The 144179-nt window shown below is 40.3% G+C and overlaps 2 protein-coding genes across 6 annotated transcripts in view; both read left to right on the top strand.

Moving 5' to 3' along the window:
* The window catches only part of adamtsl3 (ADAMTS-like 3), a 200289-nt gene extending 177086 nt beyond the window's left edge, over positions 1 to 23203 (top strand). For 3 of the 4 annotated variants that reach the window (XM_035164638.2, XM_035164632.2, XM_035164646.2), the window contains exons 22-32: positions 1575 to 1815; positions 7573 to 7700; positions 9307 to 9444; positions 12825 to 13007; positions 13163 to 13288; positions 14163 to 14411; positions 17244 to 17427; positions 18620 to 18824; positions 18911 to 19014; positions 19914 to 20128; positions 21014 to 23203. In XM_035164638.2, coding sequence (XP_035020529.1) covers positions 1575 to 1815; positions 7573 to 7700; positions 9307 to 9444; positions 12825 to 13007; positions 13163 to 13288; positions 14163 to 14411; positions 17244 to 17427; positions 18620 to 18824; positions 18911 to 19014; positions 19914 to 20128; positions 21014 to 21132 — 1892 coding nt within the window. In that variant the 3' untranslated portion in view covers positions 21133 to 23203. The remainder of the gene's footprint in view (positions 1 to 1574; positions 1816 to 7572; positions 7701 to 9306; positions 9445 to 12824; positions 13008 to 13162; positions 13289 to 14162; positions 14412 to 17243; positions 17428 to 18619; positions 18825 to 18910; positions 19015 to 19913; positions 20129 to 21013) is intronic. The other variant, XM_035164654.2, reaches the window with a different exon arrangement.
* Positions 23204 to 25612: 2409 nt separating this feature from the next.
* Positions 25613 to 101223, top strand: efl1 (elongation factor like GTPase 1). 2 transcript variants are annotated; one of them, XM_035155725.2, is made up of 23 exons: positions 25613 to 25689; positions 26074 to 26241; positions 26708 to 26775; positions 26899 to 26983; positions 27519 to 27652; positions 28770 to 28907; positions 29211 to 29419; positions 31508 to 31631; positions 34366 to 34445; positions 35849 to 35985; positions 36108 to 36230; positions 38281 to 38380; positions 51439 to 51584; positions 52497 to 52660; positions 55200 to 55335; positions 78730 to 78861; positions 80312 to 80459; positions 85839 to 85968; positions 86202 to 86328; positions 86854 to 87058; positions 88239 to 88765; positions 90250 to 90434; positions 100840 to 101223. In XM_035155725.2, exons 2-23 carry the CDS (start codon positions 26151 to 26153, stop codon positions 101026 to 101028), a joined length of 3378 nt encoding a protein of 1125 aa, XP_035011616.1. In that variant the 5' UTR covers positions 25613 to 25689; positions 26074 to 26150; the 3' UTR covers positions 101029 to 101223. The 2 variants fall into 2 exon arrangements, with proteins under 2 accessions (XP_035011616.1, XP_035011617.1); XM_035155726.2 differs by having other exon boundaries at positions 25662 to 25745.
* The last annotated feature ends 42956 nt before the right edge of the window (positions 101224 to 144179 follow it).

Raw genomic sequence — 144179 nt, 5'->3', positions numbered from 1 at the left:
TGTAAATATTTAGTTCACTTTTTAAGGAAGAAACTATTTGCGTTTGGAGTAGATTTGATTGAGAGGATGCCAGTTTGTCTTTTCTCTTTCTTTGGTTAGGTTGGGCTCTCTGAGTGCCCCTCTATTTCAGACTGTGGCCTCTTTAAAGGGGACATAGCATGCCCATTTTACCACAAGTTGATATGGTTCCTTGGGGTCTTAATGAAATGTCTGTAACATACTTTGGTCAAAATACCACAAGGATCATTTAAAACAGCACCCTTTTTACCCTGTATAAAACAGCCCTCCAGAGCGGACTCTTGTTTTGAGTGCCTGTTCCTTTAAATGCTAATGAGCCAGCTCCCCCTCCCCCTCTCCCCCATGATTTTAAACGATATAAATTACATATTTTATATGATATAAATTATCAAATATGCATCCCATACTTTGTATTCCCCTTCTATTGTCCTGGAGTTTTAATTTTCCCAATCACATAATTAAATGTCCCCCCTGCCCATCCACTACAAGCACACAAGCAGACAGACAGAGAGAGAAAGAGAGGTGGGGGGCTATGAAGACCATCATTTACCCCCGAACCCCAACATTCAACGGGTACAACAACAAGCGGAGAAAGCAGAATCGCGGGCTGACCTTATATATACAGTCTATGGGGCTGACCAGCGGAGAAATGCTCGTCCCGTGTGAACAGCCAGGCGGCTGCGCTGAGAACGGCGCTGCGCTGCTCGCAGCGGCGCTTCCGTCCGTGTACTCGCGACTACTGTACCCGCGCAACTACTGTAACCCGGCAGAACCATCAACCCGGCGGAACTACTGTAACCCGCGAACTACTGCAACCAAGGAACTACAACCCGCGCAACTACTGTAACCCATGGAACTATCGTAACCCGGCGTAACTACTGCACCCGCTAACTACTCAACCCGCGTAACTACTGTAAATCTGGCGAAACTACTGTAACTCGGCGAACTATTGTACCCGCGTATTCACTGTAACCCGCATACAGTAGAGCTGAACACTGCGGAAGTCTTCCACACTGCTGGCAGTGTGGAAGACCGCAGGCAGCGCAGCTGCCTGGCCACAAGAGCCGCCTGGCTGTTCACACGGACCCAGCATTTCCGCGCTGGGTCAGGCCCCATGGGGGACGGGGGGACAGGGGGCAAGACCATGTAGGGAGACTTCCAGTCTTGTTACGACACAATACCCAGGAAGCGCAATCGAGTCGCTCAAGCATGACGTTTCTGACTTAGAGGAACTATAACAAAACGCTCGAGTGTTTTTCTCCAGAGTTTTTGGGTTGGTAGACATGCCAGATACCCACATTAACCTGTAGAAGCACTAACAAAGTGGAATTTGCATGCTATGTCCCCTTTAACGCCACTGTCCCACCTGCAAAGGGACAAATCATTCTGTGCAGGGGTTGGGGTTAGTTTACAAGTCAGAGCTTTTGAATCTATTTACGGATACATGGATAACTTGTAATAAAAGACAAGTCCTCTCCTTGGCAATGACAGACCAATAATCTGGTCTTGGTTTCAGTATTTGAAATCTTGTGTTTGGATATGACTTTTTCCCATAGACAGTCTGCCCAACTGGTCAGAGCGCTCTTCACTCGACATACCTGTGAACACACCACGGATCATCAGGCAGCAACAGAACCTTCCACTGGCTTTTCAGAAGAACATCACCGTCACCATTGGACACAGCGCCCTCCTCACCAATGCCACCCGATCGCTGACCATCCTTTGTCCTGTAGAGGGCAGCCCGCCTCCCAAAATCAACTGGACCAAAGATGGAGCTCTGCTGCAGTTCACTGACAGGTAACATACTGGTGTTTGTTCTGACCAATGAAAGACATTTTTCACTAAATACTGGAAACTTTCTTGAGCTTGATAACATAGACCAGATAATACAGCTGACACCAAAATGCTTTAAGTGTGTTTTGTTGAAATAGTCAAATCAAAACAGAACATGGTTTAATTAAATGAGTTACCCATGGTGGATTTGTGTGAAATACCTACGATGAAACAACCACTGCATCACTCACACGTGAGAAATTGAAAATGTTACTCTTGATTGTCAATAAGGATAAATTACACCATGTTTTTTACCCCCATCATCCTTACTTGAGCTCCATTTTCAACATCAGTAAACTTTACATGTGGTTTCATGTAGATTTGGTGATTCATACGAACAAGATGACTGTCACTGACTTAATGTTCTCTTGCTGTAACATGAATTAAACCAAAACTAAACGGCAACTCTCTTTTTTTCTGGGCTCCACACCAAGTGAACTGAGCAGGTATGAAAGCCGCTTATTTAGTCCGTGGTGAATGCAGCATTTTTTAGGCCTGACCAGAGCTACTTTACATAGTTGTGCAAGAAAAGCTTTCAAATCAGATGTGAACTAATTTGAATTTAAATAAATATTTATTTTTTGCAAACATTATGTGTAACTGTAATAAACAGTCTCACACTTCAGTGTTTTTTCAGCCTTGCTGGTTCCTTTTCTTTGAGGCATGTGGAGAAATTCTGCATGAAGTGAGAGTAAGGACCCACTAAATGTTGGTCCCCACATCGGGGGGATCCAGTAATATTGTTTGTACTTTCTATAACATTGTAAGATAGGGCGTTTTTTCAATGATTTGTCAGTGAATGAAAAAAAATCCAGCAATTTGGTGCAAATAAAAATCCAGATCTCAGGAATGTTAATGTGGTTTCACAAGGGGACTGGTGGGCGGAGGTCTTACTGTCATTCTACTTAGATATATAGTATTTGATAATACAACTTGTTAATATTTGAATCCAGAGGAATCCATAAACAAATCAGATCTGTGTACCCTTATTTTTCAGTTTCAGTTCCTTTAATTTATCTTTTTATTGACAATTTTATAATCATATTTTTAAGATGGGATACACATTGTTAGCAGCCTACGGTCACATTGCAATACATGGTGAAAACTCTTTGCTATTGGGAGTGTGATCAAGGCTGTGCAATATGACCACATTGTCACGTCCCAATAGAGGTCATAGCATATTCACATAATGATGTGTATTGTTACTCAAACCTTTTCCCAGGCGAATAAATTGGGTTGATACTTTGTAGATGTAAGTCACAGTTGCAGCTCTTATCTCCTTCCATCATTGTGATTCTTTGTCCTATGTTGCATCATAGGCAAAAGCCTCTCACATCATCTGAGTCTGGGGTCTGTTCTTTGCTCTCGACTGTACTTTTGGGACTGTCATCTGTAGACTCTGTATTGTTTGACACAATCCTTGTTGAGGTGGGAAAAGAGGTTATAGTTTAGTTACAGTTATAAGTAGAGTTCTCTGGTCTATCTCAGACTTAGCCAAACCTTTCCTCTGTGTTTGTTGTGTTGTCCTCATGCTTGTACCTGGAAGAAAAGCCATTAAGACTGTGATTTGTAACACAATAATATTGAACAATAGACTTTTCTATGGTCACATGATGTATATCATTATATTACACAGCCCGAGTTGAATATCGATGAGTATCGTGAAAAAAAAAAAATGATTTGAGAAAGAAGCAGACCATACTTTGGGGAAAGTGATCTGTAATGTCCTCTCAACTTAAAGTCCTTGAGTTTGAGAGCTGCCACTCACTGCTCCTGTCTTTTATGTGTGGGAGCAGCTGCATATGGAGGCCTTCACAACTTAGCTCGAGGGGCCTGTCAATCACATCATGACTGACTGCATTAGAGAGAGTGCTTTTCTGTACATCATACACAGTATACATTATATTCTGACTATGATGCCAGGAAGGCTGTGAGATTGGGGTAAAAGCTCCAGAAGTAAGTAAGTAAGTGCTCAACTAACTAAAAACGTTTTGCCATCTTATAATTCAGAAAGGAAAAAAAATAGATTCTTGATGTTCTTGGTTTGTAAATCTGATAAACCCAGTGTCATTTTATTTTAAATGTTTTAAAATTAGTTTTTTTTGCCTCAAGGAAAGTGCAAGTTTAGATTTTAGACTTTGTTTGTATTACAGTTTTTAGAAAGAAAAAGAAAATTGCTTGTCCATTACCCTTGTCAGAAACATTGCTGGCCTCACCTTTTTGTAGGCAATATGGGGCATTGAGTATCTAACCTTTTTAATAGTATTAAGCTCATACTCAGTCATGCTACATATGGCTGCTCGATCACATTCCTGGAAACCCAGAGCACAACCAGTTTTCCTGTGTTTGTATAAAACTCCCCGGTTTTCTGTTTTTATTTAACTAAATGCACCTTTTCTAGAAAAATGTCCTGGCAGCATAACACCTGTTGAAAAAACAGAGGCATTATAAAGCACCCCAGACAATAAAGACACACTTATAGTTTCATCTCTGTACATTCGCTTCAGAGACAAACTCATGACATGTGAAGCCTCATTCATTTCCTCTCCTGCTTTGCTGCTCAGCTGATCTCAACATTTTGTGGACGTATCTGCAGTGGATCCAATATACTAAATTGATTAATCAGATTTTTGATGGAGACAGACAACAAATTTCCCTTTTGTTCTAACCACAAGATAATGTTAGAGAGTTGGACACTCAAGAGGCATTACAATTTTTACAACATTCTTCAAGGGCATTATTTGATTATTGATCACATATATAACACTAACCTCTCTAATGTGATAGCTCAAACAGCTTCTCTTTGGTAAGCCATCTGATGTCAAATGGTAGTGCTTGGCTGATGTTACTCAGGGTTGATTTGCCGTAAACATCTGGCTCGAACTAATCCTCAACTTTAGAAGAGCAATGCATAGCTTACAGACAGCAATTCCTCATATCAAACTGATCAGTGATCCCTCAAATAATAATTTGTACGTAATCAGTAATCTATTTCAAGATGTTTTTTTTAAGACAAGTTGACACTTTGAAAGAAGTTCCACAGCAGCAACAAGTCTCTTTCACTAATTCTCATGTTAAATGAGCTTTCAGCCAAGCCTGCGTGACATTGGCTCTGTCAGAATATTTGTTTCATTACCTCTAACAAACCTCACAGACATATAGCTGGAAAGACTGCCCTGAAGGACTATTTTATTTTATTTTCTATTAGCCCAGAAAACATAAATTGCTGTCATGAGATTTTGATTGTATCTCTTAGGTGCTTGGTGCTTTTTGTATTCTTCAATTGTCTCCCCACCCCTGTCAAAGAGGAAGAAAGACACTAACTCGAAGCCAAAGTGAGACAGACACTGGATTGACATTTACAGGACATGAACAAAATAAACACAATATTCTGCATGTGTCCTTTGCTACATGGAGTGAACTAAGTATGATGGCTCTCCACAACATGTGCTAAGTTTGACCTTTTAAAATAACTTTATTCTGATTTACTGGGGTTTGTTCATGTCATTTGAGGACAAAATGTTTAGCTCTGTATTATAATTGAGGGAAAACAGCAAAAAAAAGGTTCCTTCCTATGTGGGGACAGCCAGTGGCTGCAGGCATTAGGTTTCCGGGTTGTCCGTCTGTCGGTATGTCCGTCCGTCCCATTCACGTGAACACAATATCCTGAAAACGCCTTGAGGCAGTTTCATCAAATTTGGCAGAACCATTCCCTTGGACTCAGGGATGATCTGATTTGAATGTTGGGGTCAAAGGTCAAGGTCATGTTGGCCTCACAAATTATGTTTTATGTTTTTCTTGAATATGATATGTTAAGATCAGCTAGAGATTCCGTCAAATGTCTCAATGTCTTCAAATATTGTACAAACATTTAATTTGACTCAAAGATGAACTTATTCGATTTTGGTGGTCGAAGGTCAAAAGGTCAAGGTCACATGACATTGATGCTGGGAATGACCAATGGAAATGTCATTGCATCTGGCACAAACGTTCACTTGGACTCAAGGATGACCTGATTACAATTTGGTGGTCAAAGGTAAATGTCACCGTGACTCCACAGATCATGTGTTTGGCCTCTTGAATGTGATATCAAGAGCACCTTGAGGGAATTTCCTCATCTTTTGATCAGTTGTCTTGCTGACTCAAAGATAAACGGTATGAATGTATATATGAATCTGGAATGTTTTTTTATTTAGATGGAAACTACTGGCTGGTGGAGGCGTACAACCACAGTGGTATAATTCTAAATATATATTTCGTATAAACACCCAGATACCCTCATGTATTTGAGATATTTCCCCCGAGTGAAGCCAAGTGTATCAAGATGCATTCAATACCCAACTCCTGTAAATTATGTCAAGATACTATAAATTATGAAAGAACAACTACTCATGTAGAACAGTAGTGTATCAAATTTAAAGTCAGGTCAAAGAGGAGTTCTCTGCTTCTCCCTATATTTAGAACTTGTATCCTGAACTTGTTTTTATTATTATTATTATTTTATTCTAATTGTTTGTGAGTTTTAGATTGTTTGTTGTTAAGCACTTTGTTGCTTGTATTGAAAAGTACTATACAAATATTATTAAGTTATTATTAATATGACTTTATTATTAGTGAGGGGAGTGTTACATCTACGTCAAATATAAGGAGGAGTGAATAATGATGTAAAAATCAATGTACATCTTCTACTGTTTGACTCACAGAAAAGCCTGTATCCACATATATTATTTATTTTGAATTACAAAAAATGGGTGGTGAAGGGTCTGTGGCCATCTTGCCTGGTGGAGAGTTCCTCTCCCACACATCATTCATATCAAGCCACCAGATTTGTCAGGGGATTTTGGCATATTGAACACAATTTCCTAGTGCACATGACATACACGTCCCTAATGCCCTACATATGGACACAGTCAGCAAAAGTAGTACCGATGAGTCAGATGCCTTCCTGGAACATGGTATCCAATTCTCTTTTCACGATCAAAATCATCATAACAAAAGTAAATAATGTAAAGCATAACCTGTCATGATTTCGTCCAAAACCTCTCATTCACCCCTGCACATACATTCACCTGATGGGGGGGGAGCATGTTAGTTAAAGGAGGACTGGCTGTGCCTTGTGAGCCAAAGCCTCCCTTAGTTATTCTACTGGTGCTCGGACTGTGAGGAATTATTACCTCCAAATACAAGTGTTTTAGACTAACTGTTAAATGATCTTTCTGGTTCAACTGTCCTGGCTGTTGCAGTGATGTCACTGTGTATCAGCAATTACTAAGATGAGTACCATGTAGTTATAATAGATAGAAATTATGGACAAACCACCATTAACACTTGTTTAATACAGCACCTTCTCTGACAAAAGTGATACGTGAAGGATATGTGAAAGTTCTGCCTTCCCAATTCATTGTTATTGAGTGCTCTCTTCTAAATGAAGAAGAATTAAAGGTAAAAGACGTCATCTGGTGTGGCTGCAGTCGTAGTGCTCCACTGTTCATACAGAATTCTGCAGTTGATGCAGAATGTGAAGAGCCAAAAATCATCTGTTTATTTATGTCTGTTATTTTCTTTTTTTCCTTCTGTATCTAACCAAATATGAATCCCTTCACTCAGCCACCCCCTCTGTTTAAGCTGTCTCTTTCAGAAAGTAGTGGGAGCAGCTTTTTAGCTTCTAATCTGTTGAGAACAGCTGGTTAGACCAAATATGTTTTCCCTGTCTGTCTGCAGGGTCTCGTGGGACAGCTCCGGAGGACTTCACATCCTTCAGCCCAGAGTGTCTGACAGAGGCCAGTACACGTGCACAGCTGCCAACATGCATGGCTCAGACTCAGAGACATCTCAGCTACTTGTGGCAGGTGTGTGCTTTCTTCTACTGGACTCAAGTTTCAGTTGTCGTTATGACAACATTTTAATACTCCCTCAACATTTTAAGTAAACTTAAAATTAAATACATTACATACATACGATTCTCTGTTTCTGTTTTCATGCAATAAGTAGCAGTATTAACATTTTAACAAATTTATCAATCCACAAGGAGCGGATTACAGGTTGGTCTTCACGGCAAGCAGCACCCTTTTTTCTATGCTTTGAGATTTGAAGTTATGTCAATTTTTTATAATTTCTGGTGTTACTCAGCCTGATGAAAACATTATGTCCTGAGCTGTTGGCAGAACAGCTGTTTCTGAGCAATGTCAGAATCAGTGTGGATTAAACTGATTGATAATTTTCCTGCTCTTGACACTGACATATTGCACCTAGTGTGTGTTCCCTATAAAAGTCAATGAGGCTGCGCTGCACAACAGTGCTTGGAACTCGATGTGCATGTCAGAATGCTAACATGCTCGCATCGCTCACAGTGTCAATACCAAGATAGATCGATAATTTAATGAATCTGCGCAGGAGGAACGAGTTTGATCATTTATGTACAGTTACACAACAAAAGATGCATGTTAGCTCTTTCTCAAAACAGGATAACTCCTCCACACAAACAAACACCTACTACAAGAGGACATTGGTGTAAGTCAGCCTACCTCCCGTAGTCTGTGACAGATCTGCCTCCTGTTTCCAGAATTTAACAAAAAAATATATTTTTTTCATGATCCATGTAACTGGATCAAATCTACTGCTACTCTTGGTCCTTTTAAAATAAGGCTGAAGACTGTTTGTTCTCCACAGCCTTTTTATGAAATCAAAAGTGGACTTTCTCTTACACTGCACTCTACTGTAAAATCGTGTATTTCTTTTCTTTTTTCATTGAACATTCAACTTTTTTTATTTTCTATTGTTTCATGGTACTTTCACATTTTCACTTAGTACCTTTTATATATTTATGTCCAGCACTTTGAGCTGTGTTTTTGTTACAATGTGCTTCACAAATAAACTTGCTTTGCCTGAAAATAACATAATAATAAGTCAGTCAATTGATAAATATAAATGATTAGTACCAGGTATAATGTTTCCCATGTTCATCATCTTACTCTATTGTTAATCATAATGAAACATGATGATAAGCATTGAACTTAAACAGGATGGGATGTTGTTAGAATTGCAGTGATTTAGTCAGAAACCATCAATTTGACCTGATAATGATGCTAGATGAAAAGTTAGAAGAACAAAGTCATTTCGATTTGACCTCTGGTAACCACAAACTCATTGTATGTCAGTCCATCATGTTAGTGTTCCAGATAGTTCCAATACTTCAATTTGGCGGACTGACTGACTGACTATACTACTGATATTCCTGCTAACCCACAGTTATTAAGAAAATATCCCTGTATATAAATATTAAACTACATTATATTTGTTGATGTGGTCAGTAACTTTAGAGGCTCCTATAGTTAGATGATGACTTTAAAATACAAGACTTTAAAGGAATGTCAATAGCACTGAAAAGGAAATGACATTTTCACCTTCATTGCTGCTCCACTGATTGCTGCTCTCTCTCTGCTTGGGGACCTTCAGAGCCACCGGCCATCGCAGTGTCATGGAGGAATGTTTCAGACCATGAGCTGGTGTTGGGACACAGCTTGAGGGCTGTGATTGGGGAACGAGTCAGTGTTCGGCCAGGCACCAACCTTACACTGGACTGCCCAGTGACTGGTAGGTCAGAGCACTGCAGGCAGGAAACACACATCAGTCACACAACACCTGGACATGGTGACTTCCATTTTAGAAGGAGTGTTAACAAGTCCCAATCTATTGCACATCCATAAATAATGTTAATATTGATGGGCCAGTTTACCTAGTCACTGTATGCTAGTGGTGCCCAGTGTGTAGTTAAAAGTATATCAAGGCATTTTACATAGTAAGGTTGAAACCTTAAAAATGATAGAGAAACCCAACAGTTCCTACAACGAAAGAACACGTTGGCCTCTGTGGATAACTCAGGGTGTTTTTACTCTGGATGTATTAAGAGTTGGATACAGTGCAGCAACTCAGTCTTTTTACCATTTTGTTCCAGTGGCCACTCCCAGTACTACAAATTAAAATATGGCATCACCAAAAGAAATTTGACAGGACACCTGGAGAAGGGTCAATTATTATGATTTATAAATAAGGAATCAACAAGGAAGGTTTTGTATTCGCAAAACTTGCTCAGAGCCTATAAGCAATTTTTATGTGTGACATCATCCCATTGTAAAGTGAATGGGCTCAGTGGGACAGTCCCGGTCAGGCCAGTGGGAGAAATACTAATGTGTATAGTTACACAAACCTGCAAGCTGAAAAATAAACCTATTTCGTCAACACAATTTCCAGTCAAGGGCAACCAGCTCTTACAGTCAAAAGTGAATACACCCACTGGTCATTGTTTTGTGAGAACTGGCAAAAATGTGTGTGTGGCCTCCCAAAATCTAAGGCAACAGATGACACCCTGTGTGTGTGTGTGTGTGTGTGTGTGTGTGTGTGTGTGTGTGTGTGTGTGTGTGTGTGTGTGTGTGTGTGTGTGTGTGTGTGTGTGTGTGTGTGTGTGTGTCAGCAAGCTGTAGGGCTGAGACACACCAGATTGAAAATAGCATTTGATCTAAATGGAAAGAGTTATTGTTGTAATAGAGAACAACAGACTGTGAAATGCAGGAAATAAGAGCAGGGCAAAAGACCACAACACAGTGCTGCAGTGCAGTGTCTGACCGTCCAGGGCCAAGAAACACACACATTTGAACAGACACAAAGCTCACACACACACACATACACAGCATCATCATCATCATCATCATCATCATCATCATCATCATCACTAGTAGATTACTTCACCCAGGGGGATGTTGACTGACACACCTCAGAGCTGTGGCCAAGTCCTGATGAGCAGCTGGCTTCATAGACAGACTGTTCATTTGGCTTAAGAAGAAAGAAATTTCCAAGGCAATCGTGTCCGACAAGGATGTTGTATCGGTGCGGCCAACAGCCTCAGCTCCAATGCTGTTTAATGCAGAGAATGTAGGTTAATGAAAAAAATAATGTCCAATGTGACTTGCAATCTTTAACAATCAACCAGGTTATACACTTCAGCTAGTCAAGATTCTGCCAGTGCTTACATGACAACTAACATTTGACCTCCACCTTGGAGCCTCTTTTAGTGCTTACACACCAGCTGATACTTCAACCCAATGTCCATACATGTCCAAGCACAGAATTAACCATTTGAATGAATGCAGTTTGAAAGTACAGTTTTTTGATTGTTCCATAACGTTATTTATTTTCTGTTATTTTTTATATAGCTAATAAAAAATGTGTAAAAGGTTCTTTGCTGTAAATGCTCCACTGGTAGGAGTGAGAAGGTGTGAGAGTGACAACATTAAAAAGCACAACCTTAACAGAGAGAAGGGGAAAGGATGTATGGAGCTCTTTACAGTACAGTTCTTTTCCATTCACCCGCTCGTACAGTTCATCTATGTGAGCACCTGCAGACACCCACATCACCCACACACTGCAGACACAGCAGTCAGGAGCAATTTGGGGTTCAGTAGCCTACCTTGCCTGAAGTCACTTTGGCAAGCGGAATGGGGGAGATGGGGATTGAACCGCCAACTTCGATGCTTAAAAGAAACCTTTGTTCACCTGTGGAAAGCTGTGGCGTAAGACATAAGTAATACGACCTATATGATCAGTCCAGAACAGCTCACAGAATCTTAAAAAGAAATCACTATGGCAGTGAACTGGATGTGACATGTAGGTGTATGAAGTTCAGCCAAAGTTTTCTTCTACCGCTCAGATTTATCCCATTAAGCAATAGCAGCTTCAGGTCAGACTTACTGTGCACCCACTGACATTTACTTACTTCGGCTGTTTGTTGTCATGCTGACTCTGCTGCAGAGAGGTTCATTCAGAGCACTTTCTCTGCCGTGCCCTTACACAGCTCCCTTGTGCCAACCATGCATTTAGTCCTGTTATTGAGTATTGCATTAGTCATAATTCAATTAAAAAAAAATCTTAATTTATATATTATTTATATATTTATATATTGTCATCCAGTACTGTATATATTTTAAGGATTTGAAATTATACATGTTCTGTGTTTAAGAGTTTTAGGAGCTGCTGACATTTCAAGAGACAGCGAAACCTGGTTTGTCCCATCACAGTAACATCGTGGATTATTGCCTGCAAATTATGGTGTAAATGTTTATACACACAGTGGCAGGAACCATTTGGAATTATCTCTATTTATGTATAAATTTGTCTTAAATATGATCAGATATCCATGCTAGTTACACTCATGAACAATTTATTTTAATTAATGACCCTAATCTAAGTGAATTTAACGCAGACTGACTTCAATCGATGATTCGTCCGATCGAAGCTCAAATGTGAACCCAATACAGATACTATGTAAAGAACTCAGAGGGCTTTACACATATACACTATAAAGCTGTCATGCAGGCCTGATCCACAGATACTGGAAGAGCTTGTTTGACGTTGTGTTTACCAAAGAAACTTTGAGCAGCCATTGAATCCAATAGTTTGCTGATTTATCCACCAGCACTGTGAATGTTTCATAATAATCTTTGTGTGTTCAATAAGGTAACCAAAGATTATAGTGGTTTGTGAAATTGTGGACCATCCAGGAAGGGAGTAACGTTTATTTCATTGGATGGTGAGGTTAATATGTCATAATTTTAGTCATTGAAGAGCCTATCTTACATTCAGCACAAATTAGGGTGCCAGCATCTTTACTGGTTTCAGACTGAGGCAGTTGTCATTTTCCCATCCAGCTCCCATGTTGTTCAGAGAGCAAATTCATTTGCATCCATCTGAGCACCCATGTGTGTGTCATGAAAGAGGTGGGGTCAAGACTATAAGCGCTGAACTCTCGTCTACTTTGATGGCAAGCATACAAATAACTCCCTAAACACTTGTCTTCTCCGACCTACTCACATACTTGTGTCCTTGTGTTATTGATACCCCATAAATGATTACACTCTAAATTACACTCTGTAATCTAAGGTGTTCCCCAGACCTTTCTTATTGGTCCCTCTGTCTGTCAGGTGTTCCTCCACCCACAGTGAAATGGCACGGGAAGCGTGGATTGTTGGACTCCAGTGCTGTCTCCCTTCCCTCTGGCTCACTGTGGATCAGAAACGTATCTTTGCACGACCAAGGCACCTACTCCTGCACAGCCCATAACATCATAGGAAAGTCCATTGCCTCTACTGTGCTGCAGGTCTATGGTGGGTTCACACACAAACTGTGCTTACAGTATATTCTCATCATATATAACTTCATACAACAACATGCCACATAAACACACATGCTCAGATAATAAAATCTGAAGTAACATGTTGGTTGTGTGCACTTTTTCATGTGAATGTGTACGTGTGCACAGCTCCATATTCTGCTGGAGAGCGCAGGGTTGTTCCTGTCTTACGAGAGCTGAACAGGAGAAGGGTCCACATGGCGTCACGCCGCGGAACGAGTGTTTTTATCAAACCTGGAGACATTCTACGTATAGGTACAAGCACAAACACACATGCATACACAACCTATACTGCCACATGCTCACACAAAAGCAGAGCAGCTGAATAACATTCACCTTCACCTTCGAGACAGAAAAGGTGTCTTACCATCCATAAATAAATCAATGCTTACATACATATCTAATTTATTATATAATTAACCTCTGGTAACTTGTTTCCTTCCATTATGTGTGTGATCCCGTTTTAAGTGCAGTCACATTATATAGCTGTTGTAAGACACATGTTTACTACCTCACATCTGTTCAGCTCAGCTGAGGATGCTATTTTCTGTTTAAATTACAACTTTGTTGAAATTTTGATCACCAAAAAGTATTAATCAACAAATCCCATTTATCTTAACCCCAATAGTAAATGGACTGTATTTATTTAGTGTCTCATCAACCACTTAAAGCCCTTCACAGTAGAAGTCCCATTTCTGCATTCATGCACACAATCATAAAGTGCTTCTATACACAGCACTTTTCCTTTCACACCCCATTCATTCACTGTTGGCAACTTTGGGTACAGTGTGCTGTCTGAGGTCCACTCAAAATGTAGACTAGGGATCAAACCACCAACCTTCTGGTTAGTGGATGACCCTCTCTATCTCCTGATCCACAGCCACCCTGCCTCATTGATCTTTTTATTTAAAATCTAAATAATCTAAAATTCAATGTGTCCTCTTGAGGTCAGCATATATAAGATTTCTCACAGCTCTCAAAAGGCTATATCCAACTGTTTTCACTTTATTTTCGCTGTAGGTCCCCCCCAGCACCTGGAAACAGACTTTGATGTGTAAAATATGTGAAGTCCACCTTCATCATTCTCATCAGTCCATTGAAATTCAGCCTGCTTGTGTGTTTGAAAAAGGTTGTCCAGTACTTCCTGACAACAAACTGCCAGTGCGCTGGGACTACAACAACCAGACCCTGAAGGAGGTTCCACGTCCAGCCCAGTCCCAGGGTCCTGGTCTCGGCCTGCAGTACAGGATGTTGGTGGGGGGCCGTGTCCTTGAGGTCAACACACTCCATGTGAAGTTCTCAGGCCGGTACCAATGCCAAACCTTCATCAACAGTACCAAACAAATGCTGTATGCCTGGATATACATTCACTCTGAAGGTGAGCCTCAGGTAGTCGTGTATGCATATGTGGAGTCTGTGCACAGGTAAACTGTTGCTATCCAATTAAATACTTGGATTTAATATCACGAATGATAGTTTATAATAGTCACAATGATGTAGTGTAAGCACATAACATGAGTTAGTGTAGCATACAATATGAGCTTATAGACTGTGACTGTTTTTAGTGTGGTGCTGGTGTGGTTCAAAAAAAGCATCATGAGCATATTTGTATTACACATTCTGTTGCCAAAGTCAAGGAAAGACCACCGCTCATAATACTAAATAATTAACCAACCATGAGATGACATTTTGTCTTGATTGCAAATTTAGCCCCTCAATATCTTATTGTTGAGGGTTAAGTGCAAAAAAAGAAACCAACCAATGCAAATGTCTCCTACAGTAGTAATGAGCTGGGTGTATACAGGAAGCAGTGATGTGTACAATAAGGACATAATCATGGTCTCATAGAGAAGAGATAGTGAGTGAGATACTGAGAACTGTATGTTTGTTGTGTGAACACACACAGTGATAGAGACATCTTCAGTGTTCATGCCGACTTCTGCCTGCCAAGGATTGTAAAAATGTCCCGTCTGTTATAGTTTGCTGGGCTAAAGTCGACTGAACTGACTCATTCACATGCACATTCATATTCTTCACACAGTATTTGAATGGTTTGCCTGCTTGTGCCAGTAACGACAAGTACAAACTGAATCATCGTCTGTTTACATCATTTAAGAGGACAGTATGAAACGATCTCCTCTTCAGCAGTAAGTGCTCCATTCACTTGAATCTCATGTGAATGCCTTTACATTCATGTTGAAGCGAAGTTGTTTGAAGGAAGACGAGCAAATCTGCACATTTCCCTCTGTGGCTGAAAAGATGAACAAGATAAGCCTTTGACTAATGAGCAACAGTCATTCATAGAAGCCTTCAGTTATCTAGTTTTCCTGTATAACTTCAACACAATACCGATTGTACAACCCAGAATAGAACAAAGTTAAAAATAATTTCCCCTGACATTTAGGTAGGATCTTATTGATCCTGTTCGTTTGATGCATCACAGGTATCCATGTTGATGTCCATTCAGTTTGTCATGACAATATTTTATGAGCAGCAGAGGGGGCTGGGCCAAAAAGCTACTGTTTGAGGTTGTATTTGTATTCGGTCCAGTATAACAAACATTTTTAATTAGTTTCTAAACATTAGGAAATTATTTTTCTTTAATATGAGACTCTGGTTTATTTGAAAATATGGAAACATTTTAACTTTGTACAGAACAGTATAAGAATACATTCAAATAAGCTGTTTTTGCTGTCTACGCTATGATGAAGTAAAAATGACTCAAACGTCCACTGGTGGACTACAGCATCATATAGTATTTTCACACTTTTGTCTTTGTCTGATCTGCGCTCTTCATTTCTTTTCCCACGTCTTCCACACACCACACTGCTCTGTTGATCAGCCACTCTCAGTTCTGGTTCAGAGCAAGGTGACTCCACACCAAAGTCAAATCTTCTGCTCCTGCTTCCTCTACTGTACACCAGTGCACCTTGGGTAGACAGGGCTGTCAGGAGCACAGCAGCTGAAGCTGTGACAGGTGGTCCAGCATGCAGTGGCACTTTATCTGTGAACTTTGGTTGCACTTTTTATCCCTTTGACTGTGTGACAGCCCCTTAGACACTTTAGTCTTGTCTAAAACATGAGACTTGAGAGGAATGATTCTCTTCAGCTGTTAGAAAGGAGTGGCAGCTGTGCTCAAAGTTGACATGTACAAACAATACAGAGACTGTGGTGGACCCCATATGGCTGAGGTAGTTTACATTGTTCTGCTGTGCCTCAAACCCAATTACATCTGTCATATCCCTCATTACAGTGGAACTGCTGCACATTTACTTCTGCTGAGGCACTTTGTTAGAAACTTTCTTCAGATGTTTTGAACGGGTTCTTTCCACTCAGTGACGCACCAACTGAGGGACCAATTCTTATAATTGGAAGAGAAACATGAGGCTAACACCGTGAATTTAGTTCAACACATTTCAGAAACTAAGACTACTGTTTAAAATTGCTGGCTAAGGATGAGTGTAAATCTAGTAAAATTGTTATCAACATATGTGAGGTCACTGAAGTTAATGTTGAGTAGGTTCATGCATATTAAAATCTGTAGTTTTCTCTGGGCCCCTATCAAATCTGACCTGTGATGAGCTGTTTAGCTGATGTCATCATTTATCCACTGGCTGCCAAAGTGGTGTCCAACAAATGATAAGGGTTTTGTAGATAACTGGCTGACTTTCTGGGGAAACCTTGGTCATGACTCAGTCCACAGAATCCTGAAGCTGCACCACCGCTGCTGCACAAAGAGGTGCGCATGTGTTTATTCAGAGTTCGGTGAAGCTCCACTCATTACTCAGAACCTCAAACTGAAATGAAATTTGTCACAAATTTTGCAAATTAATATTTTGTTGAGGGCTTCACACAACAGAAGCAGCAGTTTTAAAGTACAAGCTCATAACACTGACAGGAGACGGTAGATGGAGAGTTGGCAGTAGGATGGATGGATGAATAGATGGATGAATAGAGAGCTTTCCATAAGTATGTTGTGCAACAACCGTCCAATTCAGTGCAGCATCAGGTTCTTTTATGTATTATGCAGTGCCTCTGCGGGTTGTCGCTGCTGTGCCTCAGGCAGTTTCTTACCTCTATGTTGGGTATTTCATAATCAGAAATGAAATATTGAGACTCTGGGTTGAGACACTTACTTTTGAAAATCCTCAGATGATGGTTAAAGCTGCTAAAGGTTTTCTGAAATATTCTCTTTTATATGGGTCCACAGATTTAGGCTGGCGTTTTGGAGACTGGACCACATGCAGTGCTTCCTGTGGGAACAGAGGGACTTGGCTGCGGAGGATTCACTGTGTCACACTGAATGGAAAGGACGTGCAGCCCACCATGTGTCAGCACATACCAAAGCCCATCACCTCCCCGGTCCCCTGCAACAGACTGGACTGCCCCCCCAGGTACACAAGTAGATAAAAGGGCGGCCCGGATTTCTGGATGCAGATCATCTGATTAGGCCATATGCAGAGGCAGCCCTCGGTACAGCAAGTATGGGTTATTAAGAGATGATGAAGATTAAATGAAACAATCAAAGGTCTGATACAAACTTGAAGGTTAGTCAAATGATCCCCACACACTTTACTCAGGAGATAGATTTGATCCCTGGCTCCATTTTGCACGCCTAAGTGTCCTTGGGAAAGACACTGAACCTGAAATTGCCCCTGACGGCTGAGCCGGCAGTGTGTGAGTGATCTATGATAGAGAAAGGGCTGCACATAAATGCACAATGTGAATTGGTGGATGGAAAAACTGTACTGTAAAGTGCTTTGAGTGGTCATCTAGACTAGAAATGTCCTATATAAATACAGACCATTTACCATTTTTGAGAAAACCTCTGTCTTCACAGATCTCAGCAAATACTATATTATCATATTCGACAAAAAATAATAAAAACAATAATGAATTACAATGCCTTAATGTTATGTGGACTGTATAACGTTTTGTGAATCCAGTCACTAAAATACCAGCTTTTGTTTACATGGCTGAGCTGCTTCAAAATCTTCAAACTGTGAATAGTGAATAGTTTATTTCAAGCAAATGGCCAAATCTCACAATCAAATGATTTCCTGTCTTGTCAGCACATTACTAAGAAGTTCCTAGTTATTTAATCAATATTATTTTGTTCACAGATCACAACTTGCCTCATAGGGCTTAACAGGGTACAATATCCACTGCCCTTAACCCTCAACTAGAGTGAGGGTTAAGGGCTACACCCCTTTAACAGGAGAGAAATGCAGAAACCTCAGAGAGAGCCAATAGAATTGTATTGTCTTCCAACTGCATGTGTCACATGACTGATTTGATCCAGGCATGATTTAGTATAAGTCCTGCAGTAGAAGTTAGTTTAGGTCATGATAGTAAAGACTCCCTGAGATTACGATCCTGTGTTGGTTACACCCCCATCCCCTCTAAATAAGAAAAAAGATATTGGCTCTGGTAGAGTTAGTGGAGACCAAAACTGAGCTATAAAGAGTGAATATTTGAAATGATGTTGCTGTTGTGTTAACAGGTACACAAGTATATTAAATTGTTTCTGCTATTGCTCATTTTGAAACATCAATCTGAATACTTTGATCCTTGCCATCCTATCAGATGGCTGGTATCAGAGTGGTCCAAGTGCTCGGCCTCATGTGGCAGTGGCTGGAAACAGAGGCAGATCACCTGTCAGCAGCAGGATGCCAGAGGTGCAGTGAGGACCCTGTCAGCAGCTGCCTGTGAGAGGATGACCCGGCCCACAGACACAGAGCCTTGCACTGCTAATAACTGCCCCACCTGGATTACCAGTCCATGGGGAAAGGTACCAATGAATCAGACAATGTGCATGAAACACACTACAGAATGAAATGCATTGTTCAGGCTAAACTCTACGTTACTCCATTTCAGTGTTCAGGGAGGTGTTTGGGGCCCACCACCACTGTTCAGAAGAGGTCCGTCATCTGCCAACATGCCAATGGCTCCTCGTTCACAGACTGTGGTCTGAGGGACAGGTACACACTCTCAAATACAATGAAAATACTATGACAGTATATATCAGGACGTTTTTCTCATGAAGCTGGTTGGTAAATTATATTTTTACTGGAGCTTTGCCATCTGAGCTCCAATTGCATTCAAATGAAAGGACGGAGTTAGAAATTACAAGCCATCAAATGTAATATCAATACATCATATATACTATTAAGAACTCTAATAGAAACTTAAGCACACATCTGGATAAAGATATAGCCATAATATTTCATATAGTTCAATATACATTATGGTAAAATTGTTTTCTTTCCCACATGAGATGACAGGATAGATATCAATCTCATGTCTGTGTGTAATGAAGAGAACTGGAGTCAGGATGTGGTTAGCCCAGCTTAGCATAAAGACTGAGCACAGGGGGAAAGTGCGAGGCTGAATAGATCTGTTTCCATCACAAGTCCATCATAAATCAGTGCATCAGACATTCCCATATGTCCATCAGGGCAGGCTGCGATCGCCCCTCCTCCTGTTCATATTATTTTGTTGTAAATATGAGCATGTGAATATTAGTTAAGGACGAACTTGGAAGAAAGATGTGAACCTGTCCTGGAAGTCAATGGAGCTTGTTTGTATGATCCAGATATGTAAACATATCCACAACATGTGGTTGCAGAGCATGTCACATGCTAAAACTGACACCGATTTGAGACATGAGAGTCAAGCTTCTAATCTTGGCAATACTGGCTCCTGGTTTAACTGAGTTATCGGATAACAAAAAGGATATTCTAGGTTTTACTCTGCATAGTTCTTCAGATAATACAATTAACCAGCTTTTTGAAAAAGGCCCCTGGAGATCGTGGAGTGCAAAACTGCTACAGCATTAAATGTAGAGCATTAAAGATAAAAAAAAACGTTTCTCTTTCAGGCCTCCTTCAGTACGTAACTGTTCCTCAGACCTATGTGATGTCCAATGGCATCCTGGTGCATGGCGGGCGTGCACTGTCGTCTGTGGGAGTGGCTTTCAATCACGCAGGGTGGACTGTGTTCACCAAAGGAGTAGCAGGACGTTGGCTGACCAGCACTGTGCCTGGCTCCAGCGGCCCTCCACCTGGCAGCACTGCAACACCTCCACCTGTGGGAGTAAGTGTGTGTATGTATTTGTTTGTCTGTGAGTGTGTGTGTGTGTGTGTGTGTGTGTGTGTGTGTGTGTGTGTGTGTGTGTGTGTGTGTGTGTGTGTGTGTGTGTGTGTGTGTGTGTGTGTGTGTGTGTGTTGAAACAGTCAGCAGTGTTGATGCTCCTTTACATGTACTGTAGGTTCAGAGATTTAGGAATTAGACCTATTTTAATGAAATTATATTAAAGAAATATACATCAGTTGAGGAATTTTCTTTGAATAAATCAATTTAAATACAAGTAAATGCTCTTTATTATTTATTTAAAACTTTCTTTCAGGCAAATTCACAAAAAGACAAATGTAAAATGTGTATATGTTAAGCTATGGTATGCACTGACAAAACATTAGGTTACCAACTACCAGTAGATGTTAGCAGGTGTTAGTGGCCACCAGCGGATGTTAGGGATATAATTTCAGTTGTGTAGTTGTAGTTCTATGCAGGATTTCATTTAAGGTAATTGGAAGTGTACAAAACAATCTCTATTCCCCCTATAACCAAGACTGGATTTGATTAGGCAACCTAAATGCAACTGAAATGTTCTGGAATACAAGCACTATATCTCATTAGTAGGAATACATTTACCTGGTGAAGTGTAGTTAAGTACAGTACTTTGGTAAATCTACTTAATTACCCTCCACCACTGGTTGGTACAGGGAGTAGTTCATGTCAGGTTAGTAGAAGTAAACTATCGATCAAACAAAGTCAACATCTGCCCAAATGTAACTTCTAAAGAAAACACAGTTTCATATCACTTTCTGTCACCATGATGAATGAAAAACTGGCTGAACTTTGTGTTGACGTGTTTTTGTTGTTCTTAGTGAGTACATGCAGTGTTTTATTCCCATGCAGGCGAATGCCAGGACACAACCCAGTACTGCAGTGTGGTGAAGAGACTAAAGCTGTGTTACCTGGACATGTACAAACATAGATGCTGTGGGTCATGTTCACAGGACGCTGACTCCACCTAGTGGCAGTGAGCGGTTGTAACCACACAGCAAAGACTGGAAGGACATCATCTGTGAGTGGATGCTTCAAGAACAGCACATGCTGTATGGAAACAGGACAAGCCTTAGTTCAGTTCACTCACGTCCTAAAAGGAAACTGAACGAAGCCTCAAAAGACCTGGAAGGACCAGGGGGCTTCATTTTCTGATCTGGACCCAACCTCCTATAGAGACAAGTGTTCATTATGTGGATCAAATGGACATTTTGGACTTTCCTGCAAAAACAGAACATTGTATTGCCTGTGACAGTCTAAAAATATGGCTAGGCCAAAAAGGAATATAATGTTTATTGTGTAACGTGTATCACTGTTCTCATTGTGTCAGTTTGCTCTCAAACTGATGTATTGCTTTGCCAATATTGCCCCACTCACCAGTTGTGTCAGCCACTGCTGATATGTGAGGGTCATCATATCAGCACGGACATAAAAACAGCCTAGAAAACTTGCAGTTTCATTTATTTTTTTCAAACTATTTATTTGTGCAATTGTTCAAAAAAAATTATAAAATGATTAATATAAAATGTTAAAGGGGAATTCTGGTTTATTACAAATCGGTCAATGTTTTTTTTATAGTTTGGTCATTCTCTTTAACTCAGTGAAGAAATTACAGAGATCTGGGAACACTTTGTCTGAGGTGAGACCCACAATCTCAAACTTTGAAAAACCCTGCTTTAATCTATATCCCTGACTTTCCAGACTATTAGATAGGTTCAGTGATTCCACCTTACGTTTAAGAGCTGCTAACCCTAAGATAATTAAATGTATTTAAAAGGCTTTTTTTATTCCGGACCAGTTAAAAGTTGGTAGTTCTTCTGGAATTACAGACCCTGACACAAAAACATCTCTTCAAAAGCAGATATTGGTGACTTCAGTCTAAAATACAGTGTCAAACCATATGTATCTGTAAAATCAAACCCATCCCCAGTAGAAATGTTGATGCTGAACGATTCTGTTGCTTTTTTAGTGTCAATGTTTTTTAATTGTTTGTGCTGACACTTTTTGTGGAGGTCAATTGTTTTTATATTTGTATAGCGATGGAGCCCCATGCCACAAAGTGGCAGGGGATTAGAGAGGAGAGAGGAGAATCCAGGAGACAATGGAGCATCCGAGGCAAAACTGGTTGAGTTTGGACATCCAAGTAGAGATGGTTGGGTTAAGTGCAGACCAGTCGTCAGACGATTAAAAGTATAAACAGAATTCCTGGAAGTACTGGCCTAGTGAAACCCCTACATTCACACAAAGAAGCAGTGGAAGTCTTGTTTAATGTCTGCAATGTCCAGTCATGTATGTAAAATAGAATTTAGGATATAAGTCCTGAAAGACCATTCACTTGAGTGATTGGTGTGATTCTTGTGAGACATCAATTCGAGAAGAAGTGCTGGAGTTTCAGTTGTGAAAGCATGAATTCATATCTTCACATTCATCAAACTATGACTCAGCGCTGACAGTACAGGCCGTTTGTAAAATAATTTCAGTATCACAGGAGAAGAAAAGTCGACTCATTGAGGTGAAATGGACTCTGGAGCGAGAGGCACCAGCACAACATTGATTTTGACTGATTGGTCTGTTCATGTTACCTTTGTGTTGGTTATCATACTGATGTGCTGCATTGTAAAATGTCTTGTATATACTGTGTTCTAAGTGCAATATCGTATATCAAGCGATGTAGATTGTGTGAGACTTTTATTTTCTTACTTATTCATGGTTGTGTTTTTTAACTCCTGTTTAAGATCTTAGAAGATCAAGCATTATATATTTTGAATGGGTGGTATGTTTGCTACCACTCACCAGGTTTAATTTGCATGTGTACAAGCTCAATCACCGGCATTTAATATCTGCATTGTGAAATGCTGTTCAGTAACTTATGTTCTCCAGTGTTTCTCCCTGGCTGGTGGTGACAGTACAGTTACATGATGTGGTGACATTATCCTGATTGTGGATTTGCAGCTTGACTGAGGTAACATGAGGTAATATCATAAATCATTACAGTGCTTTAGATAACAATGCAAAGGATTAAAGACACTTTTGATCACTTTATAAATGTGGATTTTATTTTCTCATTTGGAACATTAAGAGTCATCACCCAACATGCAAATCACTGAGTGACGTTTACAGCTTGTGTCTGGTGGTCAAAGTGTTGAAAACTAATTAAATTAGTTTGACAGAAAAGAAACTTAGCTCAAGGTCTGCTGGCTAACTCCAATAGCTAGTGGACTTTGAGTATGGATCGTTTTTTCTAGAAGTTTCAGTTTATTATCTATCCATCCATCCAGCTATTATCTAAACCACTATCCTTTGAGGATCGCAAGGGGACTAGAGCCAATCGCAGCTGACACTGGGGGACACCCTGGACAGGTCACCAGTGATATGCAAGCTTACATAAAGAGACAAACAACCAACTCTCCTCCTTTTGTCCTTACTTCAATCTGCATGTGATTGGACTGTGGGAGGAAGCCAGAGTACACACAGAAAACCCATGCAGGCCGAACAGCTGTTTGAGCCAACAGTCCTTACCACTGCACCACAGGGTTTTCTTTATATGTCAGTATAACAACCACAAATATCTGAAGAGTTTTCTAATCCATTGATAGATTTTTAACCGTTTTCCACAAAATTGATTATTTAAATGAATGAGGTTAATATATAAACTGGTGCATGCGTTAAAACATGTATTAGAAGGTACATTATGTGATACCATGTACCTGAGCTAAGCCACAAGAGGACAAGAGTATGCAGTTTTACAGGGGTCTGATCAGTTAACACTTCAATTTATACTGTAGGAAAACTTTTGATGGCACATTGTGTGAAGGACTGTGTTATGGGGGGTTGGGCGCTCCTAAACATCTGTAATTAGGGATGAGCACCGACAGTGCGAAGGCCCTATTGAAATTGAAATGATTATTAGGGCCAGAGCACCGACAGTGATTAACGCAACAGGAAGTCAGCCATTTTGGATATTGAGTTTAGTTGTTAAGGTGATTAGTCTGAATATGTTAACCCTTCGATACACGAGGTATGCGAACCCCTTCTAATACACAACATGGGTCAAAAATGACCCGTATTCATTTCCTGTGTTATTTCATGCATGAGTGTTTCTTTGCTATATTCTTTTATGATGAGTCTTCTATGTCACCAAAAGAGCCTTCTTTATTTAGGAGAGCTGGATTCCAAGACACACCCACAACTCCAGCTTGATCCTGTAGAACATAGTGTAGGTCATCAGCATCAGAGATTTCAGACTCAGAATCAAGACAAAGAATTGCCTGGTCATTTCCCTCACCCTGTTCTTCATGCAGCATCGTTATGACCATTTAAACCATAAGTCTGAAATGATTGGGACCAGCCATACTAACACTCTGGATAAAGAAAATCAAAAGCATATTTTCAAATGCATATCAATCAGTCTATTAAGTATATACTGTTATATTTCTAGTTTTATTTTGTTGATCTAGCTATGGTTAGCTTGCCAGAAAAGAAGCTAGCTAGTTAACAGCTAGTAAGTATTGTACATATTTCTCTTTCTCACTAGTAATGGATTGTAAAATAAGACTTACATGCATCACATGTGCAAAAGAAGCTGTGTGAAATGAATGGTAGGTGTTCCCTAGTGAATACATACTGTATGTGTGTGAAAATGATGTAGCAATACAAAATTTACGTTTGTTCTTCAAAGTAAGAACAGAAGAAGGAAAATAATGATGTGTGGTAATCAAAAACAAGATATTTAATGAATACTTAGAATATTAAATGATTATTACGTATTTATCCTCCCCGCGATGCACAAAACGCATGCAACACGGAGCCGTTTCGCCCGGTCCTTGTTCGCCCTCCCCGCGGCCTCACAGTGCTGCTGACAGACCAGTATTATCATATATTATTATATTGTATAATAAAAACTTGTTCAAATACATCACAAAACGTTTATGTATAATATTAATTGTATGCATTAGTATCAGTAATATTAATATTTTTTAGCAATTACATAGAAAATATTTCATTATATTAGACAACTTTAAAAGTTCTGCAACAGTGATGGGGATATTTAGGAGCAGCAGTTGTGTCAGAATCTTTTTGATCACAAAAAAATCATTGAGGTGTGTCTGCATTTCTGTATTGGGCTGCGGATTTGCTTTAATATTTAGATCTGCTCAGCAGCGATAGTCATACACTGTCATCTGCTGGCCAAGTACTGAAGTGATATTTTCACACATTACAGACAGAGCAGGAGTCTGTTTGAGGCCTGGACAGTGTTTCAATGGACTGAGTTGACTGAGATGCAGACATGTGAAAATGATGTTAAATAATCTGGTAACTGAACGCGTAGTTTCATTATGTTCAAATAATAATCAATGTGTTGTAAGTAACTGAGCAGCCTCAGTTAAAATACATAGGTAATTGTGAATTCTCAGAAGAAGACTCGTGTTTACCATGCTTCCTGAATGCAGCACCAATGTTAGCAAGTGGGCGTGGTTAATGTGTCTCATCAACTTCCGGGAGAAGAACGCCGGGACACATGTGTTCAGGTGTGTGTTTGTTGTGACACCACGGTGTGTTTAAGAGGACTCAGCAGAGCAGAGTGGTGCGTGGGGGTGGGGGGGCTGCTGTAGAGACGGAGGAAGCGACGATAGCCTCGGTCTTTGGGTTGTTTGGGTTGTTAGCCTCAGTGTTAGCCTCAGTGTTAGCACATGTCACTAGCGGCTGGCAGTGCCTCGTCCTCCGTGTTGTCAGTGGTATACAGTCCGTGGTCCCTCTGTTGTCTTCACTGTGCTGTACTCTACAAAGCTCATGTTTGTTGTTGTTCGCACTGCCGACGCTAGCTAGCAGTTAGCAAAGCCTGCCCTGTAGCACAGCTTCATGAACTTCATACTGTTCTAGCCATCAGTGGTAACAGGCTACACTATCAACAGGTGACAAGCGGGTCAAAGCGGGTTGTGGTCGCTGTCAGCTGCACGGTTAGTGCCGCCGCTTGTTGAGGTTCGTCACCATGGGCCACACCAGCCTGCAGAAGATCATCGCACTGCAGAGAAACCCTGCAAACATCAGGAACCTGTGCATCCTGGCTCATGTAGACCATGGTGAGCTCTCACGCATTAACACATTCAACACTTCTTGATTGCTGCAACAACAACCACTGTGAACTATTCTTTACTGAGCCAGTTGTCATTGAAAGTTTAGTCACATTTACTTTCACTTAGCTTATCTGCAGAAGTGAGTGTGACATCATGTGTCATTAAATGACAACTTTAGTATTTAGGGTTTGAGTAAACACTGCATTTGTTTTATTTCATTTATTTTTGTGATGCCATTATTCTGAGAGCTTATTTAGCGTATAGGTTAAATTGGGGCTAAAGAGTGTCACATAATTGACAGCTTTATAATTTCATTCAACAGATCAGATTGTTATAAAAAAAATGTCAGAAAATGATAAATGTGTTAAAGTAACACATGCCATTATCACATGACAGTTTCCTGATGCCCAATGTGAAGTTTATGCTGCAAGTACATTACTAATGTTATTTGGAACCATCTTTGTCTTTGCAGGCAAAACTACTCTTGCCGACTGCTTAGTGGCAAGTAATGGCATCATATCCAGTCGACTGGCTGGGAAGGTTTGTGACTTCATTTGCTACAAAGACCATTTTCACAGTTATGCTCCAAGACTCTCTCCCATGTTGTGCACGGTTCCAGTTTTGTCATCACTTGTGCTTATCTGTGATGTATTGCTCCACCAGCTGAGGTATCTGGACAGCAGAGAGGATGAACAGATCAGAGGAATCACAATGAAGTCCAGTGCCATCTCTCTGCACTGCACACATGGTAAGGCCACTTTGATCAATGCCACATTAAGTCCACTCCAGGACTAATTCTAAGATCATTTGCTGTTCACTTTTTTAAAAATTAAATTATCAAAAACATAGGGCCCAACGCCACAATACTGATCTACACAGCACCCACAGAATATGAATAACAAAATATAACAAACTTCAGCAATGTGATTACTTCACTATGATGGCTTTCCCTGCCAGCGTGGACCTGCTGATATTTATGCAGATTGAATATTTGAATCTCATTACATCTCTACAGGCATTGAAGCCAAGAACCTACATGAGTGAATCCTGGAACACTCATGTTTGAATGTGAAGAGTTGCAACAGTTAGCCCACATAGCTTGAATGTTATTGTTTAGTGAATTGGCATACATGCTACTTATTCTTGAGGATTTTCTGAAAAAAACTAATGGAAATATTTGTTGTTTGCTTCATCTGAGTTCCAGTTTTACTGAACTCAGTTTCAAAATAAAAGTTGATGAATCTGTGCAGTTTGTCTGATTGTCTGTGTCTGATTGTCCTCAGGAGATCAGGAGTACTTACTAAATCTGATCGACTCTCCGGGTCACGTCGACTTCTCCTCGGAGGTATCCACTGCTGTCAGGTTGTGTGACGGTGCCATCGTAGTTGTTGATGCTGTCGAGGGTGTGTGTCCACAGGTAAATCTCTCTGTCCACTCACTGACTCATTCTATAGATGAAGGAAGAGACTTTACATCGCTGTATCCACAGTCTTTCCTGTAACCACACTGTATACAAACTGTTAATATGTTCTCGATTTATTTCAAAAATGATAAAATTACCATTTTGCCCATCAATCTGCTCTCAATAACTTGTTTTGGCAAAGTGAAAACATGGGTTTTATAAATTAAGCAAGTTTATTGAAAATTGAAAAGTAAAAAAACTATTATACTCTTAATTCAGTAAGTCCTGTTGGAAGTATTTACATCTTCCAGTCGTCTTTGTTAAGTGTATGAGCTTTATACTCTTACTGAGCAGCAGCAGGGACAGGAAGACTGCTCAGCTCAGATCTTTCTTTGCTTGCTTTTTCTGTCCTTGAAAATGTATAGCTTCTTTCCTTTGGCCTGCAGCAAAGTAGTAGACAAAGAATACACATCAGAATGAATGTGAGAGATAAGGAAAGACACGACTGAGCATTTATTTTCCGGAGAGTTTGTCTCATTAAACCAGAGAAGCCAGTGGCCGGAGGCTTTACGTTTTTGGGTTGTCGGCCCATCCGTCCTTCCCATTCCCATGAAGCCGATATCTCAACAATGCCCAGACTGAATTTTCTCAAATTTGTTACAAATATTCACATGTACTCAAGGATGAACTGATTTGATTTTAGTGGTCAAAGGTCAAGGTCATGGTGACCTCACTAAGCACATTTATCGCCTTGTGAAGGTGATATCTTTGGAACGCCATCAAGGAACCCTTTCACATTTGGCACAAACATTAACTTGGATTAATTCACTTGAATTTACTAAAACTTCTTAAAATGTTTCACTTTGAAAAAATGGGTTATTGAGTGTAAATTGATGGCTAAAATGGTGGCATTTCACATTTATAATGAAATCTGTCACAATAAAGAGTGTGAAAAGTGAATTTATCTATTTATCAGTTGGCCAATGTATCAGTTAATAGTCTTGTGATTTACTGCTTTTAGTAGATCTTCTTCTAACCGTTATATTCATGCCACAGTGTTTAAAAATGCTTTGCTGTTAAGACATGTCAAATGAGATTTTGTTGCTTTTTTGTCTGTGTTTATTGTGTGTAGACCCAAGTTGTGTTGCGTCAAGCATGGCTGGAGAACATCCGGCCTGTTCTAGTCATCAATAAAATCGATAGACTCATCCTGGAGCTGAAACTCAGTGCTCAGGAAGCCTACACCCACTTGCAGAAGATTCTGGAACAGGTGCGGGGCCCAGTTCTCACCTGACACAAGCCACATTCAGTGTATTTGATAAAAATCCTCTAAGAGTTTCAGCCACAATGTTGCAATGCAAAGTTACCCTGGAGTAAAATTGTTCTTGACTATGTTCTGTTTATATTTAGATATTATCTTGAATAAATATTTTAAATGTGTATATTAATAAATGAGATCATTGATACAAGGAGCTGGAAGTTCAGACCTCAGAGTAATGGAAGTAAATGGAGGCATGGCTGGAGTGTGGAGACCACTGTAACTAAGCATTGGTATGTATGTTCTTTCCTGTAGGTGAATGCAGTGACAGGTTCTTTGTTCACGTCCAAAGTGCTAGAGGAGCGAGCAGAGAAAGAGGAGGAGAAAGAGAGGGATATAGCCAGTGGTGATTATGTTTACGACTGCAGCGCTGGGCTGGAGGAGGCAGATGACTCCCTCCTCTACTTCTCTCCTGACCAAGGGAATGTGGTGTTTGCCAGCGCCATGGATGGATGGGGTTTCAGGTGAGGCTGGTTTCTTCTAAACCTCCAGTGATGACATTGTTTGGTCATGAGTTCCACTGATATAAACAAGTGAAGTACATTTATATGTACATTAGGGTTGCTGAGTTTATTTTTCTAATCATTCAAACGAAATTGATAGAACATTTTTTCACCAATGATTTAACTGCTCAGTAATCTAGATCAGGATATCTCTGTGTTTTGATTTTCAAGTTGTAAAGAAACAGCAAATCAGTATTAAAAAATGTGATCAGTTTTTAACCCTTGTGTTGTCCCTGCTTCCCCCGGCTGTTGGCCCCCTCACATAGCCCACCACATATTAGCATGCACACGTAGGGCAATAGACAAGTGAGCAGCCTTTGCAGATGTATTTGTTACACCCGCAGCACACGGTGTGAGTTTTACAGATCTTTTTCCTGGGGCATATCTGACACCTCTTACTCGTCCCGAGCGGGGCTGCTGTGGCGGCGGCTAGGGCTAGGGAGGAGGCCGGACGCTCGGGTCGAGCATTGTCGTGGTCAAGAGCTCTCCGTGCGGCGGCGGCGGCGGCTTTTACAGCCTACACAACCGCGGCGGACGCTTCCGTGCGGGGGATGCGCTCCCTTCGTGCGATGAACGGAGTCAGGAGAGCCTTTCCCAGCTGCTCTAGGAACACCCTCCGCTTGTTCTGCTTGCCCGGCATCCAGTCTGGGTTGATCTCTCTCCATATCACAAAGGCGTTGTAGGAAGAGACGTCGAGAATGTTGTGGAAGACGACCAGGGGCCAGCGCGCAGTCATCCTCCTGCAGCTGTACGTTCCGATCACCTTGTCTAGGTTGTCCACGCCTCCTTTGTTGCGGTTGTAGTCCAGTACGATGACCGGTTTCCCGTCCTAGCGGTCGCTGACGTCGGCCTCCGCGTGCTCAGGAGCACCACGTTCCTGTTTTTCTTTGGGATGTAGGACACCAGAGTGGCTGTGGGCGTGAATGCGAACTTGGATGAGAACACCTCTCTTCCCTTGACCGCGAGCAGCCCGGTCGGGAGCTCGGGCTTGTTCTTCCGAACCGTGCCGACCACAGTGATCTTGGATAATGACAATCCTTGGGTCACCCTAACCAGCCAGGGCTTGCGGATGATCTCACACACACACACACACACACACACACACACACACACACACACACACACACACACACACACACACACACACACACACACACACACACACACACACACACACACACACACACACACACACACACACACACACACACACACTCCGACCCAGGAACAACACGGGGGTTAAACACAATAGTTTTCATTATTTCAGTGCATATAATGATTGTTGTGTATATTCTTGCACAAATGTGAGAGTAAGAACTGAACCTGAAATAAAGACCACACATCAAACCTGGGGTGGGCTGTGTCTGCATTTGCCTCAGAATGAATTCTGGTGGTAATGGTGTGCTCAAGTGACAGGTACACAAAGTAAATGAACTGAATGAAACAAATTGTCATGTCCACTAGGCGGCACTGTCAACTTAAATTGAATATCTGTGACCGCGGACATGATTATAGAACCATCAGAGACAAGACTAAACTCTGTTTCATTCCTAACAAGATCCCCTTCTTTTTTCCAGTAATGGACTTTGATTTCATTACTTGTAACTGGCAGATTATTAAGGTCACTTCAAATATGTATTCTACATCCAAACAGTGACATTGGGCTGCACTGGGAGTTTGGTGTATGGCAGTGAGAACATGAAGACCTAGTTCTGAGGGTTGCCGTGCCCTTGTGATCATTAGCTGCTATAAATAAACTAATTAAATTCCAAAGCTGAATCGTCTCCACCTCTGAACCCAGCGCTTGCATTCACTGTCTGTAGCAAGGGAAGAGGAAGCTGAGGTCAGGACGAGTACAAAGTCATGTTTACCTAGACTCTGTAAAAACGTATCCAAGCTCCACTTCAGTCAAAGCTGCTAATAACCCGAGTTAAAACAAAAAAGCTAAAGCTCGAGGAATCTGTTGTATTAAAGATTAGAGCTTTTTGTTTGTGAACCTGCATATAAAGTGTAAATGGACCATTAAGAGTATGATTTTGTGTTTTGTAGCATCCAGCAGTTTGCCCACATCTACAGCCAGAAAATGGGCATTAAAGCAGCAGTGCTGCAAAAAACCCTGTGGGGAGATTTCTACCTCAATGCAAAAGCAAAAAAGATCATGAAAGGAGCTCAGGTAAAGTAACTATAATTGTAGATATTTCTTAATGTGTGTTTTTATTCTTTTGTCTTTTCTCCTATGACTAACAATATGAATTGTTAAGATTTTATGAGACTGATATCCTTGTTGATTCTGCTTGTTGGTTTGATTCCTTATTGGTTCCCTTAGTGATTCCCAATCAGTTTTCTGTGTGGGTAAAAAAGTTTTTATCATCTATGAGCCTAAACATAGTGTGGAAACTGAAACAATCTTCTAATGTTGCTTCCAATACAGCATATTTACTCTTAGTAATGGTCCTGCTGCTTGGTTTGAAGCAGTGGAGTTATACATGGACTTCCATGATTGAAAGATGTTCCAGCGTATTGTCTCCACACTTAAGACTCAGGCTCTGAAAAATGCCAGGTTATCTCCAACAACAACTTAGAGGGATAGTTCAGCCAGAAAGGAAAATGTACTCATTATCTACTCACCACTATGCCGATGGAGGGGTGGGTGAAGTGTTTGAGTCCACAAAACACTTTGAGTCTCAGGGGTAAACAGTGTTAGAGCAGAATCCAATCCAATTGAAGTAACTGGTGACCAAATATTCAGACGTAATAAAACAGAAAAAACACAACATGTCTCCATACTGCTCCTGTGGTGTCATCCAAGTGTCCGCAAGCCCCGACATTCATATTTGACTCGAAACTGCATCATTTCCACCGTGTTTTAAGCCTAAAAGTCCACCAGAAGTTGCTAAGCTAGTGGATGTTAGCATGTCCGACAGTCCCTAAACGCACCTCGTTGGAAAAGATATCAGTGGAAATTTTGGCTTAAAACACTGTTTTTAAAATTACCTCATTACAAGTCGAATATGAATGTCGGGGGGTTGTGAAATTTTTATTTCTGGGTGAACTATCCCTTTAAATCAACAAGCTAATTGATCACCTGAATATGTTGATGGCTGCATTCGGAAAGTCAAAATAATCTTCTTTCCTGACCACTATTCCTTGACCCTGATGGTATACATCACAAGTTCAAGGAAAGATGTGAAGGAGAAGCCGTAAGGAGTAAGGGAAGGAGAACCAAGAAATCCGACAAACTTTATTTATACCAGAAGATACGCACAAAATGTATAGTACTCTGTGATGTGCACTGACAGTTATAAGTTAGAATAATTCAAATTCACATCCTGAGAAAATATGTTTTCAGTTTATACATAGACAACATTTAACCATCAGTTACTCACAGAAACAAAATAGATTTCATTGAAAATGAAAATAAACGTTATCATAGTGATTTACCCCGATAAGAAGTGAACGAGCCTCGTAGGACCAGAAACCCTGAATTTAACCTGAAGTTAACCTGTTTAGGGCAAATCCGCTTCGTAGTACAGGGCCCTGGTCCATCAGGGAGAGGGAGAACAGGTTTGCATGGTCAGGTCTCTGAGAAAGGAGGGGCTCGGAAAACTCAAGGTGAGAGAGGATGGGTGAAGTGTGCTGTGCTAGATTACATTTGTCAAGCTATTGCATTTATCTTAGGTATTTATGCATATTGATAGAAGGTGAGGTCCGCAGTAACCCAGAATCCTAATTTAATCTTTTGATTGTGGTTTCTTTACTTATCTTTGTGTGTAGCTCACCTTATACTTACCAGGGGGGGTGTGATAGGCTCCAGACAGGTGAGGCTGAGGTGTTAAATGCCAGTCAGTGTGTGTTTGACTATGATTATTTATTGATCGTCTCCATGGTGTATTTATGTATGAAGAAATGAATGGAAAAGAAAACAGTTTGATCACAGCAGGTGTTACAACAACCACTTAGTTAGAGTGTTGAAAATTGGGCCTCTCTGATACTGTGATGAACAATTTGAACTGTGTCAGACACTGACTCCCACCATCGCACCACCAGCAGCCTGCACTGTTGTTACAAGGCAGGTTGTTTTCATGGATTCATGCTGTTGAGTCTAAATTGAGACTCGGCCATCTGCAGTCTCAGCAGAAATCCAGAGCAGGCTTTGAGTCTTCAACTGTCCAGTGTTGGGGAGTCTGTGTCACTACAACCCATTTGTTTTGTTGACTGACAGGAGAGGAACCTGACGTGGCCTCTGCTGTTGTAGAGAATCCACCTCAAGGTTGAATGTGTTGGTAATTCTGAGATGCTTCTCTGCCCACCACAGTTGTAAAGAGTTAAAATGTCTGTTAATTTAAATGTGTTAAGAGAGCAACCTTGCATTTGAAACTTTGATATTGGTTGGCATTCGTCATCAGCTAATCAATGCAAGCAGTAATCAGTGATAAGCATTCGTCACTTTGCTTGTTGTATTTTCTTATTCTGATATATGCCTGACAGACTCCTAATTGATGTAGCGCCCGGCAGACAGAATTGGGGTGAGACCCAGATCTGGACAAAGATATAAATCCATTTCTAAAATTGAGTTTTCCCAGAAGGTGCATTTGTGAAAATGAAGAACTTTGGAACAATCTCAATGGTCATTCTAACAGAGCTTAAGACGTTTCCTGCAGAGAGACCCTGCAGGAGGGACCAGTGTCTCAACAGCACTCATCAATCAGTCCTTTATGATGGAGAGGCTGAGTAACTGACATATACATAAAACTCCTGAATTGGACAAAAAAAGAGCATATGGGAAAATAATCTCTGGTCAAACGAGACAAACATTAAACTCTACTGAAAACAAATGCTCAGTCATGTCTTTCCTCATATCTCACATTCATTCTGATGTATATTCTTTGTCTCCTACTTTGCTGCAGGCCAAAGGAAAGAAGCCACTGTTTGTGCAGCTCGTGCTGGATAACATTTGGAGTTTATATGATGCAGTTGTCACTCGGAGGTGGGTGAAAGATACTAGCCTGAAACACACTCTCATATTTTAGATCCACTAAATCTTTTAAATGTTTCCTTAATTGAATGAATTCTAATGTGTAAATTGAGAGGGTGTGTAACATCTAAACCTGTCTTATTTCAATTTTATGTAGTCGAGTTGCAACTGATAATCCCAACGAAGAAGCCAACATGGATGTCATAGTTTCCAAAAGTCTACCTTTATGACGTCAAAACTAAAATGCAGTCCCAGACTTATGAAACTAAAATGGGAACAGCAACGTTTCCAAAGTTCTCAGTTTTGTTGACTTGAAATAGAAAGTAGATGTCAACGTATCAAAAGTATTGGATTTTTAACCAAAGTTTATTAGTGTGTACACAGCCGTTATGGGTGTTACGCTGCCTGGGGATTGTTGGAAAGACTGCATTGAAAGTTGCTTATGAATCAAAGACCGCGACTCCAGCATAGTGATGGTCTATGTATGTCTGATGATCTAGATGGCTTCTTTCTGACCTGAGGAATTGTCTCTCCTTTGCTGAGAAACGTGTCCACCCTAAGTACAAAACACCAAGGCATAAGCATGTGAATGCAGTTAAATGTGGTGTGCGGAAAACTAAGGCCTTTACTTTAACTGCGTGGCACAACCAGAATCTAGTGTAAGCAGGCTGTCACGGCCTAGCTAAATAATGTGAAATACTGGCACAGCACTGGACAGTCAGGACTCAGCAGTACACTTACCTGTAAAGGAAAAGGGCACATTCAGGCCAGAGAAAACGAATGGTTTGAAAGCAGAAATGGGAAAACATCACGAAAAGAGGAGGTGGTCTACCAATGGAAGGGTGGGTGAAGTGTTTGAGTCCACAAAACACTTTTGGAGTCTCAGGGGTAAACACTGTTGCAGCCAAATCCAATACAATTGAAGTTAATGGCGACTACTTCTTAAAACGTAAAAAAACATTAAATGCCTCCATACTGCTCTCATTCGAATTAGACTCGAAATGAGCTCATTTACCCCATTTTTTTAGCCTAAATGTCCGCTGATATCCTCAGTCTAGCTATAATATATAAAAATATATCTTCTACTTTCATATAACCTTGCTATATGCTGAATTTCTGTGGGATTTAGTTAGTGTGCACACAGTTGGCAAGCCATTTCTCTTATGAGCTTTTGTGACAAACACTATCAAATTCCTAGCTGCTTGTGTGTTGAGTGTTATACTCACAGATTACAGTATTTCACCAACTAACCCTGTAGGTAAGTACTATATCACCAAGCTCACACCACCACCTGTTTGTCATGCTGTTGGCACAATGTAGCTGCAGGATATGAATGTAGTGGAGCAAGAACTGGTCAGAAGCCATTATGCCCTGTGGTCTCACTGTAAAGATGTCTGTCATGTTTCTGTAACCAGGGACGCGGAGAAGGTGGAGAAGGTTGTGACATCACTTGGGGTAAAGGTGATGGCCAGGGATTCTCGTCACTCTGACCCCAAAGTCCTCTTGGCTGCCATCTGCAGCCAGTGGTTACCGGTATCCCAAGCTGTCCTTTGTATCCTGAAACAGAAACTGAATGCTCTGCTGTCACTTCTTATGTTTGTTGTGCTGCCTCAGTTGAGTATTTTGGAGATATTTGTACATTTCATTTGTAGTTTTCTTTAACACGAACTGTAGCAATGGTGTGTGAGAAGCTTCCCAGTCCCTTAGACATCGCAGCAGAGCGCGTGGAGAAACTGATGAGTGTTGGAGCACGACGGTTTGACTCATTGCCCAAACAAACTCAGGAATTAAAAAGAGGTATATGTATACACACACACAGACACACACAAGAGGGTGGGGTATCATGCAGTAAACAACAATCTCAAAGTTGTTTTAGTTCCCTCATGGGAATTTGTTTTCCCATAACATAAGTAATGACTACTGTCAACTATTAATCACCTCTGAGCCATGTTTAAACTCTTTTGTGATTGTGATAATGTTTAGAAGCCAAGTGTTTACTACCTTGGTTGTTAAAACCATGCAATTTTGGCACTATGCATTGAAGGGGCTATATATATCACACAGTTCTTTCAATATTATCATCAACCCACTTGGCACTTCAATGCAGCATCAATTATTTTATATCGAATGGGAAATAATGGCACTGCACAGTGTTGGATTTATGAAGAGCTGTTGCGACCTAATGCTGATCAGATCACATTTATTACAGATCCAATAAGTGCTGAGCTGATTTTCCCTAAGCCTGTTTAAGGGAAATATTGGAAATTCGATGAGAATATTTTAGCAGTGTCAAAACTGACAATATCTATAAGAAGCAGGTGTGAAGAACTTAACTGCAAAACATGTATTTTTCTCTGGCAGCCTTGCGAGAAGGTCAGATTTTCACAGGTACAGACAGCACAAAAATAAAAATCCACATTCTAGAAGGGTAGTTTGTTCTTAGAACTATTTGCATCGCTCAGGGTTCCCATCCCTGATGTAGTCCCTAATCGTCTGATTAGAGGCTGATCAAATCTCACCAACCAACTGCTCTGATCTGTCTGACTCAAACATCAGAGATCTCCCAGCACCAGAAGTCCTGTGTGTGTGTGTGGCTGGCAGGCAGGCCTTCGTGTACCTCCTTTCTCTTCCCACAGATGAACAGAACTTTAGGAACTAATTAGATTATATCTGATGAGTTGCAAGATTTAGTGCAATATAATTAATAACCTTCAAATTCCATTTTTTCTTGGGGGTCGAAGTTGAGTGGGCTCTCAAAAAGTATTCAATTACTTTATTTACTTTAAAGTTTATTTACATGATATCATAGAAATCCATTTAAAATTACATCATTAAAAGTGTAAATTATTTTCAGTTGAAGCATATGGTGCAAAACTTGTATCACAATAACTATCTTAACAATCTCCCTGTTAAGTTTTAATACTTTTAATAAATTAATTTCATCTTAAGGATTTTTAATACAGTATAGAACAGTGTTTGATTTAAGGGCACCTTTGGGCGGCACGCTAAGGCCTTCCCCCTTTAACAGATACCTCTTCACTGTATGAGATATATTTACAAATTTAAACATTGCATATCTTCAGCAATATAAAAAAAAAAAATGTTTGCGTTAGATGTATCTTCAGCATTGCATTTTTGCTGCCTACAAATTTGTAGGTAACGATCTGGCTGCATGGTGTCCTTGGCATTCAAGTGGTTAAGTTGTGAGAACACTGCTGCAAGGCAACAGCAACATGGTTTTTAGAAGTCACAGAGGCTAGTTAGATAACATAATGTAGGAAATGCAAAGACATATACAATTGTGAAGAGAATCTCTGTCTAAAATAACATATTGTCATCCAATGAAAATTTAACTTCCATGTCCTTTGACATTTCTGAGTACATCAGCAAACACATCACAATTTGTGAACTCGGAGCTGTCACAAAATTCCAAGGTACACATTTGTAAACACCACATTTTTACAGTGTTTTAAACCGTTTACAGCAATGTTTAATGCTCTTTTTGGGGCTATATTTATTGCCTGGCATTTCTTGGATTGATTGGCTGATAATAGTATATAAGGTATTTTGGAATTAGCTGCTATGTCAAAAGATATTTTGCAGTAAATCCTTAATCATCAGTGTGAAAAAGGAACAAAAAATCTAGATTATTGCCTACTGTCTGAATGTATTTGTGATGTGTGCGTCATCTCAAATGAATACCATGTTTGGATTAGGTATTTCATTGCTTTTCTGTGTATTGGAAGCAGCTAAAACATTGGAACATGAGTTTGGCTTTGATCTGCCTTCTGTGTTGTGATTTCAGATGTGTGTTTGACTCGTTCTCCTCCTCTTGGTTGTGTTCCAGCATTCCTACAGTGTTCCAGTGGAGAAAATTCTCCAGTTATCGTCTTTGTGTCCAAGATGTTTGCTGTGGACACCAAGGCCTTGCCTCAGAACAGACAGAGGTAATTGTGAATGTGTGTCCACAGACAGTGTTGTCAGTAGATGGTGCTGCTTTCCTGTTCTTCCCTCATGTCACGGGCTGTGGGCATGCTCAGTATGTCAGTTCTGTCCTGGACCTAAAGACGGAGAGATTGCTTGAAGTTACTCACAACCTGTGACGTACAAGCTCATGAATACATTACCAATACCATTCTATGTGCTATAACAGTGTCAAATCACTGCTTTAACTGCAGTACCCACACATTATTTTATTTGAATGGTTAGTTTATCCAAATACCAGACAAACAAACAATCTGTCACCTTCCTCTCGTGCTACCTCTCCATGCTTATGGTCTCAGATCTTTCTCGGACAATTCTGCCTCCACCCCAGTAGAGTCAGGCAACATGCATCTCCAGAAAGAGTGTCCTTATCACTACAAACAATCCACACAAGACCAAGTGCCTCCAAGGCTTCTGTGTTTGAAAGTTGTTCCAACGAAATCCAGAGCATAATGTGTTACACATCAGACACAGCTGACACCCACTGGTGTCACAGATGGGAAGCATTTTGATGCAGGCCAACTTGTTGGGACTAGGACGCAACATTTCCCAGGACTTGAGTTCCTGTGTAAAGTAGCAATTTTATTCTGGTCACTCACCCAAATACTGAAGTCTAACTTTTTTCTGTCTGTGTGGTGCATTTGGTGTGAGCTGTGGTTGTTGAATGATGTGATGTATACACAATGCGGACGGTGTAGCAGTGTTTTTTGTTCTGGTCTACGCACCCTAACACACTCGCCTGCAATTTAGTTTGCTGGACTTAGTTGTATTCTGCTGCTCAAACAGAGTATTTACCACACAACTCAAGAGAATGTAGAGTCCACCTACTCAGCCAGTCACAGAGCTGTCCTGTATCTGACGGCCTTCTTCAGCAAATGGAACCTGCAAAGATTTGTGGTTAAGAATGAATCTTCAGTCCTAAAGCTTGAAACTGCAGATGAATAAAGTAAAACAAACACAAACTGCTTTATCACCAAGAAATGTTATGTTTAAATACACAGGTGAGGTATTATCGAATAAAAATGTGACAATTTGCACACATTGGCTCAGAATATGAGAAAACCAACACTTCCTTTGTAAACTGCCTTTAAACATTTTATAGTAATTGAAATCAACAAACACTGTGTGTGGCTTTCCAGTAGAATTAGGCTGATCAATTTGCCAAAATATCAGAAGTAGCTCATCAACAACATATGCATATCTATAAACTTTTTGGCAAGTAGGTGAAAAGAAATTATTGTAAAAATCTGTAAAATGTTCTTCCTCAATAATCAGAATGAAGTAATCCTCTTGTTTATTGTGTTCCTGTGAAGTATTGAATATTGGCAACATACATATCAATATCAGATTTTTCTAACTTCTGTTAAAAAAAACTAAAATTAGATATCGACATTGTTGTCAGGCTCAGGGGAAATATCCGGTTTCCACAATATCGATACTATAGAAGGAAAAAGACACAACAAGCAATATATAGCTAATAATATAGCTAATAATATAGCTATTGAACTAAAATATGTATTATTATTATTATTATTATCATCAACTAGTTATAAAAACTGTTAGTTTTTATAGTGTAAAGTTTGGCTATTTAAAAGTAATTTATGTAAGCTATTTGATTTAGTTGCCTTATTGTGGAAGGTTGGTCAGTGAATTTGTGTTTCCTGTCATCATAAGCAGTGTATCTGTTTGGGACTTTTATTGGGAAGGGTCACCGACGGAAGTTGATCTGTTTTGGGAGTTAAGTGTGAATAGTTGTGAAAACATCCTTCGTCCTTATTATGCTATTACTTCTTAGTATAGGTGAAGTAAACTCTCGGCTACTTTTACAATGGTTGATAGGAAGAGAGAGAGCGGTGTGTCAGCCGCTGCTTCAGAGCTAGTCAGAAATCGAAAGTAAACACGGATTCTCCTCTCGCTGTGAACTCCTCTGATGGAGTTTTTTGTCCAGCGTTGGTGGAAATAAGGCTGTTACATCAGTTCCCTCTTCGCGCACACAAAACGTGACTTGCGAAAGATCTTACCGCACAGGGCACACACAAATTACGTGACTCACGAGAGGCAGGACACCATAGTTAGATATCGTAGTTTTTACAATTCTTACGGTTATGAAAACGTGGTTATCGTTAAACCGACATCCCTAATTCTAATAAGGCTTCTCTAATCCACTGATTTTAGAGGGATTTGTTTCAATAAACAACTATTTATTTCAATAAGACCATGTGAAACAGACGTCAGAGCTATTGGACTCCATATTTAGGAGTGACTGGTTAAAACACAAAGCTTTGGAGGGTACTGTTGTGGATTTTAATTTGCCATTTAAAGAAGCCAATAGCAGTTAATGTGAGGCCTTTAACGACAAGTTATGAAGCACTTGTTAAGATCAGAAGGAGGCAATAATGAAGTCAGTTATATAAAAAGTCCAGACACAACCCATGTCTCACTGTTGGATGTTGAAGTGGTAGTCTGGACCTGTTCTTAGTATTTGCATCTCTTTACCTTTTAGGAATGGTTTGTGGTTTTTATCTCCCTGAGTAGGACATAGTTATTAGCCCTCCCCGATCTTTGTGTCCTTCTCAGAGGTGAGCAGAGGATAAAACACAAACCCCCCGACTCTTCCACTGTCAGTGATAGATGGAGTTGGCCTCGTCTGCCCGGGCCTGCCTGTCTGGCTTTAGGATCTGATTGCACTCAAACATCACACAGCTCCCCGCTTCAGTGTGTGCCTCATTAATCTAAGTCGGGTGTCACAGATTCTGTCTTCAAGCCCTTTATGAAGCTGTGAGATGAGATCTGTGACTTCTTCCGGTGGGATGAATTGCAAAGCGTCCTCACATTAAAAAGGCAGGGATGACATGTTACAGCAAAGAGTGGACTGCTGCCATTTCTCACTGGAAACATATGCTTACAGGAGACTGAGATTGGTGTGTGGGAGTCATCACAGAGTAGGTCCCAGTTTTTGGTTTAATGGCCTGGCCTGTGAAGCACATGTGTGAGTTAGGATTGGGTCAGAGAAAGCTCATTGTTGTCTTTCTACCTCTAATGAGGAATAGCAGCTAAAATGCCTCAGCTGCATTTAAGATTTAAAACTCTCTTCAGCAGGAAACTGTCAATGTATGATTCATATAAACCTTCGGTAGTACAAGAGAAAAGTTAGCTATATGTGGATAATGAATACTGGAAATGGTGAATAGATATATCATCAACCATATGCCAAGACAAAAAAAGAAGAAACGTAAAACAAAAAGAAGAGACATAGAACCTAAACATGGTATCAAAATAAAATGGCAGACTGAATGTTTTTTGTAGACTTCTGACTTCATTTTGCTGCTGCCATCATGCATTATATCAACAATAAACAAGAAATGGCCTGTTCCAGAAGCAGTCGGGACACCACCTCCAATGAGGTTGTATGTTCTGGATCATGAGCGGATTCTTTGTTTCTGACCACTTCAGCCGTACCAACATTTTAGTAGAGGTTAAAACTTTGTACCAGAATTTTTGCAGCTTAAATATACCAGTCTGGCCCTCTGATTCTTCCTGCTGATGAGTGGTTTGGATCTTGTGGTCTGGCCTCTGTTTCTGTTCTCAGAGTCTCCTTTGAACAGTCGATGGTGATACGTTCAGCCTGTCCTGCGGAATATGTTGCTGATGCTACTTTGGGGTTTGTCTTCACAGCTCTCACAATGTTCCAGTCAACAGCTACTGATGTTGTCATTGGCCGACTTACTCACTGTCTGTTTCTCAGTTTAGCAGTAGTTCCTTTCTTTTTCAGGACATTCCAAATTGTTATAGTGGATCTGCCAATATTTAACAGCTCTGATTGATTTTCCCTCTTTTCTCTGCTTGAAAATGACTTGATTTTCTTACATTCTTACAACTCTCTGCTCTTCATGGTTTTTAAGAACAAAAACACAGTTTTTACAGGTGAAACCCACAACAACAGCAGGCACCCAGAGGCATTCAATGATTAAACTATTAATCTAAAAAAGAAATGCATGAAAAACAAGAAACACCAGAGTTTCTTCTCATTTGTCAATCCAACAAAACATGTTTTGTCCTAATTTGTAAATACCAGGAATTAAAACCTGAAATACTGAGATCAGAAATACAAATACTCATTTTTAGGATTTCATGGTAATATATAATTCATAGAATATGAGCAGACATCTTTTGAGGACTGGGAGGCCTTATTTAACCTGAAAATGCTAATCTATGAGTTTAGACACTATAGTGTTATTTTATATATATATATATAGGATATATTTTTAATGAAGCAAAACAAACCTTGAACATCTGAAGTCATTCAGAACTTTGAAAGTCAGAGTAAATACAGAGCTTAGCATTCATGCTAACCCTGTACTCCCCCTCCAGGCATTAGCTTCTTGATCTCCAGAACATCTAATGCAGAGTGGAAAGATCTCACTTCAGCCCACTGGCTCTCTGCTCTCCTTCCCCCTCTTGTGACAGAACTTGATCCTAATTGCAGACTCTGCTGAAGCACTCAGAGGGAAACCGAGTGTCAAGCAGGGGAGAGGAGATATAGACAGGCTGTCAGAGCTGGGTTAGAGGATGGGGAGGTGGAGATACAGATATGTGAAAGAGAGAAGGAAAGAAAGGTCATCTCAGACTATGAGCCAGGAAGGAAAAAGCCTGTCCAAAATCAGTCTAATGAGCTTCCAACTGCTTCTATTTTATTTTGCCCAGCAACACTGCTGACATCTGTGTGGCAGCCCATGGCCACAACTGCCTACAGAGGAGTCTGCAGTCAACAGTTGGGTTAACTGTGTGACACCATCAGCAAGGTTTAAGAAATAGAGAGGATCATTATCTTATCTTATAACCTTAGAACACATTCACATGTCTAACTCAAACTCAAATTACAGTGTGATCAATTACTAAAATGCCTTATAAAGCTTTACTGTCATATGCACACATGAACCAGGCGCATTTTACCAGCAATTATTAGGTGCATTTCTATCTATCTACATTTTCATACACATTTTCACATTTTGCATCAGAAAAACCTGAGTGGAAATGCAGATGGAAAAAAAATTATCTTGAAAAAAATGTTTTCTCGGGAGTTGGTGCATTGATGAATGTTAAATGGGACTGCACTGTGCAAAGGAAATTGATGGATCTGAAAAATTATAAGAAAACTCTTATTTCTGTTCCAGAAGAGTAAAAACAGTACCGGCAGAAAATATCATGTCCGGATCAATGAGGACACTGTTCCATGAATTGATGGGAAACAAAAATACTGTGGTTTCCATCACCGAGCTTTCATGACATTAAGCCATTCATGGTTTCCCTTTGTTGTTGCTTTGTTTGCCTCACACTTTTAATCATAATTGCACTTGAGTGGAGGACTAGCGCCACCTACATCTTATCTCATCTAAAATTTGCATAACAGTGGTGTGTGGAAATTATCATACATTTGCATTTTCTTTAGCCAATTTTCTGAATACTTTGTTGAAATGTGGTCACATTTTGATGTAAACTCAACTGTTGGCTTCATGTCTTCCCTGGTTGCCATTAGCATTGACAGAATTCCTGTGACTTAGCTATCTTTGAGGTTGTAAAAAAAAAAAAGACCTATAGCTCTGATGGGGCTCATAACTCATCTTAAGGACAGCTTATGTCCTAAATGCTTTCACTGGCTAAACAGAAGGTTTGTCTTAGATCTTACCTGTCTGGTTTCAATTTAAACTCTGAATATTCATCACTGTTAGACCCCTGACCAATCCTGTTAACATGTCAGGAGTTTTAATTAACAGAGTTACTGCTACTTTTTCATGTGCATAAATTGTGTACTGTGCTTATTACAAATTGGAGACAGATTATACAGTTACAGTTGTTTAAAGCTAAGTAACATCACATCTGTCCAATTAAGCCACAGCTGGATATGATAACTCCCCTCGGGTAACTGCGATAGCACCAAATTATCTGCTGTGTCAAATTTGATAGGAATGGAGGCGGGGGGTTACACTCAAGAGTCATCCCAGATCTCCTGATGACTCTTTTTGGATTTGAACACAGAGGACCCCTGGGTTCTATGCACATATAAACAGTACTTTCCTCAGAGCGTTGCAGTATGAAGGGTTCAATCAGCATACTCTTCAAGACCTGGAGGACTTTCTAGTGACGACATATCTTCAGTGAGAAGAATCTCCTCCATTATGACTTAGAGCTTTATAAAATTAACACTCAACCTACTATATATGGGACATTCATTTGAATTTTTAGAAAGAATATTATCACTGCTCACTTACATTTTCAGACGCTAGAGCTAGAATGGAAAACCTCTTCCATCAAAATAATTTAGTGGTAAAAAAAAACTGTGTGTTTTGCAGACAGCTTTAATATCAGTATATTGTTTAATTTTCCAGCACACTTTTTCCTCCCTTTTCACAATGTTAAAAGGTCTTTCTGTGGTTGCAATGGTCCGGCTCCAGTGTTTGGAAGCCATTACTTCATAACCACAGCATGTTAGGCCAAAAACCAACTCCTGGCATTCCCATTATTACCAATGAGCGACTGATTCAACCTCCTGACGAACAAAAAAAACACTTTCTGACTTTGCTGTGGTCTAATGGGAAGTATGAAGACTTGTATGTATTACATAGCATAGTGTTTATTTAGATGTCCAAGTGCATCACATCATATTGATTACCCACTTCAATATCTGTCTGCTTCTTAGTTTTTCTTTTGGGTTTTGGAGGAAATATTGTGAGAGGATTGAGCTTTAATCTGCAGCTGACTCATATGTTTGAAGCTCTAAGTCACTTACAAGTTATTTGTTCTTGGAGCCAGGTCATCATTTACCGAGGTTTGCTCTTTTGTGGTTTTCTGTTGGAATCCTGAATTCAGCCTGTGGTCCCATTTATAACCAATTTATGCAAAAGAGACGTGCAATCAGTCCAAGTGCGTCTGCATGGCTGCTGCTGTTGTCAGGGGCAAATTATGGGCTGTTTTAAGTGGTTTGTGATCATGGAGCTAAACTCTTTGGATGCTGTCACTCAGGCCTGCTGTGAGCAGCTGTGTTGCTATAGTCACTGTGGTCCTTTTGAAGAGAGTATGCGCACATACGCAAACACTCTGACCACACTGCACATGCACACACAGGCCACACTGCATACACACAAACACACAGGTCATGTAGCAAAGGAAAAGTAGGGATAGCTTTGTTTATTTTTACAGCCCGTCTCTGATGTATCTTGGGACTTCAAAGTTTGCCACTGAACTGAGTTCATGTTTTTGGCATTCTCCATTGACCAATACAGGGCCACTGTTGCAATACATGTCAGGTGGGATCATATACAATGAAATTTATCATTTTAAAATGCGTTCTTAATGATTGATATCACTTTTTATGTACGAATTTCCGACAGTAATAAAACAGAAGGAAAAGCCAGTCAGCAGATTACATAAAGATTCTGTTGATTTGACAACATGTCACTATGTAAGGCCAGTACTAACTTTAAAGTGATTCAGCTTTGTAATCCTGGATAGCCAAGATTTAGCACAAAGTGTTTATGGCTTACAAAAGCTGGCTTGAGTGGTCTTACACTGTGGTCTGGCAAAAAAAATGCAGTGCCTTTCTGTATCTTATCAGGTTTCAAACTCAAGGATCTGCTGCTCCAACTCGACCGACTGTTCCAGGATGTGCCGTTCTGTAGCTCTCGTGTCTGTCCACCACAGCGAACAGATTACACACTCATGCTCGAATCTAGAGTGTTCCTCACATGGTCTCATACAATAGCTCCCCCTGTCAGCTTCTGTGTTTTTAAAGTCCAGTCTGTCACCAGTGCAGGGGTGGTCAAAATAGGAGCTCACTGCACTTAATGAACTGCTCCTCAATTCTCCGTTATGTAGCCTGCTCTAAATGTGGTCTGCCGATCCCTTTCCAATACGTCCTTCATTTGTAATGATTTTAGAACTCCTAACTGCTTGAACTTATTCTTGGCTGCAGACACTTGACTAACTCCAAATGATACAGTCCCATTGATTTAGGCCTCCCTCCTATAATTTTTTCTGTTTTCTTCTCCCTCAGCATTTGGGTCATGGTTGTGACATTGATCTTATCCTAAAAAAGATAACGTGTTCTCCTGTGTATTGGTTCTTTTGAAGTTTCAAGTTCCTCCACTTTGTGTTCTTTTATATAGATCCCTGTAGTCTGAGTTTTATTTATTTCATTTCCTGTATACTATTTAAACATTTAGCTTGAATCAGCTTGTTAAAGGTGCTACACATTTGAAAGGTCATACTAAGATCTGGTTCTCAATTTAATCACATTAACATTTCAGGCTGCTGGTAAAGAGACAAGGTCAAACTATTTTTCTAATTTGAGCTCTAAAAAACTCAAAGATATTATTTAAACTTGTATGTTTTGTTGTGAATGGCTCTAACCATAATACTGAATTAATGGACATGATTTTCAAATTATATAATTCACTCGATACATACATCTAAGATATACTGCCTGCTGTCAGTCTTGACATGAAATCAGTTATTAATTGCACCTTAGAGACTGGTGTTGTTCCTTCAGTGAAAGCAAGTGAAAAAGCGGCCGAGTCAGATGTTCACCAATATTTGTTCTAGTCTTGTTCTAGAGGTTTCTTTCAGTTAATGAGGGAGCTTTTACTCTTCACAGTCACCACAGTGCAAAAATATGTCCAGTTTGGAGGCTGAAAAAAGGAAGAAACCATTGGCGGGCCCAGTCAAAGAAGGCTGTCCTTTCAGGACGTTCAGCTAGTGGGTGCCTAAAGTGGGCTAAAGATTAAGACCCTGTTCAGACCTGGTATTAACATTCATCCTGAGTAATTTGATCTCAAGTGGACAGTTCTACATTTAGGTGTGAACGTACCCAAATCTGACCTCACTGAGTCTTGACATCCTATCACACAACTACAGTCAGAGGTGTTCTTGGATGCATGTGGCCGAGGGCCCGCATTCTCAGCTGAAATCCTCTCACCTGCTACAGTTTCACCATCAATCAAATAAATGTTTACTCTTCTTAGTGCCCATACATTGATTTGTTTGTAGCCACTGCCACAATGTCAACACTTAACAACACCACATAACAGCTCATAAAGTTTGGTAATTTTTCAAATAGGTAAAATCCTATTCAATCCAGAGGTGCACACACTACATTGATTCACTCACTTCCTCCTGCCCCTGCTCTCTTTCTCTAGCTCTCACTTGCGCCCCCACAGGCACCCATCATCTGCGGTCACTCAATGTTGAGTATGATGTTCTTCCTGGGGGGGGTCCTACTTGTTGCTCTTCAGATGGCTGAAGAGGCAGATTGTGGAACCACAAATTATATTGCAGTGTGGGCACTGATGTGGGGGGCTGGAAGTGGAATGTGGAATGGTCTTTTGGTTGGTGTGAACTCTCTCCTTTCTTTGCTGCTGTTTGATTCTGGCAGCCTGTCGGAGATTGTCTTCATGAAATGTGGCTCCTTCCTATCCCTCCCTCTGTTTCGCGTGCGCGCGTGCGTCAACTCTCACACGCGAGCGTCCACTCTTGCTGGAGTGAACGCCGCTCAAGTTCATCTTTGTAAACTGATTCTTTCGGTTCAGTGTTCACGAAGAATATGAACAAACTATCAGTAACTCTGAACTCTGGTAAACTCGCTGGGGCTCTTCACTTTCTTTTGCTCTCTGATACAAAAATACGCATGGGCGCAGGAGAGTTCTTTGGATGGGCGGGGGAGTGAGCTGTCTGCTGTGAGAGGGGCATGAGAAGAGAAACTCAAACTCATGCTGACAGCTTAAAAACATTCACTTGACAATTTGTACTCAATGGTCGCCAGATAGTCATTTTATACATCGCACCTGGTACAAACTGCGATACATTGAGTATATTCAATATATCCCCAACCCCTAGTCCTGTCCATCTCAGCTGATGTTTAATGATTGTGGTGGCAATGCTGTTGATGTTTGCTCCCTCAAGGACCCTGATGTTAGTGCACTTCACAGGCAGCTCTGGTGGTAGAACTCCAGGGCTTGTCTATGCCTGCTGTAGCTAGTCCATGTCTCTGCACCATATAAGTGTTTGCAAGTGTTTTGCTTGTGATTCAGGAACTTGGTCTTAGCAAGCAGATCAGAGTTTTAAAAAACTATGTTAAAAAACTTTGTAAAAGCCACACTGGCACAGCAAATGCAGTGATGTACCTCACTGTCAATGTCTGCCCTTGAGGAGAGGTGACTTCCCAGGTAAGGTTTCTCTTGAAGAGAAGGCACTAGAATCCTCCAGGTTGTGGACAGAAGTGACATTCCCCTATAATTGGATCACTCTGTTTTTTTTTTTAAGGATGCCAATAATAATATTTTTTTCTGAAAATGTCAACTGGAGGGGCATTTAAACGTTGATTTGACACCGGAATATCAACACTGGTCATCACATAATGATTGATACCTTCCTTAACGAGTGAAATCTTTCTTCATAGCAGCGCATTCATCAGCCGTCCCTCTCGCTCTTTTCCCCCCTCTCTCTCTCTCACCCATATTCTCTCACACACACACACACACACACACACACACACACACACACACACACACACACACACACACACACACACACACACACGAACAGTGTGAACGGACACGTGTAAACGCAGACTGGGTTAGAACAACTTTGTAAATTTAGTCAATGTATGGAGCCGAAGGAGATGGTCGGTGTGCCCATTTTGCCACGATGTGGTTTTGTGCAGTGCGAATGATAGAGACACAGAGAGGAGCAGTAAATTACTGACAGCTAGTAAAAACTGAAAAAATGGTACAAACATGTATGAAAAGACCCAAAATGAACAGTGTAAGTGCACTTAGTGGAGCTGGGCATGGCTCCGTGGGTGTCTGTCCCGAACTTGGTTGCGGTGGCTGTGGCTGGATTGTTCGCCTTCTCCCTCGGACTTTAGAGCATTCAGTGGTCCCTGCGTCTGTAGACAGGTGGAATTTTTTCTATAAAACCATGTTTTTTGGAATAGAAATACAGCTTTTTTTTCAGTGTGTGCATAGACCACTTACTGTATGGGGTCTATGTTAACAGTGAAACCAAAGCAGAAAGACTAACACTGTATACTTAAGAATTCGTTTATTTATTGCAAGTCATATCATCATTGCAAAATTCAACAGCGTTGTCGCATATTGCATGTTTTCCCAATATCGTGCAGCCCTAGTGTGTGTCATAGTTGTCATTGGCGAAATCATAACACAGCTTTGAATTTTTTTTTTTCACTTCTCCTGTCTTCTCGTGCTTCTTGATCTTTGTAAGGGATCAGGGAGGGAGTGTCCTTTTGACAAACTCAGCTTCAGCACCTGTATGTTCGACTACACTATATCCAGAAGTCTGTACAATGAAGCAAGTGCAATGTAGAATATATTTTCATTATCTGGCTTTACTTAACCTCACATCAGCCATTCTGATCAGGATTGATGACTGGTTTTCCAGTTATCTAATTTGTCTGAAGGCTTACCTGGTCCTTGGCCTTAACAATACACAGATCAAGTGTGAAGCCGCTAACTTGAATGATTATTGAAATATGTGTTACATATATAGAATTTGGAAAAATTCCTGTTTATTGGAAAGCACTGTTTTACAGGGAGGCTGTATGTATGCATGCATGTATGCATGTATGCATGTATGCATATATATATATATATATATATAAAAATTAAACAGGAGAAAAGATTATCTTTTAAACAGCCCACCATGGAGAAAAAAGTGGATTGATATTTTTTTCTTTCTATTTTAAGAACTTTTTCAAATCACTCATACAGGTGAACTGACTACACATTTGATTCCTTGAGATTTAATTTTGAAAACATAAAGGAAGATAATATGGTTCAAAGATTTAATAGTGGAGAACTCTCAATTTCACAGGAAAGTCACAGCTAATGAACACGTCACTACTTTCCCACGACCAGTGGCAGCAGCCACCACTCTCTTGAGGATTGACTCGAGAATTCCAGCAGGAAATAGTTGCACACGTTATGATAAGACCTTGTGTTTTGTCTAGAATTTCTAGCAGTGGAGCACTGGATCATGATCTGAGTAGAACTGATCTTTATAATAACCTGCTGAATTCATTCATGGCTCAACAGGGTGTCGCTTCATAATCTGTGGGAGGAAATCTTCTGTCTGCAGGAGTTCAGTGTGTGTGTCTGCCCATCTCTGTCGCTCTTCGCACAAACAGAAATGACAAGATCTATTTAGTTATAGATCATGTCGGATCATTATTCCAGATTGTTCCAGTCACTTAAAACCTGATGTCTTGGCTGTGCACGTCAAGAGTCATGTTGTGTGTAGCAGGTGAACTGAGTGCGTGTTTTTCAATGTTTTTCAATAATTGCCCCATAAACTCTAGAGCGAATCAAACACAAAGTAACACACAAAGTAAACTTCAGTACTGTTCAGATCCTTATAAATTCTGATTAGTGTTGGTGTTTATACTTAACATGTAAAGTGAGCGCAGTTCAGCGGAGGAGTGAGGAGGGACGACATGGGGCAGGGTCCTACAGCACGGCCCCTTCACTGCAAAATGAATGTAGTGGAAACCCTGAGATAAATATATGTTTACCTCTGAAATATGTCAAGTCAATACAAGTAAATGAGGTGTAGTCCAAGTGATCTTTTGTGTCATTGGTGTTAAAGTCCAAGTCAAGTTTGGAGTCATAATTGATTTTGTCAAGACTGAAGTCATCAAAATCGCGACTTGAGTCTGGCTCGAGTCCACACCTCTGCTCAACGCTACCGTGACGAGATAAACATTACAACCACAGACCACTACTTGGAGGATTTCATTAGACACTCTGCTCATCACACTGCATCTCTGATCTCAAGCTAAAATAAGATAAAGATAAAATTCTGATAATATAATGATTTAATGAAGGCAGAATTAAGTTGTTTTTACCCACTCTGAGTATATAGATGTGTTTGTTGTAAATAGATTTTTGTGTGTGTGCTTGTGTGTATGCTTGTGTGTTGGTGCCCATGCATGCTTGTGTTTGTGCTTGCATAGACCGTTAACCCAGGAGGAATTATCCCAGCGCAGGGAGCTTGCTAGACAGAGACACGCTGACAGGATGGCAGCTGATCAGGCAGCAACAGAGAGCAACAAAGAGCTCATCCACACAGGGCGTGTGCCACAGGAAGGCATCAGCACAGGTAAGCTTTTCTCTGCATTCACTGTTTCTGTCTCCCATCTTCACACCTTTTCATCTCTACTGTTCAAACCCAGAACAGCTTGACAAAAGATTAGTACAAATATTTTGGATTGATATTGCCAATGGGTGACAGGTTGTGGTAAAAGCATTTTTTAAATAACAAAACCTGACAGTTAACTGTGGCTACAGGTTGAGGTATTAGAGATATTCACTCACTTCTTTATGTGTCCAAGATGGGTCTCATATCATGTAACAATATCAAATGGACTGTATTTGGACTGTATTTTTAAAATGCTTCTCCATGTTACGATACTGGACTAGTGAACCCAAATGCGAGACACACACAGAGGGAAAGGTGATTTCTAATACAAATTCATGTATTTTTTCTATCACACACCATTCATACACTGGTAGCACAGCCATTAAGGACTATTTGGGGTTCAGTATCTTGCCCTAGGACACTTCAGAATGCAGACTGGAGTAGGGATTGAACCTCCAATATTCTGGTTAGTAGACAACCCTCTCTACCTCCTGAGCCATGCCTGCATCAAATGGTAATATTAATGATGAAGTGAGGTTTAAAACAACCCAGAGTTGCTATCCTGCATGGTGGCTTGCATGCAATTAGCAGGGCTAGCTTCATTAGTTTACCTGTGCCATAGACTGTATAAAAATAGAGAATAGTTGTAGTGTTTACAGTGCTTGTGTCTCTGAAAGATGTCAGCACAGACATGAAAGTCAGTGTTATCCACCCAACTGTCGTGTTAGCATCCCAGCTGATTGGAGGTGGAGACATCTGCTTCATAGAGTTTCATAGGGAGGGACCCACATGCACTAACATGAATGCATGGACAGACCAGCTACATAGACTCTCATGTGAACACTGTCTGTGTCTGTGTTGTTTCTCTCACAGCTAAAATGGAGAGTCTGACATTGAAAGACTCAAAGCCAGAGGAGGAAGAGGAGCAGAAGGAGACCTTTGTCGCCTTTGCCCGGGTCTACAGCGGGACGGTCAAGAAAGGGCAGAGAATATTTGTGCTAGGACCAAAGTATGACCCTGCCCACGGCCTGCGCATGGTAAACCAACACCTACACAACACCTACACAACACCTGCTCTCCACTTCTCTGTGTTTGTGTACTGCACAGATCTGGAATCAAGTTGCAACTTTTAACCATTGAAATATTAGGTTGGATACGCCAGTGTTTAAAGTAAATACATTTTTGATAGTAGTTGTGTAGTTGGTTGGGACAAAGGAAAGGAATGCTGTGTTTTAGGTTTTATCTGTTTTGTGTTCACAGTTACAAGCAAACCAAGCGCTGTGAATGTGGTGTCACATAGTAACAAACAGAGCTACATGGGAAATATAATTCTGGCGACTGAACCATGTCTGTTTAATTTATTTTCCAGTGTCACAAGAACTCACAAAGAAGCATATATTTATTTGTATAAAGGTTTATTAGGTAACCTATATATAACCTATTCACTTAAGTATGAAAAAAGTGAGACGTTTGGTCTTTGGAAGCTTTTTGGTACTTTCTAACATTTCAAATACCAAAATTGTAATTGACTGATGAAATTAATACATTTTATCTTATCTGTCCTTAAGAGGTCTCTTGTATTGAAATATTTCCTCAGGCAGTGCACCACACATCTTCTGACCACTTTCATTATCGTTTTAAATCAACACCCCTCACATTATTGTGTAGCAACAGAAAAAAAGAAAATTAAATAAATAAAAATAAGACAAAGTTTTAACCTATAAATCCATCCCGCTTCCCCAGCGCTCCCAATCTTTCTATAATCCTATTGGTTCATGTTTCAAAATGCAGTTCTCTTTTTTTTCTCCCAAAAACCTTTTTTTAGAGGAAATACTGTGCATCAAGTATCACTGTCCCAAACAGCTATTTGATTGGCTCTTGGCCTGCTTTGTTTAACAGCTGTTCCATGGCTGTAAATGTAATTAAACACAATGTCGTATGTACAAATGCGTTTACAGACACATGCACATTTGCTGAAGTTATTGTACTTGACCAACTAGGTCTACTAACAGTATATGATTTTGTGGTAAAACTCAGAAATCATCAAATCAGACACAGTAAAACAAAATACATAGTTTCATTCCGAAATATATATCCATCACTGCTGCTTGGATGGTTCGGTCCTTCACATGACATCCTTTTAATTATGAGAGATATCCAAGTCTCGCTACTTCAGAGGTACAGACAGCATTTCATGGGGGTGTTTTTCCTTTTCAGTGGTGAGCTTATAGAAGAGAAAGTCATCACAGCCGTTTCTTTCACTTTTTAGATTTTAAGAGCATCAAATCATGTTTTGTGCAGTTATAATATAGCTCCAGAAATAAATAATTTTAAGTTTGAATCCTCAAAAACTGGCTCAGGGGATTTGACAAGGAAAGAGTCCACTCACAAGATAAACAATTTACTTAACAGTTACCACAGGATGTATTCAGACCCTTCATTTTTCTCAAGCTCTGTGTTGTAGACTTAAGTATAAAAATGACATTTTCCCTGTGAATCTAGACTCAAAAACCCCATGTTAACAAAGTGAGAAAAATGTTGATATATTTTTGCAAATATATTTACTCCCTGTCCCAATTCCTCTCCCTTGGCCCTACCCTTTATGAAGTGCTACATTCTAACAGTGACACCTCTGACAACTGCAGGACAGACAGGACAGATTGATCTGTTGATGAATACAGTCAGCGTGTTTAAATCGGTTTCAATTTCAATGTAATGTTAGTCCTGTCCATAGAAACTTCTGCCCCACACTGAAAACATTATAACATTAGCATTGAAGATTTTTTTTCAAACTTTATATATACGGGACACAAGAGTAACGAATGACTGTTAACGATTTTCCTTAAACGCTTTTCAAAGCAGTTCAATTACATTTTAATTTGCTTCTGGATAAAACTAAGATGTTCCGCTAGGTTTAAACATTTTTTATGGTTATTTTGCAAGCTTTGAGTATTTCGTCAGCAGCAGTCAACATCTTGATTCACTTTGTCCGTTCGTAAAGCATTCAGGACTTTTCATCTACCCCTTTGTTTTAGAGGGGTCCTGAATACACTCCAGTTAAAGGGGTGTTTGAGGGGCTAAATGGTCACTACCCCGACATCACATCGAGAAATGGGAAAACACAGCCCCTTCACGGCCACGTACAAAATAAAGGGGTAGGGCCAAGTGATAGGGCTAAGTGGTAAATTGGGACAGTGCATTTAAATAAACAAACGAAATTGCTAATTTACAAATGTATTCATATCATTAATTCAGAACCTACTAGAGACCTTACTGTCAGATATGCTCTATGTCGTCAGATATGTGTGTGTATCAACTTCAGGTCTCTCTGGTTTAAGTCTAGGCTCTGGCTTTGCACCTCAGTGACAGTCAGGCAGGTCAGACCTAGTATTCACATCCAACCCTCGAAATTACACCTTTCAAGACAGTAATGACCCAAAGCAAAGAAAAGGGTAGAGTGACTTCGGAACAAGTCTCTGTTTAGACCTGGCATTGATATCCATCTTTAGTGATCCCATCTCCAGTGAACACACATCAATTCACGCCTGACATGATGTTCTGTGTCATTTCTGCCAGCTTCCAGAGGGTTGCAGTGCTTCAGACGATGTGTGCGAGGTGCCTCATTTGTCCTGTTGTACTATGGAAAGCATCTATCTGCTGATGGGCCGAGAGCTAGAAGAGCTGGAGGAGGTGCCTGCAGGAAACATCCTGGGTAAGTTTCCCTGCTCCTCCTACTGCGACTGTTATTCACTGCTTCAATGGACAGAATTTGGATCACAGATAAACAGATCTGATTTCAGAATCAGAATCAGAAATACTTTATTGATCCCAGGGGGAAATTGTGTTTGTAACAATAGCTCCATGCAAGAGTAGAAATATAAGCGTATAAAGGTTAAAAAATAAATTAAAAAAAGTGCGTTCTGTACATTGAGCTTTTAGTGCAAGTATGAATATGTCAGATATTGCTGGCATTGTAATGAGTCCAGTCTGTTGACTTGAAAGTGTCACGTCATGGAGAGGGTGGGAGACATTGTCCAGAATGGCATGTAACTTCGACAGCATCCTTCTGTCTGACACCGCTGTCAGAGAGTGATCACGGAGGCTGAGGTTGGAAACAGTGTTTGGACCCTCCCTAGTGCACATCATGTTTCTCTTCTGCATAACACCCTCTCAAAACTTGATGTACATTTTGACTGAAACCCAGAACCTCCCTAGATTCTTACATCATCACTTTGAAAGCCTGTTTTCTGTCCTTCACGTTTCTCTGAGAACTCATGCTTCTTTCTAAATGATTGTACATTTTGCAGTGTTTATCTGGCAATCGCACACCTCATTTCATGGTGCATTCTTGTGGTTGCTGTTGATAGCTCTGTCAGCTGTCTTCATATTACACCGTGATTTAGTTTTTCTCAGACATCTATTCATGAATGACCTCTTTCACTACAAACTGAGACACATCAGTGGTTTCAGGGCCACTTTAGCTGTGTACATTCCCAGTTGTCTGCAGGTAGGCAGAACTTGCAAATACCTGACACTGGAGCTGAGAGTATCGATGTGGGCAAACAGAAACAAGTTTCACTCTCTGATTATGTAATATTAACTGTTTGTGCCAAATCCTTTTGAAATGAAAAAACACAGCACCCAGCTAACGCTATCACTAAAAAAGATATATTACTGAGTAGAATGAATGAATGAGAATGTAAGTAATACTGATTAGTGGTAGTGCAAATATTACAAGGTGCTATCTTCATTGCCAGTGATCATGAGTGTAAGAAATGCTCTATTTTAGAGTTGAAATATATAGTCAAACTAAATTTGTTGTTTTAATCAATATCTTAAGCTAAAAGGTCATACATTGTTTGGTTCCACCTTGATGAGTGTGAGTATATTCTGCGTTTCCTTGTCTTATATAGTAGTAAAATGAACATATTTAAATTGTAGGCTGTTGAAAACATCATCTGGGGAAAAGAGAAATTATATGGCTATATTTGCCTTTTTGATACTTCAGAGACAGAATGATTATTCATTTAATCAAGAAAATCATTGTAAGATTAATGGATATTGCACATGATTATTTAAAGTTGAACAGTTCTATGTCTCACTCTCTACTTTTTATTACTGTCTGCCTCCATTCATTTAGCTTGGTCTCATTTAACTAGTAATAAAGTAAACGTTAATATCGCCCTTAGAGAGCATGACAAAAGACAGTACCTCTAAAATCTACTAAAACGAGTGTGTGTATTGTGTGCTTGTCTTTTATGTTCACAATGTGGCATGTCCTCATTGTTTCTGATTGTGCAGTATTGATGGGAGCTCACATTAATGTTCTTGGCCACTTTAATCAGATTGCTGGAAATGTTGAACTGACGTCTGAGAGATGCTCCTGTGAGACTGTCATGAATTATAAAGGAGATGTGCATCATGATATAGACATGAAGTCATCAGTCAGTAAGTACGAGTGTGGGGCAGAATGCATCATAAGAACAAGTTATCACTAGTATCACAGATCCTCCTGCTCCTTATTTAGTTTGGACTGTCAACTTGCAGATGAGCTGTTCTTAGAGTGGCCTTCACTGGACAGTTTTAACATCTGTCAATGGTTCTACAGTGTTGGATTTAATCGGTGGCTTAGGCCAAATATTTGTTTGACTCTTATAAGTGTCCCAAATCCACAATGTAATGCTATACTATGTGGTATAATGCTACAATGTTTATTGGAAATAGAAAGTGCCGAAGTGTCAATACTAATCTTATGAGCATTTGAACTACAAGCTGGGATAACATGGAACTTTCAGGGATGTTGTTTCATACTTATTAAACCAGATAATAACTTTGTCTTTTTGTGTTTATTGTGTCTCAACCTGACTCAAGTCTGATGCAGTTAATGTAAGCTGCTCTGAGTTTGTGTGACATGGCTATTCTTGATTTTTCTAATTACAGACATGTAAAAGCATTGTAAAAAATACAAGATATTTTATGTGTAGATCCCTTCAACGTTAGAAACATAATGACAATCGATATCAAGGGCCTTCGTCTGGACTACATTATCAAACAGCTAACAATGTGTTGCTGATGTTAAATACAGTTTGATTCTGAATGCAGCTCTGACTTTGATAATTAACTTTTTAAATAATAATAATCAGCTACAACTGTGGAGCAAACAACTTAGAGGTAGGTGCAGGTGTAAGTATCCTATGATACCTCTTGTGATGCTATGGCTAAAAGAGGGATATCAGAGGTATGCTAAGTAGAAACGATGTGGAAAGCCTCTCTCCACAAGTTGTTGGGACTTTTGCCTTATGTATGTGACGCACGGCCTCAAAGGAGGCATGATTGCGCATAAGCTACAGTGGGTAGATAAATGGGTGGATTCAAGATTTGTATTTATTTATTTCGAGATAGGGCACTTGGTATGAGCTCTCCAAGCGGCCTTCTAGTTTGTTCTGTTAATTAAATGCTATTATATGCTAGGTATCATTATCATTGTAAAATAAAAATTAAATGACAGATGATAATATGTCTGTACCTCTGTCTGTCAAGTCTAATGTAAACTCTGGATAAGTACGACATAGTCAGATTGTTTCCCCTGGACTGCATTCCACTAAGAAGCTCGATGACTAAGCAGAAAGTTGAACAGGCAGGCAGTGTGGAAACAATTTCTACCATGTGCGGACCCACAAAATCACACTCTCTGTGCCTGAGCCATGTGGGAGCCATCATTCCTGCTCTGTTAGTGGACTGCGGCAGGGAGGAAGTTGCCAGCAGAGCACCAGTGTGTAAACCCCACCAGGATTGGCCTTGATTAGACCCCGATTATTATCTGCCGGTGGAGTAAGTAATTGAGGGAAGAGAACACCATTCTCACAATGTGCTCACAAGGCACCATTTGATGTGGGAAACATCATTTTCTACTTAACCACATGAAAGTATACTGCCCAGACTTCATGACAAAGCACTATGTTGTCTTTGTGTGTCAGTGTGTCATGAGAGTGCTTATGGTCCATTATGGCCATTTTAAATGAATAACAGATAACATGCACACACACACATGCACAGCGGCAGATGGGCAAAGGAAAGTCAGCTGCTGCAGGCTTTATGCTCTGAGTCTTGCTGCCCTCCCTCCTCTGTTTCTTGCTAGCTATTAGAAACAGCACCCCAGGGAAACAAGGCCTCACATCATGCTTTGGCTGTATGACAGTTCAGCTTTGAATCCAACATGCACACTCAATCATCCACTATTACAGCTGCAGGTGAAGGGTTTGATGGTTAGAACTTTCTTTGGTCCTTGAATCCTGCAATTAAGTTGTTGTTTTTTTAACAAGCTTTTGTCTGTAGCTTTGGGTTTTGTTGAATATCATTTATATATTTCATTGGATCTTTGGGATACTGTCATGCGCTCTTGTCTAATCCAGTGTCATTGTTGATACTGCCACCAGATGACACTAAACTACTACACATCATGGGACTCGAGGCCCAATCCCTCTTAAGAAGAAATTTCTTCTTAAAACCCGCTTACACAGTTTTTACGAAGATTCTGACATTCACCAATGTTTTCTTAACTGGAATTTGTTGCTATGAGACAGAATCTCTGCACACTCAAAAGCACTCTTACGCACACTTGGCTACTTGGCTCAATTATTATGTTCTTTTATTCTACAGTTGTAAAAATGAAATCACCATAATATTTTATCATTTTTATCTTAAAATAGACCGGCTTCTGACATATTCAGTGAAAAAAATGTGACCAGTCAACGTGACCGACCCGACTCGAAACAGAATATTGTTTAAAAAATTAGTCGGAACCCAGCCCGACAGGCTTGAGTCTGGTCTCCACAGATGATCAGCTGAGGGTTCACCTGCATTGCTGTGTTTCCAATGATGCGCTGGTCCAGATCAGATAACGTAGTCAAACCTTTCACCTTCCCTTCTCTCCTCAGCGTTTGACAATATTTCTTTTGACTTCAGATTTGAGATCAAACACTTTTTTTTTATTTCAACTGTGCGACTTTCAGCTGATACAGCTTTCACTAAATGTGTAACTATGTCCCAAATTATTTTACATCCACTTCTGAGGGTTAAGGGCAGAGGATGTCACACCTTGTTAAAGCCCTATGAGACAAATTGTGATTTGTGAATATGGGCTATACAAATAAAATTAGATTTTACGGTCTGAGTCAGGTGTGCCACTGTCTTTAGATTTTCATTTAGACATTTTTAAGTTTTTAAATTTAAATTTTAGTTTGTGATTTCTGTGAGTCCACATGGCCCTGCTGTCTCATGCGGGGAGTTCACCTATGCTAATTAGGATTATTATTTTTTTATCTAAAGATATTGGTGAATGAGGCCCAATGCCTTCAAAGCTAGACTTGTCAGTTTCCTTCGCATCAATATATGAAAAGATGTGGCTTACATAGACCAACCAACATTGATTTATCAGAAGAAGCTAAAGCTAATACTTCTGGTTTTCAAGCATGAAACTTTGCTCCTATCAACTTTGTTTCCTGTAGCTGCAGCAGGCAGCTGTTTTCAGTAAAAGCCTGATAAACCCATCATACGCCCACTGGTCAGCATGCAGCAGTCAGTCAAAGACTAGTTGGTGAATACAGTGGACATTTAGCAGCTAAAGGAGGTGGCGGAGACCAAAATAGACAACAATTAGTCAAACATATACCACCACAACATACTTCATTCATAATCAAAATGTAATCAACAGTTTGAATATGGTCGCATCAATTTGGGTGTAATCAGGTGACAGAGCAAATACTTTACTTTCCGCTACATATCATTACACTGTATATAAAAAGTAGAGTACTTTTAAGTGTTAGAGACATGATGTTGAAAGGATGTTAAGACCTCTATTCTCTAGAAGAGCAGCACGGCTGAACCACAGGCAGTGCAGCCGCTCTAATCTGTTAACATGGGTGCCGAAATGAAAAGCGAGCCGTTCTGAGTCCGTTCTGAGTGTGGCATTGGGTAGCATGTTTTCCATATAAAGTGAAAGACATCACTGACATTACTAGCATTGCCATTTTGACAACTCGACATTTATAACACAAGCTGAGCCTCAAAAGAGCTAATGTTATGTCCGTAAACCCCGGACATACTGAAAACAGTAGAGTGAAGGCTCTTATAACAGCAACAACACTTTAGAGGTAATGTTCAGGTATACTACTGCATACTGTTGTGCATACATTGTATAATACATGTGGGCTATGGTTGGTTCTCTATACAGAGGGCATTGGGACAATAAAGCCAATTCTAAAGTTGAAGAGCTTGTGGACTAGATGTGGCGATTAGTGTTTTCTTTCCTCTTGAATTCCATTTCTCTAGCATGTCTGTCTCTATGCTGATATAAAAAGTCAATAGATCAGCAGATCTTTTAACAGCTGATGTAAAATTGCCCCATAAGAGGTAGAATGGCATGTATTTGGACTAGCAAATAATGAACCGTGGAAACTCTCTGACTGCCTTAACAAAAGTCCTTTGTTTAGTTCTGTTCACTGTTTTCGATTAGTACCATACCCCCAGCTGTGGGTTTTATCTATGATTGCAGCAGAGGGAAAATAAACAGGCAGCTCAGTGGTGTTTGATGATGAGCTTAGTAAGGCCAATTGTTTGTCACAGGGGTTAAAGATGTGGGCAGCATCAAACTCTCATCATCAGTATCTAATGCAAAGCAGCTGTCTGAAGAGACACAGCCACAACCCGAGTCATCCAAGTCAGTCCTCAGGGGGAAAGGAAAAGGACTGAAGAAAAGGAGTCTGAGTGAGATGAATGATGCTGATTCAACACTGGACAACTTTATGAAAACATTTGTTTTGCATTAGGCTTCTCTCGGCATGCCAGTGGTGACTAGCGACCCAGATCTTTAGAAGAATAGACCAACTGAATAATTTCAATGATGTCAACCACACCAGGGTGACGGCAAAGGCTAGCCGGGTTCATTTCAGTGCAGAGCAGATCAGATCATGAATAATAACACTGTCTCTTGTAGTGTTCCACTTCAGTCACTAAATCGTCTCTTTAAACCTATTTTACAGTGGTCTGTACTCCAGCAATGCAAATAGGACTTTTGCTCTTTGGCATTTCAAGATTATTTTTAGTCCTTTTACTTAAAATATTATAAAACTTTATTTTGCTGTATCGCTTATGCTCAGATGATGCATCTTCTTAGTGCTGTTTACCACAGACTATAGTTTATTGACAAAACCACAAGTGGAAGATAAGTATCTGTTGTTAAGCAAAGATACTGTAGAACCAACATGTGTTTGCTTAACGTATGTAGAGACTGATAGAAGGGGAATATTCTGCTCCATCTAAAATGAAAATACATTCAAATACCAACAAATGGTATTATCGATGTTTTACCTTACACCTGCTGAAATAGAAAATAAGACTGACTTCACAGTTCATTTTTTACGTTGGAAACAACATTCTCGATTGAAAGACTGCATTTTAACCATATCAAATGGTTTTCATCAAGAGACGATTTGAGTTGAGGGCTCTCCTTTAAACATAAGTTCCTGGTGCAGTATCGATAAATTATTCCTTAGAATCATTGTTTGCCTTTAACTTTAGAGAGTGCTTGGTAAAGGAAGGTAAGGCCTAGTTAAGTCATAATTTGAATTATTAAGGGGATGTTGCATTTGTTGTCTAATATTGATTCATGTTAGTTGAGTGAAATGCTTAACTTTTAAGAATTCAGGAATTTATTTTTCAAAAATGTGTCCTTAATGAACAGAAATGGAACTCAAGCTGTGTGTGTGTGTGTGTGTGTGTGTGTGTGTGTGTGTGTGTGTGTGTGTGTGTGTGTGTGTGTGTGTGTGTGTGTGTGTGTGTGTGTGTGTGTGTGTGTGTGTGTGTGTGTGTGTGTGTGTGTGTGTTCCTGTATCTTTGTGAGGACCATTTTAAGCATAGACCCTACATTTTGGGGAAAGTTCGAAAATATTGACTGGTCCTCCCTTTTTCAATGGGCTGTTTGAGGTTTAAGACTTGGATTTAGGTTTAGGGTTAGAATTAGGTTAGGGTTAGGCATTTAGTTTGGATGGTTAAGGTGTTCAAGGACTTTATATACAAGGAAGGCAGGCGGATAAAGTCCGTAGAAACTGCAGATCGTCTCACTGGGATATTTGCGTGCACACATGCACCTCCCCAGGAGGAACGTTAACTGGAGAGTCCAGTGGATGTCTGAAAGCAGTATTAGATGGAATTACAAAAGTGTGTGTGTGAATGTGTGTGTGCGCGGCAGTAAGAGTTTTCTGATGCTCCTGACTCATCCGTCTCTTTCTCAGTCGTCCTTGACACAGTTTCCAGTCCCAGCTGAGCCCTGCTGGGATCCCACAGCCATGAAGCATTCTCCACCTCATCAGTCCTCTGCTCTCCCCTCGGAAATTTATTGACCACATCCTCCCTCATGTCCCCTCCTCTTGTCTCCTTTTTTTTTCCTCCTTCACTGCTCTTCTCTTCATTATCTCTCACTTTGTCTACCTCTCCCTACAACCGTCTGTCTCACTCTTGCTGATCTAGATTTTTCTTATCTGCCTTTTTCCCTGAAATGTTGTCTCAGGTCTTTGACTCTCACATGAACATGTCTGTCTGCATTCATCATGTGGTTGGCAAGAAAAGGGTGGGCGAAGGGCAGGAATAGATTAGAGTTATTTGTCTTCATTAAAACTCTAGAATGTTTAATTTTTCACCTATAGGCCTCGTTATACATTTAACAACAGGTTAGATCCTCTCATGGGGTCCATAGGCTTAATATGTATGTCATGAAAAGCTCACAAGTGTAAAGGGAAAATAATTTATTATGATGTTTGCATATATTTTATGGAAAAGCGGATCAACACTGGTGAGACTGAGCCTGTGGAATTTAGTCCAATCAGTCTGGACCTGGAAAATTGAGCTTCTGGAAAACAACATCATTAACTTGCCAAATCACATTTAATTCCTGCATAGCAGTAAAATTCGGAATAGGACACAGCTGCTTCTAACGTTTTCTGTAATCACCAAAATGATATTCGTCAGATTTTATTTTAGGTCCATTTTGCCAGACAAGATCATGATGTGAAAATGTGTCATAGTGCCGTGTTGTAGTCAATACTGTTTGACTGGTTAATAGTTTTAGCAGCATTGACATCACTGTTTCACACTTTTACAGAAACTATCAAAAAAAGGAAACACTTAAAAAAAGGAAACACTTAATCGTCACAGTATAACACCAAGTCAGTTAAACTTCATGGACATCAATCTGTTCATTTAGGAAGCACAAGTGATGGTGAATCCATTTCACCTGCTTTGGTGCAAATGAAAGTGACAACAGGTGCAATAGAGAGACAAACCTTAAAAAAGGAAATGGATTTGCATGTGGTGGCGACAGACAGCTGCTCTCTCCTTATCCTGACTGACTGACTCTTCTCTAGTTTTGTGTTCTGCTGGTGTCCTTGTCACTACTGGTAGAATGAGACGGTACCTGCAGCCCAATCAGGTTGCACAGGTAGTCCAGCTCCTCCAGGATGACACATCCATATGTGCGGTCGCAAGAAGGTTTGCAGTGTCTCCCAGCACAGTCTCAAGAGCATGGAGGAGATACCAGGAGTCCAGCTGTTACACATGGAGAGCTGGACAGTAGAAGGGCATCAACCCAGCAGCAGGACCGGTATCTGCTCCTTTGTGTGAGGAGGAACAGGAGGAGCACGGCCAGAGCCGTACAAAATGACCTCCAGCAGGCTACTGGTGTGAATGTTTCTGACCAATCTGTCAGAAACAGACTCCATGAGGGTGGCATGAGGGCCAGACCACCTCTAATGGGACCTGTGCTTGTTACGTCATTTTGTTCTCAACAAATTATATATTGTACATCAGTAAAGATTTTCGACTCAAATAACTCGTTCATCAAGATCTGATGTGTTCATCATGATTGCTGTACAAAAACCTGAAAACACTAGAATGGCATTTTCAGATGTAGCCAGATACTTTAGGGGAGTCAAGGTGTCATGATATACTGTTTACAAGTTTAAATATTAATTACACATTATATTATCAAGAAAATAATCCACCTGTGCCTGTTGAAGAAATTCCGTTTCTTTCCATTGTGATGCAGTAACTACTTCAGACTCCAACATTATTATTGTTAGTTTATTATTTCTACACAATGTGCTGTGCAAACCCCCTCTCTCTTCCACTCTCTCTCTCTCTCGTTGATTGTCCTTTCTATCTCTTATCACCTCTGCTCGGTTTTTGTGTCAGCAAAGCACCACAATGCACAACTATGAATTATGATAATAAATTAAGACATAAACAGGGACTTTGGGGCACTGATGTTTCACTGCAAGAAGGTTATTGGTTTGAATCCCAGTTTGGTGAGGGCCTTGTGTCTGTGTTTGTTTTCTCAAGGTTTCCTCCCACAGTCCAAAGACATTAAGACTGGGGTTAAGTTAATTGGAGACTTTAGATTGTATTGTATGTGAGCCCTGTGAAACACTGGTGACCTGTGCAGGGTGTGGACCTTGCCTCTCGCCCAATGTCAGACACACACTCTCCCCACTCTGCTGACACAGAAACAGAGCAGAGGAGACAGGAGACAAAGGCGTTATCAAGACTGCTTGTCCCTTAAGGAGAAACAGATGAATATATATCGTAGAATTGGGCTCTCGCTTCGACCACAGAGATCATTGTCTAGCCACTCAACCCCAATAGGTATTATTTTGAGAGGAATTTGACAAAAATGAGAGAAAATATGAAAAAGCTAATATTGTGACAGGCCTCGTTAAGAGGATGAAATATAAATCTTTAAACAGGAAACTCAGAGTAATCATTACTAAAGAAGCCTGACTGAGTTTTACTTTTTCCAGACTTTTCATATGTCTACTCTGTTTTATGTCTAACCAACAGAGGGATAGCTTAACACAATAAATATATAAATGCATTACAACTATTACAACTTCATTTCAATTCAACAGAGATGATTTGATTCTGACAGAATACCTGACAGCGGTGATAGTCTTGTCTGTGACAAAGTCCTCCTGTGTAAACCATGTGCTTATCAGTAGAGGACAACTCAGAGAAGCAGGCTGCAAATGGGTCAGCTCTGAATGTTAGGAAGTCAATGGCCTATATAAACACAGAGAAGAGAGAAAGTTTGTGTGCATGCATGAGTGTAGGAAAAAGGGCAGAGTGGAGGGTGTCTTCCTCTGGCTGCTGACTCGGCAGGTGGCTGTAGAGCATGGCAGAACATACCCTCCAGTGTTTGAGTGCTAACCTATATATTCTGCACACCTCTACTGTTTTACCTCTGTACAGCAGTAACCTGGTCTTATGCACTGATCCAGGGCCTGGCTAACCTCATCAGCCATAATAAGCATCTTCATGGCTCCCTCTCACTCCTTCGTCTCTATTGTTCAGTATGAGTACTGCTGGCTTTCTGCCATTGTTCTTTGTCTGAGCCATGTGTTACAGGCAGCATGCTGGCAGCGCTCTCATAGCCAATAGATGGCGTGAGTGAGGAGGGAAAATGGATGTTTTCCCCTCTTTACTGCCTCAAACTCTACAAACAAAGAGACAAGAGGAACAAAAGCTGGAACAGACGTAGATTGAGTCACACTGAGCAGGGATCAGTGTTTTAGATGCATTTTGCACACAGCTCTGCGGCAGTCATGAAATCTCACCTGAAATTATGTCTATAGTAGTTTACTCATGGAACTGCCTACCGAACAGTTGACAGGCTCGACAAAAAAGCAGACAGAACAACCAGATTATCAGGAAAGGAGACATCTGTGTCAAAGTGGAGGACACTGAAATGAATTTGGTCAACTGTTTGGTATCACAGTGTTGATATTGATAAATTCTCTTACATTAGGAAAAATCAACTGCAATCCAATTCATAATTTGTATGCCAGTAAAGTATGACCCCTGTAAGATAGACTATGTCTGGCCTCATCTATAATGATCTCTCATTTTAAATGTTCCATTATAGCCATGGACAAAGGCATCTACAACAAGGTCGACTGCAGATATGGTTGCAATGGTTGTGCGATACTTGGCTCATAAGGGCTCATGTAGAAAGTCCATCAGTGTAAACTGTTGGTCTTAACTGCGTCACAATTCTGTGATTAATGCGACAGAAATGTTACATGTTCCTTGTGACTATGGATTTAAGGGCTTGGAACAACACATTTATGTAATGGAGTGAGTGTTATCTCATTTTTGAATTTAATCTGATCTATAACTAAGACATTTAACAATAAAGAGCTTTCTAGTGTCTTCTTAGGGGTACTTTGGATCAGTGTAACAATGCCTGGACAGGGAACACAGATGTCAAGTCACAGTGCAGATTCCACAGGACAGAGATAACTATCAGTCCTTCTGTGATAACAACCAGAGCCCTGAGTAAGCTGTATCTTAATGACATGGAGGAGCTTTACAAAGTATTCAGACCTGTTAAATCTTTGCTTACTTTGTTGTATTGTAGATTCACGTTTCCATAGATAAGATGGCTATTTTTTTCAATAAACACTTTATAACACCATGCACAAAGACAAAGAGAAAACATATTTTGGAAAATTTAGCAGTTTTCTTAAAAAAACAACAACTGAAATCTCTTTAAAATGTAGTTATTATTACTGCTATAGAAGCTCCTTTGGCAGCAATACAAGCTTTCTAAGTAAGCCTCTTGAGTAAGTCTCTATCAGCTTTACACCTGGATTTTTCCTGTCAGATCCTCTTAAGCTCTGTCAGTTTGGATGGGAAGCATCTTTGAACTGCCTCCTCAGGTCTCCATAGATGTTCTCTGGGATCTAAATCTGGGCTTTGGCTTGGCCCCTTGTTGACTGTCATGTAGACACTCCAGTGTTTTCTTGATTGTGTGCTTTGGGTCATTGTGGTGCTGAAAGGTAAACGATTGCTTGCACTCTGGACCGGGCTTTCTTGAAAAACTATTCTGCATTTGGCTGCCTTCATCCTTCCATTATTTCATCCATAACATCCATCATGCTTCATCGTTTGCCAGGTGATGACTGGTGTCTGGTGTTCACCCCACATAGGGCTCTATTTTAGTGATCTAAGCTTATGGTCTAAAGAGCATGACACAAGTGTGTGTAGGAGGTGTCCTACTTGGCAGAAAGAAAGGTTGCTGTTCCAGGCATAGGGTTTTAATTGTAGTATAGTAATTAATAATGTGTGTGTTTGGGCTGTAACATGCAAAAAACAAATTAGAGTGCCACATACCAATCTCTTTAAAAGTCAGATGCACTTCCACCATGACAGATATTTAGAGAAGGATTTGCCATGTAGTAAGAAAAACCACTTTGCGAATTAGCAGATCATCTGTGTGTGTGAACTATCCCTTTAATGTTCTCCAACTACAAATAGCTGCTCTGTATTTGGGCATTATCATCAGAGGTAAGAGAGGAAATATGTTTTCTTGATTGTTACAACCAGTAACAATCAAATACATTTTATTTCAGCACTATTAGATATATAGAGTTTTTCTTGGAAATGAAGCCAGCCGTTATCCTGACATTTCAGCCTCCTCTTTTAAGAATACATTTTTTGAGTCCTACGTCCGTCTTGCCAGATCTGAAAAAAAATATGTAGTCTGGCTGTAAAATGAGAGAAGGCCAAGATCTCTGTGGAGTGGCTCTTTTTTACTTGGTCTTAAAATAGCCAGAGCTCCGATTCCCTTTGGTATTATAGCAAGATATCTGATAGTTGAGCTGGAGTGGAAAATACAGACATTTTAATAGCATTGAGAGAATTGCATTGGCTCCATGTACAGTCTCTTTCATGAAGAAAAACAGGATGTTTTCTAGAAGGCCTTGTCATCTCTCCATCTCTGTTGTTACCTTGCATAGACCACACACGTCAAAGCAGTAAACAGTGTGTTTACTAAACAATGTGATAAAAGCTCTTTTGGGGCATTTTTGATGTACTGAGACATCTCAGGCACTACTAATTAAGCTGTTTCTACTTAAAAACTTGATCCTTTCTGACATGTTCCACACAGTTTTTATGTTGTTCACTCACTGACAGCTCACCACATATTCTCAGCAAAACACCCAGACTTATACTATATCTTACACATTATCACCATTACTTTCTTGCTACCACAATTTCTAAAAATGACCTTAAAATGCAGATGTTTGCATGAGAATAAATGTTATTAAGATCAGTTCTAAGTGTGAGTGAGTAGAAAACATCAGAGGGCCAAAGTCACTTGTTGACCTCACAGAGTACTGGTCTTCTATGATTTAGTTGGAAGAGTTTCAGCCTCTCTCTTTAAGTGTAGGCCCTTGATCCAATGTCGAGGATGGGAGGAGCATACATATGATAGTCAATTCCATTGGACGGGTCAGTAGAATTGATTATAGTCTTTTATTCTTTGTCAGTTTTTTTCTTTTTTCTTATAGTGGTAAGCAGAACACAGTACTGCTATGAAATGCAGAAGTAGTTTGACCAAATTATTGAGGCAGATAGATATTTGACATTCATGACAAGGATCCCATAATATTGACTTAAGAAAGTACTGTGACCAAGACAACTGTCACGAGCAGATTTTAATAGTTGTAGCTTGCTAGCTAATTTCCATTAATTGCATACGCTGTTTCCTAACACAAATTGCTAATATAACACTAAACAGTTATTAGCATCCAACACAAACAAAATGACACCAAATGTCACTCTTGTAGAGCCCTATGCACACTGCTTCAACCTATTGGGAATACCTATTTACAGATGCAAATATATGAATGAAAAATCCCACTTGGAGTAAGGTCAAACTAGTGAGTCAAATTGGTGAGTACGCTTTCCTCACTTATTTGTTTTTCTTCGAGTTCTGTGGTCCATCATGCAAAGATTGCAGCAACGGCCCAATGGATATGAGTCCAATCCTAAACTGTCCTACTACAACTTGGGCTGTGTGAAACCCAGCTTTTTTTGCGTTCCAGGTGTTATGCGCTGACAACAGTGTCCCAATTTCAGTCTGAAACTAGTTGCATGTCATTTCTCATCTCTCTTCCTTCACCTCTCTATTTACAGCAGTATGCTTGATAAAACGGTTTGTATATTTGTATGCATAATGCATTCCCTGGTCTCTTACCCAAATCTTAACCATATTGACTAAATGCCTAACTTTAACCCTTAAGTCAAACCTTTATCCTCAAGAAGCTCTTTGAGGTTGTGATGACCAGCCAAAATGACATCAAAACAATTAATTGGAACCAAATTTGCCTCGCTCTCGCTCACACACACACACACACACACACACACACACACACACACACACACACACACACACACACACACACACACACACACACACACACACACACACACACAGTGGATGTGAGCATACAATTATCACTGAGTAATCATCTCATATGTCATGGAGTGAAAGGTCACCATGATATTTCTCTCATAATTATGTCAGAGACCATGTGAATGTTTTTCATTGATTGTGGTACAACTCAAAATGCTTTAATAGTTTTAAAGAAAATTGGTCTAACTGGATAAGAGTTGGTTAAAATGGAGGTTCTGCCCTTACTGTGCCATGACGAAGTGTAATGTGAAGACTCCGTTGTTGATTGCTTTCATTAACCAATCAGGAGCTTAATTCAGATTAAATACCCCCAGAGTTGGGAGAAGAAACTCTCATCAGCTGTACTGTAAGTAAAAGACTTAGGAGGCTACATCCATACTAATGTTTTAATTTTAGAACAGCGTTTTAGAATGTTATTTGTGAATGTGAGCGTGAGCTGTTTATTACAAATCGTCTCAATCAACGCAAACTTGAAAACACATATCACATGATAACACGTAGATTGTCTACTCTGCAGTTGGTTGCTTAGTTGCAGAAAATACTAAGAATGAAGATATGAAAGAAATTCTCAGTGAACCAAAGCTGTAAACTGAACAAGGAAACCTCTAACTTTGTGCATTATTACAAATATTAAGGTAGGCCTGTCACAGCAACGAACTTTGTTGGACGATATTTTGTCCCAGAAATTAGTGCGATAACTTATATTATAGTCATCATTGTGAAACCATTTAAACCACTGGTATGGTGATAATATTATAGCACAATCATTAGGAATGTAATGATTCTCAAACCAAAACCGAAATTGCGTTCCAGACGTCCCCAGTTTCGGTTTAACGATACGCGAAGACGTAACCGCGTCATGTCTTCCTGCCCAACCTCACATGCTGCCACAGCAGCAGGTGCAGACTGTTGCATGTGTGTCCATTCACATTCCAATCCAATCACAACCCCGGGACCACAACCCCGCTTAATCTGAACCAATACACAGAAGTGACTAGTAGCTTCAGAGCGTTGAGGTTGGAGAGGATCGCCTGTTTTACCTTTACAAAAGCGTGTTGTTGCCGCTCGGGAGAAAAAGCCTACTTTCTATCTGTAGTTTTATGTGAAGTCAACTCCAACATGTTCTTTAGTGTTCTTCTCTTTTCTGTTCCAAATGTTGGTGTTTTAATAAAACCCAGAACAGTCAAAGACTGACACGGTACAAACTAACAACTGCTTCTGCTCTGATCCTGAAGCAGCAGCGCTAATCGTTTATAGTGGTCCATCTTGGAAAACCCTGTATTCACACTTTTTGTCGCCACTGTTCGACATTTACTGCCTCGTTCACTGCCTCGTCTCCCTCATCTCTGCTTCACTGTATAAACTCCACAGAGGAGATGAGGAAGTGACACTACTTGATTAAATACAGAAAAAAACACCAGCTAAATGTTAGGCTTTAACTTTAAAACTTTGTCTTCATCCTTCCTGGTTTATCTGCAATGACGATTTCACAGTCAGTGTTTTTCATGAAAGCCGAAATAAAAATAATAGAATCACCAAAATAACCTGGCGGGACAGACATTATGGACTACTTGCACAATGTAGTGTGACTTTGAAAAAAATATTGAAGCACAAGATAACAGTGTGGAGATCAAGTTGGACGCGAGAGTAACAGTCTGGCGTTGACAGTAGGTGAACCGATGGACTGTGCGGAAAGCGTAAGGACGTCACACTACATTTTAAGTAGAGAATTGCCTGCAGGCCACCAGTTGCTGCCTGCTGCTGTAGTTTATCTAAGGATTTAGAAGAAGAAAATGTTCAACTATTCAACGTTTTGTGCATCTAATTTGCTCCAAATTTGGCACTGCACTTCTTTGGGCAATTAACAATAGACATACCAAGTGTGAAGCAGATAAGATGACAGGTTTAAGAGATATGCATTCCGCAAACAGATAAACATTTGTTCAATTAGTAAGTAGATTTAATCAGTGTTTCTTTTCAATTAAATGTCTATAATGGTCATCTACATAGCAGTAATGGCATTGAATGGTGTAAGGAGAGGAACTATAGTCAAACATAGTCTTTATGTTTGGGATTCCACTTTTTTCAATGCTTTTCAAAAGCTGTGTAATGACTGTAATGTTCCAAGTAATTTCAGGAAATTTTAAAATCGTTTTTTTAATTTTAAACTGTTCTCTAGGTTAAACATCTAGGTCAAATGTGCATGTGTAGACTCACACGCACACACGTGTTTGAGCAATTGTCCTATTAAGGACATTACATTGACTTCCATTCATTACGCTCATCCTGACCAAAACCATATCCCATATCCTTGACCGTGACCAATTCATGCCTAGCCCGAACCTTAACCTAACCACAATTCACATTGTACCCCTAACCAGGACCATATTTTTTTAATTCATTGGGATAGGGCTTTGGTCCCCAGTATTTATGCTGGAAAAGATCTTAAAGAGGTAACAAAATTGAGTATACACACACACACACACACACACACACACACACACACACACACACACACACACACACACACACACACACACACACACACACACACACACACACACACCCACTCCCACTCCCAAAACTGACTGTCAGATGTAAGTGGGACTTTCCAGAGCAAGGGAAATTCCATAGGACATTTAAAGGGAGCAGATTTCCAGGGCTCTGGCCTTGTACCTAATAAAACACCATCCAAAAAAGAACATTTAACAATTTCCAGCTCCACATTGTATTCATTGCTTTTCAATCTGCTCTGTTTCCACCACTACAGCCCTTTTTTTCCAGGGTAATTATTGCCATACATTTGGCTCTACATGCTTCCTGGGAATGATGATCAGACTTCCTCTATCATATCTATGTATGAGGCATTAAATCAGACCCACTTCCTGAATCTCTGTCAAGGAATAATCAGATCAATATGATCACTCACACTGCCAACTGCCAATAATTCTTGTTTGTTTTTCTTAGGGATAAAGTTTAAACATCTTAGACTTGTTTCAGTATTAATGGAAAATTGTTCTAAGTCATCAGTGCCAGTGACCATGAACCTCCCTCATGACAATGTCCAGGTCAAGAGCTGAAAAGTTACAAAATTCACTGAGATAAGCAATAACTGTGTTACAGTGCTATTACAAAGCTGATAAACAGTGCTAACATGTGTCTTATTTTGTAGTGTTCCACACAAAATTGAGAAAAAAAGTTCAAACCAGCAGGTTAAAGGCAATTTAAGACAAGACAAGGTTACAATTTTGGTGATGAAATGAATGATGCAACAGTGGAAAAACATGTTTTGAGAAATGATACCTTCAGAAGGAAAGAGAAGATGCATTAATGCAAGCTCTACATAAAGATGTAGGGCTAACAATATACTAATACCAAGACTATTTATAATTGTAGCAGAAGGTGTTATTTAGGCTCAAGGGGCAGTAGGTGGTTTGCAGTCACTGATCCAGTCTCGGCAGCTCCAAAAGCAGAAGGTGTTAGGGATTAAGAGGAGAGAGACATTAGTAGAGAGAAGAAGGTAGAAACATACATCCATAGGATATGAATGTGTACAGATGATAAGATAATGGCTGAAAGCAAGCCTTAGGAAGTTTAACTATAAACTGTATCAAAGATGAACATATTAATCATTAACATTGATTAGAAGAAACAGTTTTTTAACATAAAGGAAAGGTGTGTATATGTTTAAAGTATTTATAGAAAATGTCTGATAGAGATGAAGGGAGCAATGGAAATGGAACAGTTATTCCCAGTAAGTGTAGAACATGTGAGTAGGCATATTGTATATCAAGCAGTCTTGTTGTAATCATAGTCCATGATCAACCGCTACCACGATCAGTTGCCACCACCATCACAATCCTTGATCACGATCCACCATCACGATCCATGGTCTGCTGCCACCACGATCATGATCCACCATCACGATCTCCGATTCACGATCCACCGTCATGATCTAAGATGTGGCCGCAGCAGCGATCATTGATCTGCAAACGATAAATCACAAGGAGTCCAAGGAAGATGTCAAGTCAGTAACATGTATTGATGAGACACTAATGTGATAAAGAGGGCGAAGAGGAAAGAGAAGCTCCATGTGTCCCCCGACATTCTAGTTCTATAGCAGCATAACTAAGAGCAGGGGCCTGTACCACGAAGCAGGATTTGCGTTTATCGGGGTAACTTCATGTTTAGTTCAGGTGGTAGCTTTTGCTTGACTGCTAACCTGCTGCGGAGCAGGTTAGGTCTGAGATAAGAATTCCAGCATTAGAAAATCTCTGCCCACTCACCACTCAATTCCTTTGAAACATGACATCACTGTTCTTAGAGGATCCCGTGGAGCAAAACAAAACAAAAAGGATCCAGTGGAGCTAGGTGTGCGGATTGTTAGTGGGTCTCTTAGCAGGACTACATTTACAGTACATAAGTCCAATGAGATACATGCAAGTCTTACACATGTACATGTCTCTTTATACCTCCTCTCCATTTTCACCTTGTCCCTCTCCCATTCTTGTGTGTGTTTTGAGAGCAGGTTTAATGGAGGCTGAGGGAGGAAGTGGGGGCATAAAGAGGATAGGAAAAAATATCTTTATATAACCAGAGTTACAGCCAACTGCACTTGTGGTTGGAGGAAATGTCTTCAGGCTTGAGTCATTCTGAGTTCTGCAGTATAACCAGGCTTGGTCCCGGGGGGGTGGGGGGGTGAGAGAGCTGAGAGAGCTGTTAAGTCTTTCCTCCACTTTGGTCAATCAGGAGTGGTTCCTAAGTGGTTGCCTTTTGTTATGTACTAGTTACACATTTGGATGTACACAGATATAGTACTACAATATGTTGTATCCTATATCAGTTTCATGCTGCTATTCATCTTAAAATGTTCATTTGGAAACATGGATCAGCTTGTGAGGTTTATTTCTCAATTCTATGGTATTTCCTCATATTTAAATGGAATGGGGTTTTGTTTTCTAAAACCAGCAGAGAACATTTTTTATACATTTTAAAGATATACATGAGTTGTACTATAGTCCAACTAGTAAGTCTCTGCATTCCAACATGGTGGTCATTCTTGGGACTATAGATATTCCCTGGTTCTCACATCTTGTGTGGTAGTGGTAAAAAGTAAGAAAGTGCATTTTATTACTATGTTATTTGTAGTGTTCTACCTGCTGCACTGTTCCTTTTTGTAAGCCGCTCTGACACATTGCAAACAGTGAAGCCAGAAACACACTACTCACAGAGATAGTCATGTCATATGGTGCATAATAGTAAATGACGCTGACATGTCACACTGAAGCATCAATGTGTTCACATAGCTTATACCTTATAGGAAGACAGAACAATAAACTAAATTTATTAAATTACCATTTGGAGTGCTGTGTTTTCCAGCACAGATATTTTTTCTCAGGTAAGCACTACAGAGTGCTGCTTTAAAGGTTCAGTGTGTAGAATTGAGTGACATCTAGTTGTGAAGTTGCATGTTGCAGCTGAATACCCCTCACCTCACCCTCCCCTTCCAAACATTGAAGAGAACCTGTGGTAGCCTTCAGTTGACATAAAAGGTGTTTAGTTAGTCCAGTCTGGACTTCTGTAAAAAACATGGCTGCCTCTGTAGAGGACCCGCTCCTGATGTACATATAAAGTATTTAAATATAAAGGGCCCATTTTAGGGTAAAAAAAACAACAATTTGTACGATTTAGATGAAACACACTAGTGAAAACATCACTAGGATTATTTTATATAAAATGTCTACCTATAGATCTCTTTCACCTAAATCTTACACATTGGACCTTAAACTGCACAGTATATAGGTGCCTGGAACTATTTAGCATCTTGAAACTTAAGAACAATGCACATTTCACAGCTTTAAAAAACAAGTCACTTGTTTCTTTTTTCTGGCATTCAGTTTCTCTGAACACATCATATACAAGAGAAAAATAAGAAAACATCTGTGAATGAGACCCATTGTTTGGCTTTGGTGTGTTTTGGACTCAAGATTTACCCTCAAGACAGAGATGCAGGTTGATCTGAACTGTGGGGAAAAAAACAGAAACCAACTTCTAATTCATTCATATACTGCTTGTGTGTGTGTGTGTGTGTGTGTGTGTGTGTGTGTGTGTGTGTGTCTTTGCTTTTTCTCTCTCTTCTCCTGCTCCTTCTTCTCTTTCAGCTCCTTCTTCAGTCTCTTTTCTTCCTCCTTCTGAGCTTTTCTTTCATCCTTTCTTCTTCTGGCCTTGTCGCTGTCTGATATGAGGGCCAGCTCCTGAAAAGACAGAGATGACACGTGTTTCATTATTTTCACTAAATCTGAAACAAACTCACAATCCAACAAGTTATTGTTCAAATAAAACTGAGCTGATCAGGTCACTTACCTGAAGCTTAATAGTCTTCACAATTAGGAACTTGATATCCTCATCCATCTTCTCAGATTTGATTTGTGAGTCTTCCTGCAAATTGAGCAACTTCTTCTCCGTGGCTTTAACCAGACTCTTCAGCTCCTTGATTTTTTGAAGGCAGGTCTCTTTCTCCGACTGCTCACTCCTGAGGGGATTCTTCAGATTGTTGACTCTTACGTCCCAGTCAGTATCACTCTGATGGATCTGAGTCTGCATGGCCGTCAGTTTTTTCGTGAGCTCAACATTCCTATGCACGTCTTCCTGCAAATTGAGCCACTTCTTCTCCGTGGCTTTAACCAGACTCTTCAGCTCCTTGATTTTTTGAAGGCAGGTCTCTTGCTCCACCTGCTCACTCCTGAGCTGATCCTCCAGAGTGTTGACTTTAAGGTCCCAGTCAGACTTAAGCTGATGGATCTGAGTCTGCATGGCCGTCAGTTTTTCCGTGAGCTCAGCATTCTTTTGCAAGTCCTCCTGCATGTTGAGCCACTTCTTCTCTGTGGTTTCTACCAGACCCTCCAGCTCCTTGATTCTTTGAACGCAGACGTCTTTCTCCAACTGCTCACTCCCTAGCTGATTCTCCAAAGCGTTGACTTTGAGGTTACAGTCAGTCTCGCTCTGGAGGATCTGAGTCTGTGTGGTCTTCAGTTTGGCCATGAGTTCATCATTCTTATCGACCAGCGCGGTCTTTTCACTTTGGAAAGTGGCAATTACTTCATCTTTTTCCCTGTCGACATCCTCAACCTTCTGCTTGTACTCACGTAACTCCTCTGTTATCCTCTGAATGACAGCCTGTGGCTCTTCGGGGGGATTGTTTAGGAACTGTATATCTTTGTCCTTCACGATCAACCTCTTGTTCATTTCCCTCAGCTTGGACTCTAGTCCTCTCTGTACCACCTTGGCATTCTTCAATTTACTCTCCAATGACGCAATCCCAGCCTGCATCCGTGTCTTGTCCTTATTCCATTTGCTGTTCTTGCTGTTCATCAGCACCTTAAGAGCTTTGTTCTCCAGCGACAGCTTCATATTCTTTAACTCTGAGACTTCCAGTTGTTGCAGGAGGCCTTCCATTGTTTTCTCTGAGTTTGGCTCTGTGTTGCTGTTGGAGCAGTTGTCTTGTAGACTTATGATTCTCTCAGCTGTTGACTGATCGAGTTTTCGTTGAGCCTGCTGATTAAAGTTTGCTTTAATGTCTTTGATCTCACTATTCAACAACAAAGGAGTCTGTGTTTTACTGTGTTGCTGTTGCCGTTGTTGCTTGGACGGACAGACGGACGGACGTCAGACTTTTTCTTTTTTTTTTTTTCTTTTTTTTAACAGATCTATATGTCTGTATGTAATGTAAGTGTAAGCCACCTACTGGCAACAGGAAGTAAGCTTTGTTTTACAACTATCATTCGATTTACATGTAATTCTCACCGTGTGATCTGCAATTGATTGCGTAGACAAGGATCGACGTCGCGTGACAGACGCAGGAAGTGAAGCGTTTATCCTTCCCGCAGTGTGCAAAACACATGCAACGCGGAGCCGTGTGCCCGGTCGCCGATCGCTCTCTCCACCAACCGCAACAGGTCCTGAGTTGCGTGTGCTCGGGCCCGTTCAGTGCTACAACGTAGCCCTAGTATTCCAACTAAATCTCAGGATTTGCCTGCTCTTGCTGTTATGTTTTTATTTCTATTTTTTAATATCAGACCTTACCCGCACAGAAAATCTTAGTAGGTTTCTGAGAATGAGCATGGCTTTTACCCATGCAGTAGGAATCCTGCCTGTGTTTGTGGGCTGTTAAAAAATTCATGAAGTCTATACGTCCTCACGGGCAGGCACGCAGGATTCCGCATAAAACTATTAGATACTCACTGTGCACATTCACATGACAAGCAGACTGTAAGCGTAATATATGTCCCACCCACCTCCCACCTCCACAACCAATCAGCTTCAAAAGTTAATCATATGGAGATACCTTACCAAGTTACAATCGGTCCTTGCTTTGTTTTTGTACACACACACATTCATATATTCTTGATTTTATTTCGTGTAACATTTGTAACTTTGTGCTGAAGAAGTGTGGGTGGGTGTGGGTGCGGGTGCGTCTATCCTATGCATATCCTCAGGCCACTAGTACATCTCATCGAATGATAACATTCATGTTAAATATTGTTCATAATCTCCTACAAATGAAATAAATTAAAGTACTTACCTCATCAGTGATGCTTGATAAAGTTGATGTGTAGGCACTCTGCAGGCCACTGAAGCAACAGAAGCTCACTGTGTATGAATAAGTCAGCCCTTTCAAGGTGACACACACACACACACACACACACACACACACACACACACACACACACACACTGATCATACCATAACCACAATATCAGTGTCATCTGTTAATGTTTTTCTTGTATGTTCCTCTAGGTGTTGGAGGTCTGCAGGAGTGGGTCTTGAAGTCAGCCACCCTATCAACCTCCCCTGCCTGCCCCCCCTTCACCCCACTCAACTTTGAGGCCACGCCCATCGTACGGGTAGCAATAGAGCCCAAACATCCAAGTAGGTCTTGGACGGTACACACATGCCTACTTCATAATGTTGACCTTTTTTTAATTCCCTATTTTTGTCTGAAGACAGCAGCTCTGTGTCTGACGGTCAACCCAGTCTATTGATATTGTTGCTGTGATGATGACTGGTAGCCTTTAACCAATAAGCCTAGTTAACAATGATTTTAGCATAAAACTAGAATGGTAATCAGTAGAGCGCATACCTCCACCCAACAGTTCCTTCATGGTCAATGGTACTGTATGTATTTACACATGTAGCTTTTTTCTAGCCTTGATGCCTTATGCAGTACAGTTTTGCCATTCACCTATTCACACACAGATTCATGCAGTGCTATCTACAGTATGTGCAGCTGTCACACATCACTCAGAGCTGTCAGGGGCAATTTGGAGTTCAGTATGTTGCCCAAGGACACTTTGGTAGCCGACACTGAATGAGGATAGAGTGGCATTGAACTGGTTACCCTCTGGTTTGTGGACAACCTGCTCTAACTCCTAAACCACAGTCGCCAAGCGAAACCACATTTAAAGTCACTAGATCTTTTTATTTGGATCGGCACAAACCCAAATATCATTCCCCTAAACATACCAGATTTTTTTCATTAAGATCTATGAATTGGTCTCTGTCTTGTAATGTTAAAAAAAGAGGGGGAAGAAATTCTGGATTTGCCCCTGATCTGGATAAGTGCCAAAATTGTATGGGTTCTTCCCTGTCTTATACTGCATCCTATCACCAATTTTTATGGTAATCTGTCCAGTAGTTGTTGCATTATCATCCTAACTAACAAACAAAGACTTCCTTACTAGAGGTAATACTACAGACTAAATTTGCTGCTGATGTATAGACCAGTGGTAATTAAAAAGAGTGGGGGAAACCCTGTCTCTGAGCTCTGAGCTTGGTTTTTGCTCTCATATGCATTATCATGAGACCTTATATTTAGACCTGTGGTGTGTGACCACGGTTTTACGTGACAAAGCGTAGACAAAGCGTAGAAACATTTCAAAGATGATCAAGAGAAATTGTGTTTCATAGCATATGGTAATGGGCTGTAAATGGACTGTATTTATATAGTTCATTTCTAGTCATATCAACCACTCGACAAGTTGCATTCTTGCCCAAAGACACTTCAGCATGCAGTCAATACACCAAAAAGCTCTTCCTCCTGAGTCACAGCCAGTCCCGGAGCAAACTCTGAACATGCTCATGCATGAAATGTGACATTTCAGTGTTTCCTTTACTAAATAAACATTTTTTATTGTGCTTTTATATTGTCATTATAGGGTATTGAAAGTAGTTTGATGAGAAAAAGTATAAATTTAACCAAATTCAACAGTAGACCGCAATTTGCCATGCCAAAATGTTAAAAAAGATTTATGTTTTGGACTGCAAATACAGGAAAGAAAAGGCACTGAATGGGTTTCCACCTTCTGTATTTGTATGTTAGGTGAGATGCCAAAGCTAGTGCGTGGAATGCGTTTGTTGAACCAGGCAGATCCCTGTGCTGAGGTACTGATCCAGGAAACAGGAGAACATGTTCTGGTCACTGCTGGTGAGGTTCATCTCCAACGCTGCCTGGATGACCTCCGAGAACGGTTAGTCTGTCATCTCATAATATCTATTATATATATATATATATGCTTCTCCTCCCACCTCATCAAGAGGTGAAGTGCTTTCCAGTTTATTTTTACAGGAAGTCTGATCAAGTGCATCGGTATTAATAACAGTACCCTTAACGTGCTGTCTGCTTTCCCTACAATAGATTTTCATTCTTCCCCATTTGTGTTTTCTTCTAAGTTTGACTGTGCCTGTTTTGTCTATTTGTTGGACTCCTGTGTTGTGACTGGGTTTATATATTGGGTTATGTAGGTTCAGGCTGAATTCAGTGTGTGTTTATATACTGAGCGACTCGGATCAGAAAGAGAACTGAACTGTTTCCAATTTCAGCAACATCGTTATCTGGTTATCATCTCACATTGATTGCTGTTTCTCTGTCTTGGCCCTGCTGGCCTCCACAGAATAACAACACAAGTTCACTGACAGCCACAATGATTGATCCAGAATTTTCCCAAATTAGTTTTTTGTCATAGAGTGACTGTTGTGTCCTTATACCATACAAATTGAACTAAGACTAAGTTGAGAGACAGTTTTCTTGCTGTTCCTATAGAAAAGCCCTGGAGATTAATTTGTGACATTGGATCAAGAAATCTTATAGTACTGAGAGTAGTTACAAAATAACTGTAGATCTAAGAATTGTGCTTCTTTTTTCCCTTTAATTACCTTTCAGTGACAAATTTTCAAAAACTTTTATTTCTGTGTCAGAATAATGTTGTAAAACTCATGATAAAGTAGGTGTGTGTGGGAACAGTATGTTCACAGGCTACTGCTCTAACAAGCCCTTATTCAGTCCTGCGTTAAAATGGGTTATGCTTAACTTCACTTTTTCCTAGGTGAAGTCACAGTCTCTCATTTTGACCCTTTGGTATTTGTTGGGATACAACAAAAAGGATATATCATCTTAATTAGTGAGCTCAAGAGGTGCTGGACTGAGCCAGGCTTCTTCCCTGTTTCCCCTCTTACTTACATCATCTGTTTTGTTTCTGCGCTAAGCTGCTAAAGGCAGTTGCATATTTACTGTGCAACTGCAGGCTTTCATCACTTTGTAGCAAGACAATTGATTAGGTGTTGTACCAAAATGTCAAACTGCCCGTTAAGAGTTCCCATGTGTGATGTTGTGGGCACGGAGGTGGCTCAGAGAGCACCTCCACGTACCAGATGATTCATCAGTGCAGCTGAGGGCTGTTGGCTGATTGATCCTCTGGTTCAAAAGGCAGCAGCAGAGCTTCCAGAGAGACACATGGGAGAGAAGCTCATGAAGGAAACACGCACAGAGACTGAGCTGAGCTGCCACGCCAGCAGAAACTGCTGGCCACTTTAAGTTTAGTTTTGCTCCATGTAGGAAATACAGATGCTGAAAAGCGACTGTTTCCTCACTGGCTGTGTTTGGGAGACACCATGGTACATGTGGTCTGATGGCATTTTGTAAGAGCTAGCTCCAATGAGCACACTGAGAACACATGTGGATAACTTTAAATGCAAGCATTGTAAGTTAAAATGAAAACTACCACCGTGTATAGAGGTGCAATTACAGATTACAAATACATAGAATGGTGGTAGAAGGGTGGCTGTGGCTGAGGGGCAGAGTGGTCGCCCTCCAACCTGAAGGTCGGCAGTTCAATCCCCAGTCTTCCCAATCTGCATGCCGAAGTGTCCTTGGGCAAGATGCTGAACCCCCGAATTGCCCCTCATAGAACAACAAAGTGCTGCTAATAGATGCACTGTATGAATGTGTGTGTGAATGTAGAACTGTACTGTAAAGAGCTTTGAGTGGTCATCAAGACCAGAAAAGCGCTATATAAATACAAAACCATTTACAATGCTGTAAAAAGCTAAGCAGAATATAAAATAGTATTAGATATTTTTATATTTAAGTGAAACAACTTGTGGTCTCTAGGAAGGTAGAAAGACAGAAGCATGACACAGCCTTATTTTTAAGGCTTTAACTGAAGCTGCCTCAATCTAGTACAGAGATGTTAAAGGTTCAGTGTGTAGAATTTAGTGACATATAGTGGTGAGGTTGCATGTTGTAGCTGAATACCCCTCACCTCACCCTCCCCTTCCAAACATGAAAGAGAACCTGTGGTAGCCTTCAGTTGTCATAAAAACTGAAAAGGAGTTTAGTTTGTCCAGTTTGGACTATTGTAAAAAAAACATGGCGGCCTCCCTAGAAAGGACTCCTTTTTTTTTTATTATCAGCCGCTGTGGCTGAAAACACAACCAGAGTGATCAGAGTGAAGCAAAACAAGCAATTTTACAGAGTTTGTAAACTTAAGATCAGTAAAAGAAATATAAAAGTTTACACCCATTGACCAGGCAAGTAGAAATGCTTGTACGATGTCCTGCATGTAATACAAGAAACTTGCAGTAAATACAAGCTTACGTAAATTACATTGAGGCTAATTGTCAACTTATTTGTCTTGACTCTGCCCTATATTAAATATTTGGTACTGCTATACTTGGTGTTGGTGTGAATTATACTGACCCCTGACCTCTTTTAATGTAAAGATGAGAAACCACCATGAAAAACACTAAATGATATAATGTAGTCTAATACAATTGCACATATTCCAGTTTCCAAACTGACCGCAGTGTTTAATCAACACCTCTCTGACACTGTGTCATGTTGGCTGGCCGGTGGCAGTCTGAACCCTTTATGACATCGCTGGCAAACAGCCTGACCTGCAGTGTGTCACGCTCAGAATGAGGTCAGCACTGCTCAGCCACCAAGCGAGCACAAGACTGTGACATCACACCACTCTGAGGGGTTTATCTCTCTCTCTCTCCCCCTCCCCCACCCCTCTCACCCCCCTTACCACAAACATAAACACAGACATCTTTTTTAAGAATGACCCAGTGAACCCTGGGTCAGACAAGACGCATCAGTGTTTAGCAAAGCCTATAATGCTGACGGAGCGGCAGTTAGACAGACGGCCTAATCAGTGTGGAAGTTCTGTCCTGCCGCACCAAGGCATACTGACACACAAACAATTGAGATGTTTGTCAAAAGCAATGATTTAGAATGCTGTTAGAAAAATGCTTTTTGTTAATAATCTGCTTGGATTCAAAGGATACATTTGGCAATAATGTCATTTTATATGCTTTTGTCAAAAAAATCCTAATGAAAAGATTATTACTTCTTACTGAAGAAGCAGGGGGTTTAAATGGCTCACAAATAATGTCCTTGTTAAGAAAGGGGGGTTCAGTAATTTCCTAAAACAGCTGGACACTAGTTAAACAGTACTCTGATTTGGTGCTCTCATAAAAATGAATCATCAATCAATTTATTATAGAAATATGTCCCTCTGTGGAGCAAGGGAATAAGAGACTGTATATCAGGTTCTAGATAAACACATAGTGATATTAGGACATTGTTGGTTTTAGTTTTTTCACAAAGCACCAGACTCATCCATAAACGGTTTGGAACCATTTTTTGCCTTTCAATGTCTAATTTAATTGTTATAACATCCTTTGAAGGCCATACTAAATACATGAACACATTTGTCACACTAACCTCTCTAATGATGGCTTGAACTGGTTTTCTTTAATGACGTACTGATGACAGATGGTAGTGGTGATGTTGATGATGACAATGATGCTGCCAGCTGCTCTTCCTTGTTTGAGTCAGTCAATCTTTGTGGGAGTCAGGTTTTTAGAAGAGCTGCTTTTCTCAAACAGATGTAAACTTCAGTTCATGTCTCCTCAGAATGAGAAAATCCTCATGACGTACGTACAATTTATCGATCAGGAGTGGAGGAAGGTTGTTGTACTGTAGCTTTGAGCTTGTTGTTGCTTTGCAGTTTACAAACTCACCAGCATATTCTGAGTCTTAGCAGGCTTTTGGTCTTGTGGAGCAGTCTGCTTCTGAATTAGGTTTCAGCTTCTTTGCTATTAAATCGCCCTTCCACAAAACCTGGCTGCAGAACATTGTGTCCATCAGAATGTGGTCTTCTGAAAGCTGCTTGTTGGACACCAAACTCCAACTAAGAGTTTAAACTCTAAATGTTTCATGACTGTGTTTCATTACAAACTTAGATAACTGGCTTGTCTTTTACTTAAAAAATTGTGTTTGTCCATTTCTCTTGGTAACCATGGCTCATGTCAGTATTGACATGCAAAAGCTACACATGTTTTGCTCACCCTGATTATGACCTGACAGGCATACAGGCAGAAGAGAGGGGGGTTTCGTTGATAAAATAATTTATAACCGGAGCTGCTCTTAAGGTTAATAGAAGAACATTATTCAGGGGTATAAACTCCATTAAATAACTTGATGTATGGAGAAGTGCTTTGACCGGCAGGTTAAGTAACCATGCAGGTTGAAGTGTCACCCTGCCCAGCCAACCTGAAATTGTTTAATAGAGCACACTATTCGAAGTGTCACATTTCTCTTGGGGATCAACTACTGATTTTTGTTTTCATTGATCGAGCTGCAAATTATTTTCTCAATAACAATCAAACTGATTTTCCTGCACAACATAAGAAAAACAATTATCAGTATTCAATAGCATGAGATGAGTGCAAATGTCCAAACCCTAAAATGGACTGCATCAGAAAGAAAGTTAAAATAAAAAAAATTAAAAAAACTTTAAGCTATTTAACATTTCTGTAGAGAAATGACCTGAATGATTAGGTGATTATGTAAATAGCTGCCAATTAATTTACTTTAGTTTGATCAAACTCGTAATTTCAGCTCTGCATCTGTCCATGTATAATAAAACACTTACCTAATGGATGATCCAATAATGTGGGCACATCTCAAGACTGAGAGCATTGTGTCTGTCTGTGGATTAAGCAGTGCAGTGCCAGAGTACAAGTGCCAAAGAGATTTGAAGCCTGTCTTTACAAAGTGTTGTTATTCATATTAACATGTACAACGTCTTACATGGATTATATCCAACCCTGCTCTGTGTTGTTCACAGGGCACAACACCTCAAGGATAGATTTAAAGCAGAGACTAAGCAAGGGACATAAATCAGGGAAGGAAAAACATATTCAGTTTGGCTCTTTATGGCCAGTAGGTAATGATTAAATGCTCCCTCTGTATGAACTAAAAACATATTTTCTCAGGATCTGTCATTTTGTTCTAAACAGGAAACTTTATTGTATCTGTCAATGCACTTTAAATCAATTTAAACTATAAATAAAGCTGGTTTTGTGGTAAAGTGGAGTCTAATTTTCTCTGTACCATGGTTGTCCTTTCCTAACTCCTTAGAGCTCTTTCACATCTTTCCTTGACATATTCCATCGTGGTCAAGGAATAGCGGTTAGGAAAGGATATTATTTGAACTTTCCGAACGCAGCCCATATTAACTGTCACCAATATCAGTAACAGGAGTTTCACTTGTCTTTTAAAGGTTTGCTAAAATTGAAATCATCGCATCCAAGCCCATCATTCCATTCAGGGAGACTGTGGTACGTCCTCCTAAATTGGATATGGTGAATGAAGAACTGGGAAAGCAGCACAAAGTAGCCATCATTCACCAGGTGAGTCACTGAACAATAGTCCATCAGTGTACAACCAGTTCAGTAAAGTTGTGTCTGCTATGTCTTGAATGGAAATCAGGATCAAGTGATACAGTGGCATGTTTTACTGGGATGGAATAATTAGGAGAGTCATTTGTTGTATTTACTGATAAACTCACAAACACAGCCTTCAACATTAACACAGAGTATTAATTTATCAGTGCGTCATTCATTGTGTTTGTATGCTTGGGTAGGTAAAAGAAGAGGCCTCACAGGGCCATTCATCAGACAACCTCCACGTGGACCCCAGTGGTCTGGTGACCCTCGATACTCCCAACAGACTGTCCACTGTCAGCGTCCGGGCAATCCCCCTGCCACACGGTAACATCTCATCCCACTTTTACAAACTAGGTTGTGTGTTGTGACATCCATGTCTACCATATCTAAAGGCAGAAGTGTGGATAACTGTTTTAAATGACTATCGTAGAGAGAGGTGGTACAGAATGTATCCAACCAACCAAAGTAATGCAGCATCGTATCACTGTCAGATTGTCTGTGGGACTACATTTCAAATGTAGTCCCACTCTTATCCCGTGGACATTTTTTTCTTTCCTATGTGGGATGAATCTCCTTTGATGACGTACTTCTATAAATGTGTCTGAGCTCTGACAGGTGTGATTCACTGCTGGGTTATTGTCTGGGATGTTTGGATATGAAAGCAGCTTGCAATGTCAGAATGAGCAAGTTAAAGATGACCAAAGTAAAACACTAAATACTAGATGTGAGTTGTCAAACCAGATTTCCAGAGACTGATGAAAAGTGAAGCCAAAGTTGTCCTCCATAGGTCTTGCAGCTTCATTTCAATTTTCCATGAATCCACGTCAGTAATGTTGTTTATCCTGTTAGAGGTGACCTGTCTGTTGGAGAGTAGCTCTGAGCTGATCCGGACTCTGGAGCAGGTCAACATGTCCCTGAGAGAGGGGAAGAGTCTGGATGTCAGCCTCAGGACCCTGGAAGCCATCGCTGGACTCAAGACCCAGCTGGAAAGCCTGCTGCAGGGGAGGAAGTGGAGGAACACCGTGAAGCACATCTGGGCTTTTGGTCCTCGCAGGTCTGAACAAATCATAACATACATTATGTAACCAGTCTGATTTCAACAGATTCACTACATGTACGTGCTTGACGTTTAACTAGGAGCACTTTTGTGAGGCAACTTTTAATGTGGAATTTACAAATGATCCCATTCTCTCTAAGTGCCCTAAAAATAACACTTACAACTTTAAATATTGAACTGGCACTAGTTTTGTTTCAAGATTTTGATCTCGGTTGGCAGTGCATATAGTAAAAACTACTGCAGTCAAATACAACAGTCCTGTAATAAATCTGTCATGACGGTTCTATTGTTCTGTTTTTAATCAAACTAGTACTGGGCAGGTTCTAAACTTGTCTGTTTGGAATGGGATGTTTTCATAGCCTGCATTAATGCTGTTGAGCTACTTCAGAATTATTCCTTGTCATTAGTGAGTCCTCCTCAAGCAGTTCTATAATATACTGTCACATTTTATTGTTTGTGTGCTGGACGTTGTGTGCAGAGCTTTTTACATACAGTCTATGGTGCAGAGTGAAGTTAGAAAACTGTGTGTTCATCCTACCTGGTTTATCTGCAATGAAGATTGTATAGTCAATGATTATCATCAAATAAAAACTGAATTTACTGTATTACTGCTCACATGTATGGCATATATATATAAGATTGAAAGATTTACTTAACTGGGGTGTGTCTTTTTTTTCCTATACATTGCATGTTGGCTATTTCAAAGGTTTGTTAAGCAATTGACACAATCTTCAGACCCAAGTCCAAAACATTTTCTAAATAATTTACAACGAGATGTGTTCTGCAGACAGACAGACAGACGTTTGACGAATTAGTTGGTAGATTAATAACGAGAAAAAATTTACAATCCATGCATAAAACACAAAACAAAGATTTTAACATCAAAATCTGATGATCCTTTATCCATCTATATTTAAGTATTAAACACAAGGGAAATAAAAGCAATGCTGTTGAATTGAATTATTATAGTTCAATCAGCATTAAAGTTGAACAGTGCAACTGTCATGACGGAGGTTTGAATGCAAGACTGTTGGATTAGACTGCATTAGTTTTAGCTGGATGTACCTAATAAACTGCCACTGAGTGTATGTTGCCTTCCTGGGGTTTGCATGAACACATGAGTGATTTGTCGTAACTTGTAATGTGTTATTCACCATTTTACTGCACTTGTTTTCAGGTACGGCCCCAACATCCTACTGAACAGTGTGGAGGGCTATCAGCGGCCCTCAGTGTGGCAGTGTCTGAGCAGGGGAGACAAAGTTATCGAGGCTGGAGCTCAGGCCGCTTTTCTGCGAGACTTCGACAACAGCATCATCAGCGGCTTCCAACTAGCAACTCTGTCAGGGCCCATGTGTGAGGAGCCCCTAATGGGAGTTTGCTTCTCTGTTGAGAGGTGGGACATCCAGTCTTCAGCCCAATCTCAGAATCATGACTCTGTGGAGAAGGGCTCCATATCTCCTGAGGATTTGGCGCACCACAAAGTGGAAAGAAGAAGTGAGACTTCACAAGCGGAGGGCACAGCAGCAGGGCCGGGCCATGCCAGACGCAGACCAGAGGCTAACGCTGCAGACTGCTACGGGCCGGTCTCCGGCCAGCTTATCGCTGCCATGAAGGAGGCCTGCCGTCATGCCTTCCAGGCTCAGCCTCAGAGACTCATGGCCGCCATGTATACCTGTGAGATCATGGCCACCGCTGAGGTGTTGGGTAAGAAAACATTTTTGACAACCCTCTGCCACACAAAGAAAATATATAAAATATGTGATAGACAATAGATCTTACAAGGGTCAGTTTCTCTCCGTCGGATTCCCTCCGTATTGTATATGTATATTCAGGCAATGCATAAGGTAACGTTCTGGGTAACTTGTGATTCTGCTGTCACCAAACAACTGCATGTTGTTTAGTTGTATGTAGGAGCACAATAAACTCAAGTAGACAGTTATGGAACAGCGAGCAGATGACCATATGAATAAATCCATGATGAGCTGATGTCAGCACAGAGACAGAACCGTTGGAAAGCTAGCATTCCAAGTTTTACCTCATTATTTGGAGCTTTGACCAATGCATGTCTAAATTAACATTTGAATACTGTTGCATCTTTAAAGCCTTTGTTTGAATGTGGTTTTAATATACTAAAGGATTTAGTAAAAAGTGTGTATACATTTCCTAAGACAGTCTGGCCTTGATCATTTGTGCATACATATGGTCTGAGTCAGAGGCTCTGTGTGCGTCCGTGCGTGCATGCGTCCGTGCGTCCGTCCAAAACACACCATCCTCCTTTAAGCACTAAATGTCTCGGTTTGTAATTTCTGCATGAAAAAGACACAGGTCTGCAGAGCTCAGGACTTACTAATGCATCACAACACTCCCTTAATTGTTGTTGTTTGAAAGTCATTAGGATGAAAATGAGGCTTGAAATGCCATTTAACATGTTGGTAAACAATATCTTCAGGCTTGTTAACAGCAGCTTGTTACAGAAAGAATTCAGAGCAAGCTGAACAAGGACATTCCGGACTTTTGGTTCAGTCTGGATGTGTCGGAAAGACCCCACATCTGCTTATGCTTTGTTATTTTACTGAGCTGTATAGATTAAAGTCATTACTGGTCAACTATCATTTGCCTTTTGATCACCTTCATCTTAAACTGAAAAATATTTCTGACTTGTTACATCAGTTGTTTCTACACCAGAGACTACTGAGTGCATTGCTTTACTGTTCTGTGACTGCAGATGTGCTATTAGACATTCCTTCCACTCAGTCAGAATCCTGGTCTATTCACTTAGTTGATTGGTCCTTCAGGTCACATGTGACTAGTTTTATTTGGACAATAGTTTGGTGGTAAATTGTCTGGCTGCGTAAAATGTTAACAGTTTTCCCAGAGCAATTTCTGAGATTTGCAAAAGCCTGTTGTGACCATCTAACTGTGGTGGTTATACTGAACCTCTCCCATCATTAAACTGATAAATGTTTGATACACATCTTTGTGTGCAGAGTGACTTCCCATTGTCACTCCTTGTATAAGTTGTTAAAATAGTAATAAATAATAATAGTGGAAATTGATTCCTGTAGAACTGGAGCTCTGGGCATAGCCATAGTGGCCCTTCAATGTTAAAATATAGTTCAAACAAAAGCTACACCAATAAATCATTGGGTGCACTGTGTTTCTTTCTCTCTCTCTCTTTTCTTTTCTAGGCCGAATGTATGGTGTACTGGGGAAACGTGAGGGTCGCGTCCTCCATGAAGAGATGAAGGAAGGCACAGATATGTTCATCATTAAAGCCGTTCTGCCTGTGGCTGAAAGCTTTGGATTTGCTGACGAGATCCGCAAGAGGACCAGCGGCTTGGCCAGTCCACAGTTGGTCTTCAGCCACTGGGAGGTGATTATTACTGATTTATATTACACAACAGCAGTGCAATCTGCGTCCTAGCTGCCTCAAACCATTAAGACCAAATGCAACATTTGGCGTGTCTCCCTTTAAAGCTGCACGTTTTACATGACATTGTCCTTTTTTAAGATACTTAAAAGGCATTGTTGTTCACTTGGGAAGGTGAAATGCATAAAGGGAAATTTCTTTTGTTGTTTTTAAAGGTTAACTCGTTAACAGACAATAACAAGCTGCACCCGTAGCAACATTGAAGCAGAGAACAGCAATTACTTGGCTGGAAACAACGATGACAACAAAAGTAATGATCTGATTCAGCGTCCAACAGGGTCAATAACACCTTTACTTACTAAGTCTAAAGCAGATAGAAACATGAAATAGAAACATATGGGAGCGTGAAGCTTTAGCTTTTATTGTAAATCATTGGTCTTGATTTAAAAAAATAAATAAAAAAACTAAAATGTTTTAAAAAAAACTGTTGATAATGTTGGTTGTTTCCAGCCATATCTGGGTAAAGGCAAAGATAATGATTTATGATAAAAGCAAAAGAAGGAGGTCATTTTAGAGGGCGCCTTTAATATATGTGAATAAACACAACTAGTGCTTTTATTCTTGGTAAAAAATGTACCTTGCATGGATTGTTCAACAAAACAATTATTTTATCCGATTAGGCCTGAACGTGCATTTTGATTGCATTGTTTTGTGTCCATTTACACCTGCATTCATTATTTCTTTATCCAAGCTAAGAACTCCAGATGCAGACAGTATGATAATACCAGATGAAAGTGAGCTCATGTCTCATGACAATCAATTTCCTGGGGAGATTTTATTTTAGAGCTGCTCCAATTCTTGTTTTGTTGAGTCAGCATTTCTTCCTCTTCAATGGTTTAATATTCTCAGTGTCTGTTAGGATGTGTTATGTTGTCCTCTTCCTCCATATATTTGCCCACTTCCTTAAATTAGATTGTGGAGACATGACATTGGCAGACCTGTTTATTAATATATAAAACGAAGACCTCATGGTTTGATCTTGCTGTTGCCAAGGGTTTTTTCCTTCAGGTTTTCTTTTGTTGGAAAAACAAAATTGGTATTCAGAGTTAGGGTATGCAACCACAGCTAGTACATGTAAACCTGTCATAACAGACAATGAGCATGCAAGCTTTAGCAAATACATTTCAGATGGGACGTGGCTTGACATGACATGCTGTTAGTTGTCAGTTTATTAGAAAAAACAATTTCAATCTGATGCAGTCTAATGTAATATAATTGACTGCAATAAATCCTAACTGCATGAAGGTGGTAATCTTCAGCTTTCGTTTTAATTGTTCCATAAAAGTGTGATCATTATGGATGATGTAGTTTGTGTTGCTGTTGAAATATATTGTTTTATTAGCCTCATTAATGAACATCAGGTAGACAAAACATGTAGCACTCAATACAACACAACCTGCAGCAAAACAAATATACACATACAGTATACATCTTTTAATTTACGTCTGAGGAAACAATCTTTGCTGACAGCAATACTCTCTGAAACCATTGTCTAACCAGAATACACACACACACACACACACACACACACACACACACACACACACACACACACACACACACACACACACACACACACACACACACACACACACACACACACACACACAGCTTTAGTGTGACTGGGCTTGTTTTATGGAGCCGTAGGTCAATGAGGCTGTCTGGTTAATGAGACAATTCCCTCAAGGGAGTTCGATCCAAGCTGCAATAGCCAACATGTGCATTAGACCGTTATACCTGCTGCCTGGCTGGTTCAAGCTGCAACACACCCACACACACACAAACACACATCCTCTGGGCCATATGGACATTGTCAGTTGGGGTAATGGGTCAAGTTCTCCTAAAGCAGACAGAAGGGATTATTGCTGCTGCCACATGTCAAAGAGACTCTCCTCACTGATTAAACGTCTTAAATGTTTCACAGTGTTAATTTTATACCCTGCTTGTGCTGTTTTATTACAGAGATGTGCTGGTAAAATATGGAGAAAAGTGGTAGAGTGGGAAAACTAATATGATGGGATACTGTCTGAAGCGGCAGATCCTCCGCAGTTTCTCCGCAGGGGCTGTATGTGTGAACACAATCTCTTCTCTCCTCTTTCTCTGCCTCTATTTCTGCAGCCAAAAGCTCTTTTTACCAAACTAGATCCTCATTTTCTAACCCCAAAAAACTCTTCTCCATCTTTTCCAACCTCCTTTAGCCCCCCCCCAGTCCCCCTCCTCCTTCCACCCTTATATCAAGCCACTTTGTCAACTACTTTACAAAAAAGATAGATGACATACGCTCCTCATTTTCGAATCCACCTTCTGTAACTACATTTCCATCAAATTCATCTTCATCCCCTTCGCTTTCCTCTTTCACCCCCCTGTCTCCCAACCAAGTTCTTACCTTGGTAACCTCTGCCCGCCCGACCACCTGCCCCCTTGACCCCATCCCCTCTCACATTCTCCAGTCTATTGCTCCCGACCTTCTTCCTTTTCTCACCCATCTTATCAACACTTCCCTGTCAACTGGCTGTTTCCCTAACTCTCTGAAGGAGGCAAGAGTAAATCCTCTCCTGAAGAAACCCACCCTCGACCCCTCTGAAGTAAACAACTACAGACCTGTCTCTCTTCTTCCCTTTCTTTCCAAAACTCTCGAGCGAGCTATCTTTAATCAACTCTCCTCCTATCTCCACCATAATAACCTTCTTGACCCTCATCAGTCTGGTTTCGGGGCAGGCCACTCAACTGAGACTGCCCTCCTTGCTGTCTCTGAGCAACTTCACACTGCTAGAGCCGCCTCTCTCTCCTCTGTCCTTATCCTTCTAGACCTCTCTGCTGCATTTGAAAATCTTTGAACCACCAGATCCTTATTTCCTCCCTTCAGGACCTGGGTGTCTCAGGCTCTGCTCTCTCCCTGCTCTCATCATACCTCAACGACTGCACTTATCGGGTAACTTGGAGAGGAACTGTGTCGGAACCTTGTCCTCTCACTACTGGGGTCCCTCAAGGTTCCGTCCTGGGTCCCCTCCTCTTCTCTCTGTACACCAACTCTCTCGGCTCTGTCATTCACTCACATGGCTTTTCCTACCATAGCTATGCTGATGACACCCAACTAATTCTCTCTTTTCCCCAATCTGAAACACAAGTAGCAGCACGAATCTCTGCCTGTCTGACTGACATCTCTCAGTGGATGCCTGCACACCACCTGAAAATTAACCTTGACAAGAATGAACTACTTTTCCTATTACTGACTATTACCTTTGACAACTGCGTGTTAACCCCCACTCAGACTGCTAGGAACCTGGGTGTGACACTCGACAGTCAACTCTCCCTTACTGCCAACATTACTGCAACAACCTGCTCCTGTAGATACATGCTGCACAACATCAGGAGAATACGCCCCCTTCTCACTCAGAAGGCGGCGCAGGTTCTGGTCCAGGCTCTGGTCATCTCACGCCTAGACTATTGTAACTCCCTCCTGGCTGGTCTACCTGCTAGTGCCATCCGACCTCTGCAGCTCATTCAGAATGCAGCAGCTCGTCTGCTCTTTAACCAACCTAAATTCACTCACACTTCTCCGCTCCCTTCACTGGTTACCGGTGGCTGCCCGCATCCGTTTCAAAACATTAGTACTTGCGTACCGTGCTGCGAACGGATCGGGTCCAGTCTACATCCAGGACATGGTCAAACGTTACACCCCAGCCCGTTCACTCCGCTCTGCTTCTGCCAATCGCCTTGTTGCTCCCTCACTGCGAGCTAAACACTCAACAACATCACGACTGTTTGCTGTCCTGGCTCCTTAATGGTAGAATGAGCTCCCCAATGACATCAGGACAGCAGAAAGACTAAACATCTTCCGCCGCAAACTAAAAACACACCTCTTCTGACTATACCTTGAATACAAGTTTAAACTAACAATTTAGTAGCACTTAAATGGCACTTACTTATAGCACTTTGTAGTTTGGCTTTCTTGAAGAAAATTGTACTTTCTTGATTCTTGTTGTTCTGGGTTTGTACCCTCATGGTTGAATGCACTTATTGTAAGTCGCTTTGGATAAAAGCGTCAGCTAACTGTAATGTAATGTAATGTAATGTAAGACAAATGTCTGACTGAGAGCCTCCAGATTTCCGGCCGCCTGGCCCGCCTATAATGTCTGCAGAGAGCTGATGTGAGATGGTTTATGAACATTATGGTCAGGTTTGATTTATGGATTTGTTGAACCATAAAATCTCCAAATCAAGATGTTGAACATCTGTATGAACTAGAATAGCACCCAATGAGGGCTTACCTCTGCCAATGCCTAAATGTCCCCTCATGAAACAACAATTACATCCACTACTTCCGGAATTTTATTTGGATCTGCACCAAATTGCACACACTCATAAATTACCGTCCTCTAAACATGCCTGATTTTATCATAAAGATCCATTAATTATTCTCTGAGAAAGTGTTGCAAAACGCACTGTTAAAGAATATTAAAAATAAATATTCTGGATCTGCCCTGGATATGCATCAAAATACAATGGCTTCTTACCTGACCGATACCGCATCCCTCCACCTGGTGTCCTGGTAATCTGTTCTGTAGTTTTGATGTAGTCCTGTTTACAAACTGACCGACAGACAAACTGAAACCATTATCTCCTAATAACCTCTTTGTTTACTTATGTACATGCACCTTAATGACAATCATAATAATAATAATATATTTTTATGGTTCACATTAACTTCAGAGATTTTCCAAATGTTGACACTTACTGGCCATAGAAGAAGAATTCTTGTACAGTCTAATAGAGTCCAGTAAAACAGCCCTGCAGTAGATCCTACCTTTGTGAAGACTTCACATTCAAAACTATTTATTTTATTGGATCCAGTGTCCGTATATATTTACACATACTAGCACAATAAACTCCCTTTATAAAAAGTTGTAAAAATGAACCCTAAATTAATGTCCTGTATCAACATCTCTGAGTTTTCTACACAGACCACTGTACATAAGTGTTCGTGTGATCACACATGTAATACATGTTTGTCAGGGGTGCCAGAGCAAACATGCTTTTACGCACTGTGACTGCGTACCATAACAACATCAAGACCTATACAGTTACAAAGTGCATCAGGAAGTTATTGAAGTATATGTAATCTAGACATAAGCACAAGTTTACATTTTACTACAGAACATTCTTTGAACAGGACACACTGTGGTGTGGACTCCTTCAATGCAGCCTTTGTATATGTGAGAAAGAGGGCTTGTTTGAAACCTCCAACCGTGGCCATAGAATATTTTAAGCCTTGCCATCCTCCACTTCTCAGCTCTCTGCTTGTCTCATGATCCCATTACCTCACACTCTGTGAGACACCAGCAGTTATGGCCACGGTCTTTTTTTTCTCACAAGGAATGATAGTCCAAGTACTCATATCTCACAGTCAAAAGTTCAGGATCTTTCCGAACACCATTCATTGTCATTGACCTTGTTCGGACCTGTTATTAACATCCATCCTGACTGATCTGATCACAAGTGGTGGAAACAAAGTACAAGTCTGAATGCACCCAAATACTGTATGTCCTCAATGCATCCTGAGATCTGATTACTCAGACCGCATTTGCAGGTGGTCTGGAACACATCTGGCCACATATGAAGTTCTCTGACCAGTTTCACCATGAATCATATGCATTTTTTACGTCTCTGTGACTATAAGTTGATTAGTTTGTGGCCACCACCACAAACACTCATCTCAACATATTGATGGATTTAATTGGGAAAAAAAGTATTCTTCTTTCTCACAAACACACACGCTTACCCTAACCCTCAAACGTGAGGAGCAGTCAAAATGTCCCCACTCTGTAGGGTCTATGCTTAAAATGGTCCACACAAAGGTGCAAGAACACACACACAATGTAATTAGGCTCATATGTAAACTATGTAAAACAAAAACTTAGGTCTTTGCGAATACAAATGATTTACATTCATATTTGCATATAGAGTGGGGAAGGGATCTCCAATCACAAGTGGTCACAGGAGACACATTCAGGAAGCATTTTAATGCCAGATGTGAACAGACAAACTTCGCACTTCTGATTGGATCTCTCAGGATGAATGTCAACACCAGGTCTGAACAGGGCCAGTGTCTCCAGTTCCACTGCTGCACTATTGATGCCCAGCTCTACTAAATCCATTGTCGCTGCAGCTGGCTCACCAAAATTAAACAGTTCCTTCAAACAAAAGTCTGACAAATCATCACTGGTCTCAAATCCCCCACAACTTCTGCCGAGCTATCAGCTGCTCTTGTCTCTCTTGTCCAACGTCTTAAATAAAAGAGAACCTCTAGAACTTTGCTGCTCACTCATTCTCACGCATTCACTCACTTTTTAAAGGTTCAGTGTGTAGAATTTAGTGACATCTAGGGGTGAAGTTGCATGTTGCAGCTGAATCCCCCTCACCTCACCCTCCCCTTCCAAACATGAAAGAAAACCTTTGGTAGCCTTCAGTTGTCATAAAAAGTCAAAAGGTGTTTAGTTTGTCCAGCTTGAGCTACTGTAAAAAAAAACATGGTGGCCTCCGTACAGATGTAAATATAAAGTATTTAAGGTTGAAGAAAACAATAAATCATACAATTGAAAGTGACACAACAGTGAAAACATCAGCAGGACTGGTACCGGCTGGCTGGGGCTGAGAGAAGAGTGCGATTCCATGATGACATCATACGGAGAGGAAGTACGAAACGCTACGTTTCAATAACATATTTCTTCGAATGGACTGATTGAAAATGTCCGCAGAGTGACTGTTTTCATACTTTGAGGGTCCCTACTGACCCCTTCAAGTAATTACGGATAGTAAAAGCCCAGAAAATGTATTTTACACAATATGGGCCCTTTAAGTCTGGTGCTTAACAACAGTCGCATGCTAGAGTCAACATTTGCTGTAGTCAACAACAACAAAAAATCTTGGCCCCACAAATTCCTACTTACTTAAACCAAACAAGTTCAGCCAATTCTGATGAGTTCAAAAAAATGTTGGCAAAGTTGCTGGAGCAAAAAAGAGATGCATTTTAAAATTGAAATGAGTGTGAATGTAGGTTTGTCACCACTCATTTCTGTAACTCTTTCAACTCTCTCTGCTCAAGCGGCGCTCGAACACCATTCAGTCCATGTTGAGCTTGAATAGACAAAGTAAAGATATAAAAAGTAACCACCATAGTCATTGTCCAACATGCTGCTGTTTACTAACCCTGTTTTCTGTTGAGTTCACGACATGTGTGAACATGAGACACCAGAAAACAAAGCTCATTCAGCTAACATACAGTGTAAACACACTCTGTAACAGATGCTATGCTGCCAAGATTGTGCGCCTGTTCTACATGTGGAACGTTGTCTGTCTAATCTCTGGTAGCTGCCATAGAGCCTGTCGAGCACCTATAGGCCTTTTGTGTGCGTGCAGTGACCTTCATGTCATCATTTTAACCCTCAACATCTTGTAGCACTTGGCAACGCACTACCACCACGAGTGCAACCCTGCCACGCTGCCTGCGCCATTGTCTTGTCGCCATTGTCTTGTAGCTATTGTCTTTGCCTCATTAAAAGTTGTCCATCTCATTTCATTTATGTGCAGACGCTTCCTCACAAAGAGTTTATCCTGATCCCACCACCACCACCACAGTACCCCAGCCCTCTCAGCTTCAGGACTCGACGGCTGCTTAGTGCTGGTGTCAGCGTTCCTCCTGACAGCGATTTGATATGGCCAGAATATTGGATTAACATATGAATGAGCGCACAGGCAGAGAGACCAGATTTTGAGCGTTGCATTGTTCTGTAACTGGAGAGTTAGTGGCTCCTGTGGGGAGGTTTACATTAGATTTCCATCAGAATGGAGCTTTTGTTCTTTTGCAGACAGAAGAATTGTGTGAATCAGTCTTGTATTGATCAGCCAAAGCATCTGTCTGACAGCACAGATACACTGTGTGTGTGTGCGTGTGCGCGTGTGCGTGTGCGTGAGAGAGAGAGTGTGTGTGTGTGTGTCATTTGTAGGCCTGGTAATACATTGAACCATAACGATATATGAGCATGGCAGATATTTTTGCTAGCTTTTATCGTATCACAATTACATCAGTCCGTTTCAGGTGATAATCACAAGAAAACAAGAAAACTATGCATAAGGAAGTCTTAGAGAAAGTGTTTACTATTCATTAATAAAAGAAAACATACTTTCATCAATTTATTCCTTCCAAATAAATATATATATATCAGAAACTGAGACTTGTGGAAACAATTATGTCGACACCCACATTCACTTCCTGATTGGGTCTTACTAGTCATGACTCGACTACGGGCAGTAAATGGTTAGCGTTGCTAAAACCTACTGTACCAGTTTCACCTCAGGTTCAGCCCAACAGAAGAAATCCTCTCTCTTACTTGTTTTATTTTCTGCAACTAAGCAACCAACCAGCACAGACATGAATATGTGAACGATTATGAGATATTGGTATAGATGTGTTATTGTTGGTGGAGATCATTTCTGATATGGAGCTTAAACACTCAAATGGACAGAGACTATGTTCATTTTAACATATGAGTGTGTTGTCATGGTAACATCTAGCAGGAAGTACCAAAGAGGTGGCTTTGATAACTTTGGCAGGTGTTTAGAGACTCCTCCAGAACTATTGAAGTGACAAGGCCAATTCCATTGTTTTTGTTGTACACTGAAGACGATTGGGGTTTAGTGTCAAACAATTGACTGTTACATGGTAGTAGGACTGAAGTAGGACTAAACTCAAAATGATGTAGTCATGACTACGGAGTACCCATGCAATAATGTAGTATGTATGACTTGATAATGAATATTAATGAAGTTTATAATGACTTTGAATCATTTGAAAATGGGGATAACGGGCCACATTTTCAAACTCATGAAAAAAGACAAAGACCATATTGTGATGGGATCAGACCAGTCAAATGTTGACATTCCAACCCATGGCTTCGTATTACATTATTATTAGAGCACCATGAGTAGGACCACAGCCATCTTCAAACTCAACCTTTATTTTGATTTCAAATACTCACCTGTATAGTTTCATGTATCTTGCTCAGAGAAAAAGTCTAAAGACTCAAACGCTTTAAAACTGCCTCTGCCATAGTTCCCTCTACAGCAGGTGTCTCCATTTCGCCATGATGACACACACACACACACACACACACACACACACACACACACAAGTTGAAAACAATATCAGCCCTGCTGTCGTGCCGGGTATTGATTGCCCTCCTCAGTATTCACAGAGTACTTATCATTTGTCTTTTTAAGCTAATTATTGGCAGAATAAATCCTAAATGTGGGGTGGCCTTGAGTTTAAGGTGGTTCACATGGGTGTTCTCCATCTCTCTCTCCTCTAATTTCCTGTCATCGCTCTAATGGTTGTAACATACACATATTACTGTGCTCACACTAACTCAGCAGCAGAACATTCATTCAGTGAGTCAAGCACTTGACTGTTGCAGGATTCCACATCTCTCCTCACCCCCCACTGGGTCCCATTGTTCTCCAGCATATGCTGATCACGTGTGGTGTGTGTATGTTGTTGGGGCTGGTGGGTTGTGTCCTCTAATCCATCCGTTGTTGTAGCTCGCTCTCTGCCATCTGTCCCAATGTAACTAGTGCCAGGTGCAGAACCCTGCTGCCTGTTGCTACAACTGTAATTGTTACTAATCTGTGTCACACATCAGTTTGCAGCGTTGAGAGCCTTTGTCTTGAGCTGAACCGTGCGTGTGCGTGCGTGTGTGGGTGTGTGTGTGTGTCCTCTTTCATTCAGTTGATCTATGGTAACAGGACTCATGGTATAGTAGCATCAGTTGTGCCTAACTACTAGTTATGTGATCAATTTATTAATAAACACATGTTAATCATCATTAGTTGTTATTTGTCGTGAATCAGGCAAAATGTCAAACATTTTTAGCTTTCAGCTGCTGCTGATGATGTCATGATTCGCTGTTTCTCTCTGTTTTATATCTTTGTAAACTGGTGTATCTGATTCTAAATGTTGAATATTCCTCCTTGGGCCCTGGGAAATGTGGGGGGCATTTTTCACTATTTTAACTATTATGTTCCCTTTGTATAGAGTTAGCTTTTTTCAGTAAGGAGTAGGGGTATAAACAAATAGGAATATCTTTGCGCTCTTAACAGGTATAAAAAATTCATTCAATGTGTAATATTTGTATATAGTATAATTATAATCCATTATGTTACAGATAGCGGTTTTGTGTTGATAAAATTAAGGTTTGTTTCACATTTGAGTACAATGAACCATAAAGGAGCAGAATTACTTTTTATGACTGACCATCACATGTGTGTCCCTCTCCTGCTCTCTGTGTCCCAGGTTACTGGCAGTGACCCATACTGGGTTCCCACCACTGAAGAAGAGTACCTGCACTTTGGTGAGAAAGCAGACTCTGCCAACCAGACGCTCAAATACATGAACGCTGTCCGCCGCCGTAAAGGTCTCTACGTGGAGGAGAAGATAGTGGAGCATGCAGAGAAGCAAAGAACACTCGGCAAGAACAAGTAGAGAAGAAAACGCAGACGAGCAGCTTCTCCTGCCAGGCTGTCGGACACTGATGCAGGATACTGTGTTGCAGTTTCTGTGTTTTCACAGATACATGTATCACATCACTGCAGCAGAGGAACCACAGTTTAAACAGCAAACTGCAGTTACACTTTCTTACATTTTCTTGTGCTGCAGAATAAATATATTTGAATCTGATATTTGGGACTCTTGATGAATTGCAGTGGATGACACTTGAGAGGAGATTCAGATGAAATATCAATAACAAAGCATGTATCACATATTTAAAAGAACTTAATTGTTTTCAGTTGCTTTAAAGGCAAATAAATAGATTGCCACCTATAATGGGAATCTTTGTGTATATTGAATAATCATTGTGCACCATATGATCAATATAGACTATCATTTGGTATGAATTTTATGAAATGACACGTCAAGGTAATTACTTAAAAATGCACACACAATCACTTGACAAATATTCTATTTTTTGAAGAACAACTTTACTACTGCTTGTGAATTTAGATAGCCTGTGCTTAAGAGTCAGTTGAACATATACAAATATATATTATATTATATACCTATAATATAATGTACCTCCATTTAAAAAAGAAAAACATATATACATTTCAACCCTGACTAACCTGCAACATATAAGAATGAGATATCGTCCTCCGAGCTTCTGCTACGAATTGTTTGGGGAATTCTTTACAACTTGAAATGGACAACAATCAGGCAGACTTAGACCCTGGAGGAACTCCACAACAGGGTTCGACATGACACACGTGCTCTGTGATGCAAGGCCTTGCAATTTATTTTGTCTACTTTTGTCTAAGACTCATTCATGAGGATTGGCCAAACTTGAGTAGAAAGGGTCATTTGTGGCCTTTGAATTATTCAACAGATTGACTGAGAGCATCATCTCATTGAAGTGATTCCTTCTCGTTGTATTTGAGATGATGTCATCGTGAACACCAGGGTCATATCACCACAACACGTGCCACTTTGGCTCATCAGTGTAGCCAAATGTTAGTGAGGAGACCACCGAGAGTCAGCAGCTCAACCATGTTCAGAACAAGTATCTTCCCTTTGGTTTGCATTGAATAGTTTGACATCACAACTGCTTCTCATGGACATCTGCGTCAACCCTGGGGCTAACATTCTGAGCCACTACCATCACAGTTGTAGGAATGATGGTGATTCTTATTTAATTGTATACTTGATTGAAATAGTCCACTGATATTAAAAGAAAATGATGGTGATAGCAAATGAAAACTCAAACATGTAAATATCAATCCATGTTAATGTATTGTGGTCTGAGGCCGTAGCAGTAGAATATGTGCTGACAAGTCAGGAGAGGTAAATGGTTTCATAGCCTCTCCAGTCCTCCATTTCTACACTAATGCAATCAAACACCACATCACTGTCTGCGTTCATGTGTGACACTCTCAAACAGCCTGCAAATAGCCTTATCCTGTTGTCTGCAGGCATACACTGACAGTGGTGCCTGTCGATAGCCCCCACCCTGCATGTCCACTTACTGCTAATGGTTGGTGAGCTCCTCCTGTGAGACCTCGGTTAATGCACTGGGTGGGACGGGCTTGTCTTGCATCATGGAGTCAGTTACTGTCATGCATAATTGAAGAGCTACATTTACCCTCGGCAAAATCTTCCAGATTTGCGTTTGTCAAGTTGCTCAAATTAATTCCATCCTTCACACACACACACACACACACACACACTCCGCCTCCTGATTTTTTATATTTCATTACACAGACCCTGAGGCTTTTTAATTTGGAAAATATGAATTTCTGCTGTGAAAAAGGCCTACAACATGATTTAGAAACTACATCATGCCATCCAACCTAATATGTAATTTTCTCTTGGACAGCATCAATTACTATGCTGCCAGCACCAAAGCAACATTCAGCTAATCCACAGCTCACACTTTTCATTTCAATCTTGTCTGATTCTGCTGTTGTTGCTCATTATAACAAACTGTGTAAACCAAAGGAAGACGGAAATGATTCTTAATTAAATTGAAAAATAAAAAAATTCCTCTCATCATTTCTCCTTCCTGACCAGCCCCAGTTTACTTTAAGCTGGAAATCAAATATAATTTTTTTTACAGTGGGTGCCATGATATAATACCATTGATTTAAATAGGTATATTTATATTATATATATATAATTATATTTGTTTAGGTCTTCAGGAAACTGCCAGTGCTCGATTCTGCATGGACAGTACCAATAATATTTTACACTGGCAGGATGCAAACAGTATAGAACAACACAGCGGAGCAGGTTATTGTGTTGAATGCGCAGCAGTGGCTGCTCATATGTGTTCAGAGAGATGAGTTCGGCGAGGTCTGGCTGGAGGCCACTGCTCTTAAATTGATTGCCTTTGTTTCCTGTGAGCTGAGCTGGGCTACGCCATTACATCATTCTTCTCCCCTCCCCACCCTTCCCCTCATCAGGACAAAGCACAGAGACTGTTATTAGAGTTGGAGTGGCCAGTTCAGTGTGGCACACAGGGCAGTCCAGCTGCTTTAAACCTTAACAGCCCAGTTATTGATTGTGTGTGTGTGTGTGTGTGTGTAAGAGAAACCCTGGAAGAAACTATATTCTGCTCATCCAGTGGTATTCTTATTTCTGACCTTTGTGTATAGCTGACAGTAATCTCAGTCTCAGTCGATCTTGACTTTTTGCACTGTTTCTATAGCATCAGATTAATAATTATAACCAAACAAGCGGGATAAGAACTAACTAAAATTAGATAAAAATCTGATATATCTAATATGCAACATGGAGGCCAGGGCCTTTAATCTATACTGCAGCTAGCCATTAGGTGGCGATCAAGATGTTTTGCTTTTACTGGGAGCTGTCATGTCCTCCACCTTAATTACCAGTCATTGTTCCAACAATGGTCAATGTGTGTGTGTGTGTGAAGCCCCTGAAAGCTCCACACTGATTGGAGTAACAGATCTTCCTGCTCTCCATATGCCAGGTTTAGTCTTTTCTGTCTGTTTATCTATTGTTCTCATTCAACGGGCAGCCAGAGGTTTCTCTCTCTCTCTCTCTCTCTCTCTCTCTCTCTCTGCTGAGACCATATACTTGGCTGATGTGTTCTGCAGAGCTGAGTTGATTTTCTCTCCCTGCACGAGCTGTCTGGCAAGTCCCTGCAGACACAAAACGCAAGATCCCTTACACTCTGTCAAGTCAGCACAGTCACAGCATGGAAACACACACACACAGGTTCACACTGATGCCAGGACAGTGATGTAGTTAAGGAAAGGTTTTCTCACAGTGCTTTGGCTGGCTTTCTGTTCATGTGTCAGCTGACTCTGCCTTCACTCATTCTCAAAAAAATTAATACAAACCCTGCAGCAAATTAAAATGTATGTTTAGTCAAATGTCAATGGACTTTTACCTTTTAATTCATGAACAACTGAAAAAAAAGAACTGTGATTGTGGCATACCCAAAAGTTTGGGAGACCCTTTACTTATAATTCACTCATTAGTTAAGAAGTGCTTGTTATTAGATTAGCCAGAGTTAATCAATTGTCTGACTTGTGTTAAGAGATGCCTAGAAAGCAGGGAAGGCTTCAAAAATATAATAAGAAATGGCAGTTAGGGAGAACTGTGCAAGTCTGGACAAGAACAACATCTGCCAGGCAGAAAGACAAAGTAAATGCCTCATCTGACTGCAGAGGAGCTGCAGGAAGGTTTATCTGGCACATTAGTGGTGGTGCACTGTTTCACTTTGCAGATGTGGTGCATAAAGAGGGTCTGACAGAGTCATCAGAAGGAACCATTAGCTGGGACCTCATCACAAAAGTAAACGTCTTAAGCATACAAAGAAACATCTGGACAAATCAGAGTCATTTTGGACAGCCTGCTATGAATAACAGCTAAATTTCATTTTGCACAGTATTACTTTGTATTTTTTTGCTTTTCATTAGTGATTTCACACTTGAAATAGGCTTCATATTTAACCCCCAACTTGACCGAAATGCCATTAGACACAAGAAAAGCTCAAAACTGTGCAAATTGTCCTGAAAGTTCTGTGCCTTATATGGAATCTTGGGAGATCATGCTGTTTTGGAAGTTGAAACTGATTTATTTAGCCACAATCACCTCAGACTTTTGCACACACAACAATTACAATAGAACATGCACTGCAAACATGTAATAAGACACACAATATGTAAATAATTAACTTTGGATACAAATTTGGATGTTACAAGGTTTTGTTTGCAAAATACTTCAATTATCTAATCGACACTGACATTAACCAGCATTTAGCAGTATTAGTTTGGTGATATACTGAGGCCCAATAACAAGGACTTCTTGTTAATTAGGATGGAGCTTAAAGAGCCAGGCAATCCTGTAAAGACCTCAGCATACTGAGGTTAGTGGACTTGAGAGGGATGTGCAGCTGTGTGTCATCTGCAAAACAATGAAAAGAAATACAGTGTCTATGGATGATATCACCCAAGGAAAGTGATAAGTGACAAGAAGAATTGGGCCTGGAATGGACCCTTGAGGCACACCACACTTTACATGGAAGAGGGATGACAGGGAAATATTAATGGAGACACAGAACCTCCTATTAGACTTAAAAGGCAGCAACTGTGGGGCCTCACGGAGACTCAGACACACAAGAACACTCGGAGACTCAGACACTCTCAGACACTCAGGACGGGAGACACACAGAACACGGAAGAACACGCACAGGAGAAACACTAGTGCTGAGCTAGTCCCTTTAATTTGAAGTTTGTTTATGTTTGTTCCAGTGTGTGTTTGGACTTAATAAACGGTGCTAAATCCTGAATGGTATGTCTCTGGCTGCTGTGGTGAGAGCCCCGTGGCATGGTCAACTGCCACATAGACTTATTATGGTGAAAACCAGAAATGCCCATCCAGTGCCTCAGTCTGCTTAAAAGAACACATGATCAAAAGGGGCAAACGCTGCACTTCGGTCATGAAGCAAGTGTCAGAATAAATCAAAATGTAATTTTATGCGATTTTTATGTAATTTTGGCAAATACACTGGTTTCTTCTACAGCTGCAATACGCTGATTTCAAATTTTTTTGTGAATCAATTATCAATCAATCACATTTTATTTGTATAGCCCATATTCACAAATTACAATTTGTCTCATAGGGCTTTAACAAGGTGTGACATCCTCTGTCCTTAACCCTCAACAAGTGTAAGGAAAAACTACTAAAAAATACCTTTAACAGGGGAAGAACATAGAAACCTCAGAGAGCCACATGTGAGGGATCCCTCTCCCAGGACGGACACAAGTGCAATAGATGCCACGTGTAACTGAACATTGATTAGAAGAAACAGTTTTTAACATAATGGAAAGGTGTTTCAATGTTTTGTAGGTAAGAAAACAATTTTATGAACCACTTTAAAGATGACAGTTTAGAAATGGAAAGATTTTCATGGATGGAAGGATCAAACCCAGTTTTTGAAGACTGGCTGTACAACAGTGAGCTGCTCATAATAGGAAGCACATCTCATTTCATTTTATAGTGAGGGAGAGAAATGACTCTCTTCATAAATGTCCTATTGTTGCAACGTGTGAGTAAGAACGGTTCAAATGAGGGTCACAAATATACTTGTCGTGCAATTTCTAACTACTGGAAACAATCAGACTGTATGAAATAGGCAGCAGAATTATACATTTAATCTAATTCTACCTAATTAACAATGGCATTGATGAGAAACTGTATTAGGTGATCTGGGGTGAACTGTGGCGAGCATCTGTTCTGCTTGATGATGATTAACTAAGCATGTAACTGAAAAAAGGAGCATCACAGCTTCCACAGCTGACATCACAAGGGGGGGGGGGACTGGCTCTGCAACAGCAGTTGATGTGATACACCTGGGCGAGGCCAGCTGATGTTCATTTATTTGCTGCTGTACATGCATTCACTTTCAGGGCCAGTTGTCCTCATGGGGAAACAAAACACAGTCCTGTTGAGGCAAAAAATAATTCTTAAGGTCAAGTGTTCAGAACAAATACCAAACCAGTCAACTGGTGATGACTTGTCCCATTGGGGCCAGAAGCTGTCTCCCCTAAAAGGGTGGTAGTGGGTAGTGGCCTGGGTAAATCTAAAGGGAATTCATGTAAGGCTGCTTCCGAAATAACTCACTAATCACTATATATTGCACTGTAAAGTGGATTTGCCATTTTGTAGTGCTGTCCGAATTCTAAGTAAATTTTTCTATACCCTATTTTGTTTCCCACAATGCATCATTAAATGTAGTGTACAACTGATGGTCACTAACCGAGCAACATATACCATCATACATTGCACTAGTGGCAGAGAGACGAGAGGAGAGAGGGCAGCATGAACAGCCTGACCTGTCATACTAATGTAAATATGAGCAGAGCAACACAAACGGCGTCAAACAAGTTTGTTTTCTACATTCAAAGATGGTCATTCAACAAGTGTAAAATTTTAAATTTTAATTTACTGCCGGATTTTCCACCAGCCAACATTTCTGTTGTTATACGTCTTTACCCTGCGACAATGACGTAATTACCGGCGCTGAGAAAATCCTCAGAGTAATGTCCTAAGATGTTTTTTTTCTTATGCCTATGAGCTCACCATATAGTCCTCTACATCAGGGGTCTTCAACGTCTTTCAGGCCAAGGACCCCCAAACTGATGGAGAGATGGAGCAGGGACCCCCTACTATATACATTGTATAAAATTGTGTTTTATATTAAACTGGGACTAGTGCCATGTATAAACATAGCTACCCTGTTATTGTGCATTCAATACTAAGCTATTCAAATAATACACAGGTTCATATATTCATGTTTTTATTTTAAACATGTGCAAGGTACAGTGTGGCCGTGCAACTGCCATTCATAAACATACATCTTGCATACAACACTGAGCTATTCAAATAATTCACAGATTCCTGTTTTTATTTTAAACATACATGTAGAAGGGACAGTGAATCCTCAAGCCATCTGTGGATGGAACACATACTCCAGCATTAGTGAGATGTCTGACCCTGATGAGTAGCACACAACTTATCTAACCTTGGACGGATGGAGGTTGTCAGGCAGAGGGCCTCCATTTACCTGTTTGCTACAATATGTTGGATTCATGTTAATGTGTATTTAAAGACATTTAAATTTGTGGAAAAAATTGTCTAATCAACCAAAAATTTCGCGACCGCCCTACAGTACCTCCGCGGACCCCCTAGGGGTCGCGGACCCCTGTTGAAGACCTCTGCTCTACATAGAAGTCCCTATTATGAAAACACTGGGGTTAGTGTGTGCATGCGTATGTGCGTGTGTGTGCATGTGTGTGCATGTGTGAGTCTGTGTGTGTGTGTGTGTGTGTGTGTGTGTGCACTTCAGCAGTGCAGCTCTGCAGACTATAGATCCAAATGCTGCTCAATGTGGGAGGACGGCCTCTGTCCCACTGGCTTCAGTCTGCAGGAAATGAAACTGGAGACACAGCAGAGAGACTGAAAGGGTCTAAAAGTTGGTCTAATAGACAGTAATGAGAAAAGCAGACAGCCACGCTGTGCACCACCACTTTTGTTTTCTATGCATCTATGTTTTAATAGATTTGGTTTGGGGTGGTGGACTTCTTCCATGGGAGAAATGATCAGCTCGTTGCACAGCCATGTGGTTTGCAAGTCAAACTTATCTCTTATCCTGATCTTTTGTTACCCCCCCTCCTCATCTCTTCCATATGCAGGCTATCTAAGTCCCCAACAAGTCTGGAGAAACTGAATTGAAATTCACATTTTGCGCATTTTTGAACAATTAAACCCATGTTTATTCATGTATGTGCATTGAGTTAAATATCTGCATGAAACATAAATAACATTTCAGCTGATTGTTATTCAATCCACTCCACACACTGCTAATGTAATCCAACCTTTTGAAACTTTAAACATGATAAACCATTAAGAGCTGAACAGTGTACTGAGTGAATGAACTGTTGGGAGTTTCTTGGGTGACCTTACAGGCAGTAAGACATCAGTGTGTTTGAATAGAAGTAAAACAATCTGAAGCTGTAGGCTTTGAACAGCTGAAAAACAAGAATTACTTTTTTACTTAACTTATTGTGATAATTGTGTTGATTATGTAACTGCTGACTCCATATGTTCTGTTTCATCATTGTAGCAGGAATGAAATTGGAAACAATTACGGCAACTTTGCAAAAGAAAGTTGTGAAACTATGCTGCTCACATATCCTTAGTGTAAGCCAACAGGATAGGACTGATTGAGGAGGACTCACTAATGACAAGGAATCATTCTGAAGTAGCTCCCACAAACACAAGCATATCTTGCAGTTAAATAAAGTGTGTTTAGTGCTTGTCTTACTTATGTGATAAAACTATTTAAATATTTTGAATGTGTATAACATGATGTGGTGTAACAGTAGAGAAGCATCATAAAGGATTAAATGAGTCACATGAGTCACAGCAGGATCTAACATCTATCAACCCGAAGCTATTTGTCAAAGCTGCTACAGGATTCTACATAGCAGCAAAACTCCTGAGAGGAATGAACTGAGCAAGGGTGTGGATATGGATGATGAACTCAACCTTTTATTTGTGTTGTGTCCTTTTTCAAAAGTGACATTGTCTCTTTGTATATTCAGTTATTCAAACATTTAATTTGCTCCCGGCCGTGCAATCAAAATGGTTTTAGTTTTTGCTGAAACTCCAGGTTGCATCAAATAGGTTCTAAAAATGTATGAAACCTGCACATACCCTTTCAGTTTGTGGAAGTGTGTGTGTGTGTGTGTGTGTGTGTGTGTGTGTGTGTGTGTGTGTGTGTGTGTGTGTGTGTGTGTGTAGCTTTCTAGACTTCATTCTCGGTGGAACACACATGCTCTCACTCACACACACACGCACACACACACATTGTATATTCTCTCACAAAAACCCCTGTCAGGGTTGAACCAGTACTGACTGTGCCAAACTCTGCTAGGCCAGCCCGCCCACACTCTCTGAAGACCCCAGCCTGCCGGCGAACTGGAGTCTTTCCAAACAGCCTGAGAATGGATCAGTTTTCACTAAAACAGCCTCCTGACACTGTGTTTCTGCTCCATGTAACACGGGGCTGTTCTTGATTCACCTGGAAATCCAGGAGAAAGTGTTTCACGGTGTGTCCTGGTCCCAAACAAACAACGAGGAGAAATGAGAAAAACACAACCTCGGCAGTGGTAACAGTTTCCATTATGTGTTGCACACATTGTGAGCTACCACAGAAGTAGCAGGCACTAAACCATGGGAATACAAAAGTAAGATATAAAATAATAGGAGGATTGGGTTGGGAAAAAACAAACAAATATATATATAAATTGAATTAAAAACAATTAAAAGAAGTTGTAAGCAAGACCTAAACAATAGGAGGATTGGGTTAATGTAGTTTAGGAGCACACCTGACATGATATGGTAGAATGTTCCAGCGGCTTAGAGCATAAAAGCTAAAGGCACTTTCATCACTTTTTGTTGAGACCCGTGGAACAACCAGATGAGAGGCTCCAGATGATCGAAGTGGTTCATAGCTAACAAGCATGTCAGTAAGATATTGAGGTGCCAGAGCATGTAGGGCCTTAAAAACGACCATTAAAATTGTTTAATCAATTCTAAAATTCAGTGGAAGCCAGGGTAACGACTTCAGCACAGGTGTTATATGGTCATATATCCTTTTTCTTCTTAAAACTCTAGCAGCTGCATTCTGTTGTCACTGCAGCTTATCCAGATACTTTTTACAGGTTCCAGTGAGAAGCGCAATATTCCTTAGATGATAAAATCCAATTTTAACTATGCTGTTGATGTGACTCTGCAAAGTGAGGTAGCTGTAAATCCAGATGCCTATATCTTTGTTGCATTCTGACAGTGTGTCAATAGGGCTCAGATCATTCAGGGATATGGAAATACATAATTGTGTGTCATAAGCATAGTTGTGGTAACTCATGTTGTGTTTCTCAATAATTTGGCTAAGAGGCAACAAGTATTAATTAAACAATAATGGACCTAAAACAGAGTCTTGGGGTACACCACATGAGATTTAAAAAATGTATGGAGCTAAAATTCCTTAGACAAAGACAAATGCTAAAATCATGTCTTTACAGGTCCAGTGTGTACGATTTAGGTGCAATGGACCTATTGGCAGAAATTGAATATAAAATAATCCTACTGAAGTTTTCACAAGTGGGTGATCATCTACGTTGTACTAATTGTAGTTTTATTTACCCTAGCATGAGCCCTTTATATTCAGATACGTTATATTTATATCTGAGCAGGTCCTCTCTACAGAGGCCGCCATATTTTTCACAGGAGCCCAAACTGGACAAACTAAACATCTTTTGAGTTTTTATGACAACTGAAGGCTACCATAGGTTCTCTTTCATGTTTGGAAGGGGAGGCTGAGGTGAGGGGTATTCAGCTGCAACATGACACTTCACCACTAGATGTCACTAAATTCTACACACTGAACCTTTAAATATGCACAGTTAATGGTGACGCTGGTGTAGGTAAAAACAAATTACAGAGAGAGAGGCATGCTGCCTGTGATGATAATGCCTTTTTTTAAACTGCTGTGGAATCAGGTATTTTAAGTCACACATTCTCATGACACAACCTGAGAAATCCTGGAGGCATTTTGTTTAGTGCTGCTTGATTGTGCTGTTTAAGTGTGAATTGGTATTATAAGTCCTTAATGAATGGGAACCACTGGATGCATTCAAATTCATTTCAGTGCTCATTATATTGCCAACACCCAGCTTCTTCTTCATACAAGTCAAAGAATGGGTTTGATATAGTGAAAAAAACACTTGTTTGAGAGTGAGTGAGGTGAATGAGAAGTAGATTTGAACCACATGTCTGTGTGTTTAGTACAGACACACAGCAGTAAGGTAAATGACTGTGTGCTACTGTTGTTTACCAAGAATTGGATCTGCTTCTACTGAAACCATACATTTTTGTTAAGCTCTTTTTTCTCTCTTGATAAATTGTAGTGTGTGAGGTACTGTATAAACACGTATACAGCTTCTCCTGTCTTTCTCTCTTTCCTCTCTCCCCCTCTTTCTATTCTCTCCCTCATTTCTCTTAATCCAACCGAGGTAGATTCCCCACCCTGAGTCTGGTCTGTTAGAGATTACTGTTTAAAGTTTTTTCCTTTTGTCTCCAAGTGTTTATTTGCAAACTGTTGTGTTTCTCTCTATTATAATGAAAGGGTTCTATCTTTTTCTCTAAAGAGTCTTTGGAGAAAACATATTTAATGATCTGGCATTATACATGAAAACAACTAAATGGAACTGTATTTTACACTGATCCGTCTCCTCATCTCACTCTCTCTTGCACTGAAAGCAAACAACAGTATATTTCTCTAAATGTCAAACTATATCATTCAGTGTAATTTATGTCTCAGCCTAAAACCAGCAGTAACCTCTCATGCAGCTAAGTAAAGCACGATGGTTTCACATACGTTCTCTGCGCCCCACTAATGCTGGTCAGTAACATCATGTGTTTCCAGTTATAGCATTTCCTCCCACTGTGAATCACAAGCTCCTCCATCCACTGTGTGCATCATTAAACTTACAGACTTTGCTCTTTCATTTGCTGCACCACTGCAGCAGTTTGACGGCCTTTTCAAAAATGCCAAATTTGATTTGACTGGGAGTAAAGTGTCAGCATGAGAGTCCAGCGTGTGTCGAGAGTCCCTGCAGCGAGGATGTGTGATGGGTTTACACCAGGCTTAGTGCTCCTGTCAAAACACTGTGGAGATCTCTGCAAACACCACACAACTACTCAAACGTTCACTCTGCTTAACGGTGTTATTAGCAGCTCTATGACTGTAATGACATTAGGCCTCAGGAACCTGAGCTTCCGTATGAGTATCATCACATTGTCCAGTGTTTGCATTGTTCACAATTCCTACTTCGTGTGCATGTACACGACAAGAATGAACACAACAGCAGTGCATGTGTTTGCAAGTCTTATTAATGTTCAGTGTGCTGCATGCACACAGCTCAAGATACACAAGCTGATCATGTCAACACATTAAAGCACAGTTTGTTTGACTATCAGTGTCGCTGATGCATATAATCAAATCTGGGCTGATGTTTGTCAGTGTAACAGGCTGGATGGTTGTGACACACATTTTGAAAACAGCCCCTGCGGTCGATTGTCCACCAAAATATGTAGCTGTAGACATACACACCCATATGTACACAAGCACAAATACACATGCACACACACACACACACACACACACACACACACACACACACACACACACACACATACACACAGGTACACACATGCAGACTCAAATGGGGGGTAAAACTTGGTGTTGCAGACATTTTTCTTTTGTTGTGCTGCAAAACATGAGCTTCATGAGACAAACTGAGAGGTGAGTGTTAACAAAGACAGAATCACAACTGAGAACATAGTGATTGCCCTAATCTATTTAGTCTTTATTATTATTTAAATTGATCATTTCTGCCTCATTATCGATTATCATTCAAACTCAACAGAATTCTTTAACATTTGGAACATTTGTCTTTTAATGTCTGGAACTTTGTAATGTTGTACAGGTGGTGCAGGACTGACTGAATCTTTTGTTAGCCTATAGTAATATCTTTTCGAAACTATGTTGAGCATCTTCTGGTGACTTCTTGCTGGATTAACAGAACTTCCATACGTTCAGACAACATTTTACAAAGGTAGGTTGAGCAGAAGCTCAATATTCAGTTTCAAGGTTTGTGTTGTGAAAGTGGGATCAGTCTGCAGACCCGTTCTATCATGGCTTTCACACTCCAACAACATCCGTTACACTTAATTTAGCATTTTAAGAGCTCCAGGCGGTGTAGTGCATGGAACACACTCACTTCACAACACTTCCATCTCCTGTCACATGTGTTGGTGCAGAGCTCAGGAAGGTGGTTGTGTGACTGTCATTTAGCCAACATGAAGCGTTGTCGAGTCAAATAAATAAGTTGTGCTGACCCTGGTTAATGAGTTGATTTTGTATTTGTTTTTGCTCGGGTGCTCTGTTCATCTCTTACAGAGCCCGATGCCTTCAGCTTGCTTGCTGGGGTTCTGGTAGGCCTTGTTCAGTATTTGTCTCCTCAAATCGCTTAATCCCTCCCCAAGCTCTGTCCACCCACACAACTACATTCATGCAAGTGTTGGCCTCCTTCTCAAGTGAAAAGAATGTGTTACTGAAATGACCGTTGTGTAAGCATTATCTGTTTTAGCATGCAACGTGGAAGCAGTATTTGCATTTTAAAGAGCCAGAAATTATCCAGAGTACCCTTGAGCTTCCAATTCATTTGCTCTGAAACCATATTCATATCTCAAGTGCTCAAAAAACTGTCATTTGTATTATTGCATTTGATACGTTTTCACATTTTATGTGCACATGCTCACTGTCTGTCAGTAAGAAATCCTGTCAGTGTGTGCACTGAATGGATTCACAATTCTCCAGTGAGGTTACAAAACCATTTACGAAACCATCTGTTCATTAGGTTTGATGACATTATATTGGAAAATGTGTTTGTTGTTTTCATTCTCCAATGTTTTGTTTGTATTATTTATTGTTTCTTTATTTTTGTATGTGTTTTATGTTTAATTTAAGTAGTCACACTAGTAGTTTAGCACACTAACCTGGTATTATTTGTGCAGGTGTGTTTGGTGCTGAATATCAAGCAGGGAAGATAAATGCACCCGGATGTAAGATAAGCATCCTTAGGTCCAGTCTGGCTTCCTGTTGGATTCTTCTGAGAAGCCTCCTGGACAGATTTCTTTCTTCTGTGTTCACCTTGCAAATATACAAAAGCATATTTGCCAGCATTAACCAATATATTTGCCAAACTTTTGCAGGTTACAGTGGTGATGCCGTCTGGTTGGTCTGGTAGATATCTACATTTATACCTGCATTAACATGTACCAAGTGGAAATAATTAAAATATGCTTGCTTTTAATTTAGTATCTTCTAAGCATTTCTTCTACCACATTTAAATTCAATATAACTATCACTCCCATGAACGTGGCCTCGGTGACTGGGTGATGCTAACTATGCACTCGTCTGCCACCTCTGCTGTACACTGCTTTGCCCTGATGTACGAAATATTGTGTTAAGTCCTTATTTTTCCAAATCTAGTCTACAATGAAGGTGGCAAGGACAATGTTAGCACAAAACATGAAGGTTGCAAGTTGAAATATAGACAGTGAACAATACATTTAAAGAAGTAACTGCCAGATGTGTAAGGCCGTTTTCAGACATGAATTCCAGAGAATGTCCACACTATTGGGTCCAGACTTCAGTTTGCCTTTCACAAATGAACAACGCAGCAGGAGATTCTCCACTCACATGCATACACCACAGCACATAAACCTCTGAAGCGTTCAGGTGAGGGGTGGAGCGTCAGGCAGAGGCAGGGTGTGATGTATATATTCTGCTGTGAGATCACATGTTTTTGTTAACAGTACCTCAACTCTGGTGTCCACTCTTATCACCAAAATCTCCCTTGACATCTCCGCCTGTGTCTTCTACATGTGTGGCACCTCCTTTCCACCTGAGATATTGGTTTTCCTTTTGTTAGTTTTTTTCAATTTCACGTCTGGCGCATAAGAAACATCGAACCCCCACTCGCTTTCACTGAACACGCCAGAGTATCTCTGGCAGGAGAATTTCCGCAGGCTCTCTCTAGGACATTAGCATTTTTACATACAGCCCCTCCAGAGAATGTCAGGAGATTGATTATCCAGAGTTCAGTGCATGTCTGAAAGCAGCTTTAGTGAACCAATCCAACCTTTAACATTTTCTGATCTAATCAGCAGTCTGTGTCCTCTAAACCATTACAAATCAATTAAACGGGATTTATGATGCGACGATGCTATGGCTGGGAATTTGTTTGATTTAAGCGCAAAAATTATAGACACAGTCAGTAAAGAATCTTGGTTTGGTTTAAAATTACATATTTGTGAATGGTAGAGGACCTTCATCAGCAAGATCACAACAGTAATTTAAATTTGAAGAACTACTGTCAGCCGATGGGAAACAAACAGCATTCTCCCATTTAAAGTCAAGTCAATCAAATCTACCGGCACACACATACCCAGTGTACGCCAGTGGTCATGTGGAATGTGTTTTAAGGTATTAAGATTAAGATAAGATTAAGATAGTATGGACAGTATTATTTTCCAGACACAGAGCTAAAACATTGTCTGGGCAAAGCTCATTTTCATTTTAAAATCAAAACCTATTAGCAAGAACGTATTACACTGGTCTCCAGATGGAAACACTGTGCTCTGAGCTGACAGACGTAGGCCAATACACCAGGCTGTTAATGGTGTTCAGGGGCTGCTGGGAGTAACTGCCTCCAGCCTCAGGGGAAGCAATGGAGCTCTGATTCCACGAGGCTGCTGTGGAGCTGGGCAGGCACTCATACTGGGAGTGTGTGCGTGGGTGGTTGAGTAGGTGGTAGGTGAATTGAGAGAGTAGGCGGGAGGTTGGGGTAGCAGTGCTTTGAGCACTGCTTGTGTGTGCACAAATATGGCTCACAGTTATCACTGCGGTATTCAGTAAAGGGGAAGTTGGAATACTGCTCATCTCATGCTAAGAATTTCAAGAGTGAATAATAGAAACCAAGATTAAACGCCCCCCCTAAAAAAAGAAAATATTTTCTCCATGTCCTCCTCTCATCTGCTCCGCAGGACTGATATCAGATTAATTCCTGATGAACTGACTCCACAGAGGATAACTTTGAAAATACATCCTTTTCCTTTTTACCTCATATCTTTTCCCCCAAAATCTTCCACCACAAATACCCAAGCTGTTAAAACACTGTGGATACACTTAGAAAAACTTGAAGGGGGGGGGGCTCCTCTCTATATGATCCCTTATTTTGAATATCATTGGGCAGCTGTTGTCATTTAGTCCATTAACACTTCCAGACTACGTTGTGACTATAAAATAGTAATTTATCAAGTAATATCTCAATACAGCAGCCAAGGAGTTGTCATTAGTTTTGGTTTGGTACACTTATTTGACAGCAGAAACAGTTAGTGCTTCATTGGTAGTGTGTGTTTAAGGCAGGTGAACAAAAGGTGGTGACAGAGAAGAGCTTAAAGGGATAGTTCACAGAAAAAGGAAAATTCACTCATTATCTACTCACCACTATTCCGATGGAGGGTTTGGTGAAGTGTTTGAGTCCACAAAAAACTTCTGGACTTTCAGGAGTAAACAGTGTTGCAGCCAAAGTGACGTAATACAACAACAGAAAAAAACACAACATGCCTCTATACTGCTCGTGTGGTGTCATCCAAGTGTCCGCAAGTTCTGACATTCATATTCGACTCGAAACGAGGTCATTAACACTGTGTTTTAAGCCTAAAAGCCTAAAAGCCTAAACTTTGTTTAGCTTTGTAAAGGCTCAGCCACAACAGAAAGAGGCACTGTGAAATGAATGCTCACAACATATTGGGTAGCTAGATATGAAGGAGTTCTTCAGGCTGTTAATTGGCTGATAACCAGTAAGGTAGCAATAAGTAGGCCTAATCATTATAGATCTCCAAGCTGGCTCTAGATTAAACAGTTCATTACAGACCAACAGGTTATTGTCGACCAACAGTCAGCAAAATTAGCCTTAATGCAGCAAGTGATACTCAAACAGAAATGGTTATATAAAAGTGGATGGTGGAACTCAATTTTGCCTTTTGGATGTGGATCCAGTCCCTCAAATTCCAACACTGTCAGTTGAGGATTTGATGCTGGGTCAGGGTTAGGGTTCTGTGCTGAGAACCTTCTTCTGTGTGTGAAAAGCAGAATACGACTCCGTCGCCAGTTCTCCGGATTTTACCCATAGTTCAAGTCTGAAAACGGCTAAAGAGTTAAAAATCAGAAGGATTTAAATCCCATTCTGTCAGTTATTACCATGGATTCATAGCTTGACTAAGTCAAAAATACAAGGATCGGTTTACAGCCACTATTACAGGTAACAGCCTCATAACACTGTGTCTGAGTCTGTCCAGCTGCAATGATACAATTGTGCGCCTGAGCCAGCCACAGCTGAGGGAACGCTTCACAACATAAAACATTTCTATGTCATAATACAGATGAGCTGTTTTCTATGTATCATGGAGAATACAAAATGTATCGTGAGCAGACACCAAATATTGTTCACATTCCCACGGTGACCCTTTGGAGGCGCTGTATACATCAGTATTCTGTGTGATGTGAGTGTTGTTGAACCTCCTGTAATGTACTCTGTTATAAAGACAAAGACAAACCACAAGAAGAAGAGGTGTATTGATCATCATTTTGTCTGGGAGGTGTCTGACATGCAGTAGCTAACTTTGCTGCCATCATTCACTCACACAGTTGGTGAATTGTTCGGTAATGTTCCTCGCGGCTTCACTCAGACTTTACAGCACATTTATGGAGAGAGCCGTTCAGAGAGAGACAACAATGAAAAGTGTTGTTTTGTTGTTTCACAGGCTGCAGCATTGGTGGATTGAACTGATTTTACTATTGAGGCCTGGATTAATAACCATGAGTGACGATGGCCTCTGCTTCTCACACTGAATCAATTTCTTCATTCAACATTATTAAAAAGTCTGCTGCCTGTTTGACATCCCCCAGTGCGAAGGCATTTATGTTAAGTTGGACCTTTCATTCAATTGTTGGACAAGATGGTACTTAACATGATTGAAAATTGAAAATATATATAGAGAGAGAGAGATTGGTGGTCAGATTATTACTGTGGTTGTCCAAGTTTTTTGAAACATTCTTTACACACACTGTTTCATTGACATTGGCACTTTCAATGTGTTTCCTAGTTTGTTCAACTGATTTAATTTGTTTGTGCATAAAATGTAAAAGATTACATTTGATCTTTCTTTCTCTCTCTCGCTGTCATACCATTCGCAGCATGTTTAAAGTGATAATACAAGGTCTCACCCTGTAGAAATGCTATCATCACGCTTATGAAACCAATATTTAAATTTTTCATCAGATGTTATTTCGTTATGTTACATTATTATAAAATACAAACTCATCATATGATAAATTCTTGATTTGTTATAACAGGAAATTCGTGTTTGGATGAACCATGGGATAGGGCTCATTTACATGGATCTGATATTCAGCTTTTATGGAGCACGGTGGATGATATTGTGATAAGAAGGTTTCATGTTATAATTTGATAGGTTTGTATGTTGTAATGATGTGAAAATATTGTTTCATATCTGCAGCAAGCTCCCTGATCAGGTTGGATTTGTCAGGTCAGGTGTGAATGGTATGCCATTTTAGTGATACTGATCTGTTTTTCTTTTCTGGTGTGGCAGCTATTAACTTCTGTGGGATATGAAGTCTACCCACCCAACTGAACACCATTTTTTGAAAATATCCAGATTATAGTTTATGATTGTGATTTTCAGTTTTTTTCCCACTCCTTTGGATTGATGGCAACTCTGTACATTTAAATATTCTGCTAAGTTAAAAAAGCCAACAGCCTTTTCTCCCACGGATAAAAATGCTGCTAAAGAGTCTGAAACAACTTTGCATTCCTGGCTATTTCCCCCCAGGTCTCTACGTCACAATGTGACACGGCATGTGACTGGAGAAGTCGGCTCCAACTGGTACAGCACAACCTGTGCTTACAGCTCTGTTTACAGATGGCAGGAAGCGTCTAGGTAAAGGGCGTGGCATTTCTGACACATAAGGGGTTGACCAATAACAAAAGATGGCCAGCTGACCAATCAGAGAAGACTGGGCTTCTTAATGGCCTAAATATTGGAACTTGATTGTACATATGGGTTATGACACACACACACACTTGTCTCTCTATAGTTGGGAGTACATTGACACAATGAATTCCATAGCCTAACCCTAACCCCCTAACCCAAACCTTAACCATCACAACTAAATGCCTAACCATAACCCTAAACCTAACTAACTTAAACCTAAACCAATAATTAAGCCTCAGACAAGCCTTTGAAATTGTGAGGACCAGCGAAAATGTCGTTACAATGATGGTAATGAACCAAAATTGGCCCTCATAACTATAGATAGACATGCACACACAGACACACACACACACACACACACACACACACACACACACACACACAGTATTTCTCTTCTCATCCTGACAGCATCATGCAGTCGCCCAACAGTGGTTCAGAGTAGCAATGCCTCAGTCACTGACAGTGCCCTATAAACAGTGTCAGAGTGGCCTTACACACACATGCAGACAGATGAACACATGCACTCATGCACAGACTATGGGGGGTGAAAAAGGTCAGGGAAGACAAGAAGCACACACACAGTGATTTTACTTAATGTCCCAAATGTGTGTATGTACGTACATCTGTATGTGATTAGTAACTCAGCCAAACAAGTGCACGTACTTGTGCACGTGTCACTCCTAAAACACAGGCGGGTGTTCACCATGGTGTTCACATTCTTTGACTGGATGTGTGCATGCACATGTGTGGGCTTACATGGGACTCAACGGTCAGACAGAACCAAGGAAACTACCTGTTTATTTAAACATCAACCACATTAACAGTATGAACCATTATTGTTGTTTTCTGTTTACATTTTCTATTTCCATCAGCTAGTTATTTTAATGCTTTGGTGAAAATACTCACAAAAGTATACAAGAGTTTCTATCATCCTAACAAATGTCACCTCATACAGTTCATATACATACAAGTTTAAACAGGGTTTGCACTGCCATGTATTGGAAGGATAAAATGGTGAAACACTAATTTTGCTGAACAAAAACTTGTAAACAGAGTGAGAACATTATCCCTAAAGACTGAACGTCTCCATAAAAAAAAATCTGAATATCAAGTAATAACCAAGTGTCTTACGTCTGCAGAGGTCTGTGGGATTATACCACAGCCTGGTGTGGTTTTCAGGCCATTTAATGAAAACACACTGAACAAAGGCACTGCCTTTGGATGCTGCAGGGATTTAAACAACTGAAGAACAAGCCTTACATACAATGTTAACACACTGTAAACTGGTTTTTTTTATAAGAAAATGACTACTTCTCACTTGATTTATAATGTCAGTAAACATTTTCATATGGAGTCAGTCTCAACTGGTATTTTCAACTCTTCTTCAAGACATCTTTGTCCGGATCCACACCAGCATTTAATGTGTAATCCTGTCGACAAACCTCCTTGGAGGAGGTTATTGGCCTACTGTTTTCACTCTCAATAAAATTGATACCCATATAAAACACATGTTTAAGTTAATCGAAAAATCCTTCAAATTAAATACAGAATCTGGCAAAACCTCCATCAATGTGATCTTGTATGATTTCAATTTTGTGCACGTTGCTGCTGTTAAAATTCAGACCAGATATTTGTCAGATGTTTTATCCAACAACAGATGCACTAAAGTGATGTATTCAATAATATACTCTGCATATTACAATCCATTTAGTAACTTTGTGTACAAAGGTCATTACAAAAGGGACAATATGGCAACCCACGGTATTTAAATGTGGAAATGAAATTTGACCCAGTAACAAGTAAATAAACGATTCTCCTCGAACAGCACTCTGATATTACATATAATGAAGTGTATGAACATTAATATTTAAGCTACTCTTTACTCTAAATCTTCTCAGCTACATCTGACATGGGGACAGAGGGTGTCGAAGACCATGAAGTGGTAGAATGAGCTGTAATAAGACAATGGGAATAGGGAAACAATGTGACAAGCAACTTTAATTTTTTTAAATAAATATCATATTTGTGGCTACAAAAATACAATAAGACTCAATATCACAGCAAACAAACTCACACATGGACATTTTACTGTTGTTGAAGATGAGCTTTTTTGGACTCCACTAAACAGTTTAAAAATACATTTTCCCAATGGGGTGAAATTAAGTCCATCATGCAGAAACAGATAAGGAGTGAGGTGATGTACTATTTAATCTTTAGTATTTAGTATTATGTGGCCATAATACTGTTCACAAACGGGAAAGCCTTGTCAGTGTTCATTGAACGAACACCATATTAGTGCACTGCAGTAAATGTCAACATGCGTGATCTAGAATTTCTTTTAAATTTGATGCAGCCTCCTTCCATGTGAATTTATCCTTACTTCTTCTCAATCAACTTCACTTAAATGAAGTGTCCTTTATGGTGTAGTGAGCTGTGTTATCATGGGTACATTGCACTAAACCCACAAATTTAGCTGAAAGTGGATTAAAACATAAATCTTCCCTTTAAACATTTTAAAAACTTTTCTCTGAAAATATATCTCATTTGAGAATATAGGACAAGATGTTGAATATCCTTTGTATGTTTGAATGATTTCTGCGCAATTAAGGTTACCAACTACCAGTAGATGTTAGCAGGTGTTAGTGGCCACCAGCAAGGAAATAACTGTGCACCTTAGCACCTTAAGTGTTTTGACCTTGTAATCAATGATACAGGACGAACTTGAGGGTATGCTGAGGCTAAAGGTAAATCTGACTGGCTGGTGGCTTGTATGGCAGCACTATGAAAACCATGTGGTCGCTCAGTAGATCAGACATCATTACCTCTATGCCTTTTTAAACTAAATACTTTCCCATTTTAGAAAATAGGACAAGATAGAGATATGTAATGTAGTTCTGCTGAACTAATTAATGCCTACCGCCAGTTGATGTAATCAGATGTTAGTGACCACCAGCGGAGGTCAGGGACATGTCTTCAGTTGTGTACCTTAGAATCATCAGGTGTTTCAGCCTTTTAATCACAAGACACCCTCTTCTAAGGCAGGCCCACCACAGGTTGATCAGACCTGGGTGCATGTCCCTAGCATCTTGGGGCCCAGTTGGGATATTTCCTCCTGATCCAGAGCTGCAGCGTTCTGCAGTGTGTGATGTTTCCTTTATGATCTGGTGCAGGACTTGTCCATGGATCCCCAGATCTTTGAGCAACCTGATGGTGGATGTTGCAAGGAAACCCCTGCAACAACCTCCACAGGGCAAACTATTGCTTTCGAGCCTCGTTGCTCTGGCTCAAATGCCATGTCTGCCTTTTCCTCTCATTCGCTTCATCAACTTTATCCTCCCAGGGTACTGACAATTCTACAAAATGGATGACGCACAGGGTGTTGGACCAGAGTATCAGGTCAGGTCTTAGGGTGGTAGTGACAATATGTGATCAATAAATCAATCAATCAAATGTTATTTGTATAGCCCATATTCACAAATCACAATTTGTCTCATAGGGCTTTAACAAGGTGTGACATCCTCTCTCCTTAACCCTCAACAAGAGTCAGGAAAAGCTACTAAAAAACCTTTTAACAGGGTAAAAAGAAGGTAGAAACCTCAGAGAGCCACATGTGAGGGATCCCTCTCCCAGGACGGACAGAAGTGCAATAGATGTCAAGTGTAAAGGAGAACATCAGCAAGATAAAGGTTTTAGCAGCATTGATAAGGGTAAACATTTTGAAGCATAACTGAAGGTCAATGAATTGATGGATTATTGTCAGTAATGGTCTCTGAGTATCTGAGGAGAAATACTATGTATCGAGCAGTCCTGCTGCAATCATAGTCTATGGTCAGCAGCCAGCAAGATCATGATCCAACCGTGATGGGACTGTAAGCCGCTTTCCCACGTCCCCCAACATCTCCCAGTCTCTGGCTTTCTCCACCTGATCATTCCTGGTCAGTGGAGGAGGCCCTTTCTGTCCCTGTTCCCCCTCATAGACAAAAGTTGTCCTTTGGACTGCATTTGATGTTTTTGATGGCAAGGCATTGGTAGCAGTTCTCTTTGTTTCTATTCTTGCTGCAAGGCATTTGAGTACCTGTCTGTGTCTCCACATATACCTACCTTGGGAGAGACTTATTTTACAACCAGTGAGGATATGCCTCACGGTAGCTGGAGTTGAGATTAGGGGCCATGATGGATCTTCGCTCAGCCACTGCTGTAGGTTTTCAGGTGAGGGAAGGACGTCATATGTTGCTATAGAGGAAGCTAATCCTGTTTGCTTCCATTTCCCCCAGGTCCTTCCAGCTGATATTTCTTTTCTCTATGCTTTCCCATTTCATCCACTGCCCCCGTCTGGCTTGAGTGACAGCCTTCGCATATCTTGCTTCCTCTTCCTGATGCCGGATTTCCAGGACTGCCTATTTTCACCGCTCTGAAGGAGTTGCTTTGTTCCACAGGGGTTTAATCTGACCTAGGCCCAAACCTCCTCTTCTCTGTTGAACGTGGCCCACAATGTCATCATGCTCAAGTGCTTCGTTTGCTTGAGTTGCATCTTTTGGTGTCCATTTCTGTCCTGTTGTCAAAGATGGTCCAACAGCCCGTATAGATTTGTCTCAGGACTCTGAGAGGGTCATCTCCAGCCTTGTTTTGGTGCATTTAAACTCCTCGACGAGACTGGCGATAGGCAGCTCAAGGATGCCATGTCCATACAGGCCGATGTTGCTCAGACATCTTGGGACTCCTAACCACTTTCTCGCATAGGAGTTGATCATTCTCTCCATGTTCTCAACTTTTGTGATAGGAACATCGACTACTGTAAATGGCCACATCAGTCGGGGTAAAAGGCCAAACTGTAAGCACCAGAGCTTTAGCTTGCCAGGAAGCATGGACTGGTCAATGTTCTTCAGACCTCTGTTGACATCCTGCTTCAGTTGCTGGACCTGCTCGCAGTCTTTGAGGCTTACACCAGAGCATTTGTTTCTCTATTCATTTAATCTCCATTATTGTAGAACCTATGGTCTGATCTCTTACCTTTGCTTATTGAGATGCTTCTTGATTTTGATGGATTGATCCTCATTCTGGCCCATTTGGTGTTGTCTTCAAGTTTCCCTAGCAACCATCTGGTGCATGGTGCTGTTGTGGTCAGGGTTGTCATGTTGTCCATGTAGGCCCTGATTGTTGTTAATCAGACCCCTGACCTTTGTCACTCGCCACCTACTACCCATTTTGAAGCTCTAATAATCACCCCCATCGCCATCATATTGTGGTAAAATCTGGTGTTGTGAAGCAGAATTGCAGATCTTCGAAGAAGGCTTTAATCAAATTTGTGATGGGCTCTGGTACTTTGAAGGAGTCGAAAGCAGCCCAGAGGACACTACGTGGTACTGACCCAAATGCATTAGTGAGATCAAGGAAGGTGACATGTAGATCTCTCTTCTCACTCTTGGCTGATTGGATTTGGTGCCAGATCATGCTAGTGTGTTCTAAACATCAAGAGAACCCTGGAATTCCAACTTTCTTCCCAACAAGAAGCGTAGAACATCAGGAGAATTTTGTATACCATGTACGGGACACTGTTCGGGCCTGGGACTGATGATGCCCTTGCCCACCTCACTTTGTTCTCCACTTCTTTCCACTTTGGAGGGCTCGCATCAATTTGGCGTTCAGGCTGCTCAATGGTTGGGATATCAGATGGAATAGCTATCGGATCATGTCTATTTGGGTGTTTTCTTTCCAGGTGCTCCTCTACGTCCTGCTTTGAGGTCCTCAGGGTTCCTCCCTTCTTTTTGGTGAAGAGAGATTTCACGAACATGATGGGGATGTTCTCCTGCAGTGCGTTAATTCCCTAGTTCTGTTCCTCTGATGCTTTCTTCCACTGCTTTTTAAGCTGCCTCCTCTCTTGTACTAGGCATTATATTTCCAGCTGCCTCCTGAACTTGGTTTCCATTGTTGTTGTTATCCGTTCTTTCTATGTCACTCCAAAATGTTCCGCTCCGTAGTCATAGAAGACGTTACCCATCCTTTCAAGTTTTGTCTCAACTGGGCCCTTATCTTTTCCAGGATAGTGCTTAGGTCTGCCTTGATGGCCTCCCATTTTTCCTTTTCTGAAGCTCCAGGCCAGGTAAGGTAAAGGTTTCTTCTCCCTTGTTGGTTTTCCTGGCTGAGTGGGCTCTCTAGGCTCTTCTGCTACTGCCTCTGTGCTTGAGATAACTTCCTCAGATACAGGGGGGCTGAAGTCCTGTTAACTTTGGGTTGAGTCCGGTCGCTGGACTTCACTGAGTTTATTGACTTCTTAGAAAGTACTGATCAATGCGAGATCCCTACTCTCTTTCGATCAAGCACTTCTTCTTTCCTTGGTGTATTTTAAGGCCCTTTGCCGATGTTATTTTCCTCCAGCCACAGGAACACACCTGCTTCTTGTCTGAATATGTCGTGTTAGCTTCTGGAATTGTGCTTGCCTTCCTTTTTGTCGTTTCCATTCCAGGGTCATTAGCCATGTGGTCTTTTAGTGAGTTGACTTCCGCCCCCACTCTTGTCGACTCTGGGGGTATTTTTTGTTTCTTTGCTTTCGTAGCCATTAGTGAGTGTCTCCAAATACCAATTCGTATTGGATCCTGCCAGTATGGGTAGCTAACCTCCAGCCAGATGTCTTTCCTTGCCGTCACAAGGTCTTTCCCTTGTTGTCAGCTATTCTGTTCATAGCGGTAACTGAATGCATCCAGCTACAATCATTGAGAATATAGGAGGAGATGTTAAATATCCTTTGTACGTTTGAAGGTCTTCTGCGCAATTTAGGTTACCAACTACCAGTAAATGATAACGTTTTTTTTTAATATTACAATATGCTGCAACTTAAAGAGGAAGGGGAGAAGGAGACCTTCTATTCACTAATAAATTAACTCAATGAGCCCATTCACAGTGCTTATTATGTAATCAGCATTTGTAAAAATCTGTTTTTCGTGCATGGCTTCCCGACTTCATCCCTGTCTGCCAACAGAAATATTGCGGAGGATCTGCTTTTAATTTTAGACATACAGTCACCATCTCACACCAAACAGGGGAAATAACGGATTATCCTTGGTTGCTAGACTCTCCCTTCAAATTAGTATCCTTCTCAGTGTCTTACTTCTGAGATCATATTAATGAAGCTATTATTATTTATTCCTTCTTCTTCCAGGTATCTAAGCAAGGACTGATTAAATGGTGTGTGGATAAAAAACAGCAGTGTCACCCACCATTGCAACCATTATGCTTTGCAAACTGACTGTGTTACAATGCTAGCTCAAACAGTAAGTAGGGGTTTGTGATATTTAAAATTGTATTTTTAAATAAATAAATTTGTCATTTTATATTTTCAATATGTAATAACCTTTCTGGATATTTAATTTAAATAAATGATGATGATGATGATGATGATGATGATGATACAATGTTTTGCCTGAGTCCCTGAAATTTGTATGCTGGCAGATAAAGCTTATTCACAATAAATAAGACTTTACATTTTCATTTATTTTCTACATTGGCTATAATTGCCCAATACAACCAAATATTTGTATATATTGCTGTGTGTAGACTCACTGCCAATGGATAAGCCCCACTGTCCCATAATATGTATATACCAGCATATGACCCGACTGTAGGATGGTTAAAACACAAAACAAACAAGTGTTGTGTTTGTCTGGGGAGGCTGCATTTTTCTGTGTTCAAAGTGGCTCAAAGATGTTCAAAGTACAGGGTCTGAGCCACATATCACTTCCCCTGTTACTCAGTCAGAAGAATGACACACCTTCCCCACATTCCTCAGCTGTATTGGATTGCACCATTTAAAGGGCACTGAAGTCATTTAGTGATGCACATCCGTAAAGACAGGGAACAGACAAGAGACAGATTTAAATTAAGAGTTAGTTGGAATAGAGAAAGTAAAGGCTAACTTGTAAAAATAAAGGATCCTTCAGTTCCCATAATGCAACTAATAGCCTCTTTTGTTTGATTATCCCTGTCAGATGACTCCTCACATCTCAACACCCAAAGTGTGTAATACTTTCTGTTGGAAGTTGCATTATCTCGAAACTTAAGCTGAAAGAATCCTGATAACATTACTATGACATTACCGTTATTAATTTTTTTCACAGGCTTAATAAGTGGAGGTGTGCATGTATGTAATGTATGTAAAATTAGTGAAATTCCCCTTTATAAGCTGACTTTAAATTATTTTCAAAGAAAGGTCACATTGTCATCATGTAGTATGTGACCTATTCCCATGACAGACACTAAGGCTACATCCATACTACCACATTATTGTTTGAAGAAGGCAATTTCAAACTAAAATGATCTCTGTATCAGTTTGAAACCCCATCCCTACTAACACATCTGAAAACGTATACTATGTGATCACAGCAGATTGCTTATGCTTATCTCTTACGCAGGTAAACAATTGTATGATTGTTAAATGCAGAATTTAAGTGCTTAACAGTTGTTAGCAAAGAAAATGGGGTCAGCAATTGTAATTGATTATCGGTGTTATATTCTACACTGGTATCCGAGACCAATGGTAGTTGTTTGCTTCTGGAAGTGTTTATGTGATAGGAGCCTGACCCAATAGGCAAGTGGTTGTGAGTGTCTCCGTCATCGTTTCCAAACTAAAAGGCTTGACTTTTCAAACTAAAACAGGCCCAGCAGAGTTAATGGGTTTTCAAATGAAAATGTAGTAATGTGTTTGTAGCTTTAGATGTGCTGTACACTGCTGGAAAATATAACATGACCAATGGCTGCATTCCATTTATCTATGCTGGTAGTTCTTTGGCCCTGGAGTTGTCAATAATGGCTCACTGGTATGGCTTACCACCACACCCAAACGAAATGGAGTCATTACTATCATTTGAGTTTCTATCACCTGAGCTTCTCGTGCCCCAACAAGTCTAAATGTCTGCTCTGAAAAGAGGCATCAACATCCAGGTGAATCATCTGTCTAATGAGACTCTGCTCAGATTAAAGATTGGTGGAACTATCTAGGAATTTGCTGAGGTTAGCAAACCTAAAACCAACAGACTTTCATTGATGATGGTGTAATCTGTCAGGCCCCAACATGTGCAACAAAAGTAAATGGAGAGTGAGAGAATTGTCCGTCAAGTTTTAACTTTAGGGTTTGTCAACACAAACTAGATTTACTTTATATGGTAGTGAGCATTGTTTTTTGAGACTTTCACAAAAAAAATATTTTGTCCAGTACTTTGTTTTTGTCCTGCTTAATGGAAACACAAAAATAATTCATGATTAACTTATGTCAAGAACCAAGAGGGGTAGATACACTGATCACTCATGCATAGGTGTTTGTTTACTCTCTAATGTAACAGTTCTAATCGGAGAGTTATGTACTTTTACTTATGATGAACATAGCATCATACCAAGGTTGTGTAAAACAATAGCTACATCTAATACCATAGAGGTGTAGGGTCACAGCAGGCATACTCAGTCTTTTTTTGATTGGAACAGTTTTTTGGGGTCAAAGTTACTTGAATTTCATACTCAAATTCTAATTGCACATACATCATTGAATGTTTTACACAATTTATGTAACATACCAATGGTAATGTTCAGCAGTGCAATGTCAGTACTGGATTGCAAAGATTTAACTGAATGTAGGTTAGAAAGGTTAGAAACAAATCATCAAGGGTACAATGAATGAATGAATAATAGCATGAAGTTTACATCATAAATATCATCCTAACAAATCGACTGGACTTTCCTCTGAAATAAAAAGAATGTTGAATCTCCAAACTCTTCAACTCTTATTTTTTACATATCCTCCACAACTGGAATAATTGGATATCTACAGGGATTTTAATGTAATTGTTGTTGCTTAATGTTATCATTAGGAAACTCTTTGCCTTAAAACAGTACTTCATACTGTCATTTTCTGCCCACCAGGGGCAGCTTGACCTTTTTGATTTGAATTTTTAATTTGATCATCTTTTAGGAAATTATTCACAAATGTACATTTAAATCTACAAACATACACATTAATAAGCACTGCTGAAGCATCAACAAGTCCTCATTGTCTTTTTCTCTGTTACTATGGTACAGCTGTGAAAGTTTGAGCCTATTAAGATGAAAGCTCAGAAGGTATTTTGCCTCTAGCGTATACTCTACCAATCAGCACCTCGGCTTCCCAGGCTATCAAGCACAACAGAACCTTTTGTCCCAGCGGACACAGACTCACCACTGGTCTTGATTACACCGAGATAAGCATTTTGTAGCTACTTCAAAACTTCCTCCTTAGGATGTAACCTCACTGTGGCTATTCTGTGTCTGGTGCAACCCCAAAATGCCCCAGAAATTATTCTTTCTATATAGTTCTGTCGGTATTCAATTTACTAACCAACAACTGACATCAAAATTTAACATAACAGTTAAATTGTTCAGTACACAATGCTGTATACGATCAAAACTCAGTCAAACCACATCTCAGCTCACTTGACTTCTTCCTTTTTATTGCTTACTCTTCAATCTTAATTGACCAAGATTTTCACAGGTGAATTGCTGAAAATATACAAAGTTATATAAAAGTATATTTATATATTTAAGTTTTGGGAGACCCACATGACAGAAGCATTTATTGAAGCTGTGGCAAATAGAGATGACATTACAAGTAAATAGTGTGTAATATTCTCCAAGTCTGAAAGATTCCTACTCGGTTAACCATATTTAATCTTATGCCACATTGTACTTAATACATGTTTAAATAAATGTTTTCTTAATGGAACCACATCACATTCATACATGCGTGAAGACATTGAACCATATTTTACTTATGCTGTACATCTCAATACCTTTGTAACTAACTGATTATGATGTTTTTTATTACTATATAACTTCTACCATCTACTACATGTGGAGGGTCTGTCCCATGACCTTTGTTGCTAAAGCAACTTTCATATGCCACCTATTAGTAATAAGATCAAAAGCCAAACCAAATGAGACCAATAACAGCCAATGCTGTTCACTAGTTCATTGGTGATACGATTAAAATGGCCTCTGTTTAACTCAACTAATTACAAAGTTAAACTCAAGAAAACTAGGTAAACTAAAGGAACTAAACGTATTAAGTCTTGAAATATTTCCTGTGGTAACAGGATAAATGTTAAGCAGTAGAATGAAAGTAAATGATAACGAGGCTGATATTAAGTTAAACCCCCACAGAGGTTTAGACACCAGTTGCCATTTTTGCTTGCTATTGAAATGTCTCAACAACTACTGTATAGATTGCTGTGAAAGGTTGTACCTTCAAGCTCCCCAGAGAATGAACTGTAATAGCCCTGATGTTTCATCTAGCACCATCACATTCACAATATCTACATCTCTATTAGGTATTCCAATTTATTTATTCTTTTATTTATACCAAAGGACAGCATAACAGAACTGATTAGCAAACCTAAAACAAACCTTACAATATAAGAGCTGCATGCTAACTATTTTTGCACATAGCACTGGTGCTACAGAGACATATAGTTTTTTTGTTGCACATGTAAACCACTTTACCATGTCTGATTGAGAATATAGGACGAGATGTTGAATACACCTTGTACGTTTGAAGGTCTTCTGCACAATATAGGTTACCAACTACCAGTAGATGTTAGCAGGTGTTAGTGGCCACCAGCGGATGTTAGGGATATAACTGTGCACCTTAGCACCATCAACCGTTTTGGGCTTGTAATCATTGATACAGGCCGAACTTGAGGGTACGCTGAGGCTAAAGGTAAATCTGACTGGCTAGTGGCTTGTATGGCAGCACTATGAAAGCCATGTGGTCACTCAGTAGATCAGACATCATTACCTCTATGCCTTTTTAAACTAAATACTTTCCCTTTTTGAACATAGGACAAGATGGAGAATACGTAATGTACTGTACATGCTAGCTGCATGTCTTTAGCCATTGGCTGCAGCGTTCCGCAGTGTGTGATGTTTCTTTATGGTCTAGTGCAGCACTTGTCCATGGATCCCCAGGTCTTTGAGCAACCTGATGGTGGATGTTGCAAGGAAACCCCTGCAGTTAACCTCCACACGTGGTGTGCTGCAGGTATTGTGCACTTAATCAGGTATGTGACAAATAATTTACTTGTTGCATTCAACACCAAACCTTATTAAACCTTAAATATACATATATTTAGATTGGATTCAGAAATCCAATCACTTATATAATTTACTTATAAGATTACAAAAAACAAATATGGGAGGCCGTGTGTGTGTTCTAAATGGAACAACCTTGTGGGCTTGTTTGTTGGGGGTTTGATTTATGACGTGAGACTACCATTTCATGTTCCCTCAATAAAGTGAATTAACAAGTTGTAATGTCTTAGCTCGAGGTGCTGAGAACATTTTTATTGTTCAGAGGGAATTGGGGGATTTGATGTTTGTTGTATGGACTCTACAAAGATAATGGAATGTACTTGCACAACAGACTACAACTACCAGGTAGAATAGCAATGTGTCGTCAATTCATTTCACACAAGTAAGTACACAAATCCTCATATCACAGTCCACTCACACATGCACACACAAAACTGTATCACAACAGCAGTAAATTCATTGTTCACGCTGTTTTTTTAAGGTAGCATGCAGGGTTGCACTGCGCGATATGTACGTTACGTACATATCGCGCAGTGCAACCCTGAATATATTGCATTTGCACTACTTAATATCTAATTGCTGTGTTTAATTGTTCTTCTATAGTTCTATTTTAATCTATTGTTTTTCTACCTGTATTTATTCTATACTTGGGCTGTTGTATGACGTGGATTTACACTGAGGGTTCAATCCAGGTGGAATTATGGATGTATATATGTTACTTGACATCCTCAACTGACTTGCATTCCTTTACATATACAATCAGGATTCCAGATTCCACTGGAGACAAGGAGAGGAACAAACTTATTGGCCATCCACTCTGCTGAGACCTGCTAGGTTATCAGATGGTGGCCTGACCCACATGGAGAGAACAGGCCCAGCATTGAGTTCTGGCCAGCCCTGCTGCCGCAGTGCCTTCCTGGGAGAGCTGAGAGGCCAGGAGCCTCGCCTCATCCTGGACCTCTGCCAAGCAGCCAATCAATGAAGCCTGGAGTCACTGGAAACAAGAATCGCAGCTCCTTTTTTTTCTTCTGTCCACCCATCTGTCTCTTTGCAAAGCAGGGATATGCAACACCCCTCTTGGAAATTATTCACCATTGTTCCCACATTTCACCATGTGTTTTCAGGGAGGCCCTGTTTTTTTTTTTTGGTCCTGTCTCCACCAAAAAAAAACCCCACAAATTTGCTCTGACTTTGTTTTCCCCCATTTTTTCCGCACAGGCTTGCTGGTGTGTCTTCTGAGGGGAGAGAGAGACATGCTGAACCAAAAACACAAAGAATAAAGATACACACTCACTTTATTAGGAGCACCTGTTTATTATTATTCATGCAATTTGGCCAATCATGTGGCAGCAGTACAGTGTCTACAATCCTGCATAGGAATACGCTCAGATTGCTTTCTCATGAAAGGATGTGACGTACAGCTCACTCCCAAGTGCTTTTCCTCAATGCCTCTATCAGTGTTCAATACTATAGCTTAGAAATGGAGTCTGCTAATGTCAATAAAAGCCTGGCCCTGAGCAAAAAACTTGCTCCCACACAAACTCCATATGAGCACAGAGAAAAAAACCTTTTATCTAGTGAAGTCCATCTGGCCAAAAGGGAATGAGGCTGACATTGGGAGAAGAGTATGGATCAGGGGGGCCTTGATTTGGTTTTGGTGATGAAAACCTGTTCCAGCACTAGAGAGTAAAATACTGTTAATAATCAAACCTTAATCACATTGTTGAATGGTTAATGGTCTGTATTTTTAGTCTTGATGACCACTCAAAGCTCTTCACAGTATAGTTCTGCCTTTCACCCACACATTCATACAGTGCAGATGTGCAGCCCCTTCTCTACTACACAACACTCACATCACACAAATGGGGCAATTCTGGGTTCAGTATCTTGTCGAGAGACGCTTAAACACATGGAATGGGGGAGTAGGGATCAAACCAAAATGATTCTAGTCTTGTGTATGTCATTTCACTGTTTTTGCTGATGTCCAGGATCATTACTTGCACCTACCTGTGGTACGTGCATTCACACAAGCAAAAGGATGCTGACTGTAGTCCACTTTACCCTAGGTGTCATTAATAAAAAGGGTTTTCTAAATGTTGGCCTACAACATTTAATGAAGAACCACTAGACTGGAATGCTGCAGTGATCTATGTGCACATGCTACCGGTGAACTGATAAAGTCAGTTCACCAACTAAGTTTATATTATCACTTGATCACTTTATAAAATACAAAAATATGATGCAATGTTTCTGAATGAATGAACGTGTGTGTGTGTATGTGTGCGTGCGTGCATTAGTGAGCGTGTGTATAACCCATCTTTACAATGCTGTTTGTCATTTGCTCATTGCTCACTTGTTGGTGTGACTGATTTGTTGAATCGAAATGCATTTAAGTCATTCAGACATTGTACACAAATATATGATTTTGTCCTTTTTCCATTAAAAAGACCATGTCCACTATCCCTTTTCACTCCCTCCAAGCAGTTAGGAGGGTACGAACATTTGACCCAGAATATATTTTTCCCAGTAATCCAGGTGGACCTGATGGCACACACACACACACACACACACACACACACACACACACACACACACACACACACACACACACACACACACTAAAACTCCAAAGCAGTTTAAAGTAGTGAGCAGATGCAGCAACTGGGACAAAGACTGGATTCATGGTGCCAAACTTGCTACAGTCAGCTTCCCATTAAAAGAAAAGAAAACAATTTCAGCAGCAGCAAAACATGGCAGAACATTAGGAGCTTGTTTCAATGCAGGCCTGGCTGCGTCTGAGTTAAGGGTGGAGACCTCTTCATGCTCGGCACTCGAGGGTCTACACAGTTAGTTCAGGAGGAAGTCCCCTCTAATTACACAGGGGCTTGAAGATGTGTCTAGTTGAAGTTTTTTTCTGAGCAAAAGAATTTGGAGCTTTCAGAGTGTGGTTTGAAAAAGGTGTAAAATATTTGGTGGCACAACTCACAAATCACAGTTAGAGACAGATTTTTGAAGGTTGATATCTTCACAACTTTGAGAGTCACTTTTGACTGATACAATTTGTGTCCTTTTTTTATTGAACCATGTTCATACCATTAGTACCATCTCCAACTGGACTTTGCATCTGTCTGTCCTCCTGAAAGAGTGTGTTCATTATAATGACACTTCTCTCAGCATGACCAAATTACAAACAAAAAAAACCCTGCTCACCCTTTCATGTCTTTCCAGAAACAGCAAACATTTACCCAGAACTTCTATGGAACTGACTGTGCTCTGACTTTAACACAGATCAGATCCTGCAGCTGAACTCTGCTCCCTCAATGACTTCCTTTAAATATCCAGTACGTCTGTGTGGAACTGACCTATTTTTTTTGCAGTGTCGCAATAATTTCTGCTGTTTGGCTTTGGCTCTTTAGAGATGGCAGTGGTCTTTGGTTGGGGGTCCACCACTTTGACCATTCAAATGACTTTGATGATTCCCTGACTTTTTCTTTCCATAGCTCCTCAATGGAATGCTGTGGAATTTGCTTTAGATATCCAGTGAGCCAAGTAGATGAATCCTTGAAGATTTCCAGACTTTCTTTAATTCTCCATCACCAACTTTAAATGTTAATTTATCGACTGAAATATTTTACAAGATGAATTGACTCAATGAAAAAGAAGCCTAACAACTTTGATGATGTTTTTCTCCAGCACCACCAGCAGATTGACAGTCATGCCACATTTTGTAGTGCACACATGATGGGTATTCATTAACACTGATTAATGCCAGATTTGTGATGCAAATGATGACATGAGAAAAATATCCCAAATTTAGGTGGATTACAGATAACCATTATTGACATTCCCATCATCCTGAACTTTACTTTGAGTCATACTATTAAACAAAATACTAACAAATGGAGCATGCAATATTGTCAAATACACATATATGAATTATTATTATTATTATTATTATTTAAATATGTCTAACATCTAACACGTGATGACCTTATGAGGTGCAAATAGTGAAAACGTGACCGTAAGTCATCTTTGTACAGCAATTAAAAATGTCGCCAACGAGGCATTACAGCTGACTGTATGTTACCTCTATCACACACTAATGGAGGAAGACTATACTCAGCATGTTACAGAAACCTCTGAGCTCCTCTGGATCTCGCCCACTGGTGCCATTCTCCAGTCCATTAGGATCTGATTTCCGCCATGGAAACATCACTCAGAGCCCATTCCCTGTCTCCACGTCTGTAATGTACCATCACTGCCAGCTTGCCCGGAGCGATCATCCATCCTTTCATGCATCCACCCGTCATCCCTTCATCTCTGTATGCAGCTGGGCAGGCAGCCCCACCCAGAGCGAGCCAGAAACCATGATCTAATGTTTATATAGGAACGCCTGGAGCTTTCTGGCTGAGGAAGGGGGATTGGATTGTTGCAGTTTTTTAAGTCACTTACTTTTGTATGTGTATGATGTACAGTGGCTCTATAAGAATATACTTCCAATAAAAAGGGTTTTTTCTAAGTTATATAGACATTTTTGCACTAAAGCTGCCAGCAGCTGAATTTTATTGTTGATAGTTTCTTTAATGCTGCAGCCAGTGGAATTTGAAACTTGATGACTTTAGTGACCCATTGAGTCTTTTAATGGTTTTATTTCCTCTTAGCTTTTGCCTAGACATTTTGCTTCCTTCAGTCCACACCACAGACAAAGCTGTTTACAAGAAACAGCAGTTTAGTACATTCGTTTTAAGCTGGCCACCCTGGACTAAGTTTTAGTAATATGTAAACACATTCCCAAACATATGGATGACCATTTCATAAGCTGTGTCCAAAACCATCATCACTCATTCACTTATTACTATGTAGCCTACAGTAATAGACACTCGATAGGTCATGCTAGTGAGCAGTAAATTGAGATTGTTTAGTGTAGTTTTGCACAATTGTAATGTTCAGATCTATGTGATGTGATGGATTTTCATTGTGGCATTGTCACATTACGGTCTTTTTAGTTTTATACTGCATTTATTTTACACTCAGAATTAGGTGCTTAAGAAAAATGGCAGAAGGTAAATGTAGCGCATCTTGTAGTAAATATGGAGAGTCGTTTTTCTGCATTTAATGATGTTTACTGTGATATTGTGTATTTTATTTCAAAGCAGTGAAATAAAAGCCTAACATTTTTCAATTCAGTTTTATTTGTATAGGGCAAATCACAACATACCATATCTCAAAGCACTTAACATAGTAAGGTCGAGACATTACAACATTTTTTAATAAACCCAACAGTTCCCAGTTCTTTCCTTCTTTGCCAAACCAGTGGAGCCTTTGTGATCATTTTTGAGATTAGAAGTAATAGAATTTAAAGTAAACGACAGGTGGGGTTCCTCAGTGTAATGTGCAGTATGAAACAAATATTTAAGAGGAGTCACTTCAACAGGAAACCAATGCTGTCTTTGTAATATCCATCATACCAGTATTAGATGAAATAACTGAGATCAGATCAGGTTTAAAATCGGAAGCTGGAATCAGCAGCAGCCATTCAACTCACTGCAGCACTAAGTACACTAATCAATCACTCGCCAGATTTGAACATGAGATGCTGAAAATTAGAAAACGCATCTCAAAGGGGAAGTTGCCTAAAAGAAATGTATCTATGAAAATATTTCCATGTATTTTCCTTTTTCTCTGTGCTCCATTCATACGTGTAGGCCACAACATTGTGCCGAGCCAGGGGGAGATGTGATGGAGCGTTTTATTTTCTCCTTCCTGGCCTGTCACTGTTTATACACCGGCCTTGTGTATTCATCTGCCAGAGGAGTTGGCGAGGAAGAGGGAAGGGGTTTCCCGCTGGCCTGCTGAGTGACCAGCAAGCAATCTGAGGGGAGGCGGCAGAGGGAAGAGGCAGGGGGCAGGGACTGATTAGGCTCTGCAGAAGTGGAAATTACTGCTTCTCTCTGGAACCTTTGGCTGCTGATTGAGTACAAACCTAAAATCTTCATCAATTTAAACACTCAAGGAGCTAAAAAAAACTTGTTTGCTTTGTTCCCCTCTTCATGATTCCAGTATGTCCACATGCTTTTATACTGTACGCACAGTAGCCTGTATACTTGTGGTCATGCTTCTAAAAAAATACAAAAAAAGATCCCCATTAAAAATAAGAAGAAATTCTGATAATGGCTAAATAAGGGAAAGACTGTGGCCGTGGCGGAAAAACTATTAGGAAACTGCTTTGTTTCGTTAGGGAAAATTATGATCATGGCTAATGGAAAGATCGTTATCATGATTTACAAATCTTGGTTAAGGACGGGTAAACATGGCCCAATTGTTGAAAAGTTTCAAAGACAAAAGATTGCTTTTTATAGATTTTAAAGATTAGGACAGGGAAAGATCACACTCATGGTTTGAAGGGGAAGGAAAAGACTGCTTTCATAAGTTTGGAGAGCAATGATGGTCGTATTATTTTTATTTTTATGAAAAATATGTTTTGCATTGTTTTTGTGTCATGCTGTGCCAATATTTGTAATTGTGGATTTTTCACATAACACCATGAGCTAGTCAACCAATGACTAAATATGAGAGGAGAAGGAAGGAGGCAAAAACAAAGAGCTGGGTTGTGGCTGGCTGAGGAGGTTGAGGAACAGGAGGAGGAGGAGGGTTAGGGTGAGCAGTGCGTTGTGGTGCATTGTGGGCCGGCGGCTCCAGCTGCCCTGCCGCTGTGCTGCTTGGCTCACCCAGCGTCTGGCAGGCAGCCAATCACAGCGTAGGGAAGCAGTGCCACTTCAGTTCAGTGTGTCAGAGCGAACAGCGGAGGGAAGAGGGGAGGATAGGCGGAAGGGGATAGGGAGATGTCAGGACAACGAGAGGAGGGAGCAAGGAGAGATGAACGAGGGAGGGATGGAAAGCAGATGGGGAGAGAGGGATGAGAGGGGGTGATGGAAGTGGGAAGAGGGAGGAGGAGAAAAAGGGGGGGAGAGGCAGACAGTGCTGCATCCATACCTGCAGATTCCAGCACATAGCCTGTAAAATTTCTATAGCTTCCAGCACTTCAGTGGAGACTGTCCCTCTGCGTGTGCTTTCTGTAGAATAAAAACATTTCATTTCCCCAGTGCTAACGTCCCGGAGTAGATGAAAAATAACACAGAAAGAGAATACATGCATACTGATAAGCTCACATTCAGCTACATATACCTTTACCTCTCCTGCTGTCAACAACAGTAAAACATGAATCATGCATTTCCTGTTTTCCCTCCTTTGTCATCTGTTATTTACCCGATCATCATGAAGAACAGACACTCATCAGTTATGTTCTTCACCTAAATACTATACTAGTAGACGACTTCCTCAGTGAGAGCTCTTGTCTTTCAAGCCTTGACGTTCTTTGTTTTGGTATTTGTGGTGTGTGGATCAGCGGTGGGAAAATTAACACCAGTTACACACACAGTTATACCCCTGACAAGAACAAAGAGGCTTCCCTGATTGCATCCAGTGGTGTCTAAGGACCAATAAGGAAAGAAGCTTTCTTGTGTAAAAATGCACCACAACCAAAACCAAAGTGTCCCATTTTCCTTTGTCTAACCTTGTATGTGGATCAGGTTACAATCTGTGGCTTACACACACACACACACACACACACACACACACACACACACACACACACACACACACACACCTCCATTTTTGCCTGACACAGACAAAAAGCTCACCTTTTGAAGCACTGCAAAAGTAAAACATCTGCAGCAGCCCACTGTAACCCACCTTGTGACTCTGCATGTGTGTACATGTGTGCGCTGCGTGCCAGCCAGTCCCTAAACCACACACGCACACTGCAACCTTCCATCGCCATCTGTGTGTGCTCTCTGCTGTTCCTCCTCTCTGTCTGTTACACAGCACACTGTGTACCACCCACCTCTGATATAATAGAGGTTCTTCACTTGGGATTGACTGGCTTGTTGTAATGCGTGTGGTAGGACAGTGCCTGAGGCTTTTTTACTGTGACCAAAATACCAGGGACATAATTGGACTAAAAATCATTGCTATTGGCCACTTCAGTCTGAACTATGTCTTGATATATACCAGCAAAACTGTGAAATAGTGTGAAACATCAAAGGTCTTTGTGTGCTTCAAACAATACAAAGAAAATCTAATTCTTTTCTGAATGGCCCCACTTGCCTACGAGCAGTCCAATGTTGACTTATCTGGTTTAATAAAAAATTATATTTTTGCATTAGTATAGGAACTTAAGAGTCAGGGTTAATGTATCAGTACTAGAGTGTTATATATTGGAAAGAGATTGATATGACTTTAAAGCTGCATTCATTTCCTTTTATGCCACTTGGTGGCAGCAGAACAAGCTGAAAACAACATTAACATACTTAATGAAGTGATGTGTTAGCAAACATTTTCCTGTCAACACATCAAGCAGACATGTTGCAGCATTAGCATGTTCCAATATTCACCCTCCTTTTAGCTCTGTGTGTTCACCAACTCCAGATAAAAGATAGCTGGCTCTTCAAGTGATAAATGCCTCACTTGGTTTTTGACAGACATAACATGCCTCCATACATCTCCATAGGAAGATATCAATGGACTTTTAGGCCTAAAACATGGTGTAAATGACGCCATTTGAGTCGATTATGGATGTCAGAGCTTGTGGACACTTGGATGACACCACATGAGCAGTATGGAGGCATTTTATGTTTTTTCTGTTGTTTTATAAGTCACCAGTTACTGCAACATAGTTTACCCCTGAGACTCCTAAAGTGTTTTGTTGACTCAAACACTTCACCCACCCCTCCATCTGCATAGTGGTGAGTAGATGATGAGTGAATTCCCATTTTTCTGTGAACTATCCCTTTAAGTGACACATATGAACTCTGGGAAATGTTAGGTCAGCACCAAAAATGCTTTCTCACCAACATGAAGTAGTAAATGCTCTAAAACTGAATCATTTGTGTACACACATAGTCCTCCTGATGATGTCCACATCAGGTTTGCAGTACATGTGTGAAAACAACTTTAGTGGGTTTATCAAAATCTGTTACTGGTTAATTAGATTGATTATTTTTACTCAACAAAATAATGAATTCATTTTTTTTACATTTGATCAAGTATATCAGTTAGAGCAGCTTTAAGGAGTCCATTACAGGCAATAAGTGACTGAGAAGGGAGTGTACTTGCAGTGCTGCAGTAGCTTTTGCTTGAATACTGTAGCTGAATCAAACACATGTGGTCTCTTAACAACACAGTACTGTAACCTGTAAATGCAGCAGGAAGCCAAAGGAGAATGCATGTGCGTGTGTATATGAGGTCATAGTGTTAGAGTGATGGAGCTGTGAGCAGACAGGCTGCTCAGGATCCTATGACCTGATGTTGACTGTGACCCAGTGTCTGCAGCCCTGCGGCTGCGCAGTGACTGGCAGGGAGATCACTAAGCCCTGTCTGCCTCCCCTGCTCTCTGGGTTAGAGCAGGCTAAGCTTTTCTTCCTCTCATTAAAAGGCATACGGGTAATCGCCTCTAAGTAGCTGCTAGCACCTAATACCAAACAACAAATATCAGCGGTGATGCAGCAATCAGCGTCTGTTTGGGCTTAAGAAATAACAGTGGCACACAATCTGTGCATGTGCAACGACACAAGACAAGGATTTGAATTTATATCAGTACAAATTAATTTCATCAGGCCCTCAATGCTTAGGGATAATTTTGTATCATGTGTGTACACAAACACAGAGATTAAATAGTCGATATTTTATCTCTGTTAAAGCAACAGATTCAGGGATTCAATGCAGAGGTGAACTAGGAGCTTGTTCCGTCACTCGTGTGAAACTTGTGGATGAACTGATCCAGTCAACAGTAAATCTGTTTTTTAGTCAGATAAACCTGCAGTAGCCTTGCTTAGCTATCACTGCTGTTTTCTATTGAACTGCAGATCTGGTGCTGATATTAGGAAAGCAAGGATATTTACAAACAAACCAAAATAATAAATAATAAAGTTAGAAAAATGATAACTTCTTGTGCAAGTCTGCTGGGAATTGAAAATCTTTGTAAAATGACTCAAATACAGATGGTTTTTTATTAAGATATTTCTCTGTTTGGCTAAAATCATTTTATTCCCCATGTTAATAACAACAACAACATTGTGATTGTGATATAGCCTAGAGCCGGCTCTCTGGCAATGAAATGAACTTTCAGTGGCCCTCAGCAGGTTCCAGGTTCTTCACTAAAATAATAAGTAGTTTAAATTTTTTGATTTTAAAGTTAATTCTTTCAAATCATCAAATTCGAATGTGAAGTTTTGGTTGTTAGTTAAATTGTCAATGTAGAAAGACAATATATGAGTGTGTTCTTATCTTTTAAATCAGTGGTTTCCAACCTGGGGGTCAGGACCCCCACCAAGTGTCACAAGATAAATCTGAAGAGGTCACAAGTAAAGAGAAACATTCCTACATTGCTACACAAAGCTATGATAATTTCTTCACACTTCACTTGAATATTAGCTTTTTTGTAAATTATTGAATAGTTTAACTTCTACAGAGGTACTACTTTTACTTGTACTTTAACTTACTTTAGGGGTTACAAGCCAAATAATTTTTTTGTCTTGTGGGAAATTTTTTATGTATTCCTCCATTAACTTATACCTTACGTTAACTTCTATATTTTTGTCTGGGAGTTTTTAGATTTATGGGCGACTTTATTAAGAATTTACACATGGTAATCACACACCACTGATTCCACAATGTTTCTACAAAATAAGCATAAGTTTGAGTAAATGTAGTCCAACAAAATTTAATAAAAGGACCCACGTTGAATCAACACCAGGGCAAATACTATGCCTTACAGTAAGTATAAACACTTGATTCCCTTTTTTCTGCTTGAAAATATAACATCTCAATAATTCAGTGTTCATTCCAAATTGTGACTTAAATTCGGATGAGGTCTTATAAAATAAGAATATATAGCATTCATTCAGTCAAATCACTCTTCTTCCAATCATTTAATTAGAATTGTATCAAGTGTGTTTCTGGTATTTATCTATCTGAAAGTATGGGAAACACACTGCAGAACTGAATAGAATTAGCATTTCTACGAATGCGGAGGGGGTTGACAGGGGGAGGTGAGGTGTCAAATATTAACAAGAAGGTCCCATCCCATCAGCTCCTCTGGTTCGTGAGTGCTTCCTCATTAGCATCAGTATTGTGCTCCAGGAGTGAGATGACAAAGCAAAGTGCTTCTGGTCTCAACGGTTTTGAATCGCCTTGAAATCCCCTTTGTGTTGGCACAACCTCCCCCTGACAGCCACCTCCACCCTCCTCCTGCTTATCCCGCTCTTTGGCCATCCACATAGGCTCCCAACCCATCACTCTGAATGTTTTTAACATTTAGGCTTCATAATACCACACTATGCTGAGAAAAAAAGACATGCAAACTGCCTGTAGCCATTGTCATCTGCACTGCACTGCTGGATCTGAGGTGTATTAAAAATGCTTTTCCCAGACTTTATCAAATAAAGGCTGTCAAATAGGGCTCCCATATGAAAATAGAATAAAAATCATTGATTGTGTAAATATGTAGAAACAAATTATAACATTGTTCGAATGATACCATAGCAGCATGATAATGTAAATTGATGAACTCATGCATTGATGATTTATGAAATATACTAGGGGCTAAGAAAAACAGCCATGTGATTTTAAAAACAAGTTTCAGAGAATTCAATAAATGTTTAGTTTAAGTAGCAGACATATTTTCACTGACAAGCCAGGTCATACTTCACTGGAGTCCCATTGGGAATAAATAAGTAATATTAAAATATATTTTCAGAAAATAATACTCACTCGAAATTTACTTATTAACTTATTACAGAGCTTTCACATGTACTTCATCAGCAGATGGAGCTCAGTTTTTAATATGAATGATGGAAACATCTCCATATTCACAATGTGTTGTCCACATGTGGTTTAAATTCTCTCATCGCATGAACCGAGTGCTGCCCCCCACCCCCCACCCCATATCTCTTACAAATGCATATGAATGCAAATGTGTCTTGGGAATGTGGAACAATTCAATGCTTCTCAATTGTTCAATAGATTTAAATGGTAAGTGTTGTGGACCCAGAGGCATCCGCTCTACAGCAATGAGATACACAACCTCTTTTTTTAATTCAAAACCTTTTTTGGAATAATGTTTGTCCTGAAATCACAACCACCACACTTAACTGGTAATGTAGCAGGAAGTATAAATGTGTGTTATAATAGTGCAGTGGCAGTAGGTTTCATATGTTGCCTGCAGTGACCTGTCTCAC

The sequence above is a fragment of the Hippoglossus stenolepis genome, chromosome 1 (assembly GCF_022539355.2).
Source record: "Hippoglossus stenolepis isolate QCI-W04-F060 chromosome 1, HSTE1.2, whole genome shotgun sequence".
Taxonomy (NCBI): domain Eukaryota; kingdom Metazoa; phylum Chordata; class Actinopteri; order Pleuronectiformes; family Pleuronectidae; genus Hippoglossus; species Hippoglossus stenolepis.
The sequence above is the reverse complement of the archived record's forward strand: the minus strand, read 5'-3'. Positions and strand labels throughout refer to the sequence as shown.

What these genes read in the sequence shown, in the direction of transcription:
- efl1 (XM_035155725.2), top strand. Translation starts at nt 26,151, where the DNA reads ATGGGCCACACCAGCCTGCAGAAGATCATCGCACTGCAGAGAAACCCT. An exon ending in TGCAGAAGATTCTGGAACAG is followed by an intron (nt 28,908 to 29,210) that starts GTGCGGGGCCCA and finishes TCTTTCCTGTAG; the next exon opens with GTGAATGCAGTGACAGGTTC. An exon ending in GGCCACCGCTGAGGTGTTGG is followed by an intron (nt 88,766 to 90,249) that starts GTAAGAAAACAT and finishes TTTCTTTTCTAG; the next exon opens with GCCGAATGTATGGTGTACTG.